At 37.1% G+C, this 144,179-nt stretch overlaps 7 protein-coding genes across 11 annotated transcripts; 5 read left to right on the forward strand and 2 right to left on the reverse strand.

The window, feature by feature from the left end:
* Window positions 1–7,332: 7,332 nt before the first annotated feature.
* On the forward strand, window positions 7,333–12,432 carry LOC149817871 (UDP-galactose transporter 1-like). The gene is made up of 5 exons (XM_089984215.1): window positions 7,333–7,755; window positions 10,763–11,012; window positions 11,108–11,315; window positions 11,801–12,032; window positions 12,133–12,432. Exons 1-5 carry the CDS (start codon window positions 7,654–7,656, stop codon window positions 12,358–12,360), a joined length of 1,020 nt encoding a protein of 339 aa, XP_089840341.1. The 5' UTR covers window positions 7,333–7,653; the 3' UTR covers window positions 12,361–12,432.
* Window positions 12,433–12,552: 120 nt separating this feature from the next.
* On the reverse strand, window positions 12,553–17,764 carry LOC149817872 (transcription factor bHLH121-like). Of its 2 annotated transcripts, none has more exons than XM_089984213.1 (5): window positions 17,524–17,764; window positions 15,168–15,295; window positions 13,727–13,854; window positions 13,122–13,646; window positions 12,553–12,872 (listed from the first exon to the last, which is right to left on the reverse strand). In XM_089984213.1, exons 1-5 carry the CDS (start codon window positions 17,631–17,633, stop codon window positions 12,717–12,719), a joined length of 1,047 nt encoding a protein of 348 aa, XP_089840339.1. In that variant the 5' UTR covers window positions 17,634–17,764; the 3' UTR covers window positions 12,553–12,716. The 2 variants fall into 2 exon arrangements, with proteins under 2 accessions (XP_089840339.1, XP_089840340.1); XM_089984214.1 differs by having other exon boundaries at window positions 15,168–15,289; window positions 17,524–17,745.
* Window positions 17,765–33,552: 15,788 nt separating this feature from the next.
* Window positions 33,553–42,710, forward strand: LOC149817873 (E3 ubiquitin ligase BIG BROTHER-related-like). Its single transcript, XM_089984216.1, has 8 exons — window positions 33,553–33,724; window positions 33,837–34,065; window positions 34,378–34,756; window positions 34,875–34,915; window positions 41,333–41,374; window positions 41,456–41,577; window positions 41,657–41,765; window positions 42,369–42,710. Exons 2-8 carry the CDS (start codon window positions 33,853–33,855, stop codon window positions 42,423–42,425), a joined length of 963 nt encoding a protein of 320 aa, XP_089840342.1. The 5' UTR covers window positions 33,553–33,724; window positions 33,837–33,852; the 3' UTR covers window positions 42,426–42,710.
* Window positions 42,711–45,116: 2,406 nt separating this feature from the next.
* On the forward strand, window positions 45,117–56,377 carry LOC149817874 (protein XAP5 CIRCADIAN TIMEKEEPER). Of its 3 annotated transcripts, none has more exons than XR_016427027.1 (12): window positions 45,117–45,306; window positions 46,501–46,566; window positions 46,673–46,737; window positions 47,096–47,208; window positions 50,909–50,987; window positions 51,121–51,197; window positions 51,286–51,347; window positions 51,443–51,574; window positions 51,668–51,721; window positions 55,393–55,496; window positions 55,568–55,633; window positions 55,708–55,781. XR_016427027.1 is itself a non-coding variant. In XM_089984217.1 (12 exons), the coding sequence occupies exons 1-12, from the start codon at window positions 45,142–45,144 to the stop codon at window positions 56,089–56,091; spliced, it is 1,005 nt and encodes a 334-aa protein (XP_089840343.1). In that variant the 5' UTR covers window positions 45,117–45,141; the 3' UTR covers window positions 56,092–56,377. The 3 variants fall into 3 exon arrangements, 2 of the variants coding, with proteins under 2 accessions (XP_089840343.1, XP_089840344.1); XM_089984217.1 differs by lacking the exon at window positions 55,393–55,496 and adding an exon at window positions 56,041–56,377 and having other exon boundaries at window positions 55,708–55,782; XM_089984218.1 differs by lacking the exons at window positions 51,668–51,721; window positions 55,393–55,496 and adding an exon at window positions 56,041–56,377 and having other exon boundaries at window positions 55,708–55,782.
* Window positions 56,378–60,263: 3,886 nt separating this feature from the next.
* Window positions 60,264–73,894, forward strand: LOC149817875 (translocon-associated protein subunit alpha-like). Its single transcript, XM_089984219.1, has 8 exons — window positions 60,264–60,440; window positions 61,183–61,344; window positions 61,436–61,486; window positions 61,623–61,711; window positions 62,221–62,298; window positions 62,433–62,636; window positions 72,230–72,301; window positions 73,431–73,894. Exons 1-8 carry the CDS (start codon window positions 60,365–60,367, stop codon window positions 73,476–73,478), a joined length of 780 nt encoding a protein of 259 aa, XP_089840345.1. The 5' UTR covers window positions 60,264–60,364; the 3' UTR covers window positions 73,479–73,894.
* A 4,018-nt stretch (window positions 73,895–77,912) lies between these two features.
* LOC149817876 (protein Dr1 homolog) lies at window positions 77,913–107,659 on the reverse strand. 2 transcript variants are annotated; one of them, XM_089984221.1, is made up of 7 exons: window positions 107,409–107,659; window positions 104,892–105,023; window positions 104,704–104,759; window positions 82,479–82,568; window positions 80,402–80,496; window positions 78,338–78,406; window positions 77,913–78,237 (listed from the first exon to the last, which is right to left on the reverse strand). In XM_089984221.1, the coding sequence occupies exons 3-7, from the start codon at window positions 104,756–104,758 to the stop codon at window positions 78,082–78,084; spliced, it is 465 nt and encodes a 154-aa protein (XP_089840347.1). In that variant the 5' UTR covers window position 104,759; window positions 104,892–105,023; window positions 107,409–107,659; the 3' UTR covers window positions 77,913–78,081. The 2 variants fall into 2 exon arrangements, with proteins under 2 accessions (XP_089840347.1, XP_089840346.1); XM_089984220.1 differs by having other exon boundaries at window positions 77,913–78,240.
* A 6,145-nt stretch (window positions 107,660–113,804) lies between these two features.
* Window positions 113,805–117,824, forward strand: LOC149817877 (small ribosomal subunit protein uS17y-like). Its single transcript, XM_089984222.1, has 6 exons — window positions 113,805–113,934; window positions 114,360–114,400; window positions 114,486–114,586; window positions 117,167–117,311; window positions 117,396–117,485; window positions 117,582–117,824. The coding sequence occupies exons 1-6, from the start codon at window positions 113,923–113,925 to the stop codon at window positions 117,670–117,672; spliced, it is 480 nt and encodes a 159-aa protein (XP_089840348.1). The 5' UTR covers window positions 113,805–113,922; the 3' UTR covers window positions 117,673–117,824.
* The last annotated feature ends 26,355 nt before the right edge of the window (window positions 117,825–144,179 follow it).

Below are 144,179 nucleotides of genomic sequence, written 5' to 3' on the forward strand. Positions count from 1 at the left end.
TGCGGGATTCTGGGTATACCTGAAAGATGATATATGTTACCGGTTTTTTGGGATTCTGGGTATACCTGAAAGGCGGTATACGTTATTGGTTTTCTAGGGTTCTCGGTATACCTAAAAGACGGTGCATGTTACCAGACCCATGTTCTATCTTGGAGAGGGTAGATGGTATAAGATATGTGGGACAATTATGTTTTTGTGAGAGCGAAGCATCTCACTCGGTCCTCAGTCCTCGGAGTTAGGGTGCTAGGACTACCAATGTGTTCTAGATGGCAGATCAAAGTCTTCTGCAGAAGTTTTTAGGGTGCATCTTATTTTTAGTTATTGCCATTGGGGAGTACTTTTCTTGGTTGCGAACCATGCCCTTTGAGTATTCATGTGGCAAGTCACATTGGGTATTAATTGTAAATGCATAACAGACCTATGTGTGATCTCAGTCCGTTACGATGTCGAATGCCTGTGCATACCCACAGGGTAATTAACAAGAGAAACATAAAGTTAGTTCACCTTTAAATATCTTTAAGTATGTACATTGCTTGGTGTTGCATTTGTTATAGTATAGTTGTGGTTCATTTATACGTTGTGTAGCAGTAATATTTTTTGTTATATACCAATCAATGAACTGTTTATATTGGGTGAATATCATTGACTTTATATGAATTTTATCATTTTATTGTCAATATTCGAATGTATTGCGCATATACTTGTACACCTTACACTAAGCCCATTCATATTGATATTATGCTTCTTACTCATACGGGGTGTAGTCTGACCTCATCTGAATTATTAGCTTTTTTATGTAGCAAATAAATATATCAGAGCAATTGCATGCGTCACTGCGGGTGGCGTCATGAGACCATATTTGTTGTCAATGTCCTGAAGAACTCTGACTATTTTGATTAATTGTATTAAGTATACATTTATATGCCGTGTAATACTTAAAGGCAATGTTTTACTTTGCCTAATGATATGGAAGTTAGTTTATCACCTATAACTCACCCAATTATTTGACTGAGGGATTAATCAAATACTTTCATTGTGGTTTATATAAAAATAATTCTAAAATTTTTGAGTTAAATATTTGTGGTGTTAAATCTCTTGCTTGAGATCTTCGATTGCAGATGAAACATTTAATTTTTTGGAACTTTTTTGATATTTTTTTAATAACAATTTGTTGACATTTTTTTGTGTGAACCTTTTAATGCTTATCTATATAAAATAAAAAATGCCCCAAGATAAGGCCTAAATGAGTAGGTTTTGCTTTGTACAATGATATGACCAACTTAGTCCTTCAAAAATATGTTGAAAACATGACTTATGAGCAAAAGGTATTGGTGAATAAGATGGATAAGTCCACATGACCGACCAAAGAACATTATGAGAAGAAAAAACAAAACAAAAGCAGTCTTCACATCTTTATGTTTGAAGAGTTTTTCCTCTAAGTGGATCATTATGATCTTAAACCATCAAATATGAGGTTGTATATGCCTCTGTATTAGGGATGGCAGTGGACTGGGGCAGAGGTGAGGGATAGGGTCTCCACCCCCACCCCATTTCAAAATCCGAACCTTTATCCCCGCCTACATCCCCGCACGAGGATGGATTTCAACCTCCACCCCCGATCCAAACAGGGGCGAGGCGAAGCCCTATTTCACCTTAGTCTATAGTCATCCCTTAAAGGATTGGGGACGGGACAAGACATGGCTAAACATGGATTGAGATGGGGACGGGGCGGGGCGAGGAAAAACTTAAGTCCATCCCTGCACGGGGATAGATTTTAACCTTTATCCCCACCTCCATCCCCATTTCATGCCCTTCATCCCGGTCCAAACGGGGCGGAGCCTCATTGTCCCCCGGTCCACTGCCATCTCTACTCCATATGATTTATTCATTGTTATTTTCATACTTCACAAAGACATTTATCCTTCTATGTCACTGCAAACTTCTTCATTTTATGTTGTCTTCTTATAAAGGACTATGCTTTCAAGTTTACTCTTTATAATAATAAAAAAAAAATCATTGCTACTGATGCTAGGAGAGATGAAGTACATGTGAATTTCTCATAAATATAACGATTTATTGGAAAGATCCTTTCAAACTACAAAACTTTTGCAGCACAAAAAGGCAATCTTTTTGAAATTTTTGATTTTTTTTGGATTTTAAGATTTTTTTTTTATTTTTTTAAGAATTTTTATTTTTTGATTTTGTTTTTTTTTAATTTTTTAGATTTTGGATTTTTTTTTTCAAATAACTATTTACAAAGGATGATCAAACAACTTATTTATATTACCAAAATATATGAGAATGATGAACACATGCAGTGGACTGAAAGAGGTTGAGGGCAAACCTGATATGTGTCGTTATTTTACCTCTTATGACTTTTTGACCTGATGCAGAGAATAAGGTGTGTTTTAGATCCAACCAAGTGATAGTCAACATGTGACTCATGGACTCAACTAAGATCAAAAGGTTGATGGACAACAATAGCATAGGTATGGCGATCTTATATTTGTTTTTAGCAAAATTTGATTTGTCCTAAAGAGTCTCATCAACAGAACTTTCTTCTTCCTCAGGAGGGTCATGGGGATTTTTAACTTTGTGAGAATTCTTTTTGACACAATCTGGATTGTTCATCTAAGCAACATCTTTTGCATCTATTGAATTGGATGAGCCAAAATCTTTTATTGCATTAGCATATTTAGGGATTTCCTTGTGAATGAGAATTTGATTCCGAATCCATGCTCATTCCGGATAAGTGATGAGGTTAATTAGGAGGAGTCCTTTCCAGGAAAAATATTATTTGCAAAGAATATTATCTAAAAATCATGCAAAAGTGGTTGGAGTTGAGACAAATGTGCCTCATTTGGTCAAACTGATTGTACGACTAAACTGATTTGTCTGTCTAGAGATGGACTATTAAACATGTTTGGCCATCATCTGGCGAGGATAAAGCAAATATTGGATTGGCTAAACGGCTGAACTAAAGTAGGCAGGTGTTAGACGACTAAACTAAGATAGTTGTCTAGGGTTGGATGACTAAACTGAGATGGCCGTCTATCGAATCCTCTGGGTTTTCTTGTGCTATCCTTTTTATGAACTCCAACTTGCAGCCTGATTCTTTCAAAGATGTTAGTATTTTGGGCATCTTCAAAAAATTGAGTATATATATATAAACAACTCATTTTGAATCAAGATATTTTCCATGCCAATATCATCAATTTTCATCACCAAGGCTGATTTCAATCTGATTTTGATACTTAAAATGCTCTGTTTATTTTTTTATCAGAAAAAAAGTCAAAGTGAGGAGTTTTTTAGCTTTCCAACAAACTAAAAATCAAGTCCAAGCAACATCAAAATCAAAAGTTATGACAAAAATGAGTTTTGGGGTGATAAAGACACATTCAATTATCGTTATCACTTTAAAATATTGTGCCATACTTTGAATTGTTGTCAATCCTTTTTTAATTATCTTGAGCAGTAATTATCTTTTGGGTTGTGACATCAACATCCCTTAACAACACATTCAATTAATCTGTTGTTAACATAATTTTTCGTCATCGTATTCTAACCATTTTTTAAAAAGCATCTCCTTCCTTATCAGCATGCTAGCCTCCCAAAATTAAACTATGATCTCCTAACTCTTAAATCCCATTTACAAAAGTAAAGCTCTACATAGGCATATCCTTAGATCTAATTTTAGCCTTTTATTTCAAACCTATCAGATAGGGACCATCCATCTATTTGGATCTTAGATATGTAAAAAACATATATGAATTCATTAGAAAAGGTATAAATATGAGGGTCACCCTCTGAAAAGATACGTAATCGCTCTCTTCTAGCACCCTTACTTTGCTAACCGACCTAACCTAGCCTATCTAGCCTAGCCAACTTTGCCTAGTTTGAGCTCACATCAAGCATAGTCTAGGACTCAAATCCCCTATCTTACACCCATTTGGAGCTGGAAACGAGCCAAAGTGTCGCTTGTGCTTTCGCGTTCGTTGAACGTAGAAAAGGCTACCTAAGCCCAATGTGAGATTTGGTTATTGTAATCTTTTATTTTATACATTAGGTTTTGACAACCATGAAGTTCATATACTTTTGTTGTTTAAGTATTTTTTTTTGAGTCTTAGTGACTCCCACCACTGAGCTCGTATTTTTTGTAGGTTTGCACTCGAGGTACATACTTTCGCAATATTGCCACCCAAAAAACAAAGATCGAAGGTCCTTGGTTTGGTTGATATTTGCTTAACGAAAGTGAAAATGTGCGAGATCTTGAAGAACAACCCTCACATTTGAAGTTCAGATTCAAGTTTTGAACGCATTTTTCTAAAAAAATGTATTTTTCGTGGAAGCCTTGTTGTTTTTATTATAGAAAATTTGGAGTGTTCCACTGAATGGCGATCACGGTGGGGCTGTTTGTTTGACTTGAAGATCCAAGTTTACGTGATTTGGCATTGCAAGGTTAGTACCTTCATTTTTTTAGATTTTTGTATTTTGGATCCACCTAGGATCTAAATCCTATTTTTATGAGTTCGATCTTCCCCCAACGCTGTCAGATTAATTGGGTTGTATCTCCCTGAACATAAGTCTCTTTCTGACGTTCTATGAATTGTTGTAAAGAAGACAATCAACTCTTCAATTCTCATGTTTAGTGCGCTTTCTGATTCTGGCTTTACAGTTTTCAAAAATGCATGCAAACATGAGAAACAACCAATTTTCTTATTGTTTCTGCATAAAGTTTACTGTTCTCATATCTATATCTCTGCAAACCAAAAAAAAAACTGCATTTTTACATCCATTGAGAAGTTGACAAATAGATATAGAACTCTCCTATTTTGAGTCAGAGCTCAAAACCCCTATAGGGTTCTCGATTTTGAGATCCAAAACTAAAATTAGAAAATCATTTTTCAAATCGTGACACCTGTTCAGTCTTCCTTTTGGGAGATATTTCTCTCCAATCGTTTATGAGATTGAGGTGATCTTTGTGGCAATTGAAAGCTAACATCCTAATGTTCTTCTATTATTTTTTCTGTTTTCTTAGATTTCTAACACAAGTAGCCGAAAAATAAAGTAGATCAGACAGAATAAGTTCAATAATGCTTGTTTATCACTTATTTTAGAAGCGTTCCTGAGTTTGTAACTCTATGCCCATTCATCGATTTCCAGCAAGTAAAGTATCTTGGATTTTTTTTATTTAGAATCTCTTCTCTATGTTGTGTTTTTCCATATTTCACTAAATTTTAGGTCAAAATCAGTAGCAAAGTTTGTTACTGGTATTTGAATTAGGCAAAATCTAGTAAAACCTTTTTCTTTGGATTGGACTTTGGTTTTGGGTCTCAGAGCCATGCACTTCCTAAACTAGCATTTGCAACATGCTTCTGAGTGTTTGTTTGCTGCATTTGTAGCCGGGTAGGCTTTTCGAACAAGGACTTATTTTGAATCCAAAATCTGATTCGTTTTTAGTGTTTATTTTCCTGTGTTAAAATATTTTCTCATCAAAACCAATCTTTGTGTTTTTTTTCTCTGTTTTTTATTGGTAGAGCCACTAGGTAGACTTAGTCTTTCCTTATTTGCTTTAGTTAAAAAAAAAAAAAAAACTTAGAAATTCTTGTTAAAAATTTGTATTTCACTTAGATTTTTTTAAGAAAATATAAACCTTCAACAAGTTAGAAAAATCACTTTGTTTGAGACACTTCCAAGGGCAAGGCTGGAGATTGCTGGTACAGTGGTGGACATAACACTTGTGTTTGTGTTTGTGGTCGTGTATAACCTCTCAAAGATTTTTGCTAGTGATTTAAAATTTTTAATGTCCGTGAGGATTCTTTCGTCATACAAAAAAGTAATTATAAAAAAATGAAAGTAAAACTTAATTATGTTACTATATTATATTATGTTATTATTGTCTTGCATTAAACCAAGTCTACTGTTCCCACATAACCCAGTTCTTGAAGAGAGTTCCTTGCCAATAAATTAAATAAAAAAAACTGATTTAGAGTCAACTTAGTAGAGTTCTCGGGATATGAGAGAAGGGGATGGTCCTACCTTTTTTTTTTATTAGGTCCTGTTAAGATCTTCTAAAAACCATACTTTAAAGTTTGCTCAATCCTAACCATGAGATGTGTTTACCATTGCTTATTTATTAAGAAAAATGTTTTTTTTCCAAATTTATTTGATGTAAAAATGTAAATATTTGATCATCAAATTTTAACATAATATCAACCATTAATTTTTTTACATCTTTAAAATATACATCTGAGCCTAAAAAATCTTAATCAAAATCATGCTTCCTATTCAGTAAACAATGATAAACAATCTAATGGTACAGATCGAGCAAAAGCCAATCTCACTTTTGGAATTAAAATTTCAGTAGTATTTACTATTTTCTAAAACATATATTTAACATTTTTGGTTTTTTAAACACATGATTTTTTTTTTCACAAACAAGCTAGTAAGACAACCCTCTACGTTTCGGACCCAAGACCACTCTGTTATGATAGTGCGAGCTAACCATCTGCCACTCGGATTAAATGACTTGACCTGCCCTTAAGGCTTTGTTTGGGAGCGGAGTTAACAACATCCTTGGAAGGATGTTGAACTCCATTAAAAATAATGAGCGGAGCATCCCAACTCCGCTGCGAACTCCTCTCCCTTCTCAACAGCACGAGGTGGGGATCTCGTAAATCCGGGTCTCCACTTCTGACGCCAGCTCCCAAATAGAGTCTAAGGGGGGCGTTTGCATGCCGCGGAAATGGAATAGGAAACCGTTTCTGTGGAAACCCACCTCCAGCGTGTAAAATGGCACATCTGTCGAGAGTTTTCTACAAAAATACAGGTTTCTGTTGTTTGTGTTGTCACTGTGGGCCTTGCAGAAAATGCACGCTCATCAATACATTTTTGCGAAAAATAACCCACTTTCACTTCAATCAATTGAAAACTGCGAAAATTCTTCATCAAGGTTTTAAAGTTGGATTAATAAACATAAACAGGAGGAGATTTAGAAAGAAAAACATGTCACAGGTGGCTGCAGATAAACGAAGGGGCTTTATCTTTCAATCTAATCAAATAATCATGATTTATCAATTTTCCAAGCAAGAAAAGCTGAGGAGAAGTCGTCACTTGTCAGGATATTCGGGCTCTGGACCAGCGTCAAAGGGACACCTCAAATTCCGACCGTATCGTGTCCTCATATATGCTTAGACCTGATAAAAAATCTGCACAATAATAACGTATCCCGTGTCTTTTAGAGTGTCCATGTGACATACCCATGAGCTTGTCTCACGGCAAGGAAGGGAGAGAGAGAGAGAGCCTATTTCTCGTCCGACTCCATGGATCTCATGTGCATTTCCGTCATTAGCGCTCGAGATCTTGCTGCGTTCTCCCCTAGGAGATGGAAGGAGAAAACTGAAAAGGAAACGATCGGACCGTTTCGCCCTATCGTTACGCCGTCTGAGCCTTGCACGCGACGCCTGCTCTACCACGCTGCCGGATCTGCAAGGCCATCTACTCGCCGCCGTCGATCTCATGTTATTGGATGGTGATCATTGCTGTTGCTTCGAATCGGATGATGGTGGGGCGGTGAAGAGGAAGGAAGTGACAAATTCCCCTCCTTCTCCCTCTCCCCACTCTTGGTAGACGAGCATTCGTTTGTGGGGAGGGATGGAAAGTGGGTATTGGGGGGTCTTCAGAACCATTCTCTCGATTTTGCAGTGGTGGGCGTTCAACGTCACCGTTATTATCATGAACAAGTGGATCTTTCAGGTACCACCCACCAAGCTCTTGCTTCTCCCCCCTCCCCCCCCTCTTTTCCGTTTTGGGTTTGGTTTTGGTTTCTTAGGTTGTTTGGTTGTTGGTTGTTGAGAATCAGTCGGGAAATGTGATGTTGGTGATTGCATGCGCACTAGATGTGTTGAGAAATGGAGGTTTGGGGTGTTGAATTTTAGAGGCGGTCATGTGGGAAGTGTGATTGTTGAAAGGTGCAGCAGTAATGAGGGGTCATTTAGAATTGTTGGTCCTTTTTTATATGAGGCAATGTATTGATTCAAGAAGGGAAAGAAAAAAAAAGATGGAAATTGATGGATTGCATTGGGATGTTGGTTCATTTATTATTCTCAGTAATCCTTTGTTTTTTTCTTTTTGTGTGTTGATTTGGTTGGATTGGATTGTTGAACCCTTTGATTTCCTGTGGTTGTCTTGTCATTATCGGATAAATACGATGTTTGGTTTCAAATCTGTTATGTATTTGCAGGTTAGAACTACTACTCTTTGGCTTAGCAGCATGGCCTTTCTAGTTACGTGCATAGGAATACAATTCCTTATGCATGTTATTAGCAACTTCTTGTTTAAAATTGCCACTTTCGATGGTTCTCATCCCTCTCCTATATATTCCCCACCGTACCACAGTTTAGCCAGATAATGGTTGATGTTACTGCATATCACTTGTTGGTAGGTTACTCTTGCTAGCAATTCGCTATTCAGAACACAAACTTTGCGTCAGGGTGAAATGTATGGCATACACAACAAGAGGCGTCACTTCTCAAATTATGAGCTTAGGGTGAAGATATCAATATCAGACGCTCAAATAGCCAGGCGTCCTATTATGATTTGGTGCATGTTTAAGCTGGTCCTGTCCATGAACAAGGGATTTGATATGGATTAAATCAGGCCCATGATCCCCACTAGTAAATTCAAGTCCAAGTATTCAGAATCTAGAAATTTCAGTTCGCATGTGTTTATGAACTTGAAGGAACGGTAGCAGTTCATGGTCATAATTTGATGTGTTCTTGGTTGCAGCCAAGAGCTAAACTTGCAATTCTTTGGGATGACAAGAGAACGAGCAGAATCTAGGGAAGGCAAGGCACTTGGTCAGTTCTACACGTGAGTTGGCCACCTAGTGCGATTTGTCTTCACTCACATCGGTCAGGACTCGGGAGAGCAATCTAGAAATAGCTTCGGTTTCACATGAGCAACATTGTGAGTGATAGGTTGTGCCAGACTCAAAGTTGAGCTAAAGAGGTTCATGCAACCGTCACAAGCCTAGGCATGCTCTGTCCACTTAAGGACCTGTTTAGTTATTCATTGTTGCATTAGTTTATCAGTTTGAGATATTGAATAGCAGGATCTTACTTTATAAATAGGGAACCTTTTCATGAACAATATTGGTTTCAGGATTAGATCGGGGCTCTTTTGTAGGAAAGTTCTTTTCTTCATAATATGTGCTTTTTGTGAGTAACTCATATATTCATCTTATTCGATTTACTGTTCTTTGAGTTATGTTGATAGAATATTTATCCAAACTTAGATTATCAAGTTTCTTCAAATAACAGACTGATATCTCAACTCTCATGATTCTTGATTCCAAACCTTTATTTATTTATTTATTTTTGTTTCTGATTTGTCATTATTTTGTTGATTTTTCCAACTTAAAGGATTGCTTTAGCAAAACTTTAAAACTCATGGCTGCACTGGTAGTTTTGTCAAATTGCAACAGTAGTGATCCACATGAGGTGATCTAGTAACAGAAAGCTCAAAGAAGTTTTAATCAGTACTCTCTGGCTGTTGCTTGAACTTCCTACGGTTTTGGTTTCAGCTGTGCAATGATAAGTTACTGTCTCTTGTCCTCAATGACATGAGACTTCTCTGAATGACTCAATAGCCTTGCATCTGCAACCCCATTCACTCAAAGCTGATTTCAGTCAAATTAAGTAGACCTCATTCTAAGCATGTTTTTTCAAGTGTTCTAGGGCATTCTCAAAGAGAAAAAAAGAAAGTGTTAATAGGCATGTGTGTGTCTCTACATAGACCAATAGATTAAACTGATTGTTGTTAGAGATCCATTAATCCTTGATGAATTGAATGTTAGATACGTTCAAACCATAAATTCTTTAACATCAAATGAACCTATATTATTGTGTGCTTCCATGTGGTGTGTTTGGAAGCAGCAAATAAAATTGTCTATACTACCCTACATATGTCATTAAAGTTAAAAAAAAATGTCTAAAGACACGAAGGAAAACGGGTTGTGTGTAAGTAGCCCTCAAGACATCTCAGGATGCTAGATCCTCCAACTGAGTACTATAAATATAGTATTCCTTTTCCTTGATCAGTTACTCAAATCCTGGGAAGTGCATTAGAATTCTTGAATTTTTCAGTCTTTAAACAATTGCGTTTTGGGGGTAGACCCCAAGAGATTTCACTGCAGAATTCATCTTTCAAATTCTAATATTTTATCTAATATGTCATGATTAAAGAATCCCCTTTTTTCTCTAGGATGTTCATTGTGCTTTTTCTTGCTTTTATATGACAAGACAGCCTCTGAATTTCAATGGGAAGATATGTCACATGGATACTCCATTTTGATCCCATGTCATGGCCTCTTATATACTGTCATTTTGAAAACTTCATAGGAATGGCCGTATCTCCATATTTGGAGCCGTATCTGTGTGACATAGATGGGGAAGTGAGCATATTGCCTAAGCTGCCTCGATGTGCTAAAAATTGTCTAATAACTGTCTAAACAAGAGTATAATATTAAAAATATTCCAACTCTATAAAGACAAGGTAGTCACGACCATCAAAGACATTTTGTTTGATTAATTTGGATATGATTTGTTGCCATTGACAACTATGTCTCGAAAAGTTGCATTTCTTGAAGCTTTAAGATTTTATACACTAGCAATGTTGGTCTAATTTATATCATTTTGTTATTACTTGGTTATACTGTTGCAATTGTATTTGCATGAGGAATTTGACATACACTGATTTGCAGAAATTGGACTTCAAATTTCCGTTATCTGTGTCATGTGTCCATTTCATATGTTCTGCTCTGGGAGCCTTCCTTGTGATTAAAGTATTTAAGCTAAAGCCACTGATTGAGGTTGATCCAGAAGATCGTTGGAGACGGATATTTCCAATGTCATTTGTTTTCTGTATAAATATTGTTTTGGGAAATGTGAGCCTTCGATATATCCCAGTTTCCTTTATGCAAACAGTCAAGTCATTCACTCCTGCCACAACAGGTTGATTCTGAACCTTTATAGTGGAATTCCCGTCTTACATTATAAACAGTGTGCACCTACTGAAATATTGCCCTGATGGAAGTATGTGAATGAAGTGTTTTTGCAGTGGCTGGTATGGGGGAAATCATTTGACTGGCGGATATGGAGTTCTTTAGTACCTATTGTAGGAGGAATTCTTCTTACGTCTTTCACAGAATTAAGCTTTAACATGTTTGGATTCTGTGCTGCATTATTTGGCTGTCTTGCTACATCAACAAAGACCATCCTTGCAGAATCCTTACTTCATGGTTACAAATTTGATAGGTAAACGTGCCTATATATCATTCTCTGTCTCTGTTGAGTATTGATCATGCAAATAACATTGGCTTGCAAAATTGTGTGTTTATGCATTGCTTCTGAAAATATTTGGTCTGGCTGGTGGGGAAACTAAGTTTCACTTTTGAACATCACACTAGCTCATCAAAGCATTGATATTTGAATTTATATTTCAGTTTATTTGTTGGGTGTCCAGACATTGTTTATGATTTAGTTAGATTTGTCAATCGTCATAAGATATTCATTGATAAATAGATGATACAAAATTCTGGACTGAGAATTGAATTACAGGAAGTGTAAAGCTTGGATCTACATTTATTTTAGTAGAAAGAATAAGAGAGAGAGAGAGAGAGAGAGAGAGAGAGAGAGAGAGAGAGAGAGAGACCTTTTTTCACTCCTTTCAGTACCTATCTTCTCAAAATAAGCAAGCCTGCAAAATGGTGCTCATTGATCTTTCCTCTTTATTTCTGCAGCATAAACACGGTATTCTACATGGCACCCTTTGCCACCATGATATTGGCAGTGCCTGCCCTTTTATTAGAAGGCCTTGGCATCCTGCACTGGCTACAAACGCATGAATCACTGGGACCATCGCTCGTGATACTGTTCAGCTCAGGCATCTTTGCTTTCTGTCTCAACTTTTCTATCTTCTTTGTAATCCATTCCACCACAGCAGTAACGTTTAATGTTGCTGGAAACCTGAAGGTGACTGTTCTCTGTCTAACCCAATAACCGACATTTTAAAGCCTTTGTTCTCACACAATAACTGATGATGGAGTTTGTTATCCTACTAATGCTGATGCAGGTGGCAGTGGCGATCTTGGTTTCATGGCTTATATTTCAGAATCCGATCTCAGCATTGAACATGATGGGCTGTGCAGTAACACTCCTCGGATGCACCTTCTACGGTTATGTGAGACATAAGTTATCTCAAGGATCAGGGCAGATATCTGGGACAACCAAAGCTGGTGATGGGGAAAAGGAAATGGAGACACTCCCACTTGTAATGTCTGACAAAATAAGCAAGCCGTAGTTGGGGACTTGTTTTCTGTGTTTAGCATTGAAAAGAGTTTTTCTATCGAAATCAATTTATCTGCTTGTCTAGAATCCTTGTCACCTTACAAAGCAATGAATATTTGTTCTAGTGAAGCCTGGAGCTTATCGAAGTACCATAAAATGAAGATAATTCTGGAAAATTGGCACAAGGATGCTGAAAACAGTGATTCATTCCAGGGGGCAACCAGCCAAAAATTCACCTGCTACATTGGAGGTGAATCTGCATTAATGAATGAAGGGAAAACATGCGGATTTGTCGCAAACTAGAATCCAGCAATTTTCTTTAGTACATTCAACAAATCCACCAGGTGGATTAACACTACATGTTATTGTTTAGTCATCGGCAACCGACCCATCTCCCACATTGTTGGAGGAACTATCTTGTGCTGAGCAGGATGACGAACACTTGCTTGAACAACTCCCTGCAACACCTACTCCTTTCCTTGGTGACAAGCATCTCTTTCCTTTCCTTCCCTCTGACGGCTTTTCCTGCAATGAAAATTTCTGCTTTATTTACATTGCACGCTTGTTAAACTCCTAAACCCCAAGAATTCTCATACAAGATGGGTTCAACATCAAGCCCAAATATGGCATAGGAGCAGGACCGGACACCCACCAACTCAGACACGTCAACCAAAGTTGAATATGTCAATGAATACCAATTCAGATCAGCAGGCCTTTAACTACCAATCTGCACTAATATGCACAGAACGAATTCATAAAATCAGCAGCACTCACCTGTTTAGAGCCAGGTTCACAACAAGAAGGCAGTGCAGATCCTGGAGTCTTAAGCTCCAGATCAGTTGCTACATCATTAGAAGCACAGCTTCTCTCGGCATTACTTCCAAGCTGACGATCAGAAGACTTGCTTCTAGATTCTTGCTTATTTGGAATGTGAGATCTATTAGTGGATTGTGGTAGTGGATGTAGACTAGAGGAATGCCGAGCTAAGGGATGATCCACATGTGAATTCACAGAAGGGGAATATGATGGGAAAACTGGGTACGGATTAGAAACAGCTCCAGGGTTCTGATTTCTGAAGAATGGAAATGGCTGAAGTGAAGGATGCAGAGGAATCGGCCCGGAAGGAACAGGAACAGGCACCGGGTATGGAAAAGGAGGACCTCCCATCACAATTGATGGGTCCATGGTGCCCCATGGATACATGACTCCGAGCCTCTGTTGGTACTGAACTTGGAGATTATCAACATCAGTTTTCAAGGCAGACTTCTCTTCTCTGAGCTCGTTCTTCTCCTGTGCCAACTGCTTGAGAACAAAGGCCAAAATCCATAGCGTCAGAGAAGTGAAAGCAAAGTAAATCATGAGAGGGTAACAGCACTAGCCTCGCGTGATTCTTCTGAAAGAGAATCATACTCTGCTTTTAATCTGTTTACTTGAGCAGTCAAGTCCTTAAGCATTTGGATGGCATCAATAAGTATGGTTGACTTGTCATTTTTGGGCCGATCAGGGTCTAACATCCAAAAGAAAAATACACCCACAGTCACTAATGTAACATTTTCAATCAATAGAAAGGAGAAAATAACAGCAAGCATAACAGAAACCAATCAACACCTGAAGGTGCACATACGAAAGCAGCAAGTATGAAGCCAGACAAGGACAGATGAACATCAAGGCTTCGGGAGTAATGAGTTAAATAATAGGAATAGCTAGATGGCAGAAAAAAAAATAAACTTTTATATCCAAAGACGTAAACAAAGTTTTTCCTCTTTTGTTCTACGTTCTTCAAATTGCAACTGTTACGTAAGGTGACCCACTCTTTTTACTTTTAGGTTTTTCAGATCTATCGCTTTCATCCATTTAATCAACCATCTCATATTTATCAGGACCTTATCTGTTAATGAAGAGTAAATAAATCACTTCACCTAAAGGAGGAGCAACTTGCTACTTGAACCAAGCAACCACTAGAAAAGAAGTTGGAACGCCAATGATCATCTGTATGTAATTTTCACAAGAAAAGAACGAGGGAGCATGCTGAAGAAATGCCACACACACACACACACACACACAGTCAACAATCTCGTGTCAAAATGGCCTAGCAAGTTCAGGGATAACTAATTTCCTAAGTGGATTGTTGAGCTGGTTGTTCCCCCACAAATGCATCCCATGCTTTTCAATAAAAAGTAGTTTTTTCTCTTATCAAAAGAAAGAAGAATGTGCAAAATGGCAATAAATAACTTAAAAAAGAAAAGTCAGAGTGCTTTGGCAGAGAATATTATTTGCAAGTAAGTTGTTTGGGGACAAAATGCTCAAAGGATTGAAACCCCCAAATCACTCAATTGGACATCTGTTGCCGCTGAAATAGAATTGATATCTTGTTCTGAGGGCCAAGAAAAATATAAGCTACAAAGATAAGAATGCAAGCGCAAACTACTAAAATGAAAAAAAGTTAAATGAACACCAGTTCCTCAAGAGTGAAAGTCATAAAAAGCAAGTTCTCTATCAAAACTGTCTACCTTCTGAAACTATTACCGAGAAAAAGCCAAAGTTAGACACTTATCTAGCAAATCGCAGGTGCCATAAAAAACTATACCACAACACTGGATGGCAGGCATCCAACTGACAACCGTATCTAAATGAAGAATAAACACCTTGGATCTTAGGCCTGCAAGGTTTCATGCGCTTGCAGCCTACTAACAACTAAAATGAAACTATTCTATATTCAAAGAAACCTTATCAAGGCAATCAATAATCAACATCAATTCATAAAATAACATGGCGATTTATTTAGCACAAACTCATTTTGGCATGTTTCGCAGCACATACCTAAAGCTTTTCCCAACTCAGCAAACTGCTCGTTGAGACGATCCCTCCTCAGTTTCTCACGATCTGCTTTTTGCACTTTTCTTTCTGCAGCCGAGTCCTTCACTTCTGTTTCCATCCTGTCACTGTACCTACAGGAGGACGCACAGTTAAAATAAACTAAAAATTCAAAAATGGTTATTAATATAAACATGTCAGGAAATGCCAAAATTTTGCAAACACCAGTAAGCAGTCCATGGAAACCCCAAGAACATACAGAACTAAAATTCATGACAAGAAGATAAAACTATAAAGGCAGACAGGAAAGAGACTCTGCAGGACAAATGAAAGCATAACGTTTGAGGTTCCTTCTATTATCTAAAAATGACCTAGACAATTATGCCATCATACACAAGAAGGTTAAAAAGTTAACTACAGGCCTTTTTGTTTCCCTTGTTTTTTCCCTGTATGTTTCGAGTCCAAAAAGAGAAACCTTTATCAAAATAGAAATCCAACAATCTAACAAGAATTGACATCCTTAACTCCTTATAAAGAAAGTCATATCAAAAGAAACAGAAGTTCATGGGTCGACAGCTGGAACATGTCTTTCGGTATCAACTACTAGTAAATATGTACTTTTTTTTACTCATGAAGTGTAATTACTGCTGCTGCAAATATTACCACCTTCTGCAACACTAAAAGTATAGATATTACAGTAATTAAATCATGAACGAAAATACCAACGGAAGTTTTGCTGTGGCACCAACAAAGAGAATAATGGAGTGGCTCGAGGTTGTATATGCTTGATTCAGAGGCATAGAACAACATTACTACAAAGGAATGATGTGATACATGTTGAAGACATTTGGAAAAAAGTAGAGACCAATAAACATCCAGAGGGAAACAGCAAGTGGAGACATCCAAGAAATACTGCTAGAAAAACAACCACTATCAAGACTCACAAATAAACAGCCAGCAAAGAAAACCTAAGAGATGCTACTATTACTGATGTTCTGTGGCTGCTACTACCAAGACTGAAGAAAACATTTTAGATATAAATCAGGATTCAGGAATGAGTACACCAATGGAAGTTTAGCAGTAGCACTAAAAAAAGAGTAAGAAACAAAGACATTTATTTCATTTATTTTGCAGATATTGTGTACTTTCACTTATCATGCCGACCATGCTATAATTATGTTCCAACTCTTTCAGAGCTGATATATTGGTTTGGGCACCTTGAGATGAACCGAATTTACTCTCTGAAAGGCTCAAATTTGATCCAATTCCATGAAAGAGCTAGGTTGGTATGGGCAGCTCAGTTTGGAACACCATTTCAGTCTCTAGCTCAAGAAACACCTTTCAATTTGGTATATAACATACTTCAATATGTACAGTTTCCACCAAAAGGGACATGAAGAAAAGACAAACATTTCATATAATACAACTTCAGCTGATTGCTTAAACTATCTTCATTAAAACTACTATCACTAGAATTTTTCTAGAGGCATAAAAAGCTAAAAGGTAAAAAATCACCGTAAGGGTGTATCTGAAGAGGCATAAGTTTATTTGGATACATGTAACAAATTAGGAAATTAAATCAAAGTAAAGAGCATAAGATCCAATTCATGCCACTTCTCTGTGTAAGGGGTTGCATCAAAAATTCCAAGCACTGCCTACAGCGCAATTATCGATTCAGATATGAACTCACTGGGGTTAATTTTCTCAACTAAAACCACATATCTTTTACAATTCTACATAATTCAGTTTCATTTCTCAAACACATGCCTATTCGATTAAAAAACAACAAAACCCATCTTAATCTCAAGTTCTACAATCACATAGCCAGTCCATCTCAACCGCGGCGCCTACATATATTCGATAATTACAGAACATTCAAACAACGTTGTGGCTGCTCACCCATGATGATTACACCACAAACATCAAATACTCGAACAACAGTATGACACGAACGAACTACCCGCTTAATCCATAGGTTGGAGCAATTCTATTGCAGCAATTTCACATGCACCATCTTGAAAAAAGATAAAGAATTGAGGAGGAAAGAGAGAAATCTAATAGCAATTTTGCGCACGGATGCCTGGAATTCACCTGAACTAAAGCTAAAACCACCCACTCCTTAAACAAGAACGATAAAGAACCCTAAATTAGCCTTAAACAGAAAAAAAACACTCACATTTCACGTAAATTCCATATTAACAACACAAATCGAGCATTCACATCATCTCGACCCAATTCCCCAAAAGAAACAACACAACACGCTCCCAATTCACATTAGAACGCCGCAAGCGTTCGATCTCAGAGAGAGAGAGAGAGAGAGAGAGAGAGAGAGAGAGAGAGAGAGAGAGAGAGAGAGACTAACGTCGCATCCGACGGGATTGATGTCGAGTGCTGCAGCTGACTCGAGGGGAAGCGAGATTGATGGAACTCCTGAATCGACGGGCACAAGCGATCAGGCTTCCACTGCTCCATCCCCCAAGAAAACCCTAATACCTAAAATCCCTAATCCCTAATTCCTGTCCGCTCGCAGAATTCAACACAAAAAGGGAAAACGGATTCCCGCGCCCCGCCCCCTCCAAAGCAATCCGTCGTCTTCCCCTGCGCTGCTGCGGAAACGGAACGGGGAGTGAGAAAATCCAACGATGTTTTCTATCGTTTCCGTCGCTTTTATCGCTCGTCGCGGGTGCTGCCCATGGTACGATGAATCACCGCTCGTCGCGGGTGCTGTCCATGGTACGATGAATCACCGCTCGTCGTCGCCGTCCATCGCATCCATCGCCGACCATTCATTGTGCATGGGACCCACTATAATGGCACAATCATCAGCGGCCCCACCGATTGCCGTTGAATCCCATAATACGCGGTCACGATTGATTTGACATATTCTGTTCTCCGGAGGACGCATTCTTTTTCTTGCTCGAGTAATGGTTGGGCTTCGGCCAACCAAATAAACAAAAAAAAAAATAATTATTAAAAAAATTAGAGAAAACATAAATAACTTGGTAATTTTGTTCCGGCCAACTCAGGTTTTCCTATATACATATTTATTTTAAAAGTATATACATGTGTAATTGGTTCCTCCACCAAGAATGAGGGTGACGGTTTTTAAAATTTAAAAATTTTATTCTTTCTTTTTCAAATCTGACCTTACTGATAGAAAAGTTAGTGAGAATAGACTTTTGAATCATCCAATTATAATATGTGAGCAGTTTTTATAAGGCTTAAAAATCATCAGGAAGTCATCACGCTTTAGCTTGTGGCAGGGGTGAGACCTATGGGATTTGAACCTAGAACGCCTGCCTAACCGCCTAAGCCCCATCCCACTACGCCAAACCCCTTTGGGGCTACTGTATGGACAGAACCAATTCCCCTATTATATATATTCCCTTTTCCTCCCCAATTCCCAATTTGGTCTTGGAGATTTATAATGTTTGCTCTCAAACCATTCGTTTATAGTGATGATATTCTTTGTTTTGCTTATCTTCAAATTCTTGTTTAATGAAATAGGATATAATCCGGGTTGTGAAGAACAAAGAATAATGGATTTTTGTTTTGTTTTTTAAATCCATTTTCTTGACTTAAAATTTGATCTAGTATATGCATTTAAAATGGACTTATGCTTTCCCCGTCCTGTCCTCGTCTTGATCCCGCCTTGCCCTGCCTTGCCCCATCTTCAATCCTTCTTTAGAGGTGGCAGTGGACCCAGGGGAAATGGGGCCCCACCCTGCCTCGCTTCGTTTGGACAGGGGATGGAGGACATGAAACTGGGATGGAGGTTAAAATCAAAACCCGTGCCAGGATGGAGACGGGGATGGAGGGCAGGATTTTGATTTGGGGCAGGGGTGGAGACCTTGTCCCCCGCCCCGCCCTGGTCCACTGCCATCCCTATTCCTTTGAAAGGAGCACTAGGAGGGAAAGTGCTTCCTCATGAGGGGAGGTGTGAACCCATTTTGACAAGAAAATTATTTTTTTTTTGCATTTATTATGTGGGGCCTATCACATGTTTCTCTCGAGATGTTATTTCAACTCTTAGGAAAAAAACTCCCTCTTACAAGAAAGGTAAGTTTCATAGGAAAGAGCATGAAACAAATGCCTCCAAAGTGTACAACTCAACCGATCACGACATAGATATTTCTTAATTGAATTACAGAGTTACATTCATGTCCCAACACCATTTGTTTTTTAGATAGGTCAAGTGAAGATCCTTGAAGTACCTCCTCAATACCAAAGAGTATACTCAACCTTGGCCTTGCAGCAAAAGATGTATCATGTGGGTTTTGAACTTGTGACGTTTGGTCAACTTGGTGATATTTACAAGTTGCCTCTGACAAATGAGCAGTTTTGTCCCAATACTATGCTTGTTCAGGTTGGTTATTTTAAACTTGTTAAACAATATTTTAAAATATTATGGCAAAAAAATGCAGCTTTTATATTATGATAATGATAAATTGGGTAGAGGCCAACTAACAGTGGCAGATCCATGATTTTGCTTAAAGAGGGGCAACAATTTTTTATAATAAAATAAAAATTAAATTATAAAAATAAAAAATTAAATAAAAAAAAATAAAACTTTAGGAGGGGTTCGAGCCCCTCCTGGATGCACCCCTGCCAACTAACATGTAAGCTTTAAAGCTTGTCTGGAAGAGAAAAATAATTAGCTAATGAAGAAATAAAGTACAAGCACAATATGGTAAAAGGATGCAATTTAGAGGTTAGAATAACAGTACATTGAATATTGGGGAATTATATATAAGCATTTTTTTTACTGAGAAAGCTGGGGTTAGGTAAACCCTTACCGGTTATAAAGTATAAAGTTTGGAAGAGAAAGAGAAGGAATGAAAAACAAACCCTGCATGTGTTATGTGACATCAATCTTTTCACTAGATTATTAGGAATGCTGCTGCTTTACACTTGATGATATTATCTAACTTATTATGCACTTGATTCCCTTGTAACAAATTTCTCACTTTTCCTTTTAATACTTTTTTCTCAAAGGTTTGTTCTGTGGGTTTGGGTGCTCACAGCACTGCTCATGTTTGTAGAAATATAATAAATTTATGTTATAAGACAGTTATAAGTATGGCAGACAGAGCAGCATGAATAGGTCTCTTGTCCTAAGGGTGGTTTCCTAGTGTAAATATAAAAGCACGTTTAGAAGATAGAAGACTCTCATAGGAAAAAAAAAGTTTTGCCTATTAGAGTTTTTTTATATGAGAAGTTAAAAAAAAAAGTTTTTTTTCTTGTTTGTGTAGCATGAGAAAAAAGAGTGGAAAATGTGAAAAATGAGAGAGAGGAGGAGGATGGTTTAGGTGATGGTGGTAGGTGGTGGTGGTGGCGACAGTGAGATGGGTGGTTGGGAGTGTAAAAATAAATTCCCTTGGTATGAAACATTCCTCCACCATCGGAGGAATGTTTCTTATTAAAAAATGTACTTTTTAGAAAAACTCTCTCGGCAAATTTCATCACTTTTTTCTACATCTTTCTAGCATTCAAACATGCAAAAAAAAAGACAGTTATAGTGGCTTGCCTCCCTTCAACTAAGGGAGCATATTATTCTTATATGCCAATTTGTAGCCAAACCTATTGTTAAATAGTGGTGGGCAAACCAAAGGGGGCTCCGCTTGTTTGGTAGGAGTTGTTAGTGCACGTCACCATGTGTTGGGTGGTTGCAAGCTGAAAACCCAATGATATTTTGTGTAACCAGTGGGGGTCTGCCCAACCCCAAATTGCCTATTAAAAAAAATAGTGGTGGGCAGGGAGATGGAGGCACCCGATTGCGATGTCACACAGACATTCATAAAAGGACATGGGACACACCATTTTTTGTGCAGATTTTTCGTAAGACCTACAAATTTTCAATAAAATTTTTGAATAAATGCACGAGGTATTTTATACAACAACAACAACAACAACAACAACAACTACGCCTTCATCCCAAAACAATTGGGGTCAGCGATATGAACCAAAAAAAGAAAATCATTCTGGGTCTTCCACATGAATCCTTCTCCTCCAACCATTTCTATCCAATGCCATGACCTCGGTGAGGTTCAAAGCATTCATATCCTTTCCTATCACCTCCATCCATGTCTTCCTAGGCCTACCCTGACCTCTTTTAACTAATATATTTTTCCATTTCTCCATCCTTCTAATTGAAGCATCATTAGGCCTTCACCGAATATGTCCAAACCACCGTAAACGATTCTCTCTCATCTTATTTTCAATGGGTGCAAAGCCTACCTTCTTACGTATCTCCTCGTTTCGAATCTTATCTTTTATTGTATTTCCACACATCCATCTCAGCATACGCATCTCAGCTACACTCATTTTTTGAATATGATGTCTCTTTGCAGCCCAACATTCTGTACCATATAGTAAAGCGGGCCTAATAGTCGTCCTATAAAACTTTCCCTTCAACCGCAATGGCATTCTACGATCGCACAACACTCCAGTTGCACTCTTCCATTTCATCCACCCAATCTATATCCTATGATTTACATCTCCATCAATTTCTCCAAACTTTTGAATGATAGATACCAAATATTTGAAACAATCATCCACCAGTATTTCTTGCTCACCAAGCTTCACTACACTCCCATCACTACTTCGTTGCTTACTAAATCGACATTTCATGTATTTTGTCTTACTCTTACTCAACTTAAAACCCGAAATATAAAATATAAACTCGAAATACAAAACAAATAAATTTCAACGAACCAATTGTACTTATGACGTACGTATCCTTGCAAATATATGCTCAATCAGTTAGGGAGCTATAACTCCCTCCCTGAGTAAAATTAAAAGAATTCAATGAGCCAACTTTCTTAGTTTCATCGATATGGAGAAAATAATGTACTAATAATTTTTCGCAAAAAATATCAATGAAACCCCGAAAATCCATGGGACCCAAAAAAAAAAATTGACGGGTCCCACAAAAATATCTCACTAAAAATATCTTATGCGCCCTACATAAATATCACATGAAATTAATTAGGTGGGCCCCACAGAGATATAGAAGTTATTTTGTTGCTTTATGCTCAAGTTTGGGTCTTGGATCAAGTAAAGGGTTTGGGTTTGATTAACACTATATGTGGATCCAAGACCCATTTGAAAAACTATAAATAGGGGTGAGCCCCCTTTAGAGAAATCATCCTCCTCTCTTTTCTCTCTCCTCTTTCTCACTCTAGTCTCTCTCTTCTCTTTTGGTTCTAGCCTAAACCTAGCCCACTTGCAGTGAGCTTGGACCTGCTTAGCCTAGGTTGAGCCCAGTTGGTCAAGACCCACTTGACCTATCAGGTTAGCTTTTCTCTCTCCTCTTTGATTTTGGTCTTAGCCTAGGTCAAACCCACCTGACCTAGACTTAGCCTAGTTAGGGTAGACTTGGACCCACTTAACCCAGTTTGGACATGACCCTTTGGTCTTGACAGCTTGATCTTCTAAACCGTTTCCTTGCCTAAACCCAATCCATCCGACTAAACCTAACCTAGTGGAGGTAGGTTCAAACCTAAGCTAGGTCTAAACCAGTTCTTGGTTTAAACTTCGTCGGACTGTCATTTCGTTGAAAGTTGTAAGAGACACTTTTAATTGTGATCGTACGAGACATAAAGGACGTGTCAGCCATGACTTATGGGTGCCTCAACCACCTCGTTGGAGCACCACCACATATCTTGGTGGGTTTGCGCACTAATTAGTGCCAAAGTTCTACCTTTCGAGATATATATGTATAAGTTTTTCGCATATTTCATATATATGTATTTGCTTATACTTTTAAGATTGTTGTCGCATTGAACGATGCCAAGACTCTTGTTTTCTATAATTTGATTATGCATTTACGATTGTCGTTGTGTTGAACTATGCCAAGGCTCCTACTTTTCGCATACTACATATATATGTATTTGCTTATAATTTTAAGATTATTGTCGTGTCGAAAGATGCCAAAGCTCCTGCTTTCTGCAATTTACTTATGCATTTAATATTCTCATTACGTTGAATGATACAAAGGCTTCTGCTTTCTGCAAATATATATGTATTTGCTTTCTGCAAATTATTTAGTTTGGTTTCTCCCATTAAACATATGTTTTCATTTATGTCGTCGCGCTATATCGCAAAGGCTCCTGCTTATATTACATGTAACTGTGTATAAATGAGCGTTCAAATGGAGATCAACTCCTATCGCCAATGTGATTTCATATGCCACACCTCGATCAAGATTCTGATTGACGAAAGAAGCTTCTATTGGAAAGGTTTCGCCCTTGCGCAAAATCGCTTTTTCGTAAAAACTTAAGTCACTTACGCATGACCTAAACTAAGGTTTAAGGTTTCAACGAACCACGATAGGTACGAAGTACGCATAACAGTGCACAACTATCTCTGAGTTAAAGCGTAACATTTTATATGTCAAAAAAAGAAAGTGCTGCTGAATTTTCTTGAAAGATGTTCATCGAGCTTAAAAGAACACATGCTTTCTCCGTCAAAGAGAAGAAGTGCTGCCAAAATTTCTGAACGAAACTCAACCAAGCTTAGAAAGAGCATAGCATGTATTCCATCATACAGAGAAGGTGCTCCAAAATTTTGACAAGTTACTTTCTACAAGTAGAAAGGGTCGTCACACTTCCTTCGTCAAGCTGAGGAAGTACTGCCGAAATGTTTGTCAAAATACTTGCCTGAACTACTTTGAATGGCACACTGATGCCTTTGTTGTCAGAACCCTGTCAGAATTACTTGTTCCACCTTCGTTTGTAAAGGCACCTTACTCGTAAGGGCCGGTGCACTAGAGTAATTATTGCGCCTTGACTAGGTCAAGTGCTCGTTGTAGCTAAATACTTCGAACAATCGAGCCAGTGAGATCGTGATACATACATGCTCATGTGAAATAATATTATACAACTAAACTCGTAAAGACCAGAGTGTCAGATTTTGTTGTCCACCCAAAATAGGTGAAGTGCTCGTGAAGGTCGTAGATGCTGAGAGCAGAGTCATGCATGGATATAAATAAAACTTAACGGTAGCCCCTTAACCACACAGTTGAACCGTGCTTCGAAATACTAAATAGGGTTGGGGTACACATTCTTTTAGTGTAGAACACTCTGGTTGCCCATGTGGCATTCAAATGTCCTATAAAGAACGATTATGCCACTGAACTCCTTCAGAACTATTGCTCAATGTGGCAATCATTACTGGTACAACTGTGAGTGACACATATTTATCATGAACCGATAGAGTTTAAGGGACCTCCTGTCACTTTGGAGGTCGGGTTATCCTTAAGATCTGAGGATTGAACCCCACTACTATAGTAAAAGATGCATCCAAAATAGCCTGATAGAGTTATCCCGGTATGAGTTCTATCGTCCTACCATGTACAGGGTCATCAGGCCTCTGAGATATCTAAAATACATAGAATAATAAACCCCAAGAATGTCGCGTTGATGCCGAAGTTTAAGCTTCTTTCGTGTAACAAGGGGTGAATGATAATATCAAAATAATGCATTAGTTCTAGGTTCAGTGATGTATGAATGTATGAATGAATGTGTGTTGTTTTGATAAGTCTTACATAACCTTGTGGAAGGTGTTGAGATCGATATGCTATTAGACCGATAGGGCAAAGACCTGTGTTGTATCCACATGACTAAGCTAAGATCGCGAAACTCTTGCTTGGATTCGTGTGATACGTTTGTTTCAAGTCTTGGAGACTTGAGCTTGATGTTCTAGACATGATCCTGAAGAGACTCACGTGATATATGCAAAGTGTTGGAGACTTGAGCGTAATGTTCTAATCCTAACTCTGAAGAGGCTTTGGGATATACGCTAAGTCGTGAAGACTTGAGCATTGTTGTTGTGAACTGTGACTCTAAGTGGTCCGTATATTTTCACGAGTTTATACTTGATTTGATTTGAATGCTTTTCTACCATACCAATGATGGTTCTGACCCCGTTTAATGAGAAATACGGGTATTGAATTTGCGATGCGATATGTGGAGCAAGGTAACATCAAATTTCAAGGTTTCTCCGGACAGTATTGCATCACTTTCTTTATAAAACCAATTTCATAGAATATTGTTTTTTCATGCAGTGATATTTATAATAAACAACTTATTTTTATAAATACACTTTGATGGTTAATGAGTGCTTGATCATATGCCTCTGATTTGCCCAGTGTTTTATGAAATTGACAATTCATTATCGTTTATTTCTGTTGATAAAAACCGTTTCTAAGTTTCGTTGCAAAAAAAAAAAAAATTATGAATTTTCTATCAAGTAATATTTTGAAAATCTGAGACATTACATTTTTATTATGATTTTGTACATAAGGCGACATGACATAGGTGTTAATTAACGTATCCTTGTGACATAACTCAATAATAGTTATAATAAAATTAACATCTTTAGAAAATTAGCATATGTATTGGCAATCATTATTCACTATTTGTGATAACCTGGGGTGGTTCGTAAAGCTGATTAATTAGCTGAATGAATCAAACAGAGAGGTTCAAGCTTTGCTGGTTCTTGTGACAAGTCGAGCAGATCGAGCTCCAGATCATGGCAAGCCTATGTTAAATGAGCTGAGCTCAGGTTGGCTCCTTAAAGAAAAAAGACATTTTTTTAACTGTAAAATAATAATTTAAACCCTAAACCTAATGAGCCAAGCTCAAGTTGGCTCATTTACAAAAATAAATATATTGTTTCAAAGGCGCAAGCAACAGAATTTGAACTTTAAACTTATTGAAAAACACTTCATCAACCATCAGAACTCGATGATATAAAATATATGTATTACTTGTTAAGAAGCCTATACCAGCTGAAGCCTTGTTGATCAGGTTTGACTAGTCAAGACCATTTTCAGGAGTTTGGAAGATCTCAGAGAACTTATATTTTTTCCCACCCCTTCAAAGGACTTACAATTCTTGTGGTTATTGAACCTCATAAAAGAGAACTTGTTCAGGCCCAAGTGGTTTGGTGCAGTGGGGTGGGGCCTTGGCAACTAGACGGGTAGTCAGGGTTCTATTCTAACATTCCCCTTGCATATTGCCGAAGCAAAGGCGATTCCCTTGGGGCAAGGGGTGCACCCCGATTTTACACCACTGAAAAATAGAGGGTGAGGACGGGGGACAAGGTCTCCACCCCTGCCCCGTCTCAAAATCCTATCCTCCATCCCCGCACGGGTTTTGATTTTAACCTTCATTCCCGTTTCATGTTCTCTATTCCCGGTCCAAATGGAGCGAGGCGGGATGGGCCCCATTTTTCCTCAATCCACTGTCATCCCTAAAGAAGGATCGGGGACGGGGGCGGGGGCGGGGGCGGGGGCGGGGGCTGGCGGTGATTGGAGATGGGGACGGGGCAGGGCGGGGAAAAGAGTAAGTCCATCCCCAGTCCTCCGGTAGCAGCGACTTATGAACGTCATCGCCAGGGTGTCGCCGAGCTGCATATAGCCGGAGAAGGCGGCAAGGGCGTGGTCGGGGCTGATGTCTGGCGCCGGGATCTGGATCGCGTGCTCGAGGGTGGCGACGGTTTCATTCATCCGGTAGCAGCGACTTATGAACGTCATCAAGTTTATGGGACATCACAAGTTCCAAACCCACAGGTGGTGTTGTGTGTACTCCCCGATGGGTAATTAGAAGGACGTCAAGGATGTTATCACTTGAAGGCCTGCCAATGTATGCTTGGTGATTTTTCTTTGTGGGGCTCGGCCTAGCCAAGAAAGAAAGAAAGAAAGAATTTTTTGTATTAATTCATTTTAAAAATCCTATATTAAGTCTTCAGTAAAATTTAATAGCGCGTTTGTGCAAGGAACATAGTGACAAACATCTTTTTTCTGCAAAATTTTGTTTTTCAAAAAAACTCGCAAGAAATTGAAAGTTTTCCATAAATCTCATTTTTTTTCGGCAAAATCTTGGCAATAAAAAATTAAGTTTTATAAGAAAATAATAATAAAATTTATTTTAAAATAAAAATACACGGTTTTTTCATGATAAGTAGTAATTTAAAATGTAAATATCACGTTTAAATCATGGTATTTATGTGTTTTCATAAATCTTGCGATATTTTGAAAATCTTGCAAGAAATTACAGTTTTAAATTTTCAGGCAATTTCTCGGGATATTTGTCACTATGGCAAGGAGTACCTAATGTAAGGTAAATTTCAAATCAAGCCTTCTTAGGGCAATTATTATCTTAACGTTGTTTCGTACCTTTTTTTTTCAAAAATCAAATTATTGTGTGAAGTACAACAGGTCGGCCATCCAGTAAGCCAAGCCAACCTAACCCACCTTGGACTGAGTTTGGGTTAGGGTTTTAAATCCAGAACCTTTAGGTAGTAGGCTGAAATGCATCGGATTTTGATAATGGTTTGAGCCCAAGTTTGTCCATGGTCTACCGGGCCAACCCAGCAGGACTTAAGCAGAATTGGCAGTGGCCTATGTGCTAGTGGTGCAAATGGATCAGTTTTGGTTAGATATGCGGTCCGGTATATACTGTTTTCAGAATTGGATCCTTTAAGTAAGAACTTAAAGTACACTCGGATTGGACTCAGTTTTTTTTAACCATATTATTTTGGATTTGATCAGTATTTTATCTCAGATCTAATTCAGATTCTGATCAAAATCTGACCCAATTGATTTTTTAGGTGTAAGTAGCATGTTTTGGATATGTTTTTGTTGGATCCAATATTACCACATATAGTCCGGATTCGGATTCAATCTTGAATAATCGGATCTTTTCCGGATTCAGACGAGTTGAACATAATGAGGATTAAAATTCAGATCAGGCATGAAAACGTTCGCAACGAAGCCATTTGAAATGCATTGGCATTTGGATACAAATGTTTGGACCACCTTGCATGACTCATTCACCCAATAAACCAAAGAATCGGGTTACAGGCTGCATTGAAACCCAGGCCCGTTAAGAACAGGGCTGAAACCCGGCCAGTTAATAAATGGGCAGGTTGTCAAAGTCCGGGTCGCTTGTAAAACCTGCAGATCCAAAGTTGCCCAACCCAACCCAACCCAAGCATGAAGGGATTACATGAAACTTATAGGTTTTGTTCAGCCTAAGCATCATGTGTTTGTCATTTTCATCATTCATAGAAGCCTGAGAACTTCTCTAGGTTTTGCTTTCCATCAAACATAACATCAAAAGTGTGATCAATTGATAGGAAAGGAATTCCATGAGTTTTTTACCTACTCTGTTTGGAAACTGGTAGCTGGATGCGAGTTAATGCATTTGGTAAAAGCTTGGTCTAACCAATGTTGTCAATATCGGTTCACTAGTTGAATCGGTTTCTTTAAAGAAAAAACTAAGAGTTGAATTGAAGAATTAACTGGGATGTGCGTTTATGCATTTGGAGAGGTGGCAGCTGCCAAATCCATTCTTTAGTGTAAATACAAAGGAGAAATAGCCTCACTTCCCATCCCAACTGCATAAACGCCAATCCCAGCTACCAGATTCCAAACGGGAACACCAAATGCATAAACGTAGGGGTGGCAAAACCTGACACGACCCGCCAACCCGCCTCTTAGGCGGGTTCGGGTTTGGAAAAAATGAACCCGTTTAATAAACGGGTCGACCCGCCTAACCCGTTTATTAAACGGGTCGGGTTCGTGTTAGGGGTATGCCAACCCGCCAACCTGACCCGTCAAACCGACCCGCCAACCTGCCTACCTGCCAACCCGATCCGTCAACCCGCCAACCCGACCCGCGAACCTGAAAACCAGTTTACCCGACCCAACCCATTTATTAAATGGGTTGGCGGGTCGTGTCGGGTTACCCGTTTATTGAACGGGTCAGGTTCGTGTTTGCCACAGCCGACCCGTTTAATAAACGGGTCGGTTCGGGTTGAGGTATGCTGACACGCCAACCCGCCAACCTGACCCGCCAACCCGATTGCCACCCCTACATAAACGCCCATCCCAAATATCAGATTCCAAACAGGCCCTAAGTGCGGATTCAAGACCAATTTTAACAACATTAGATCAAACTATCTTCAATATTCTTTTTGAGTGGCGATCTATAATTACCTTCTAGTCATATGGTAACGATGCAGGATCAAGTCCAATCACCCTGATCACCTTCCATTTGCATTGTGTAGCTGCACCTGATTATCCTTCATTTTTTTGTTGTACAGGCCATAACGACAAAAAGCTAACGGTAAAATATGACGGCCAAAAAAAACTCATGAGAATTTTTTTTTTTTAAATCTTGGCATTTTTTTTGCAAAATCTTGGCAATAAAAAACAAATAAATCTTTTTTATAAATAAATACAAATATGAATATTTAAAATTAAAACCGCATGGTTTTTTCATGATAAATAGTCTACAAAAACATAAATATTGCGTTTTAAACATGACATTTATGTTTTTGACAAAAAACTTATGAGAAATTATAAATGTCATGATTTTTATTTTGTGGGTAATTTCATGCAGTATTTTTGTGAGACTTTTATGAATCACTATGGTACAGCAGAGTGGTACTTGACAACAAATGGATGGTGATCAGGTGCTGCAGCACAGTGCATTTGTGCAATGTAATTGCACTTGATCCAACGCGATATGGTGATTGTTTTTTCTTTTCCTAGAGAAGTTTAAATTCCACAAGAAAGGATAAATGCCATGATGCTGCTCTTTTTTGTTTATGCATTTGGATTCTCAAGGAGTGTAACTATGTCCTAAAATAGTTTAGTGATTAGAAGAGTCCTGGAGTGTGTTCAAGTTTGGAAGGATAAACCACCAGATCGGTTATAATTTATATGGTAATTATTGGGGGTGGCAAAACCTGACCCGACCCACCAACCCGCCTCTTAGGCGGGTTCGGGTTGGGCTTAAACAAACCCGTTTATTAAACGGGTCGGGTTCGTGTTAGGGGTATGCCAACCCTATTGACCCGTTTAATAAACGGGTTAGGCGGGCGGGTCAACCCGACCCGCCAACTCGCTCGCCAACCCGCCAACCCGTTTACCCGACCCAACCCGTTTATAAATGGGTTGGCGGGTCGTGTAGAGTTACCCGTTTAATAAACGAGTCAGGTTCGGGTTGAGGTATGCTGACCCGCCAACCCGCCGGGTCGACCCACCAACCTGACCCGATTGCCACCCCTAGTAATGATAGGGTGCTCCGGAAGCACCTACTCCCACCTAGTAGAAGATTAAGATTTTTAAACATTATTTAGTAGAAAAAAACTTTTGGATCATATGAATATAACACATATGTATGTTTTTTAAGACCTTTAAAAATCAATGGTTCACAATGTATCAAAATTTAATTATTTAAATATCTTATTTTTATGTCAAAAAAACACGATTCCTATCGAAATAAACTATGTTGAGAAGATACAACCTACAACCATGATTTTTAAAATGTTGGAGTAGGTACTCTAATTTATAATGCGGGGTGATTAAATGTAATTGCTGAAAATGTGATCCTGTTTTCTATAAATAGATGATAAGATGGGTGGCGTTCTGTAAATTGCTCTCATAAAATTTGAAAAAGATAAGTGCCGGCCCTATTACTCACCAAACGGTTAGCCTGAGTGCCAAGTGAAAGATAATCTCCTTGTCTTTAACAACAATAGGAATTGTTTAGAGAATTTTCAAAACCATAAAATTTTGAATTACTGTGGCAATTACTGGTGCAAATGGATAGGATTGGCTCGAACCTCTTATTTGAATCTCTATGTTGTTCTCGGATTTGGATGCTAAAATATGATGCAAATTTTATATTCAGATCATATTTGGACTTACATGAATAGACCTTTTGGTCTTTAAATTTGAATTCAGATTGGTATTTTTCTGTTGGATCTGCATTTAAGTCGGGAAGATCTGGTTGTATCATTATGTGCGCCCCGCAAAGATGGTAGCATTGGGATCAGCTCCACCATCTAAGCTCGGTCGAAATCCGATGTGGGTACATTAGACCTAGGTAGAATTTGGATCCATTTTGGACTTCTGTCCGATGTTCGGATTTAGAATGGGATCCACTTTGATCCAGCTCTTATATACCCTTTTTTACCAGTAGGACACGTTTGCAGACAAGCTGAAATTAGGCAGACCCCCACCAATTATATGGGTTTTGAACCTGCAACGTCCCAACACAAGGTGACGTGCACTAGCTGCTCCTACCAGACAAGCGGAGCCCCCTTTGGTGTTTGCAACCAATGTCAATCAGAACGTGACACATATTAGAACCATTAAAAAAATATTAACAAAATATTAAAAATATATACTTTTAGTATTTTTTACATTTATTAAAAATAACCGATTAGGGGTGATGGGTACTATACTATTTGCAACACATTATGGTTATTAGATTTATTCAGCTTTTTATAATCACAATCACAATACTTCCAATCGAGGAAAACTTTTTAGCCGAGTTTTTTTTTTTTTTAAGTACACTTTTTTTTTTATAGCAAACAATCCTTCGTGGGGGAGGTGGAGGAATATTCCTTACCAAGAAAAAAAATATTTTTACACCCTCCACCACCCATCTCACCACGTCTCATCACCACCACCCACCATCTCACCATTACCACCACCACCCTCCTCCTCTTCTTTCTCTCAATTTTTTTTACATTTTCTCACTCTGTTTTTCTCATGCTAAACAAACAAGCTAAAAGTTTTTTTTTGAAAAACTTCTCATATCAAAAACTCTCATAGGCAAAACTTTATTTTCCTATGAGAGTTTTCTCTCTCTTCCAAACATGCCCTTACACTTACGTGCAACATTCAGATTTAAACTAGTGTATACTTTGATCCAGCTCATATATGCCCATTTGTACCAAAAGGACACTTTTGTAACACCCTACCATTCTTGAATTTACTCAGTTTTTCTATAATTGCAAATCACAATGACAACACTTTCTCAAGTTTTAGTGTAAGTTGTAATTGTGATTCTCACTTGAAAAACACTTTGCCTTTTGAATCCTATGAAAGTTGGAGATGTAAATAGGAGGGCTCGATTTGCGAGAAATTTCTAATCCCACTACGAGTTATTTAAGAAAACATTACTAAATCTGGGAAAATAATTAGAAATTCAAGAAATTACTGAAATTAGTGAAAAAATGCAAGAAATTAACGAAAGAAGGAAATAAATTAAATAAACTAAAAATTAACAAATCTTTGTTGTTGACGAGAAATTAACAAATCTTGAATCCAACTCTACTGTCATCTACCCATAGACCTTCCCTATATTTATAGGGAAATAATTTAATCTAAGTAAATAAAACATATTAATTTTGATAAACGTCAATTAAAAGCTTGCTAATTTTAATGAACTATTAAGTTGAAATATAAATTAAGTATTTAGATCTTATATCTATTAGAAGATGTTTAAGTAAAACAGATTCAAAATCTAAATTGGATCTGGATGAACTCTGTGGATCCAAAATTCTAGCGCTCCGCTCCAGCATCGGTTGGTCACTAGGATGTGTGATTAACAATCATAGCTTTCGATTCTCAACTGTGATTGCTCATTCAACTTGTGATAGCTTGAAAATAATACGATGATATTAACCTGGTTTTTGTAGTTTTTTTTATTTATTTTGTTCATCTTATTCGTATATTTTTTATACTTGTCTACACTTCCTTGAGATTTTCTTAGAAAACTCGATTAGGGCGTTTGAATGCACAAATAAATAGTCAACGCCTATTTATCAAGGAAAGAATCCAAGGCCCATGCCAAAAGCGAAAGAAGAAACTCCTGGGATTATTTCTTCCGCCATTCAAACACCCTGTTGGATTTTCCCTCGCTGAGAAAATCCCAATACCAAATACTTGTGACACTGATGACAACGAGAAAGCGCAACTTGGATAGTCCAATCAAGTAAAACCTAAAAGAATGAAGTCCTTCAGAATTCCCAATAATTAGAAGAGCCACGTACACGGCTTTCATATCCAGGTTGGAAATGTCCTACATGGATCACGGTGCCAGATCCAATAAGCTTTTCCTCTGACAATTTTGATGAATGATGTAAAAAAGTGGCACCATCCCATCTGGATCCAGGCACAGAACTAGATTGTCTTGCTATATTCTGTGCTCACATCAATCCAAGCCAGATGACCATAACCCGATTTAGCCAACCACACTGCACTAAACCCAGTTGGATCCAGACAAGCGAGCATCTTAATGGATCTAAAAATTACTAAAAGGAAGATGACCCGAATTGAAAAGCCCAAGTCTAGTCCACCAAAATTTGAAATCCTTAATTGCCCGTATTAAACACCAAATTATCTCTCTCATCTTACTTCTTAATCAAGAAAGAGAAACATCGTTCTCCCCTTCTTCCACAAAGCAGCGCTGCGTATACAGGTTTCCTGTTCAAAGGAACTGTAATTAAAGCTTAAATCCTGTTTCTAATCCCTCATTAGTATCGTGAATAGGAAGGCATAAAGGCCAAGGCGTTCCTTTTCTCCTCTCCTCTCTGTGTTCATTCCTCTCTCTCTCTCTCTCTCTCTGCCCTAACTTAACATCTCTGCTTCTTTCCTTCGCCCACCAACCCGTTCATTCTTGAGCGTCGATCCTGATATAGCCGCTCGCATCCGACGTCCGTTCTCATCTCCCATTCTTTTCTCTTCTTCCTACACCGTGAGTTATTTCGTTCTTTTTTCTTTTTTTCCTTCTTTCGTTGTCTTTTTCCTTTTTTTGGTGAGAAAATTTTATGATTTTCGTGGGAATTTTTTGGCGTTGGGGATTCTAGGGGGTTTTCGCGGTGGATGGAGAATTCGAAGGAGAACAATGCGGCCGGTAAGGAGAAAAGGGAAAACCCCGCTGCAGACTCGCAGAACGGCGTTGTCGACGCTGCAGATGGATCGGATTCGGCGGTGCCGGTGACGGCAGCGCCGCCGCAGCAGCCCGCCAGGAGGCCCTTCACCAGCCTCAGCCAGGTCGACTCCGACCTCGCCCTCGCTCGGACACTGCAGGAACAGGTTTCGATTGCAAGAAAAGCTGTAGTTTTTTTTTCTTGATTTCTGTTGGTTTCTTTCTGTTTTTCTGTGATTAATTGGTTCGGCTTTTTTGGACTCTTTTTTGTGAAATGCGCGAAAAGATTGAATTGTTTTGATTGCAAGAAACTCTAGTTTTCTATGTTTTTATTTTTTGGGTTTCTTCTTGTTTCTATTAATTCTTTCTGGGGGGACTTTTTTGTGAATTGTTCGAAAAGATTGAATTTTGATTCTAGGGTTTTGTTGCGATCTCTTTCGTTTTTTTCCCTTTTTTGGTATCCTGCTATGTGGTAGTAGGAACGGGCGTATATGATGTTGAGGATGGTCGGAGAGCATGGCGAATACGCGAGTTCATTGAGCGAAAGCTATGATTACGAGGATGAAGTGGATCATCTGCACGAGAATGATGATGTGGAAATCCACGAAGGAGAAGAAGAAGAAGAAGGCCGTGAGATTGTGAACGGTGAGAATGGGAGTGTTGGTGATGAAGCAGACGAAGAAGAAGACGAAGTAGAAGAAAATGATGATGGTAATGATGATCTGTTTGATGTGCACGCACACGAGGAGATTGATCCAGCTGCATTTGAAAGTGATGAGGCGTATGCAAGAGCGCTCCAAGAAGCCGAGGAGCGAGAATTGGCCGTTCAGATGATGGCTTTCGTGGGTATCAACGAGTGTGAGTGATCGCCCCCTCGGTTCGATTTTTAAAGTTTTCTGTTTCTTATGGAAATGAATATTCTTTATGTGGGTGTCAAGTAAAATATGATAAATATTTAATTTTGTTGCCTTTGCAGGGGAGTCGGATGACGGTGATGAAAATGGCAGCAATTCTCAGGTATCCTTTAGAAAGTCTTAACCTCTCATTCTTCATGTGTTTGTCTGTTTAGAGGAAAAATATGTGATTAAGAATAAAGGAATAATATTATAGTTGTGCTCTAGTCATATCCAGCTTAGTTATTTTTATTTTATAACCTTCATGTAGAATTCCATTCATTTCTTTCTGGTCTGTTCTTAGGATCTTGCATTCTGGCCTCCGTTGTCTTCTTTTTGCTTTTCTGTAACCCATTTTTTATTCAATTGTTCTGGTTGTTCATTTACAAGTAATCCCTTATGGGGTAATTTGTCTGTGGAAAGTCTAGAACTGGAATCTGATGCAAACTTCTTGCTTCAGACAATAAGCTTCTTGAGGAGTTCCTTTTTATTGTTGATTTTAGAAAAATCTTTACAACGCAGCAGATCTTTACAGTTCAGTTGGCTGTATTTTACTAGCAGCAGCTTAGAGGCTACGATGCAGATTTTGCTTGTTGATGTCACCTAATATACCAAATTTTCTATGGTTTGACTTAGTAAATATAAATGTAGAGAACCAAGTTGAAACAGTAGTTCCCAAGTTGGAGGATAGAAGATAAGAGAATGATGAGATCAACATTCTCGTGTTCTGTATCAATTGAAAATCATCCACATGAGAAGCCCCTCTAAACTGAAGGATCCTATTTCTGATTTCAGTTTGATGGGTTCAAAGGATACATTCATATAAATGTATAAACATGAATTAAGACTATACAAAGAAATGGTACAACACTTTCAATAATATCCTTATTTGTCTTATATGTTTTTACTTTCTGATAGTCCAGTTAAGAACAGCTTTGTTGTTAAAGGAGTACTCATGTTGAAACTATTACATCTATCTAGTTTGAGGGTGTGCCTTTTTTGTGCCTCTCCTTGAGTTTTGTGTATATTTTTTCTCATGAGCTGAATATTGTGTTTCTTATCAGATATGTTGTTTATCATTCTCTACGTGTTAGATGTTTGAAATTGTCCATTCACAGTGTCAATGTTTTCTGCAATTTAACTTAGTGTGGATAATTCAATAGTGAGTCCTTGGAGAACTTTGGGGTTTTGGGTCACTCATCTCATTGAGCTTGAAGCAAATTGGTTGTCCAACTTTCACCTCATGGTTACAAATTGGGAAAACACTTATTTTCTTTCATTTACATTTCTTTCCTTTTCCCTCTATGTGCCACTTTTTTGTCTTGACTTACTGTTTCTTACTAATTTCTGCCCATCAATTTCTTTGATCATTCTTCATAGATTCTGATACTCGTTATCTTCTCAGCAGTTTTAATCGTACTTCATGTTGCTTCTGTTTACCTGGACTTGTTTAAGTAGCTGGAAATTTTTGTTAAAACCTATAGCGTGTGTTTTTTATTTACTAAACACCATAATAGTTCTGTCCATGATTGATGGTTCCTTTGGGAATTACATCGAAACTAAAAGGAGATACAAAGTTCTTTATCTCTTTTATATTGGCTGGATTTCTATGATGATTTTTTATTTCTTTTTTTCTTATATTTTCTTTAAGAGAATGAAATAGAAAAATTACATGTAATCCCAGATTGAAGATTTTCTTGCATAATTGTTATCTTTTGGCAGTGTTTAGATGTATTTTTTTTGCCTATGCATTTATTTATGTTTTTTTACTTCATTTTACAAGCATCTGGGTGTTCTTTTCTTTTTTATGTTTTTGAAAGAAATGAAACAAAATACAGAGTCTTTTGTATATTTATATTTTATGTTTTTATTTTTCATGCCATGCTCCTCCCTCCTGCTCTTCTCACGTTCTTCTTTTCCCAGTGGCCATTAAACCCACTATCATTGATGATTTGACTCTCCATTAGTATCTCCTCCTCCTCCCATCTACTCCTTAAACCCAACCAGCATTACGCTGTCCGAGACCTATTTTGGTCTCTTTCTTCTCTCTTCTCCTTTTCCCACCCAGATTCAATCCCATGGCCGGCACTAGGTCAACTATGACCTGATTTGACCATCTCCTCATCCTCTCCTTTCCTTCTCCAACCCATTGCTAATTCCAAACAACATCAGGTCATCCAGGACCTAATTCAATTTCTTCTTCCTTCTCTCCCATTCCTCTGTTTTTCATAAACCTAAAAAGCCCTTTGCAGCTGTTAAATTGTACATATATAAATATATAATATACCTGTGTATATGGTATTATATATATGTACATGTACATGTATACATACATATACTTGTATATACATAATATGTTATATATATATATATTTATCATATATAAATATATATGTAATATTGGGAGAGTCAAACTGATTTGACTGCTCCCACTCTTTTATGATCTCTCTCTCTTTTCTATAACTCTCTCCTTTCCTTTTGTGTATATATAGGGGTGTTCACCCTTTGTATTTTTTATGTCTTTGGACACTCATTCCATTGAATAAAATACATTTTTTATATTGTGCCTTATTGTGTATCCCCTTTGTGGGATTTGTGAGTGTGTTCTTTTAGAACACTTTTGTGGTTCCCTTTGTGGGTTGTGTGTGTGTTTCTTAGAGAACACCTTTGTCATCTACTCAAGTTGAAGATTGGTGGACTTTGTGGTTCGTGATTAAAGCTTTCTTGAATCTTTACATCGCAGCAAAAGAGAGGGCTGGTCCCACACATTCTCCCTCTTTTTTACCCATCTGTCGTTGCTACATATCTCCTTTGTTTTTTTTCAAACTCACTCATGTTTAAAAGATATCTTAGCCAACCTATCTTCCAAACATTTTTTTATTTGTTATTTTTATTTATCAATACTGTTTATGTTTATTGTTTATAGACAGTAAACATGAATGCATCCAAACAGGGAATCTATCTGAAGTTAGCCTCCTTAACTATTCACCTTCTTACATTGGCATTGCCTACAATCCTTAAATCAACCTGTCAAAGCTTGCTACTCTGCTTCCGTGTAAGTGCGGAGCTTGTCTTATCAATTCTGCACTTTCAGCAAATTTTTACCCAGTATTACTACTATTTTCTGCATCTTGCAATATCAATCATGTCCCTAAGTTATTTCCCTTTTTTTTGGTTCATAACTCATAAGTATGTTGAAGCATCTCAAAGGCATGTCCCTAAGGGCCTCCTTAGGCTTCATGTATTAATTACCACATTGCGTGGTCTACATGGTACTGATTATGTAGCATAATATGGTCTGCATATGCTTATGTTGCCCATTCCAAGATGCACACTAGTTCCAACTTGCTCTCCTCTCTGAAAAGGGCAACTGGTGTGCTGATCTTGCTTAATCTTCGATCAAAGTGTAACAGTATTATGGAATATAAGCTATTTCAAAATCTTGCCCTTAAGGAACCCTATGATCCATTGAGTATTGAAGAAGACACACTCCCCTGCTTTCTTGCTGGTTGTTCACTCTAGTCAAAATATTGTTGTCCCTTGCATGGTTATCTAGTAAGGGTGACTTGTGAATGACACCAAGATGAAGGGATGTCATGAGTTCAATACCCACAGGTGCACATCCCTTGCTGCGAGAACAAAGGTGTACTCTTTGGTGGTCAAGGGGACCTAAGGTTTTTACAACAATGAACTCGTGAGGGAGGTGTTTTTTCCAGTTATCTCCAAAAAAAAAGTGTTCTTATTGTTGTTAATTCTGAGATCTTTCTAAGCTCTTAGCTAGGTCATCTTTATGCTTTGGAACTTGATCATGTATCTCCTTCTTGAAGCCCATCTCTTCTTGTATCTATGTAACTGCGACACGGCTAAAAGGTCTCTGTATCCGTGTCGACACGGGTGCGGGTACCAGGCGTAGTGTGGGTATGCCGCGGGTCGGGTCCCGCACTACGCCGTGGTTCGGGTCTAGCACAGAGCCGAAATCCCTGGTTTGACCCCACCCGATACATAATCCCCCCCCCCCCCCCCCCCCCCCTCTCACAAAACCCTCTACCCCTTCTCTCTCCCTCTATCTCTCGATTCCCCTCCTCTCCCTCAGTCTCGCTCTCTGGCTCTCGTCTTCCCCTTTTCTCTCCCTCTACTCTCTTCTTCCCCTTCTCTCTCACGGACCTCCCCCTTCCCACCCTCGGCAGCTGGAGAGAGGTACCTACCTCCATCTTCACCTCCTTGTTTTCCTCATTCGTACCCCCAGAGAGAGAGAGAGAGAGAGAGAGAGAGAGAGAGAGAGAGAGAGAGAGAGAGAGAGAGAGAGAGCACCCCCCCCCCCCCCTTATTCATTTTTTACTTACCTCACTCCTTTATTCAAAATGACATCTCACAACTCTCTCTCTTATTAAAATCTGTCCTTCTTTTACTAAAAACTGCATTGGACCTACATATATATTGATCTTGCATTGGATCCATATATATATATATATATATATATATATATATATATATATATATATATATATATATATATATATATATATATATATATATATATATATATATATATATATATAGCCGTGTCCCTGTATCCTCAGTTTTTGAAATTGCCGTGTTGTACCCTCTGCACCCGAACCCAGGTGACATAGCCTTGTATTTGAACATTTACACTAGAAAATTCTTTAGGAATTATGAAAATACTGAATTATTTGACCATCAGATATTATATGACTTGTTTTGTGAACCAAAGTAGGACTTTGATTGCTGTTGGTCCAATCTATGGTCACAAAGCATAAATGTCTAATACCTTGTAGCACAGTCTTCTTCCTCCCTTGGTATTCCAATCAAATGCATACTAAAATTGCCAACTTGATTACTCAAGATAATGTTATTGTAGACCTCCATGGTATTATAATCTATTTTGACATTGTTTTTAATGAGACTGCTTCACCTGTCCAAAAAGATTCTGATCGCAGATCAGCATTTTGTTTGCCTTTGTCACTGACATATTTTTTCCAATTTCAAATATCTCATCTGCTCTTTCTTTGGTCATTCAATGATAGTCACTTACGTGGCACATTTGACTCTAGTGAAACATGACTTAAGCTGCTGAGTTAATAAACCCTACCTGTTGCAATTATATATCTGATAATGCTGAAGATACGACTTTCTCAAGGGTCATAGGTGTTTGTCTTTGACAGTCCTTGCATTACCAAAAGTTTTAAAACAACTGTAGACCATTGTCAGTAGTGGTTAAGATGCTGTGTGCTTATTTCGGCTCAAGAATGAAAAGAAAAAAAAAAGATCCCTTTTGGGTGTTTAGTTGTGATTCTCTCGTGTCTCTGTTGGTGGGTTCCAACAACAGGTAAATTGGGTTTCAGCATTAGAAGTTACCAAGGTAATTGCTCTGGTCTGGCCAGTCCAGCTCACATGTAATCTCAACTCAGTATCACAAATATTGACTTGGTTCCTCAATATATGCAATAATTTTCCTTTAGTGAGAACTTTTCTTCCCCTTGTCACAATATTGACTCTGCTCCTCAGTAGCTATACTGATACACCCTCATGCTAAACCGAGTCAGTATGCCTTGGTGTGCAAATGCTGTTATTGATTAATAATATCAAAATAATACTCCTTCTCATTCCTTTGAAAAAAAGCACCTTTTCTCACTGGCCAACGAAGATGCTGGGTAAGAAGTATATGTACCAAGTGAAACTGTGTTAGTTGCATAAGAGGCATTTAACTTATTCAGTGTTCTCTTTTTCCTGTTCTTTTTTGTGGTATTTTTTGGACAATGATAATCCCACTCACGATGGTTTCAGCAGAGTCTCAGATGTTCCTACCAGTTCCCCTTGTGCTTTCTGCTCCCTGCGCATATGCCAGGCATACCTTATTTGAAATTATTTTCTTTAACAACCTTCTGTTTCAAGATCTTCTTCATTCCTCGCCACTAGGTAGCATTTAACTTATTCAGTGTTCTCTTTTTCCTGTTCTTTTTGTGGTATTTTCTGGAGAACGGCAATCCCACTCACAATGGTTGCAACAGAGGGACATACATTCCTACCAGTTTCCCTTGTACTTTCAAGGGACGGACGTTACTACCAGTTTCCCTTGTGCTTTCTGCTCCCTGTGCATATGCCAGCCATGTCTTATTTGAAGTTATTTTCTTTAACGATTTTCTGTTTCAAGATCTTCATTGCTCCTCTCCACTAGGCACTTTTGGATGCTACAGTAAGAGAATATCCACGGGTCGCTCATCTTCTGTTTCAAGATAATGCTGAGCCACCTAAAGCCATCAAGGCGAAAAGATGGACAGCCTGAACTGAATCTGGTAAAACTAAAACAAAATGCATTTAAAATAACAATCGAGGGCTGCAATAGGCCTTATTTTGTGTCCTAGAATATGTTTAAATGGTTGATAAGCTCATGTGTGATTGAGATCAAGAGAGGAGCATACTCTGCCTGACTAGGGCATTTTGGATGGTTTCCTGCCAGAGAGCTATTCCATCTTGAAATTGACATACAAAAAATTTATCGTGTGCATATTCTTTTCTGCAGGATACGTGGCAGGAGGTTGACCCAGATGAACTATCATACGAGGTATGCAAATTATTCACTCTTGTAGCTCAGAATTGATGCATTTTCATGGCATTTATGGAGATCTTATTTTATGATAAAAAGGAATTGCTTGCGCTGGGTGAAGTGGTTGGAACTGAAAGCAGAGGACTGTCTGCAGATATGATTGCTTCATTGCCTTCCTCTAATTATAAAGCAACCGACTCACAAAATGGCACCTCTGAACAGTAAGCCCTACTTGCATTCAGGGAATTTTTATAGATCAAATGATTGTTGTGATGACCGAATTTCTGTTGTGGCTAACAGATGTGTGATATGCCGTTTGGATTATGAGGAAGGCGATCAAGTCATCAGTCTTTCATGCAATCATATATACCATTCTGAGTGTATAAATAATTGGCTTCAAATAAACAAGGTATGCAGTTCAGTGATGATTATAAGACCTGTTTGCAGAGTTAGGTCTCCCTCTTGTCCCTTTTGCACTCCCATGCCTTTTTTCCCTCCTGATCTTTTTCAAATGTTTTTTTTCTTTGACGTATGCAAACACTCCCTTTGGATTTTTCTTTGGAATTTTGTTTGTTGTTTCATTTAAGTTGCATTGTAATGAACTTTATATACTGCATTAGGATGGATTCCCATGCTGTTGGGCCCAAGAGCATCTCTCATTAGGCCCTCATGGCTGTCTAGGTTGTAGAGTTTTCATGCTTGGTTTTCTGTCTTTTTGTGATGGCATCTATTGGCCAACTGTGAAGCGTTTGGCCCTTTCCCTTAAGGTGCATTTGAATTTGTGGGACTGGAATCCGAATTTCATTAAAGGCCTATTTTTTCCTTGCTATGGATAAAAGAATTTTGGTAGAATGGGATTCCAATTCCACAAATTCAAACACACCCTTAGATTGCTCTTTGCAGTGCTCAACTCCACTATTGGACTGGCTACTTTTGGGCTTATTGAAGCCTTAATTTGCCAAATTAGTTGAAATGCAGAGGCTCAAGTGTTTTGTTTGGGGCTTTTGTACAGGTCTGTCCGGTTTGCAGCACCGAGGTTTCGACTTCAACAACCCATCAGGAGCAGTGATTTAAATTCTTTCGACTTGGTATAATCCTTGGGTGGAACATGGAGCTAGCCAAAGTTTCTTTATGGCTTTGCTCTTTGAAAAAACAATTCTTTGCTTATAAATATTTGACACTGCAGTGGGGTAAATGGTTGAAATCTCCCTCTCTCTCTCTCTCTCTAGGAAGTAAATATTAGTTAATACACAACAAGGATGGGCTATGTTGTTTGTAATTTGCATTCCACACAAGAACCCAAATGACTTAATTCAAACAAATTGGTCGAACCGAGTGGTTTTGAAGATTTGAATTTGGAAAAGATGTCTGGTGTTTGATGCTACCTGCGGTTTTGGGTGAGGTTCAGGGATGGAAGGGGCTCAAAAGGGTGGCGGGGATATTTGGGAGGGAAAAATGGTCACATTATGAGAGGGAGGATGGGAGATGGGGGAGAAATACCATACTTGTTCAGAAATCCAGATGTTTGCTGGAGCTCTATCACATGATTTCCAAAATAAGGGCTTTCTATCTCATCTGATTTGTTTTCTGATGCATGTGGTGCCTTCGATCCAAAAGGCCTTTGGGGGCGTGGTTGAATGTTCAGAATCTGATGTAATTGGAATCCAATTTCATTGCAAGTATTAATCCATTTTTATCAATTTTTACATAAAAAGAGAAGTTTTTTTTATGAACTTGGATTTCAATTCCACCTGATTTGAGGCATCCAAATATGCTCTTAGGTTGTGAAATTGGATTTGAGTGGTATTAGGTTCTAATTCCTAAAAATTCTTCCATCGACAACTTGGGAAAAGGAGAAATTTGGTGGAATTGGGTTCCATTTCTATTCATTTTCACAGATCCAATGTCCAAACTCACTCTTGGGGTCCTTTAAAATTCAAGTGCATGTGGGGGCATGACAAGGGTTACTGGGGTTTGCAATATTTCCAACCGATATTTTCATGTTTGCTCCTAAGAATGTGAGAGTGGCTTTAAAGAGCTGGGTATTGGTTTATGATTTATACTGCCCATGTGTTAAAATGGGGAATTTAAGCTTAGGCAATATCACTCTGAAAACAGTAATGTTACAATTGACAAGTGGGATGAATGGGCCGATGTAGACCTAACCGACATTAAAACACGATGATTAGGGGATCAATATGGGGCTTTTCCAAAATCAGTTTGTTAAAAAGTTGGTTATTCTATGCAGTTTTGACTGCTGGTAAATGAGCCGAACTTGAACTGTTCTAGGCTGTTTGAAGGCTCTTCATCGCATATTCGGCTCTTGCATGCTGCTACACAAAGAGATAATCGAGCTCTTGCAGCCTTGAAATGGCCAAATAAAGATTCATCATGGATCTGTCAGCCTAGATCTGTTATGTTGTCTGTTTGTTCGATTTTACTGTCAAATCCATCTGTCTTTCTTTCTGTTATATTTGTTTATTACTAAGGGGTAAATTCTCATCACCCTGCCTATCAATGAATCTTGGGTAAGTTTGGTTGTGTTTTGAAAAGTGAAAATACTCTACAAAAGAAATTCACTTTCAAATTCTCGCGAGATTTCAAATCTTACAAGACCTCGCAAAAAAAGTGAATCTCACACATAAGATTCACCTTATGTTTGATTGCTTTTGGGTACTTTTAAAATGAGATTCACTTTCTAAATCTCATGTGATTTGGAATCACATAAGATGCAATCAAACAGACCCCTAATGTTCATCTTCCTCTCAAAAAAAGAAATGTTCAAGCTTGGTTTGTACTTGTGGTTAGACGAGCCAAGCTCAAACCGTCTCATTTACAATAAAAATGCATTGTTTTCGTAAGAAATTCTTTGAAAATATCAAGATAAATATCACATTAAAAATACAAATAACAATTGTAAAACAAAAAAGTGTTGAAAGTGTCTTAATGATGCATATCATAGTCTTAAAATCGGCAATACCTTGGAAACATAATTTTTTTTTTTCGGATTACGGCAGCTTTTGAAATGATAAAATTTTTATTGTGATATTTTCAAAACATTGACAATATTTGTTGCAGAAATCTACAACTAGAAAACATAACAAAATAAAACTCTCTTAGTTGCTTTTGGTAACTGTTCAAATGAGATTCACTTTCTAAATCTGGTACCCTTAATGTTAATCTTTTTTTCTCAAAAAAAAAAAGAAGAAATGTTCAATCTTGGTTTGTACTTGTGGCTAGAAGAGCCAGGCTCAAACTGTCTCAGTTACAATACAAATACATTGTTTTCTTAAGAAAATCTTTGAAAACATCACATTAAAAATACAAATAACAATTGTAAAACAAAGTGTTGAAAGTGTTAATAGTGTCTTAATGATGCAATAAGATATCATATTCTTAAAATCGGATACCTTGAAAACATCAAAACCTTTGTTTTCGGGATTACGGCTGCTTTTGAAATGATCACAAAACATTGACAATATTTGTTGCTGAAATCTACAACTAGAAAACATAACACATAAATAGAACTCTCTAAGTAGTGAAAATAAATCTGCAATAATATCAGGTGGATTTTCGATAACATTGCGATATATTAAGAAAGGCGATATTTTGAATGTCTCCTTTTATGTGTAATGTTTTTTTTTTGTGACCGAGAAATATGAATACGAGCGAACCGCCGCACTCCTATATCTAAGGGAGAGAGGCCCGTCTACCCCGCAAGAGCTGCTCGCTTCGTGAGAGAGAGAGAGAGAGAGAGAGAGAGAGAGAGAGAGAGAGAGAGAGAGATGGCGGGGATGGGCGACGGGTACGTGGGGACGGCGCAGGACGCGGTGAGGATAAGGAGGCTGGAGAAGCAGAGGGAGGCCGAGAGGCGGAAGATCCAGGAGCTCAAGAACAAATCCGCCGGCGGCCAGACCGGCCTCCTCCAGTTCGGCTCTGGAACGTCGGAGGTGAGTGCGACCGTCGCACCGTCGTCCTCTCCGCCTCTCTGTTTGTTTGGATGTGAATTGATACAATTAGAGTTTTATTTTTGTTTTTTCGAACGAAGAGTTGTTTCTGGACGTCTTGATGTAGGGAAATTTTCTTACTACTACTTATTATCTCGGGTGAATTTGTAGTAGGGATTTGATAGGGAAGTTTCGTGCTTTTGCAGCCTTTGCTCGTAATCTTGCGTGAATTAAAGGGTGTTGACAGCTTTGGTTTTCGATGGCGGAAATTTCACGTTTCTTTGTCGAGGCTGAATTTGAGCTAGAGATTTTTTAGATGGCTATTTTGCATTTGTTTTGGGGAAATTTCACCCTTTTTGCTAAACCTAGGGTTTTCAGTTTGCTTTCACTTTTGATGGAGGAAGTTTCGCCCTTTTTACCTCTTATCTTGGGTGGATTTGTGGTTTTTGGATCTGTTTTACTATCTATATGCCCTTTTTCTCTTTCCTCTATCCTCTATATGTATTTCTTAAATACGTTGGTGCACTTTTGCGTGGTTTAAACTACCTTCCACATGATGTCGTAGTTTTTTTTTACTCATTCCCATTTTAAAGCATACTTTAGAACGAAAAACTTGGGCCTTTCGTCAAGAAAAAGCTGGAGCGTTTTTGTGAAACAAATTGCAGTCCGTCGAATTGGAAATTCATGATCTGCATATCTTGGTTTGGGCGGTTAACTAGGTTGGATATGAAGCCTTGCTTATGATCTCTATTTGGTTAACCTTGCTTTAGCGCGTCATTATTCCTCGCATCTTTAAATACCTTGGTTATGATCTCTATTGGGTTTAGTGTTGCTTTAAAGGCTTTCCTGAGATTATATTGAAGTTTGTAAACCACGAGACAGCCACTAGAGGCATAACGTGTGTGCATTTTTATGGTTTCCAAACTCTGAACAGGGGTTCACATTTAGTAATGGAAAAATCGAAAATTCAACCAAACAACGAGTTTAGTTACCGGGACAGATATAACCCTTGCTTCACCAGTTTGATAGTACCCAAGATAACTGCCAAAGCTTCATCTTCTTCCCATCAGCCTACCAGTAATTCTTGCATTCGTTCTCTTGTTGCTTGCAGATTTTGTAGTATAGACATTTAGAACGGGCGGTTAGCCATGCTGTTATGTTAACGTGACTGAAATACATATTCTTTGTGATTTCCAGATACTCGAGACTGCTTTCAAAAAGGAAACTGTTGGTCTTGTTACAAGGGAGCAGTATGTTGAGAAGGTAGTTTGAAAATATTTGCCAGAATATATTATTGTTTAATATTGAAGCCTTGCCTTAAATTACTGCACTTTGATGTGTTGTTGATGGTTATGTTCATTTTTTCCAGAGGGTTAACATTCAAAACAAAATTGAGGAAGAAGAGAAGGAAAAACTTCAGAAGCTGCAACAAGAGTAAGAACAACCTTATTTCAATATGCTTGTATGTGCCTCAATAGTCAAAGACACTAGGCAACACCTAGGTATTGGCCTCTGCAGGCATGGATATGAATATAATCATTTAAAAAATAAATAAATATAAATGTGATAAATCTGAAATGTTTTATAAAAAAGTTACTGAGCTAGGGTTATGCTTTGTAACAATTATATGAAAAAATAGACTTTTAATTGCACTTCATGTAAGTGCTACTAGGTCTTGCCTGTGTCACTCAGGAACAATTTTGGTTACTAAGTTTCACTATTAGAATTGCAAATATGTTGAAACCTTTTCTTTGAGGGTTTTAACTCTTTGCATGTTCATGAAAATTTCAAGGGAAGAGGAGCTTCAAATGCAAAAGAGGAAAAAAAGGAGGGTAAGGGGAAACTCACGCCTCTCATTTGCTGATGAAATTGACAATGGAAGTGAAGAAGAGGATGAAGAAGCTCGTAAGTTTCCTCTTGTTTTAAACTTAAAATGATACTTGATTACTTACACCTAATTAATATTTACATGGCCATGCAAGAATCATGATGTGCTCAACATGCTTGGAAATTATGGACCTTTGGCTAGTGGATTGTGAGAAAAGCCATTTTGCTAATGCATAAAGAAATATTGTGAAAAACTGATGAATTTAATCCTTGTCTGGTTAGGGCGTTTCCAGCTGAGCCGACTCTTGCAACTTTATCTTACTTATTTTGACATATGACTATATGCATCAAGTATGCCTGTGTTTTGATTTTAAATTTGTGCAATTTATGTTGTAAATACTTCAGGTCAATGCTGTTAAAAGTGTGCACTTCAAGGCTTGACACATATGCATTAAAGTGAAGCACTTGCTTTAGGCCTTAATGCATTAGCTGGAGGCATAAGGGGCTTTGAGACATGCACCGCAGACCAAGGCGCATGCATCACCTTGAGGCTCTGCATATGAGGCCCACACCTCAGAATTCAACGATTGCCATGCAATTGTGACAAGTTATAAATGAGTATTACCAACAAGGTGGAGATTCATAGAGGATCCTCTTTTTCATGGATTTTCGGAGTCTTAGATAAGCACCTCAGGGAGTTGGTTTTGCAACCAAGGCAATGAGGCAGGTATACCAGCAATTGTGACCGAGGATAATTCTCGTTTCATTAGAGATATCTCCCATAGCCTCTTTATAGTGAAAGGTTGTTTTTCCCCTCATGAATATGAGCCTTCCTCGCCTGATGTCAGTGGTTTGTTGCTTATCAAAGGTGGTCAGAAACTAGTTTTCCAACAAGTATCCTTTCGTTGGCAGGTGCATCGTGACAACCCCACACATGCCTCTGGTAATCTTAGATGTCATCTTCTGGAAGCTCAGGGGCATTTGATATGCCAGCGCTCATAGATTTGCATCGTAGCTTCCACTTACTCGGACAACTTATGACATCCTCAAAGAAATTAGCATTTATTGGAACATAATTCTTCCTCAAACAAAGTCACTATACTTATGTCCTCTTTAATACTTTCCTATTAGATACAACTTTGTAGCGTTTTAATACGCTTGCCTATGTTAGATTTGAGATCATACACATAACCAATGCATCAATAGACTTTAGGTGGAGCTAGAACTTGGATAGGAGGCTTACCTTTAAGAACTTTAGATGACATCCGCTTAATTACATAGGCGGTAATAAGCTTGATGTCAGACAAAAAGCTTTTGTACTATGTAATCGGGACACGACACTTAGGGTGCTGTGTCAACACGGGTAGTGGTACCTGGACATGGCATTTGACGTTCACCTATATTTTGTTATATTATATTATATTATATATTTTCAATATATAATATATATTTTAGATATATAATATATATTTTTAGTATATAATTCCAAAAAATGTGTGTCCCCGAACCCACATTTTTTGGAATTGCCATGTCGGACCCTCTGTACCCGCACCCGTACCCGTTCCCAGGTGACATAGCTTTTGTAGCTATATTCAAAGAAGAATGCAAGCTGCTTCCAGTAGATGATATGTTTTCCCTTTGCAACTTCATTTTTTTGGAGGCGTTGGAACTTGAAGAGTTGAAGTTTGTTGCTTATCCATGGACTTGAAAAACAAGTCCAAAATAAGGCAGATATGAATTTTTGTGATTTTGGCTACCAAAATAAACTTAAAAGAAGAATTAAACTAGGAGGTCTAGGGGACGTTTGATTTGCCCCACCATAAATGATTCCAAATCACGAGATTCGGAATCACAAGGGGCCCCTTGTGATTCTTTTTCTCATGCAAATGAGAAAATGACTGTCATCTGCCATTGCAAATGAGAGTCACACTCCATTCTCTCACGTTTGTTGTAGCGTGAGGAAATGGAGTTCATGAGAATCATTCTCTCATTTGGATGAGTGAGTGATTCTTACGGGATTTAAAGAAATGTGCCCTTAGTCTTCCAACACAAGAAAAATAACCTGAACCTGACTGTGATCAAAAGTTGTGAGCAAAACAAGTTAAGCTGTCCTAATGACAGTCCATGAAGGCTAACAACTCAGGTTGTCATTAGTGTTTTTTTTATGTTAGTGTTTTATTAAATTGTTGTTAGTGACTTACAACAACTTAGGTTATTGCTAAGAAGAGCTTGCCTACTACGAAATTTGCAAGCGTGGGGTCAAATGAGATAGCTGGGTAGTTAGGTCGCGATATCACAATCAAGGGATTCTGGATTCAGATCCCACGGGGTTATCCCCCAACTTGCTTATCAACCAAAAAAAGAGAACATTACGTCATTACCACAACCAATCTTCTAAAGACATAACCCTTGTAATCCAAGTGCTTTCTTAAGCTTAATTCTACCTAAAAGATTCAAGACTACATCAAATCTGAAATGAAATGGGGATCTTCGAAACACGTGCTTTGATTAACAAGAGCAAGTGTCAAGAATGACACTAAAGCATAACCCTTAAAAAGGGTATAACTGGAAACAAAATAAAAATAAAAATGTATTCTTTATTGATATGAAAAACCAATTGCTTAAGAAGCATTGGGGTAAAATACAAGAGGGGCTGCACCCCTTTATATACACAGCTGAAAGAGGACTCAATAGAGCTGTTGGGCACAGTCCAACAGCTCTATTTAGAGCTGTTGGAATGTGTCAGTCCAACAGCTCTATTAAGAGCTGTTGGACTGTGTCAGTCCAACAGCTCTATTGCTAGTCAAGTCTGGACAGGACTTGACTAGCAACAGTCATTCTAGTTCAAACTGAACTAGATGACATAAAGACAAAAAAATAAAAATAAAGGAAAAAAAATACAGAAAAGAAAGAAATTAAAAATGTATTTATATATATATAATAATATAATATTATTATATATACATATATGTACAGTTTTACATTTTAACAAAATCTACTAATGAATGTGGATTATCTAAAATTCTGACCAATTAGGAGCCACATCCTGCATGGCATCTGCATCTGCATCTAGATCCCTAAATCCAAAGATCCACTTAGAAACTCCATAAATAAAGAAAAACCTCTCTGATATCAGTCATCTAGAATGTTTGCAAGCGCCCTGAATTCTTGAGAGTTGAGCGCGGATTATAGAGCATCCAACCAAAAACTATCTCCAACTCATCATAACTTAGTATACGACTGTAGGCTTGACCCTATGCTCTGAACCATTTGGAGTTACCACCCTCTCAAGACTCTGTGGAATGATTAGCACACTTGTTGTCACCCTAAAAGGGCTGCTCATGGCCATCATGACACTCCATGTGCAGGGAACAGCTGAAGATCTTTGCACACAAGGAAAAACTATGTTAGGAATAGGAGTATCATTGACGAAGATGCATGGCAAGTTGAAAACATCCGTCCATTACCATATATACTTTCCTCTTCATCCAATAACAAGCTAGTCATATGGAAGGCTGATATGATTTCGGAATCAAGCTAGTTAAAGTTTCAAGCAAGTTCCCATGAATAATAACATTGACCGTAACTACAAGTTCTCCAACTCAACATTACTCTCGCTCTCTCTCTCTCTGGTGTCATGAAATGTATGTGTTCACATAGCATACCTAGTCATTTTTAAAGCGAAAGTTGTGACCTTTTCCAGTCAAATTATTGATATTAATAACCTGACATGATTATTTGTTCCCTTGACTGCTTATATTATTATTTTATAGTGCAGAAGATAAAGAATATAAAAGACTTGGTCATGGAAAACTTGGCAAAGATCCTACAGTGGAGACAAGTTTCTTGCCTGACAGGTATTGGCGTTGATTTTTTGTTCTGTTCTTTTTGTATAAGATAAGGAAAGAGGGGAAGTTTCTTTCCTTTTTCAATTTTCCCTCTTTTGGGAATTAATTTATGAGCTTAGGGGCGCTGAGGATAATACTTCAGTGAGAGGGAAGCTGAGGAACAAGCTGAGCGTGAACGGCTGCGGAAGCAATGGCTTCGTGAGCAGGAACAGATCCGAAGTAATTCTTCATTCTAAATTGTTGTTTTGATTTCTAAAGCAAATTGATGTTAGTGCTTGTTCTTATTTATGTCCTGGTGGATTTTTAGATGAATCACTTGAAATCACTTACAGCTATTGGGATGGAGCTGGTCATAGGAGAGTGATACAGGCTAGTTGGAACCCCTTATTCCTTAGAGTTCTAGAAATGTATTATTCAAAATATGGCTAGATTTTTGTGGCATTCTAAATATTTTGATCTTCCAGATTCGGAAAGGTGACACCATTGGAGAATTTCTCCGGGCTGTTCAGCAGCAACTTGCACCTGAATTCAGGGAGATTAGGACATCGTCTGTTGAGAATCTTCTTTATGTAAAAGAGGATCTAATTATCCCTCATGTGAGTCCCCATAACCTCATATGGAGTTATATGAATTGAGATTTGGTCAAGGTATTTACATGTTTTTTTCTGTTGTGAATTCTGGAAGCTCAGCAACACAGTTTTTATGAGCTAATCATCAACAAAGCAAGAGGCAAGAGTGGACCGGTAATATCTCACCTTTTTCTGGGATACCGTAAAAAAATCCAGGAATATCTATAACCAGATTATAATGACGTTATACCAAATTTAGTATAAATGATACCCTTACAGTCCATTACGTGATTGAAAGTGTTCTTTTTACCCTTGGATAGTTTGAAACTTTTACGTGTGTTCTCATACTTGATTATTTCCTTATCTGCTTCTGTTCTTACTGTTTGTTGCCGTTGCAAATCATATTTTTTATTTACAATTTTGTCTTATGTGTTTTGCTGATTTTACATTCTATCATGATCTCATTTTTCAGTTATCCACTAAGATATTGAAATGTGGGTACTGGGTACCGTAGGTGTAGCTAGTTAGGGCAAGAAAAGTTTCAAAAGTTTGGAACAATCTTCAGCAGTGAGATACTGATACATGGGTATCAGGAAACAGAAATGAGTTTTGCATGGTATGGTCATGTTGCTGAATAACTCCAGTGGCTGAGAAGCCTGTAGGAAAAAAAATTTGATCACTCTGCCATAATGCGTAAATGGTTTGGATGAGCAACACCATATTCCTCTAGTTCTAACTCTGCTGAAAAAAATGAGCTGTGAATAGATCATGGAATTATGATTTAGAAGTTTCAACAATAAAAGTCATCTGTTTGTAACTTCAGATCGTGAAAAATTGTCTGTAAAAGAAGAACAGTAGATTGTGCAACTGCAAGCCATGGTTGATAGCAAGGTTTTACATCACTTTGCTGACTGGAAGAGGGCAAAGATGATGTCACTAGCGAAATGTTAAGGTTACTTGTTTTGAGAAGTCTGCTCGACTGACTAGAGGTAGCATGTGAGAAGGTTATAGATGAGGGAAAATGCAACATGAAACATGGTTAGTTAAAGATGACTCATTTACAAACATAAATAGGATTAGTCATGGTAACCGTGTTGGCTGTCCACTTATTCAGAAAGGAACAACTACTAGATTAGATTCCTTGTTCGACTTATTCCTGCATATGTTGAAAGTACTTGAAAGAGCCATGCTACTGAATAGTTAGCTGGAGGATGTAAATAATTCAAGGTAGGAGTACATTTATCTGGTTGATGATTCGGAAGTTGAGCAGACAAAATCGATCCAAGTCTCTCTCTCTCTCTGGAGAACCTGGACTATTGGATTTCTAGTTGCAACAACTTGGTAGGGCTAACCGAAGCCCATCTAATGTTCAATCTCTTACAAAAGGAGAGTGAACTTTCCCTACGTTTTTTTTTCCGAACTACTGACTCCTACCTACTTGCACAGGCAGCTCTACTGCATGTTTTGTCATAGGTGTTGTGAAAAGTTTAACAATTGAAAGAAAAATAATACTGTTCACATTGATGTTGAAGGGAATTTTATTCCATTGAGAAAATAAAACGATCCACAATGAGAATGTTATGGAGACTGAGCTAACTTTAATGAGGTATACTGTCAAGGTGGATGAGTGGTTTAAGTGGTAATGAAGGGAATGTAAAAGGATACAGGGAAGAGGGGCCTCATATGCCTGTCGTAAACAAAGGGAGAAGTGGGTGGGGTGATGGTCTCTCCTGCACGTCCTTGACCTAATCACTGTTGAGAAGTCCATGGACCTAAAACATTAGATCAAAAGTATGAAATTGACTGCAAAAATTGATTTTTGAGTATCTTATAATCCAATGGATATAAAAATCAGTGAAGGGATCCAATGGACATAAGCATTGAGTGAATAAGCACCAAGTGGAAGGAACTCACCGCAAGAAATATTGTCTGGCATGTGTTGATCAGTTATGCGCTCCCTTGGTACAATCTTCCTGCTTCTGATATTCAGAGTTTTACAGTAAATGTTGTTTATGTTTGAAAATCCCATGTTTTATTACTGGAATGACCCATAGGGGGTTACTATAGTTACAAATATTACTATTATTGTCGTGATTGTTGTCATTATTGTTATTTCTATTATTCACGTTATTGTTATTATTTTATTTTTGTTATTATCATGATTATGAATCATTGAGGCCCAGTGTTGTTAGAATGCAAAGTTAGACAAGTTTGTGGTACTGAATAGATTGTTCTATTTGTTGGAGACCTGCATTAGTTCACATGCTTGTACTGCAAGCAGGTTCATTTTGAACTTTCTATGCATAATCTGCTATTATTATGGAAGAATGAACTTTGGTTCTGTAAACATATATTCAACAATGAATATGACATATATATCAGTAATAATAATCCTAGGTTGAAATCAATGCAATGGGGTCAAGTAATGATTTTTGTCACATCATTAGGCATATCAGGTTAATTCATTTTGGTAATGATGCTAGGATCTTGGGAATGGGTTACCTATCTTACAGCTAACCCTATTTGATATGTACATGCCTAGACTTAGAAGGGCAGGCCTGTTAGGTCTTAGCTGGGCTGTCTGAGATTAGTCATGCAGTACTTGTTTATCACCACTTTGCTAAACATTAGACCTGTGAGCTGAATCATAGGGTCGGGTGGGATGCATGGAGGTTATTGTTGGATTTTTCTTTTTTGAGAAGAATTATCATTTCATTGGTTATTGAAGTGTTGCGGTTTGCAGAAATTAGTGGCAAAAGAATTGGCACGGGTCTTCAGCAATGGTGGCTGACTGTGATGAGTAACCTTGCAAGGAAAGGTCATGGAAGATTTCTAGGCAAAAGCACATTCTGTTATGGACCCGTTGACTGCTAAACAAGTCGTTTGTCATGTCCACCTACGTTTGTAATTAAAGGATCAAACACGCATACAAGTCTTGGTACTATTAGTTGGTTCTCAGTTGAAGGCCTGAAAGATTTACCTATCTAAAGTTCTGGAGAGCGGGCTTGATTGTTCCATCATCACATTATAAACTGCTCGCGCCTGCATACACACAAAATCTTGGTACCACTTGTCTGTTATTTGTTCAAAGATCTGAAGGGTTTTCCTGTCTGAAGTTCTGAGGGTGCTTGATCACATGATCATAAGTTCATTAATTACAAGTTGTCTGATCAAGCCTTTGAAATTCAAGCTATATATAATGCTAAAATGACAACTAGGATGTTTCGTTAGGGCTTCTTAGCGTCTGTAGAGACAAGTTTCCTATCATAGTATATGCTAATGTTTAGTAGTCAGGTAAAAGTCCATGGCAGAAGTATCAAGGCTGAACTGCATGCAGATGCAAAAGAAATAGTGTGCTTACCTAGAATCCAAGTTCCTTGTGGATCTTTCTCATTGAAGGATGAATATAGGAGGGGGAGAGGTTGGGAGCGCAGTGTGAGAGTGCCTTGGTTTAGAAAGAAGGGGTTGGTACATAGGTTAACTTAAAGCTCTACTTGTTAAGGCTATGCCTTCTTAAATGGAGTTGGATATCTCTACCCTGAGACTTGGATGTTCTCTAAATCTGGCGAGACTAGAGAGCCTCGTTATGCTCTGAGAGAGAGAGAGGTCCCCCAGAAATGGTTGCTGTAAAGGTTGTTAGATATGTCATTAGGTTTGAGAATGAGAAGTTGCTGTAAAGGTTGTTAGATATGTCATTAGGTTTGAGAATGAGAAGTAAGAACATGAAGGGGAGTGGATCAATTGACCTTGGAGGATTTTAAACTTTTAATATCATTTCAAAAAAATTGCCTTTGATAAACTTTGTTCCTCTTGTGCCTCAAACTCATGACTTCACACTTCCGCAGATGGAGCTGGTGCTCATGCAATGCATATCATGTTGAGAATTTATCTGCTGCTTCTGAATGATTTGCTTGTTCAATATCATGATGCCTCTCTCTCTCTCTCACGCGTGAGTGCATGCTCATTCTACTACATAATGATCTTCTACTATATATTGTTAATCCCTGCTTTCTTCTACAGCTTTTCCACTTTGATGTTCATGAAGATGTTAGAACAACCGCTGATGCTACCATAGAGAAGGATGAGGTTTGTTCTCTATCCTACAATTGCTGCACTTCCTCTTTGTGCTCTCAGATTCTCATTTTAAGTGCTTTCAACAGTCTCATGCAGGGAAAGTGGTGGAGAGGCACTGGTATGAGAAGAACAAGCATATTTTTCCTGCTTCAAGATGGGAGGTATATCCACAATTGCGTAATTTGCTTTTTCATTGAATTTAGAATGCAAGAGGGAGCATAAGATATGCATAATTGTGAGACTTTCAGGAAAAAGAAGGCCAAAAGAAACAAACAAAAAAAATCATGAAAAAACTAGTTTACAAATTTGATGAACTTGCATATTTTAACAAAATTTTTGTGTGTCTATGGGAGCTGGTGAGAATAGTTTGTCATGGTTCTGATATTCTATAATTGTCTACACTATTTCTATGGTTGCAGATATATGATGCAACGAAGAAATGGGAACGTTATACCATCCACGGGGATTGACAGTGGTGTTTACCTCCATAGTTTCTGTTTTAGCTTGCATGATGAGAATCTTCGCTGTAGCTTGCGTGATCTCCTCTTTGTACTTTAGACTACCTAAACGGAACTAGTAACTATTAACAATGTGTCGTTTACATTTCTTCTTTTAAATTAGTCGGACTTAGATTTTGGGTGAAATCTTTGGTACCATCGAGGGTAGTCCGTAGTTGCAGCTATTATTTAGACAATCAAGACCCTGTAGATGTGCTTGACTTTATATTTGTTAGAAAGAAACATGTTATATGTCTAATTGTTTTGATGTGATTTTTTTTTTGGTTGAAAATTTGCTGTGCATTTTAAGCCATTCTTTTCTATATAGTCCCTTGAAAACTTGGCCGCTCATCAAAACCTCTTGGTTCTAAATGCATGCTTTTCTCTGAAGGGGCGTTCGTTTCTCCCCCATCCAAGGGAAGCCACTTTCCCTTAAAAAGGATGCCCAGGTGGTTTCTTCGGGTTATAAATTTAAAAAAATGGCATTATTCCTATGCGGATGACACCTTATTCCTTCTTCTTGATCGTGGTGATTCTATTATGATCGTGGGGAATCACGTGGGATTTTGAATTTTCATCCAGCCTCATCATCAGTAAGGTTAAGACTCTGGTGATCCCGTTTCATTTGTCCTCTCATAGGGTCCAGGAAATTCAAAAATTGATTGGGTGGTTTCTTGCTCAACTCCCTACCAAGGTTTTAAAACCCGTGACTCGGAACTCGACTCGTTCTTTATTGACTCGTGACTCGGCGGGTCAAAACGGTGACTCGGACCGGGTTTTGTTAACTTTTGATTTTAAAAGAAAAATAATATATAAATTGTCAGTTCATGGGAAAGATGTATTATTCAGTGCAAGAGTGATTCATCACGCCAACACCTTCATAGCCCTTGGGAACTACATGATCCCAATGGCACTGGTATCCTGTGGGATTATGGATTGCTGTCACTTGGATCATGCAATATACATAGAATGGCAGGTCGAGTTAAGAGATTCATTATTTTGGACAAACAAAGAACACATAATGGATTTGGACAGATTTTCTGCACCATGCATCACCTTGAAAGAATTCAAACAGCTATTAGCATAAGATTAGAGGTTAGGAAAAGTGAAATTGCTGCAGGCCTTAGATTCATGATGCCCAGCTCTTAAATAAAAAAGATTCCAATTAGACAAAGGGCAGAAATAGAGACAGATGATGTTGGTAAAATGGCCCAGAAGCTGCACCAAATGCTACAGATTGGGGAAAAGTATCACTGTATAAGATAAACTATCATTTACAAGAACATAAAGTGAAAAACTAGAAGTTGCCTTGGACCTCTAGTGGTCTACGAAAGGGTGGTGATGGGGCAATGTTAGTTATAGAGGCAGAGTTTTTATGAAGTTGTATCATGTATGTAAAGTAATATGTGATATTCAGATAAGGAATCCTTAGGTCCTAACTCTCCAATCTCCATGTGTCTTGAAAGAAATCCTTGCTTTTAGATGCATAGAATTCTTTGTTAATTGGGTTTATAGACTAGAATGCTTTGTTGTTTGATTTATATACTATAACAATTATTTGTTCAAAAAGATCTTTCCTGACAGTCCATGGGAAAGACGTATTATTCAGTACAAAAGTGAATATGTGTGTTTGAAATACCCAAAAAATCAAATTTCAAACATCCTAGAACTCGCCCGAGTCAAGCCGAGTCAGCAGCCGAGTTTTCGCAGCCCGAGTTAAGCTTCCCGGGTTGACTCGCTGGAGGGCAGAGCCGAGCCGAGTCAGCCGAGTCACCGAGTTGACTCGGCGAGTTTTAAAACACTGCTCCCTACGACTTACCTTGGAATTCCGTTACTCAAAGGCTACTTGCATAAATCATTATGTGAGCCCCTCATTGTAAAATTCAGATCAAAATTAGAGGCATGGAAAGGTAAACTCATATCCATGGTTGGTCGTGTCACATTTATTAGATATGTTTTAGCCTCTTTCTTCTTGATTGGATGCAAGCGTTTTGTATTCTGGTTTTTGTTATAAAGCAAATGAAATCTATTATGAGGGAGTTCCCCTGGTTTGATTCAGATTAAAAGAGGAATTGCCGTTTGTTAGATTGGCAACAAGTATGAAAACTTGCAAAGGCATTAAAGGAAGGAGGTTTGATGATTAAAACACTAGATGAGGTCAGTAAAGCATGCATGAATGGTGGTAACTAAACCTAAGAACCCTTGGTAACAACTAAATATTTGAGAAAGGAATCTCTATAGTGCCCTAAACAGGGCCTTCCTGTATTGTATGCGTGGCAAGGTGGGAGAGCAGGTGTTACTGAGTTAGCAGAAGTCAAGTGGGTGAATTCATCCAGTGTCAAGTTCGTGACTTTATTCTTAGAGTCGCATACTATATACCCTCTACTTTTGCCTAGCAGTATTGGAACCCACTAAGCTACTATGGTTTCATTCAAGGGTAGGGGTGTCAACGGGTTGGGTTTGGTTTGGACCCGAGTATAATCAGGTCCACTAGGAAAAACCATACCCGGATCTGATAAGAACTACATGAACCAGACCGGACCATACCCGCTAAAACCATATTTTTTTATCATTTTTACATTGAAATTTTGTGGGTCTTAATTAGAACTCGGGTCGGGTATAAAATTTCACAAACTATACCCAGGTCCATGTATTAATTGGATCTTTGGGTCTGAACCCGGGTCTTAATCGTGTCTTATTATTTATCACCATACCCGGACCCTATAGGGGTTGGTTCGGGTAAAACCGACACGTTGACACTACTATTCAAGGGGTTTCTCCTTCAACAAGCATGGGAAATGGTTTCCTGAAGTTGGGTACTGTCATTGAATGTTCAGTATGATATGGTGTGAAAGTTTCTTTCCTAGGGCAGCTCTAACCCTCAGTTTTGTGATTCGAAGGAAAATCCTCACTCCAGATGAGCTTAAGCATCTTGGAATTTCTATGCCGAATAGATGTGTTTTTTTGTATGAATTGGAGTCAGTGGATCACATCTTACTTCAATGTATTTGGGTAAACCTATTTGTGCCCACATGGTAGCGCTCTTTGGGAGAAAATGGAAACCTAATGTTCGAATTGAAGATGCTCTATTGTCGTGGTACTGAATTAAATTTTGGTTCAAGGAGGAGATTGTTTTTTTTAAGGCAAGCTGGGGTTAGGCAGACCCCCACCAGTTATTATTCAACTTACCACTGGGTTTTGAACCTGCAACGTCCCACCACAAGGAGCCTTTCCAAGATTATTGACAGAAACATGTTTTTTCACCATAAATATCACGTTTAAATCATGGTATTTATGTTTTTTCATAAATCTTGCAAGATTATAAAAAATCTTGCAAGAAATTACAGTTTTAAACTTTCAGGCAATTTCTCGTGAGATTTTCATAAATCTCGCGATATTTGTCACTATGCTTACAAGTAGGGCTGGGCAGCTCCAGTGACGTGGCTTGAATGGGTTGGACATGAGCTTAACTTTTGTAAGAAGGCTCGACCTGAATCGGCTTAAACCTGATCCCACAAAATCTTTGGGCTGGTCCGGTCAGCCCGAATAGGTTGGCCTGTAGGTTATAGACACACATAACGGATTCATCTTGGAACTCATTTATTCTTTTGCATTTTTTAAATCTTCGTTAAAATAAACTTATACATTTACGAAAACAATGAAAAATGATGTGAATGCAAACTGCCTTGCAACCTGGCCTGATCTTGTCCGAATTAAGGGTGGTCCGTAGGTTTTGTATTAGACCGAACCAGGCTCAGTGGGTCAGGCTTGACCAAGCTCAGACCGTTCAACAGTCTGGTCAAGCCCGTTCAGTGACCGGGTCAGGCCGGCCCTGCCCGCCCATTGTCCAATCCATCTCTACCAACAAAGAGGAAGAGGATTTCTTAGAAAACGTGATCGTTGATCTAAAGCCCTCCTTATCTAGAAAACCTGGATAAGCTGGGAAATCGGATCGCTTACCGGTTACCACCAACACAAAAGCCCTCCTTATCTAGAAAACCGGGATAAGCTGGGAAAATGAAATGTGATGCTTCAAAAAATCAAAATATTCTCAGTTTCTAATCGAAGGTCTCTATCGTCTTTACGGCCACTCCAAACCCTCCAAACTCAAGTCAAAATTTTCCCCTAAATTAAAAAACAAAAAAAAATTGTGTACTTGAATGCGTGCGTGCTCTCCCACGCTCGTTGCGGTGCTTTAGGTGAAAGGGTGAGGGGTTTGGACAGTGCGGCGAGCGTCCCGAATCCGATGGCCTCCGATCGTCGTCGTCTCTGGGGTTTCCTCATCGTGGTCTTCCTCCTCTCTTCCGCTCTCCTTCTTCAAGGTAATTGTCCACCTCTGCGATCGATCGCTCTCTCTCCCTCCATCGAGAAATTCTCCCTTTTTTCCTGGATTTTTGCTTGTTTCTTTCTTCCTTTGTGATTGCTCGTGGTTCGGATCGTGTTGTGTCGATCTTGAAAATCACTGACGGAGGGGAAACTTTCGTGAGAAAAGCTCGTTTTGGAACGGAGATGGCTGCTATTTTTCGCTCTATTTGATCGAATTGTGATCTTTCCCATCCGGAAGACCGCGATTCATTTGGATTTGATTGTTGTTATGGAGCTTAGTGCTCGCTTTCGCTATAAAATCTAAGGAAATAGCGGAGAGAAACCCTAAGGTTTTGGGTTCTGCTGTATATGGATCGAGATTCGATATCTTTCCGTAGGAAACGCGTATTTTTAGGTTTGATCTGCGATTGTGGCAGTAGTTTTTTGTTACGGTGGAGATGCTTCTGGAAAATCTTGGTTTGGGTGTCAAGTAGTAGATCCGAGAGATTATCCACAAATGATAGTTTTCTCTCTGCATTTGTTAGTTTTTGTTACTGAAATTTCTCTTGTAAGTGTGATGATGTTCTCGTTGTTCCATTCGTCTTCGTGTGCATCTTGATGACGTGGTTTGTAAAGCGTTTCTGTCGTATGTTCTGGTTGGATCTTTTATATGAAAGAGTTGTCTTTTTGAACTTCATCTATGGAGGACTGCTTATAATTCAGACAAGTTGTGGGGTTTACAAGTGCTCTTTTTCTTAGTTGCGAGGTGTCAAGAAGATACTGAAACGGACGGGAACGAAGTTGTGGAGGGAGGTGATCTTGGGATTGTTGGTGATGATATCCAGGACTTTTCTGAAGCTGTTTATGGTTCTGCTCCTGGAGTGGATACCATGTGCCTCTTCCCAAAGAATCCTGGGCGACGTGAGTCCTTTATTTTGGTCTTTGGATTGTTGTTTTAAAAATTTTAAAGCCGAATTTCTCTAGATTTCTAACATGATAATGCAAAATGCAGTTGTTCAAGCAGGGGAAGAGACTGAACTACTGGTTGGCTTGAATAATGGGGGTAATTGTGTTTATCATTCTTCATCCCCACTTCTCCTCCATTTTTTTTTGTTGGTTATCATTCGTCTTTTATTTTTGTTTTTCTGTCGTTTCTCTCTTTTCTGATCAAACTGGCCGTTCTATTGCAAAAATTACAGGTGAGGCACCTTTGAAGGTTCACGCAATAAGGGCTAGCCTTCATCTGCCCTTTGATCATAGACTATTTGTGCAAAACCTAACACTTCAGGTAAAAGTCAACATGGTAGAGATTTGTAAAATATTTTGGTAAAATACCTTGGATATATCATTCTGTGAAAAATATTTTATAATATTGTTGGATTTTTCGCATATTGAGTGTTTATGGCTGGCTATCCATTCACAGATGTGCATGTGCTAATGCTGCACACACATGCTGGTCATCATGGTCAAATGACCAAGGCAATGTGATTGGCTGGAGTGGAAACATTTGCCGTCCACTTATGCATTAGCCTCTTTTTCATAAACTTCTTGGGACAAATTCTTTGATATTGGCATGGTTATTTATGTAGTTTTCATCTTTTTGGTTAATTGGGTCCGCAGTGCTTTCAAAATGACTGAGAATCATTTTAGTGAGTTTAGCAGTATTATGCTGTACTTCTGAATCAAGGGAATGCATATCAATATTCCATCATGTGCTTGTTCCCAATTTATTCCACTTTGTTTTCGTTTTCTGTTTCATAGAATTCTCTATATATCTATGTTTTCCTATCATTTCAGGAATTTTTCAATGCAACAGTTCCACTGTCTGCTCAGGCTACATTTCCGTACATATTTGATGTACACAAATACTTACAGGTATTATAGTTGCAGAAGAGTTTTTTTTAATAAATTTTTTAAGCCATATAACAAAAAAAAGAAAAAAGCTTTTTCTGCCACTGACCAGTTCTAGTTGTGCATGGTGCTGAACCTGCCATCTTTTTGTCTTGCAGCCTGGAGCATTTGATCTTGTGGGCACTATTATGTATGAGGTAGATGAACAGCAATACAACAGTGTATTCTACAATGGTACCATTGAAGTTCTTGAGGCTGGTGGTTTTCTTAGTATTGAGTCTGTTTTCCTTGTTACACTTGGAATTGCCCTCACTGGACTATTGGGGCTGTGGATGTATGGACAAATACAGAATTTGTCCAAGGTAATAAATGCATAATGTGCTTCCATGTTTACCCCTTGTATGCCCCCTTTCGTTTGCACATACTGATTAGATAATGCATAGGAGCTGTTCTACTTTGCCTGACAGATCTGCTATTTCATGTGGTGGTCTTTGTATGATATTTTCATTTTTTTGTTTTTTGGCTTTGATACATGCCTGCAGTAGTAGCATATGTTGTACATAAGAAAAAATGGCATGCAGTTATTGATATTTCCTCATATGGTTTTACTCGACGTAGTTTCAGAGGAAGCACAGAGAACAAGGGGATACATGAGCAGTTGTATTACTGCACCTTCCCTTCTAAACGGCTATAGCACATGAATGATTAGCAACATTAGCAGAGAGATAACCCTGTGTATTGGATGGATCTGTTGGAACGATTGCAACTCTTTCAAGGAGTCAACAGGTTCAATTCCTACAAAGTCATTATGTTATACAATGTTCCGGGTGCTTCCCCATGGTTTTCTATCTTAGTCAAGTTTAATAAATTATAAACCCTGAACCTATGAATAGGAGATGGTATGCATCATCATTAAAATGCCCTTTAATGGGGTGGCCTCCCAAACATCTGTGTTCAAGGCTCAAGCATCATAGTAAATACACATCGCAGTTGGCATGCTATATTCCCATGGCATGTAGCTACCCTATTGCACTCATAACTGGGTTGGGAAATCCCAAACAAGCAGAAGTGCAAACTCTTGCATGATTTGAAATCTACTCAAATCTAATGATTGCAGCTGAGACAGAAAACCCTATGGAAGTAGGTCTGTAGGAGCACAGTTGGCTGTTCATGCAATATCAACCCCGACTACTATAAAATATTTAAGTGACAATCGTGCTGCTGCTGCTAGTGAGATTGTGGTGTCCTTCTATGGATGGCACAGGCAACGGGCTGCATAGCAGTGACTACCGAGTTTAAACTAGTTTTGACTAAGAAAGGTTTCAAAGCCTTAAAAGACTAATAGTGATGGATGTAAGAGACCATTTCTTTGCTAACTTGGCTGGTCAAATAGCCGTGCAAGCTAACAATTCCCTCATTCCTTGCTAGAAATCTAAGCAGGTTGAAATTCATATTGACTTATATGTATACTAGTCAGACCTATTAAGATGTAGCCTTTCTAGATTTTCACTCTGAGTTGGGTTGGATATCCTCAATCACAATCAAGTCCAAAGGATATAGCCCTTTATCAAATCTAGCCTTTACATGTAAATGGATCAAATTTGACTAACCAATATGACTTCATATTGAAGAGTCACATTGTTTACGACAATATTGCCTTTATCTGGATATGGAATATATCCAATATCCATTTGTTTCATGGTCATCCGTTTGCAATTCTATAATTTTTTCATATATTTGCTCTATATCTGGTATACCATATTCATCTGTATTTTGGTTTGATGATCATATAAGTTTTAATTGCTTAGAGATGAGTGTTCTCTATATCTTTGTATTACTTGGAATATCCAGTTGGCTTGTGGTAACTGCTGTTTGGCTGGCTTAGTGGGTTATGAATTTTCTCTTGCCTCTGTAATTGGTCAGTAATTCAAGGATGGGAGTACTCTCTCATATGAACAGGTCCAATAGTGCCTGGTTATGTTATCAGTCAGTTTAAACGGTATTTTCTCATTATCTTGTGAAAGAACACAACTAGTTCATGTGGGGCCAAAATTTGTCTTAGCTTCAGTGGTTTCCTTGAGCTTAAAATCTGTAGGCCAAGATGATATTGGACAAGCTTTGCCAGTGGCCCAGTGGAATGGCCCATGATCATCAATCTTTTTAGGATTGAGATGGAGGTTAAACTTTTTGAGAGCACACCTCATTGCTGGAATCAACCACTTGCACCTAGAGCATGTTCTATGTTCATATTGGCTTTTCTTTTTAAAGGATATTTAGTACTCATTGGGTGGTCTTTGTTGCTTCTCCTGTTTTCTAATGTTTTGTCTGGCTGCGAGGCTTTGTGCAACAGCTTGGTTGGTGATGGCATATTACCTGATGCCTGAATATTCTTAATTAGTTGGTAGGAACACGACATTCCCTGCCAAATTTTGATGTATGCTTGTATGAATGAGTTTTCTATGACCTTGTTGCCCATTTCCCATACTGCTGCTTCTTTAATTCATTGGTTGATCTCTGTCGTGGAAATTAGGGACACATTTGAATGCCATTCTGGCTGCCCCGTTTTTTCAACTACCATTGTGGTTGCTGTTGATGTGTATTGGGACCATTTCATTTGGCCTATGTCACACGGACTCTTCTAACAGGGCACCGCACCCATGTCGCACCCGCACCTAGGCGGGTGCAACACTTGGACACAGCTTCCTTTATGTTAGGTGAAGTCAACCACATTGAGGTCCATTTCTATCCAAAAGTAGATTCAATTAACCCTAATCAAGTCCATTTTTATCTATATTATATATAAATACATAAATGCACACAAATACACATAGTATTAACTTAAAACTGTTAATATATATATATATATATATATATATATATATATATATCCTTCCCGCACCCCCGCACCCCAAAGTGCCGCACCGCCGCATCCGCACCTGTACCCGCACCTATGTGACATAGCATTTGGCATATCAGCTTCAGTCTCACTGAAGCTGTTGTGTCTTGGCTTGAATGGACCTCTATCATGATGAGTATGATTTTAGTAAAGGTAGATTTAGAAAAGACTTGCCATTTCACGTTTCTTCTCTTCGTTCCTTAAAACATCAATTTGGAACCATTCTTGCTTTTAACACCTAAGTTCCTGTTTGCATAGCGCAGAAATCCAGGGGTTTCCTCGAAAACACACGATATTCCATGCGTTTCTGTAAGGCCCATGATGGATATGCAAACGGGGGAACCTCCTTCTGCGTGGAGGGAGGCCCCCTCTTTCTGCAGCAACACTTCCCGTGGGGGGGGGGCTCAATTTCTGCAGAAGAGAGCTCCACAGCAACGCTTCCAGTGGAGCTCTCTTGCGTGACACAAACCTGCCTTAATAGTTAATAGTTGACGCCAACTCTCTCTCTCCATTCTAATGTGCATAAATGACTACTATTCATTTGTATCCCACAATGCTTGTCATCCTTCAAAATCCTACTAAATTTGGTACCTCAAACTTTAGTTGATAAACCCATGTACCTTTTTGTTAGAAGTAATTGCCCATTTCTTCACATTATTAAAATGTTGCTGTACACAATCTGATTATGACTGCTTCCTGATTGTTAAGTGACAAATGTAGGCCATGGATAGAAAACTTCTGTATTTGTTGCATCTCCCTGAGAAACTCTAAAAGTAAAAGCCACTGGTCTGTTTTATATTGTTTGGTATATAAGTCTATATATCTACTTGTTCCATTTATTTATAAACTCTTTGATTGAACTTGTTTATATTGTATCTTGTTTGCACAATGCTACATATAATCATGGTTTTCCGAAAGGTTTCTAGGAGAGTTGGGTAATATGTATTAAAGGTTAGCAACTTTGAATTCAACAATGTTTGAGAAGTATCAGCCTTGGTTAGATGATGGTATGTTCTCTATTGAGGCAGCAGCAACAAATAATACAAACAATGACAGAATAGAGGGTGCACATGTGGGATCGGAACAGCAAAATGTTGAGGGACAGCAAGTTGATCATTCGGATGGTACAAAAGGAAGATTCAAAGGAATTACATACAGTCGCAGGATTCGAAATGTTGAATCTGAAAATGCATTTGAGAGCAGCCCAAAACATGAAAATGTTGAATCTGAAAATGATCACACTGAACAAGAACAAATAATCAGAAGATCTGGAAGAGTGCGACATCCTATTGATAGATGGGTAAGTTATGAAAATTTCAGCTTGAATCACCAAATCTTTTTAGTTGCATTTCAACATGAAAAACCTCGATCATACAATCAGGCCTTAAAATTCAACAAATGGATTTAGGCTATGAATGAAGAAATACAAGCTTTATATGAATGTAGAACATGAAATGTTGCCTGTAGGAAAGAATGTAGTTGGATCAAAATGGGTCTTTAAAATAAAATCTAAACTAGAAAACAACATATAGAGGGGAAGAAGAGAAGGGCTGCAACAAACAATTCTTCACACCCTCATTAGGGTCGTGGGTTCCTTTTAAATTAATAAGTATTTTACATGACATAAATATCCCTGATTAATATACAAGAAACAATGCAAATAAAAAGGGTAATATGGTCAGGCTGAAAACAATACAAGTATACAACTTAATACATGAAAAGACGTCATATGCTGCTGACGTTAAACATATTTGGATATGGATCCAAATCTGGATCTAGACCCAATAGATCATGTTTCAATGCCCTCTCTAAAGTTGTGCATGGTAAGAACCATAAACAACTTGCTCTTCAAGTACCAATACCTTTCCTTAATCCTTTTGTAAGCAAATCTGCAACTTGATCTTGAGTCCCAACAAATTGAGAAGAAATCTCCCCACTTTCAATTTTGCTTCTAATAAAGTGTTGATCTATTTCTATATGCTTCGTTCTACCATTCTGAATATGATTGAGTTTGATTATCACAAAACAAGATAGAACTTGACAGCTTGATATAAATTAGATAATAGATATATAATCCAAATGATTTTAGATGATGCTACCACCATTGACCTGTATTCAGCTTCAATATTTGACGGAGCCACTGCCTTTTTTTTTAATGCTCCATGAAATCAGGTTCTTCCCAATAAAAACACAATACCCAGAGACAGACCTTTCATTCGGATCTCCTACCCAATCTGCATCTGAAAAAACCATAACTGTTAAAATACCTTTATAACTATCATTTTCTCAATAACAAAGTAGATCACCAAGAGTGCCTTTCGAATATCTGAGGATCTTTTTGACAGCCTAAACATGATTTACACGGGAGCAATGCATAAACTGAGAAACTTGATTGATTGCATAAACAAGTATCAGGACGAGTAAAAGTGAGTTATGGGAGTATACCCACAATACTCCTATACCTTGTAGGATCATAAAAAATATCCCCTTTATCACGTCAAAGTTTTTGCTGCACGACACTCAAAGTAAATATCGGTTTGCAATCTTTCATTCCAGCCCGGTTGCGTAAATTAATGGTATACTTATGTTGTGTCAATACTAATGAGTCTTTTCTTCGATCAACTTCAATGCCCCAAAAACATTTGAGATCTTCCAAGTCTTTCATTTTGAATCTACTATTTAGCACACTCTTGACAACATCAATATGTTTGAAAATTTTTGCTACTATGATATCATCAACATAAATGAATAATAATGTAATCCATTTATCACCTTTGTAGATGAACAAAGAATGATCCAAATGAGATATGCAAAAACCATGCTGCTGAATTTCAATAGAAAAACTCTAAAACCATGATTGGGAAGCCTACTTTAGCCCATATATAGCTTTGTTCAATCTACACACATAACTTGCTGGATCTTTCTCATTACACCCTTATGGTTGCTCCATATACACCTCCTCCTTGAGGTTTCTGTGCAAAAACACATTTTTAACATCCAGTTGACTGAAATGTCAACCATGATCCACTGCTAGAGAAAGAACTACTCAATAGTTCTATCTTCACTACTGGATTGAACGTCTCTTCATAGTCCAGCCATGCTCCTGAGTAAAACCCTTTGCACCAGCCTTGTTTGGTTTATATTTTATTTTAAAGACCCATTTCAATCCAACTACATTATTTCCTGCAGGCCTTTTTATAACATTCCATGTTTTACATTCATAGCCTCATTCTATTTGTTGGATTTTGAGTCCTGATTGTATAATCGGGGTTCTTCATGTTGAGATACAAAAACTAAAAAGATTTGGTGATCTATGCCGAAATTTTCATAACTTACCCATCTATCAATAGGATGCTGCACTCTTCTAGATATTCTGATTATCTATTCTTGTTTAGTGTGATCATTTTCAAATTCAACATTTTCTTATTCTGGGCTGCTTTCGGATGCATTTTCTGATTGAACATTTTGAATTCTGTGGCTGTATGTAATTCCTTTGAATCTTCCTTTTGTGCCATCCGAATGATCAACTTGCTGTTTCCCAACATTTTGATGGTCCGATGTCACATGTATACCCTTTATTCTGTCATTGTTTATATCATTTGCTGCTGCCTCAATAGAGAACATACCATCATCTAACCAAGGCTGATATAGCTGTTTTGATTGCAATTAAACACTTTGTACATTGTTGCCTTTTGAAACAAAATCAGATTCATCAAAAACAACATTTTTGGAAATACAAATACATTTATTTTCAACATCATAACATCTATACCCCTTATAGTCATCTGCATATCCAACAAATTTGCAAACATGGGATCTTTTGTCAAACTTGTTTCGTAGAGATGCATCAATGTGCGGCCGTATGCATTTAGATAATTATAATAAAGGTGCTGGCCAAACAATTCATAAGGTGACAATTTATATTACAACAATTTTCATCATGGCTAGTGCATTTTCAACAATGTGCCTGTGTTTCCTCTCAGCAAGGCCATTTTGCTGAGGTGTTCGGAGACAAGATACCCTTCTATTAACTTCATTCTCCTTAAGATATTGAATAAAGCCATTTGAAAAGTACTCACCCCCACTATCACACTGAAAATTAAAATATGTAAAGAAAATTGATTTCGAACCATAGCATGAAAGTTCTTAAAAATTGTAAAAACGTCATGCTTATGTTTCATTAAGAATATCCATGTATATCGAGAATAACTATCAATGAAAGTAACATAATATAAACTCCCGGAATAAGAAACAGTTGGGGCCGGTCCCCATACATCAGAATATATGATCTCAAACAATTTAAAAGCTCTTTCATTATTTGAAATAAAAGAAAGTACGCAACTCTTAAACATTTGACAACTAGGATAAATTTTATTTAACTTATGATTAAAACTAGACGCTGAAATCAAATTACTAGAAACAAGCCTCTCAATAAAGGCCTTATTACAATGGGCTAAACGACTATGCCAGACATTTGACTTATTGGACTCTAACTCATTGACAAAACGTGACTTTTCAGCATCTTGGATTGAAACACAAACCAACAAATTCTCCTTGAAGAGATACATATTCTCCTGTCTTTCTTCTTCAGCGAACGTCCTCTTCGTGTGAAGATCCTTCACATAAACAAGAGTAAAAATGACACAAGAATTGGTATCATCAATAAGTTTAGAAACTGAAACAAGATTTTTTTTTATATTTGGAACAAGGAAAACATTTGATAGACAAAGATTTGAATTGGACATGGGAATGAAAGCATTTCCAGTGTGTGATGGGGTGACGAGTGTCAAGACAAGTTTTTATGTTTACCTTTATTCCCAATAATATGATTTGCTACCCCCGAATCAACATACCAAACTTCTTGATTATTTTGCTTTAGATTCAACCCTGCTAAGGCAGCCAATAGAAGCTATCTGTCCTGATCCTCCAGTGTTATTTGGTGCACTTTATTCTGTGAACTCTGCTGTCCAACATACCTGGGATCATCCTTATAACAACAGTTTGCTTTAACATATTCAGGTTTCTTGCAAATATAGCATGTGGGTATTCTCTTGTCCTGATAAGAAATAGGAGGTGTATTAGGAAGCGGGAACAACCCAAGTCCTCCTTTATTACCTCCTCGCCCTCTGCCTTGTCCTCTTATGCCTCCTCTTCCTCTCCCAAACTGTGTACTTGGAATAAGTACATTATGACTGTTTGTTGCCCTTGTAGGATTCTCAACAGATCCTCCTCCTAAATTCATCTCAAATTGTAGCAACTTAGGACGTAAAGCTTCAAAAGTGGGCAGCTCAGCAAAACAAGACAAGGTAGTATAAAACCGTTGTATTCCGGCCCTAATCCATTAAGGACCCGTTGTACCTTATCTTTGTCTGAAATTATGCTACCAATCACAGCAAGTTGATGTGTGTTCTTCAACTTTAGTTCTGGCCTTAGAAACCTGTGAAAACGTTTGCACAAGTTGGGTCCACAACTCCATAGTTGTGACTATCATCCGGAATGCTTACTAAAACCTTCTGTTTTCATCCTTTTCTTTCTTTAATACGAATTCCGGTGTGATCTGAATTGATCCATCTAAATGACCAGAAAGGTCTTGACTTCGAATAAAAGAATATATCTATTTCTCCAAAAAAATTTGAGGTATTTAATTTTTCGAAAACTAACTAGTTGAAGCTTGCTTAAAGAACCAAAGAGGAAGAAGACGAATCTATAGCAGGTAAAGGGAGGATGAAAAAGGATCAGAAAAGGAATGCTGCAATCACATAATTTGTCTGCATTTTTTTTCAGATCAGGGACAACTCACGAAAATAGCAAATGGATGCAGCAATAAGACAAGAATCATTAATAATCATAAATAAATGATTATTTAAAGGTATGTGATTTTAAGAAATTAATTATCACAATAAATATTGGGTTGTTTCAAAATATATCAGATCCAATACAGATCTTATTAGAAAATCTATCAGATAGAATCAGATTTGAAGGGAACAATCAGGAAAAAAAAACAAATATTCCGAATAAGATAAAGAAACCAAATATTCCGAATAAGGAAAAGAAAGAAAACCCAAAATTCGATCTAGGGTTTTTTATTGAAAAGGTCACAGATTTTTCCGATCAGTTTCGGACAAAACAATTAATCAGCAAACAAGATGAAAATAAGAAAAAAAAACTTTGATCGATATATTCGATCTATTTGTTTTTCTTATTTTCGAAAAGAATGTTGAGGGAGAATAGGAGCGACAAGAATGTGAGGGAAGGAGAAAGAAGAAGAAAGAAAAGGAGGGAAAAATAATAGAAGGAAACAAAGATGGGTGGAAGCCAATACTTAACTCACCTGGATGGAGTAGAAACCCTGCTTTGATATCATATAAGATCTGCACTCACCAGAAAACAGCATATAGAGAAGAAGAGAGGAAGAAGAGAAGGGCTGCAAGAAACAATTCTCCACACCCTCATTAGGGTTGTGGGTTCCTTTTAAATCAATAAGTATTTTACATGACAGAAATGCCCCTGATTAGTATACAAGAAACAATACGAATAAGAAGGGTAAAATAGTTAGGCTGAACACAATACAACTCAATACATGAAAAGACGTCATATGCTGCTGACGTTAAACAGATTTGGATCCAGATCCAAATCTGGATCCAGACCCAATAGATCACGTCTCAATAGTAACTTCAGAAGGGCCAGCTTTTATCATCCATTACTACCACTACTTATATATGTGTATGCGCAAGATTCAAACCAACGTGGCACCATATTAGAAAATTGTCTGATTATGTTGTGATGATTAAGATTCTTATGTCCTGAGGCTTGGGACCTTATCCTTTTAAGTATGTACAGTGTAAACAGAGGGTTACATTTATCTCTTCTTTGATGAAAATTGAATGTTATACAAATATCAAATATGAAGTTAAGTTTTTTATATGCTGTCTTGATCGTTGCACGAATTTACTTAGGTACGCTGACTTCTGTTTCGCATTTTACCCAAGCATATGCATGTTTGGGAAGTCTTCTGTTTTTCGCTCAATGATGCTTATGCTTTTTTGCTTGTCAATATAGAAAACCAAGAGGGTAACAAAGGTGGAGGTAGGAACTGGCACTACAGATGGTTCAATCGATGAATGGTTGAAGGTACTCTCTCTCTCTCTCTCTCTCTCGTGAATGCATGCATAGACACAATTGGTTATTATGTTCTTAAATAGATTAATACTTTATCATCTATATGCATTAATTCCAAAAGTTTGTAGCCTATGTGAATCAACTAGAATGATTTGTCTACCATCTTAGTTGGCTAACATTGCGGTGACCTTTTTTAATTGAATATCATTTAGCGAATCTGTGCAAGTCTGTTAAGGTTATAAGAACCATGCTTATCCTTATGCAAGTGCAAATTTTCTCTATTTAACCTATCTGTATCAAATGCAACTATGCTATTGATTAAGACGCCTAGCAGTTTTTCTTCTTATGGATGAAATGTATTTTCTTCGAGTTGAACACCGTGAAAGGTAATGTATTATGGTCCTGATACAAGTGACTCATGTTCGTGATTTAGTTGACCATCAAATCTATGCAATGTGTTGGTCTTAATGAAAGCATCAAACAAGTTGGCCAGTTGTTGATATGATAAGCCACCAGCAGTAAATAAAGATATGTTTTTGAGAGAAATCATGATGTTTCTAATAGAAGATATTGACTTGGGTGCCATTGTCCCCTCCTTACTCCAGTTTTGCAGTATGCTGATTTTAAAGTGAGCATTGATTATGTGATAAGTCACCAGCATTAAAGAGAGAGAATGATGTTTGTAGTAGTTTAAGGCCTTCACCTGGCTCCCATACAAGCTATTGTCACTTTTCTTATTGTCTCAAAGGTTTGCACATGTAAACCCTACTGAAAATAACCACTTTTATTGTCTCGATGCAAAATATCCACCTTCCTGCATGGCAATTTGCACTTTAAACCGATGGTATTCCAGGTTAAAAGTTGCATGTTTCTTTCATCATAGACATTTTATTTCTCACAAGTTCGAAACTCACGGGTGGGGTCCCTTGCTGCAAGGTCAAAGCTGGGTGTTACTCCCCGGTGGGTAGGGGCGACCTCAAGGGTTTTACCAACCGGAGGCCTGCCAATGTGCGGTCGGTGATGGGAGGTTCCCTTGGATTATCCAAAAAGAAAGTCGCCTTTTATTTCTTGGAAACATTGCCACCTGTCTGCACAAAATCTTTTGTGGCATTAAAAGTTACCTCTTTTCTTTGTTTCTCAGGGAACCTCCTTTGATCAGTCTCTGTCCAAGTCTAAGAAAAAGAAGTAAGGTTATTGGATCATGGATGTGCAGGCCTCTAGTGTATCATGGTTGGATAGTTTCATTAACAGAAGGTATGAAAGCTGGCTATATATATTTCATGAGAGGCCTGTGCTTTTTTGTAGCTCTGCTTGCCGTTGGTGATGCTGAGTTGACTTGTACTGTTGATAGACTCATATGAGGCCTCTTTTGGAGTAGGTTACTTCAGGATATCTGATTGAAGACAATTTTGGTTAAAAGTTTTTTTAGATAGATTTTGCTTTTCATTGTCAGGGGAAAGTTAGAGCAATCATTCTTTTAGCTTATCAAAATCCTCTACTTAGTATTTCTCCTTGAGATTAACACAATCTTGTTCAGGTATCCAAAATATGCCTTTTGATTTGAGTTCACTTGAGGAAATTAATGCAGAACAGTTTTTCCCTTTCGACTTGCTGCTTGGTTTTCATGTTTTATCTTTTGTGGAAAAAGTTCTAGATATTTTGTTTTGTTGAATCCTGCTCCTTGAAAGATAAATGCCCAAAATAATTTTTTGTGTTCATCTTATATCGTCTATTAGTACTGGATAGTTTTCTGCAATATCAGTGCCTGCGATTTTGTCATTTGGGAGGGTCATGGGATTTGGGCTTAAATACCCTTTGTGAGTTGGTCGAACTCGTTTTCATCCTTCACTTTGATCCATGTGGTTTGGATGTTGCAAAAGGAAGTTTTTTTGACTGAGGTCAAACTTCATATCAATAATGATTTTCTTTTAATTTTGTGTGACTGAAAACAAAGTGGAATTGATAAAATTTTCCTTTTCCTGTAAGGGCCTGTTTGGATCCGTGGAATTGTAGGGAATTTAATTTCAAGAATTAAATTATTGGAAACAAATTCCCAGGATTCCAATTACAATTTTTGAATTGCTATGTTGATTTGGAATTGGAATTTAATTCTTTTGTTTGTGTTTACTTATGGGAAGCTGAATTTAATTCCGGTTGCAGCTTTGTAATGAAAGTTTGGAACCTCATTCCAACACAATTGCAACCTGTTGTCTGCGCTAAAGTCTCTCTCTCTCTCTCTCTCTCTCTCGCGCGCGCGCGCGTTACATGATCTGTGGTACTTCTCTCAGTAAGATTCCCAACCTGTTTTGAAGAAAGGGTAACTGTAAGTAATTGCTGAAGAAGCATAATTACTTGCGTAGAAGATATAAGATGGCGTACATCAGCCATCATATGCCAAAATCAAAATTCAACCAAACCTAGAAAGAATATGAAAATTAGGCTACTGTATAAATTGTTCCATAGTGAGATATGGAGTACCTTCATTTATGCATTCGTTGTTTTAGAAAAAAAAATCATTTATGAATTCAGCTTCTTCAGGTCACAACACTAAATTTTCAATAAACTATTGAACAAAGTGATTAATCAGATACACCAAAAATTAGTCGTTTGAAAATTGCAGGGTAGTCTCTCTCTATATTGCCATCTCATTTTGGAAGGCATTCATTGCCTCACAGCTTGATCAAGGAGTGGCTTGAGAGACCACCGAGGTGGTATCCCATGTGGTAAGCGGGGTCATGTGCCAAGCTGAACGCCCAGGTTCAAATCCCTCTGCTACATGAGGCTTAAGAGTAATCTGGTGGGGTCTGCCTAACCCCAGCTTGCCTTTCAAAAAAAGGAAGGAGCAGCTTGAGAGACATCAAAATGAGTTCTGTCTTGTGCCGAGGCTCCTGGTTCACATAACCACTCAACAAGTAATTCACAGAGAACTTCTGATTGCCAGATGAAATCAGGGAATGCACCAGATATGAGGATCTACCGACATTTTCAAAGGCAGCATCCTGCCCAATAAAAAAAAGAAAGACAAAAGAAATGATGTAGTTCAGACTTCAGTGTTAAACATATCAAGAGAACAGGGACCTTTGTCATCTGCTAACAGAAATGAGCACAAACTTTGCCATGCTGTTGAATCAGTATATATACACACATAAATTGTTAAAACAAGTTGTGTTTTCCCAATCCTCACTGACCAATAGCAAACGATGGATCAATGGACAAGGTAGAGGGAGAGAAGAGGAACATTGGAGAAACAAGTGGGGAGAGAGGGGTTTACCTCTGGCCATCACTATTCTTCTCAGTTGTGTTTCTTTGTCCATAGGAAGAGATAAGAGAGGGGAGGCAAAGTGGGGGGCACGAGAGGTCGGTTTCTTTGTTTTTCCAAGAAAAAGACTGCAATTCTCAAGAATTGTATTCCCTAATTTAACAGAAGAATCACATTCCCAAGAATTTAAGGGAAAATGATCCCTATTCCACTTACACAAAGTGAAACCAAATAAGAGAAAGTAAGGGGGGCACGAGAGGTGGGTTTCTTTGTTTTTCCAATAAAAAGAATGCAATTCTCAAGAGTTGCATTCCCTAATTTAACAGAAGAATCACATTCCCATGAATTTGAGGGAAAAGGATTCCTATTCCTTCAACACAAAGTGAAACCAAACACGGGAAAGTGGAATCAGATTCCAATTCCCCTCAATTCCATGAATCCAAACACACTAAGGAAACTTTCCCATTTAGTTCTCACGATGGCTCTGCCTTCCTGGTTAGGGACTTTAGGGTGATCGTTGGTTACTTGACATGGGATGAATGCAGTCTGGAACCCATGGGAGGCATACCTTGCTGCAAGGTCAAAACTGGGAGTATTTCTCCAGTGGGTAGAAGGGACCTTAAGGCCTTTATCAAGCAAAAGTAGTTGGTGATGAGGTTTTTTTTCCCTTGGCATACCCTGAAAATCTCTCTCTCTTAAGAGGTACTACCAATTTGCCATCCCAACAAGGTTAGGGATCAGATGAGGATTTAGTGACCTGGGGGTTTCATGTCAACTATATTATTCGCCAGTTATATCGGGCTCATTTTGTTGTCATGGAAAGCAGAATACCACGGTTCGTCGCTGCATGCTTCCTGGCTCATCAATGAAAATGGAGAAATGAATCTAAACAAAAGCACCACATAAGGCAAGGTAGTCGTGGGGCCCCACCCAGGGTTTACCTCTATCATAAAAAAAGAAAAGAAAAAGAATCTGAACAAAAGCAGAACCATTGGTCTGCTTGCCATAACGGTGTGCATTCTCTTGTTCAGTATTTTTTATTTCTTGCCACTGAGCGTAGCCATTTGATTTCACCCTTCCCTCAGCCATATAATACCGATGAGACTGTGACATCACTGGCAACAGGCAGTGCAGCCGCTGGCTGCTGACAAGAGAAAAAAAGGTAGCCATTTCCCTAATACTGCTGACAAGGCATCGACTTCTCTGGTAGACAAAAGCAGGATCATATATAGCTATTCCGTTGACAGCCATGATTCTTTATTTATTTATCAGGATGCATAATAACTGGGGCAAAGTGACATCTGCTTCTGTTTTAGTTTTACTGGATGGGCTAAATCTCTTATATAGATTTTTCTCGTCTTTTTGCAAGGCCCATAGCAAGCTCTATGTCACTATCTTTCTCACTTGCGTAGCATTTTAGCTTAAATCATCCATACTGTTCATAATCTGTTTTTTTCCTATCACATCAGTCTGCCAAAACCCTGAAGTTGTACTCTTTAGGATTAGGCTATGTTTGGAAGCCAAACTTAGCCTCTTTTGGGAGCCTTCGATGGGAGGTGCAAGTTTGCAGCTCCCAGGCCACATTTCAACACTACATTCTGGCAAAACCTTATTTTGGAAACACACGGAAAGGGTGTTTCCATGTCATTGCAAGGCTCCCAAACAGAGCCTTGATGTCTTCGACACCATGAAATTTTTACACTCATTTCTTGTTTTCCTTTTTGAACTTGTGCAGCTCCAAGTGAACTCCATCCCCGTGTTCTTCTTACAGTAACTTGACAAGCTCTTAAAGAATGCAAGTTTATGACAATGAGGCTGTAAGAGCCTGAGAGAAGAAGCACAGGGAAATTGATGCTAATCTCGTCATAAAGTATGAGCTGCATCATTTAGTTGAAAAAGAGGTTCAAAGTTTCAAGGCCTTCTTAATGGGAACCCTGACAATGTGTTGGCTATCACATCTACGTGTCTAACATGTTGGCTATCTACTCTCCAAACATGGCTATCTCAATCCAAATCAGTGCTGCATCATTTAGTTGAAAAAGAGGTTCAAGGCCTTCTTAATGGGAACCCTGACAATGTGTTGGCTATCTACTCTCCAAACAACATGTTGGCTATCTCAATCCAAATCGGTGGAGCTTTCGGTTTGCACGCAAGCATAATTATATACATGTAGTTTATCGACGACATTGTAAACACAAATTCCTGTCCCTTTTACTTTGGTGGAGATGTAAAAATCAAGTCGCATTTGGAAAAAGAGCAATGATAAAATTTTGTTGCTTATTTGTTGTATACTATGTAATTCAATTATGCATGCAAGAAGCTCACGCTTCATTACCTAGAGCCTTTTTTTCACAACAATGACCATAGTAGTAACAGGAAGAATAAATAAGCAACACGCAAGACATAAACATGAGATTCATTTTGCCTTTACACATGAGAATGCCATTACATACAAATTATGCTGCTGATTAACAAACAGCAGTGCAGCTCCAAGTAAATAGTACCAAAACATTTTATGAAGTGAAGCAGAAAATCAGTTATCCTGATTTGCATCAGACTCGGACTGCTTGGGAATGTTTGTTCCATTCATCCTAGCGCGAGCCTCGGCAAACATCCTCTGCTGCTCTGCCAGGGCTTCCTCCTCGGTCATCTCAGCTCCGATGGTCCATTTTCCAGCTCTAGGGGAATCCTGCTGAGTTGGAATATCAGAAATGGATGACAAGTCAGTCTATAAGAACTGACCAGAGCAAAAGAGAATAGCACATAAAGTGACTGCAAAAAATATGCACCAGTGTCTCAAGCTTGTGATGTTCGTATGCAGCATAAACCTCTTCAATATAATCCCCAAAGCCGAGGACCTGGCGTAGTTTTTAATCAAGCCAGACTGTTAGGACACACGTTAAATATTGACATAAGGAATACAATGCTATACCGTGTACATCATGGCAGTTTATTTCTATAATTTCTAATGGTCAAGCTGTGTACATTCATGAATACTTGAAGAAAGATGGTTAGCCCTTGAAATCATCCCTATCCTTCCTGATAAAGGTTTCATTAGTAACAATCAGATTCAGCCACTTGGAATATTAGAGGACATGACATCAGCAGTACTAAAATAATTTTAAAAAAATCATGGAACTTCAAGTAATAAATGCCTACAACACTCATAGAATCCAAGGATTTTTTACATAAGCAGCATTAAGATATGGATGCAAGGAACTAACAATTTTCCAATACAAAATTGACAAATTTCCCATATTTCAATGTTGCAAGAGAGCACGAAATAAGGTTTCGTAATTGGGTAAAGTTCACTAAGCTTTCATTTTAATATGTACATGACATAACACAATAGTCGTGCTCTATTTAAACTGAGTTTTTCTAAAGTTCATTTCCCATTTTATGAGAAGCATAGCCCAAGAACCTAAAAGATTATGAATTTTAAACATGGAAATTGCACTTCTGCTAACAAACAATATAATTCCCAAAATAATAAGTTGCAGAAAGAAACCTTAATTGCCCTAAGTTAATTATGCACACTATACATATTCATATGTTCATTGAACAGATCTTTTTTTTTTTGGATAAAAGTGGCTGGGGGATTGAGGCACCCTCATTAATTAAGAACTATTTGCTACTTACAAGTAACTATGAGCCCTGACCCCTAAAGATGTTTATATTAGTTCTCATCTATGTATACAACACAAATATAATAGATCACAACAGATATAACAGTCAGAAAAATATTAAAACAAAAAACACCTTTCTAGATAGTATGAGTTTTACAGTAACGTTGCATTAGTAGACGAAGGATTTAGTTCTTAGGTGCAATATCATATGGTGACAATTTTGACTCTTTTTTACTTCTAAATGATTTTCCTAATTCAATCTTTAAAATGGTTTCATCAAATTACTGCTTCCTACTTCTTGCTTCAACTGGACTAAAAAACTTTGATTGTAACTTCAATTCCTCATCCTCTCAATTTTGCTTCTTCCCTCATAACCTTCAGTCAAGCTTCATCTTCTCGTGCTGCCACTTGTTTATTAATATTAAGAGATGCCCCAGGCTTCTCCGAGTTTGCCTGAACATCCACTTTTAGCAGCAGTTTTTTCTCCCTTGTGTTTCCTTCACATTGCAGGGAACACATACTGGAAACAGCAAAAAATATACAGAGGTGCCCAAAATGACAAATGACCCAACACTAGAGCCTACTTTCAAGGAAATACCTGCAATTTCTGCTTCAACCATTTGAAGTCAGAAGATTGTCTGAAGGATCATGTTCTTATCAAAGGGCACCAAATCCACCAGTCTCCAGCACATTGAGCATTAAGTCAAGAACTATGACCTAGAATTCTGAGAACACATGAACCCTTTTTAATTCAAGTGTACATGACTAAGCGAACCGGGTTCACCGGGACTTCCCAATCCATGGCATGATGGCAGTCAACCAATGAATTCAGTGACCAAGTCTCCAGCATCAATGATGCTAGAACCAAACAGTGCATCCATACTGAAGAAAGTATAGGCCTACAACCTATTCTTTTGGTATCCTAATCATCCTCTATAAACAAGAATAAAAAACAGCACAGTGTCTGGCATCAGCAATGACAAAAACAAATAAATCATACAAATTCTCACCAGAACAGGAATTTTTAGGTAATGGTCCATGAATAGAACAGAGAGAGAGAGAGAGATCCATTATAACTCCCATTTCCATTACCAACATGTACAGTTTTTAAAGGATCATAAAACAAAAATCAGATTTATATGTATCACACATGTATCCTGGTAGCATAACCTTGAGATATTTAAGAAATTTGAACAAAGAAATGCAATAGAATTTGTCTGGACAGACCTCTAATGCTTTAAGAACATGTTCAGGTGCAATTGTTCTTCTTTCCTCTTTACTACATACTTCATTGGACTCGGAAGAAATGAGGTTGATAAATTCTGCAAAATAAGAGAAAATCTCTTAGCCCTTCAGTAGTAACTAGTTCAGAAACTGACCACAGACATAATCTATCTAATAATTCCTAGCAAGCATAAAAACATTCTATGACCTAAATAAAAAAGTACTGTATCTGTACCATTTCAACTCAATATCAACTACCAAACAACAAAAAGCCAACTGAGATTTAATCATTTAACTAGAGCAACAAGTTGCACAAATGTACAAATCTTCGAACCATGGTTACCAACTCAAGAAATTTTCAGCTAATTATCCAGAATTACCTTTTCTCTGTCCAGATTTGAGTAAAATGGGTAAGCTTGAAAGTACAAATACAGAAAAAAGAAAAAGAGGAAAGTCATTGATGACTTGGGAAAATGATGCAGTGAAGGAACCCGCCACTGCATCAGAAAAGAAATGCTTGGTGAGAACAAAGAGGCTTCTAACAAAAATATCAGGCAGATATCAAACAGGCCAACTCTTCTCAAAGTTCATAACAGGGTTACGGCCACCGGAAATGCTAATATGACCTTCCCCGAAACACGTTTCTGAAGTGCGAAATATGATGATTCTGAAACACACGGGGAAGCAACCAATTTACATAGAAGCTCGCTTCCCAATATCGGGAAGTGAGTTTCCTTTTCTTTGGGGCTTGGACAGTTTTAGCCTTCGATAATTTTTTTTACTGAAAAAATTAAAAGGGTAAAGTAGTAATTTTTGGTTCTTGTGAAATGTTAAAAACAAAAACCGAGTAGGGTTTGGGGTTTCCGATTCTCAAACCCTACTCGCTCTCTCGCTTGCTCCCTCCTCTCCGATGACCTCCATGGGTGTCTTCAGGTACTCTCTCTCTCTCTCTCTCTCTAACTGTCTCTCTCTATTTGTCTATCACTCACTCTCTGTCAGCATTGTTCTGTTTTTCTGTTGTTTTTTTTGCTAAAATGGTTGGTCTAGTTTGTGCTAGGTACTGATGCGCTTTTTCTTGCTTAGTTCTGCTTGTGCTCTGATTAGGTCGTCATATTAGATCGTAAAAAATACTTAGTTGTATGGATCATTTTCTTTTCCTTGTGTTGTTTTTCTGCATTTTGAGATAAAAGCCAGCAAATTTGACAGTGTGTACTGTGCGTATACTGTATAATAATTATTATCTAAGCTGATTTAATGTTATATTACTTGAGAATTTGGATGCTGATAGCAATTATCATCTTTTTAATCTTGAATTATGAATCTTTTTTGATGTATTATTTATTAAATGCTAGCAATAGGATGCATTTGTTAAATGGTTGCAACAGAAATATGAATTAAATGCTTGCAACAAGATACATTTGTTAAATGGTTGCACTTGCATATATGATTCAGTTTTAAGATTAATATATTAGCTTTAATGTTATCTACTCATGTTTATATTTTGGTAAATTAGAAAAAAAATATAATTACATTTTTGCTTCCCTCTAGTCACAAGGATATGACCCGACATGCCTAGTATTATATGGACTGGTGAGGGTCTACCTAATATACCTATGCACTGCAATTTAAACCATTATATATTAACCCCCAAGTGGATTCTAGAATATACTCATATAAACAAATCAAGATTGTAAATATGTCATCAACAGCCTTGTATCAGCTTCTAGCTTTTTGGAAAGAACCAAAACAAGCAGCAGAATTCTCTGTTCACATTTAAACTAATATGACTGCAAAACAAAATATCCTTTACCATGACATGGTTCATGGCAGGTTCAGCAACTAATACTTTATAGGAGCAATACTTTTCACATAATATAAGATATGCAGCAGCATCAAGGTCCTTACTTGAGGTTGACAAAAACAGAATGAGAAGACAAACAAAATGAACAAACATTTAGAGTTATAACCACAGAAAACAAGGAATTTCTTTCACCAAACAGACATTGTTTTAAGAAATGTTATAAGAACAATATTCAAGTTGAAAAACAGCACATTGTTTTCTAATCATCGCTAATCTTACCTACACAACACTCAACAAGAAGATCCTGTGCATCTCTAGCAACACGAACATCTGGTGGCAACATCTCTTTTATGATCTTAAACATGGTTGCTGAAAATAAGACAAATCCCAACATCAATGTTAACAGCTAGATTAGAAGAAAGAGAAAAACCTTGCAAACAGGAACTATGAATTACAAAACAAAAGTCTTTAAAATCAATCTAACAATGAATACTCAAAGAAAATTAAAAGCGTCACTTGGTGGTTATAGCAAGGGCCATTAACTTGGCTGCACCTGAGGTGCAAAATAGTAAAGCACAGGCAAAATTGACAAATAATATTGACATGTTGAGAATGAGGTGCACTATAGTAAATCACAGGTAAAATTGACCAATAATATTTGCCATTCTGACAGTAAAGAAAGGCTTCTAGGACAAATGACCATAATTGAGCAACCGCTTAAACGAAACAAATGGAGCATCATAATTTGGAACCATCTTAGCATAAAATACTCACAGTGACATGATCACCATTGTTCTGAGAAACATATGGCCATTTTAAGTAGAAAGAGGAAGCAGAAATTTGTTTGCAATGTTTTTGAGGGGTATAAGCAAAGGAATTCCAGGATGTTATTTATAGGCTTTTACTATGAATGTTACTAGTGGTGTACAGAATTATTTTAACTCTAGGTTTTTTCTCTTTTGTTAATATACCTATTATCATTACTAGCCAAAACTGCCCCTCCCTCCTAAAAGAGGGCCCAAATTAGAGAATGAAAGTGGTCAGCTTTTACAAATTCTAAAATAAATTTTATTAACTTAGCTTGTGATGTATTTACAAAGTCAATCTTTTTTATTTTCTTTTAAAAGTTCTAAATTACAGCATAAAAAGGATCAAATTCTATTTTTCCTAAAAGTAGGATAAAAGTAAATGGATGATATCTGCTTGCATCATACATTTAAAAAAAAATCTTAGAAAGCAAATCTAATTTACACCAGCCAACCCTTACATCAAGATTAATAAGTGTTACATGATGATGATGATAATTACTACTAGTATTGTTTTGATAGCCAAACATGTGGGACTCAAAAATAAGATCGTCAGTTAACTCTCTTGGTCTGTAGCATGACTTTCTAAGAAAACAAAAAGCAATACCAGAGTCTCCCAATAATTGTGAGGAACCCATGAAGTACTTTGGTCCTATAGACAATCAATTCTTGTATTTAAGTCAATTCCATCATTTTTATTCATGCAGCGTAGTTGACACCCCCAACTAGATAGGAGTGGGATCCCATGAGCTGTCCACTTTCAACCAACAACACGTTGCCTGAAATCTGTCTTGTATATAGATTAATGATCTCAACAAATTCAACACATTAGCGTCCTTTTTTTCCCTAAAAGCAACTACTGTATGTCTAGACTTATATAATCATGTATTTACATATATGTGCACATCCAACAAAAGCAAGTGGATTTTGAATAACCATTAGAAAAAGTACACCTAGATACAATAAGCTAATAGATAATTTCCTACTTGTCACAAGCATAGACATCAATGTGGAATATAACATGAACATGCTGTAATAAAATATGCATAAATACAAAACAAGAGCCTCTAAGGGCTTACAAGATTACAAACACAAAGTGCACATGCACAAGTCTACTATGGGACAATATAAGAGCCAACAATGGCTATAACAAAATGTAAAAAAAATAGATTTATTAAACAAAATGCTTAAGCCAAAGCATTAAAGAATAGGACAAGAGGTCCCCTTTAAATAGGTTACAAGAGAGAGAAAGGAGCTCCCAATAGAGCTGTTAGGAGCTCCCAACGGTCATAAAGGACTTCCAACAGCTCTATGGTACAAATGACCAAAGAGCCGCTTTACAATATGAAAAACATAGAAAAAAGAAGAGGAAAAAGTACAAATCTGTCCCTAGTGGACAACTATTACAATAAATGAAAAGACAAAAATGCTCCTATAGGGCATTAGATATTACAAAATTGTTTAGCTCAGTAATATATATATATATATATATATATATATATATATATATATATATATTAACACCCCCCTCAAATTTAAAGTGAAATTACCGAAAGTTTGTTAAGGAGAAAAATAAACCGAGGTGTATAAAAAGCTTTAGTGAAGAAATATGCAAGTTGGTACTTCGACGTAACACAGGGCAACTCAATAGTTTCTCTAAGATATTCATCACGTACATAATGACAATCCATCTCAATGTATAGAAGGTGTGGTTGCTCACGATGTAGATTGCATTCTTATTATCACAACACTATTCAAAGGTTTTGAGATGATTACTCCCATATATCTGAGAAGACTTCTTAGTCATACAAACTTCATTTTTGTCATAGTGATTGCACAATATTCAACTTCAGTTGAGGACAAGGATACTTTTTGCTGCTTCTTGCATCTCCATGAAATTAAAAAACCTCTTAGAAAAACACAAAAACCCGTAGTTAAGATTCTATCATAAGGATTTCCCCTCAATCAGCATTAGTATAAGCCAGTGTTGTGAAAAGCGTTGAGGCGTAGTGAGGTGCTCCACCAAAAACCGAGGCGAGGCATAAAGCGTAAGCCTCAAAAAAAAATTTTGAAAACTTTTAAAAAAATATCTAAAAATACAAATAAATAAAGAAATGCTTTATTGATGAAATAACAACCAATAAGAAATAGAAAATCTCAAATAAGTACTAAAAAATATGATATTAACATATAAAAGTAACTAAAAACTGATTATATAAATGAAAAATATATGAGATTAACCAAAAAAAGTTAAAATATACTAAGAAACTTATTACATAACTGAAATAACTAGAAAATATATGAGATTAACTTACAAAAGTTAAAATATATGAGATTATTCTAAAAAATATGAGATTAACATATAAAAGTAACTAAAAAATTATTACATAACTGGAAAATATATGAGATTAACCAATAAAAGAAAAAATATACTCAGAAATAGTTTACATAACTGGAAAATATATGAGATTAACCTGCAAAAGTTAAAATATATGAGATTATTCTAAAAAATATGAGATTAACATATAAAAGTAACTAAAAAACTGATTACATAACTGGAAAATATATGAGATTAACCAACAAAAGTTAAAATATACTAAGAAACTGATTACATAACTGAAATAACTGGAAAATATATGAGATTAACCTGCAAAAGTTAAAATATATGAGATTATTCTAAAAAATATGAGATTAACATATAAAAGTAACTAAAAACTGATTACATAACTGAAAAATATATGATATTAACCAACAAAAGTTAAAATATACTAAGAAACTGATTACATAACTGAAATAATTGAAAAATATATGAGATTAACCTACAAAAGTTAAAATATATGAGATTATTCTAAAAAATATGAGATTAACATATAAAAGTAACTAAAAAACTAATTACATAACCGAGAAATATATGAAATTAACCAACAAAAGTTAAAATATATTAAGAAACTAACTACATGACTGAAATAACTGAAAAATATACGGGATTAACCAACAGAAGTTAAAATATAGTAATATACTAAGAAACTTATTACATAACTGAAATAATTGAAAAATATATGAGATTAACCTACAAAAATCTTTTTTATTATGTCTCAGAAGTCTTGATGTAAGAAAAAAAAAATTGCGCCTCAGGCTTGCGCCTTGAGGCACAGAGGGACGCGCCTCAAGGCACGTTTTTGATAACACCGGTATAAGCAAACAAATCTAAGGAGAACGATGAATATAAGAAAAGCCATTTACTTATAGAGTTCTTAATGTATCTAATCATTTTTAACATTGCACTCATGTGCACAGTCGTGAGAGCATGCTAGAATTGGTTGACTGCATAAACAACATGGGTTATGTCAGGTCTGGTAATGGACATGTATGTGAGAGATCCAATCAATTTTGTATATGGTATGAAATATTTTAGCAACGTCTCATTTTCAAGCCTTAACTTTGCACGTTGACAACTTCAAAAGTCTCCACCTTCTTATCATGTGAAATCCTTGACTTAGCACAAATGTCAATTGTTTGTTTCATTTGTGACAGAATATAGCCTCTGGGATAACAGGTGACCTCAATACCTAGAAAATATCTCATAAAACCCAAATCAGACATCAATTTTTTTAAAACATTTTTTATTTGATTAACTCTATTTTTATTACTTCCTGGAATTATCATATCGTCTACATATAGTAACAATATCACAATATTTGTACATGTATTCTTAACAAAGAGAACAATATAAGTAATAACAAGACCGAAAATCCAAACTTACCATAACATTACTAAATCTATCATACCAAGCCTTAGGAGCTTGTTTAAGACCATATAACACCTTTCTTAGTTTTAAAAGTTTTCTCTTTTTAATATTAAATCTCGACAGAGGATTCAAGAATACTTATTCACTAAGATCATCATTTAGAAAAACAACTTTTATATCTAATTGGTAAATAGGTCATTTTTTAATGGATGCAACAACTATAAGAGTTTTAACACTAGTTATCCTAACTACAAGTGCAAAGGTTTCTTTGTAATCAATTTTATATTCTTATGAGTAACCTTTGACAACTAATCTAGTCTTGTATCTTTTCAAAGTTCTATCACTTTTAGTCTTAACCTTAAACACCCACTTGTAATCTACGGGTTTCTTTCCTAAAGGTAAAAATACTATTTCCTAAGTATGGGTCATTCAATGAACTTTTAATTCTACATTCATAGCTTCAACCCAATGAGGATTATCTTTGGCTTCATTATAATGAGAGGGTTCGTAATGTTAAAGAAGTCATGATATGGTTCTGGACCTACGTTTGCTCCAGATCCATATATCATATTTTGTATTTCTAATTTGCACATGTGCACATATTTGTATTTTATATTTATCTTCAGGGACATTATTGTCCATAGTATGTTGTTGTTAAAATATATGTAATTCATATATATGTATATGTTTATATACATATATATATGTATTATCTAAAATACCCGATAGGGGTACTTGTTTCTTTTCTTTATTTTTTGTAAATTTTTTTTTCTTTTTTTACTTTTTATTTTTTATATTTTTGCCCACCTAAAAGGGGCCCCACCATGGAGTCGATGGGGCCCCCAACAGTCACATTTGTGACCGTTGGGGGATCCCAACGACTCCATGGGAGCCCCTAGGTGGCTCTTCTTTTAAGGCCATAAGGTCACTCCTCTCCTTTTTGTGTATAAATAGGGGTGAACCCCTCTTGTATTTTTCACTCTTGAGAGTTCTCTCTCTTTTCAATAAGAGACATTTATATTTTTATGTTGTGTTGTCTCTTGTGGGTTTGGGTGTTAGCCCTTTTGTTTGTTCATTAGTGGATGTTGTAAGTGCTTAATGCACTCTTTGCTTTTCCGCATATTTCATTACATGGTATCAGAGCCTTGTGTATGCTCTTTTTCTTAATATAGCTAGTTGTGTAGCTATATTTTTTTTCTTGTTGTATCTCTCTTCATTTATTCTCTTGTGAGTGATTAAAATGGAAGGAGAACAAAAGATTGATCTCTCCTTCAAGCTCAATGGCTCCAACTACATGATGTGGGCCGTCGCCATGGAGAACAACCTCAAAGGTAAAAAACTTTGGGGATACGTTATGAGCACCATTCCGGAACCACAACTCCAACTAACTAAGATGGATGGTGATCAAGAAAAAGCTCTTGAAGGAAATGCCCGCACGAAGGCCATTGAAGATCACCAATCTAAAGTGGAAGATTGGGAAAGTAAGCATGTCAAGATTCTTGCTTGGTTCATGAACAATGTGGAGCTCAAGATTTGCGCCAACATTGCCAAGTTTCGGATGGCTAATGAAACATGGTTCTTTATGATAGGTATCTTTACTCAAAAAGACCTTGCTCGTCAATTCTTTCTTCAAGAAAAAATCCGGACTATCAAGCAAGGAGAAATGAGTGTAAGGGATTACTTTAGCACTCTTGGTCCCCTATGGGATGAACTATCTTTACTAGAACCAAAATGGGGTTTTATTGTGGATGTGGAATTAAGGTGAGAACAAATGAAAAAAAAAGCACTTTTTCCAATTTTTACATGGGCTTAGGCCCGAATATGAACAAGTTAGATCTTCCCTCTTACATAGATCTAAGTCTCTTCCCTTGGAAGATGCCATAACCAAAATATGCCAAGAAGAAACTCGTCTTGGCATGATTAAAGGAGGAGATGATGTCTTGGCCGTATCAAAACTCGGCAATCATATGAAAGCTTACAAACCTCCACATTTTGGAAGGCAAAATAATTATAATGGCAACTATAGAAAAGCCATTTACCATCATTGTCAAGAGTCGAGTCATATAAGACCTAATTGCCCTAAGTTGAATGAAGCACCTAAAAATAAGGTTGCTTCCATTGAAGAAGCTACTCAAAAGAAAGAGGAAACCATCAAAGGGAAGGAATCTTTTTCTCTTGCTCAACTATCGGAAGCACTACAAACTCTACTCAAGATACCATCAACCTCGGGTGCCACCATAGCTTATTCCTTTCCTCCAGGTATGTCTTCTTGGATCCTTGACTCTGGAGCTTCCTTTCATATGACCCCACTTGAAAATGAGCTTTCTGATTTGTGTAATAATTATAAAAACTCCTGTGTTTCAACTGCCGATGGTACATCTTTACAAGTAAAAAGTTTTGGAACTTTAAACTTTTCAAAAGATTTCTTTGTGCCAAACGTGAGAGTTGTACCTCAACTTAATTTAAATCTCCTCTCTGTTGCTCAAATATGTGATCATGGATGTGAAATCTCTTTCTCAACTAAGGATTGCTCTATACAGGATCTCCGGTCCGGGAAGCAGATTGGGCAAGGCTATAGGAGGGAAGATCTCTATTACATGAGTAACTTGAAACTCCCCACTAACTCTTTTTGTAACCATGTCCAAGATAAAAATATTGAAATTTGGCATCAAAGACTTGGACATCCAAGTTTCTCAAAAATGTACTCCTTTCCATTTGGAAAGAAATTTTGTAATGAAAAACATTTTGTTTGCAAGAATTGTATTTTTGGCAAAATGAAATCTACTTCTTTTCCAAACCGATCTTTTGTGTCCAAAAGACCTTTTGAGTTAGTCCATTCGGATGTTTGGGGTCCTTCCCCGATCATATCTAAAAGAGGGTACTCCTATTACGTTACTTTCATTGATGACTACACTAGGTATGTATGGATCTACTTTCTCAAATTAAAATCCGAAGTCTTTGACTTCTTCAAAAAATTTCATATGATAGTTAAAAATCAATTTTCAAGTAATATCTCTACTCTCAGATCCGATTCAGGTGGAGAATATTTATCAAATGAATTTCAAAATTATTTAGAAGTAAATGGAATTTGTCATCAAAGATCGTGTCCTAGGACTCCCCAACAAAACGGCTTGGCCGAAAGAAAGCATAGACACATCATGGAAACCACTAGGACACTCCTTATTTCCAAAGAAATTCCAAAGAGTTTTTGGGCCGAAGCGACCTTAACCTCAACTTACTTAATAAATAGAATGATATCTCCATCCTTACAAAATACATCTCCATATGAAAAACTATTTGAAAAAACACCCGATTTCAATAGATTAAGAATTTTTGGATGTAAATGTTTTGTCCTTACACATAAACGGGACAAATTATCTCCTAAAGCTATTGAATGTGTTTTCTTGGGATATGGAGAAAATCAAAAGGGTTTTAGATGTTTTGACTTGAAAAATAACAAACTCTATGTATCCAAAGATGTAACCTTTTTGGAAAATGAAAATGGTTTTGTGAAAACTAAAGATATTGACGAAAGTGAATATGCTTTTTTATTTGATCTTCTATCTCAAGAATATGAGACTCCTCAAGAAGAGGAAATCTCTAATGAGTCTTTGAATGACCTAGAGGATATTCTTCTTGACAATGTTATAGATGAAAGTGATAGACCAATCCAAACCTATGTTAGGCGTGGTCAACAAACTCAAATGAGCACCTTAGAAAAATACTCTCAAGGATCCAACATAGAAGAAACCTCTTTAAGGAGATCCAGTCGGATCTCCAATCCTCCTAATAGGTTTGTTTCCTATGAGTCCCTAACTCCAAGATATAGAGCATGTCTAATTGCGTTGCACTCATTTCATGAACCTTCACACTATAATGAGGCCAAAAACATTCCCCAATGGGTTGAAGCCATGAACTTAGAGCTTAGTGCCCTTGAAAAAGCAAAAACTTGGGAAATAACTTTGTTACCCACTGGAAAGAAATCAATTGGATGTAGATGGGTCTTCAAAATTAAAACTAAGAGTGATGGTTCATTAGAACGTTATAAAACACGATTAGTAGCTAAAGGATATGCTCAAGAATATGGTATAGATTATGAAGAAACCTTCGCACCTGTTGCTAAAATAACTAGTGTTAGGACTCTTATTGTCATTGCGTCAGTGAAAAAATGGCCTATCTATCAACTAGATGTTAAGAATGCATTTCTAAATGGCGAATTAAATGAAGAAGTTTACATGGATCCCCCACCAAGAGTATGTATTGGTAAAAATAAAATTCTCAAACTTAAAAAGGCATTATATGGTTTAAAACAAGCCCTAAAGGCTTGGCATGATAGATTTAGTAATGTAATGACAAGTTTGAATTTTCGTTTATGTTATACTGACACTGCTTTATTTGTGAAAAGTGCAGGGTCTTCAGTAGTTATTTTACTACTTTATGTTGATGATATGATCATCACTGAAAGTGATGAGCAAGAAATTTATGATATTAAGAAAGTTTTAAAAGAACATTTTGACATGTTTGATCTTGGTTTCTTAAGATACTTTTTAGGGATTGAAGTGGCGTACTCTCCTCGAGGGTACATTATCTCTCAGATGAAACTGACTGCTGACATTTATTCTAAATCTGGTATCTCCGATGATAAGAAGACAGAAACCCCTGAAGTCATCAATAAGTTAAGGTTGGAAGATGGAACACCTCTCGAGGATCCTACTCCCTACCGGCAACTTGTTGGGTCTCTAACCTACTTATCCATTACACGGCCAGACATAGCTCATGTTGTCCACTCTGTCAGTCAGTTTCAACATGCACCTACAACCGTGCACATGAGTGCAGTCTTAAAGATCGTTAGATATATCAAAAACACCATAACTAAGACAGTTTTTCTTTCCTCCTCCTCATCACTTGATTTAATTGCTTATACCGATGCTGATTGGGGAGGAAATCCCAATGACCGAGTCTCAACTACGGGATTTTGTGTTTTCGTAGGTGACTATGATTTCTTGGAGATGCAAGAAGCAACACAAAGTATCCTTGTCCTCAACGGAAGCGGAATATCGTGTTATGGCCACTACAACCATGGAACTTGTAAGGCTAAGAAGTCTCCTCAGTGATATAGGCATTGTCATCTCTACTCCTTCGAAGATGTGTTGTGACAACAAAAGTGCAATTTATATTGCAAGCAATCACACCTTCCATGAGCGTACTAAGCATATTGAGATGGACTGTCATTACGTACGTGATGAATATCTGAGAGGAACCATAGCACTACCTTACGTCACATCTGAGTACCAGTTCGCGGACTTCTTCACTAAGGCCCTTGCTGCTCCTCGTTTCTAGTTTCTCCTTAACAAGCTTTCGGTTATATCCCCATAAAGCTTGAGGGAGGGTGTTAAAATATATGTAATTCATATATATGTATATGTTTATATACATATATATATGTATTATCTAAAATACCTGATAGGGGTACTTGTTTCTTTTCTTTATTTTTTGTAAATTCGTTTTTCTTTTTTTACTTTTTATTTTTTATATTTTTGCCCACCTAAAAGGGGCCCCACCATGGAGTCGATGGGGCCCCCAACGGTCACATTTGTGACCGTTGGGGACTCCAACGACTCCATGGGAGCCCCTAGGTGGCTCTTCTTTTAAGGCCATAAGGCCACTCCTCCTCTCCTTCTTTTTGTGTATAAATAGGGGTGAACCCCTCTTGTATTTTTCACTCTTGAGAGTTCTCTCTCTTTTCAATAAGAGACATTTATATTTTTATGTTGTGTTGTCTCTTGTGGGTTTGGGTGTTAGCCCTTTTGTTTGTTCATTAGTGGATGTTATATGTGCTTAATGCACTCTTTGCTTTTCCGCATATTTCATTACAGTTGTAAACACTCTATATAAACAGAGCCTTTCTAGGTCATGATAAAGACTTTTTTTTGTACAGCAACAACCCTTTTGTCTTCTTCTATCTCCTTTTTTGTTGAGAGTGGATTGACGTGGTTGGACAGTCAAGTTCTGACATGGTATCAAAGCAGGTTGAATCGATCTAAGCTCACTAAAGGTTGGTTTCGTATTTCTTCCCTCTTTTCTTCTTCCCATCTCTGACTTCTATTCTCTTCTTCTCGTTTTCATGTCAGATCTGATTTTCAGATCTGGGTTTATTCTATCTCTCTATTCTATCGGTTTCTCCATTTAGTCTAAGACAGATCTGATTGTATCAGATCTGGTATTGCTTCTTCAGAACTATAATTAAAGATCTGTGTAATTTCTCTTTTTGAAAACCAGATCACGTTAAAATCTGGTATTGTTTTTTTTCCAGATATGTGTAATTTCTGTGATTTTTTTTTCTTCTAAAATCCTTTCCATTCTTTTCACCTAAAACCAGAAGTTCTGCTTTCACGCATCACATTGTTGTTGTGCAAACAGAACTTCTCTTCTTCGTTATATTTTATATTCTTCTCTATTCGATGTCATTTGTTTTTTTGAATCATGCAATCCATTGTTCTGAAATTCTGGGCTTCATAAGGACTTGTGATGCAGTTCTGGTACATAACCAAAACTAATAAATAAATAAAAAATGCAGCACGAGATCCATAATATGGATTCGTCCTCTACTCATTCTGGTCTTTCCTCCCGCTTTCCGAGTCAACTTGTATCTGAAAAACTAAATCATTCAAATTTTTTGACTTGGAAAATATAAATAATTCCTTTCATACGAAGCCAAGACATTTCTGGGCATCTAAATGGATCAACTCCAGCCCCGCTTCAATTCATCACGCAGGAAATACAGGATGATAAAGGGGTTGTCTCATCTAGCATTATTCAAAATCCTGATTTCACGGCCTGGATGAAAAGAGACCAAGCACTAGTTGCGTACATCACTTCTACTTTATCACAGGAAATACTAATTGCAATTCCAGATGATTGTTCAGTCGCTGAACTATGGAATATGTTGGCCCAAACCTATTCTCAAATGTCAGAAGCAAAAGTTTTGTATCTCAAGCAAGAACTTCAGTCATTAAGGGAACCATGTCTCTTATGGAATATCTGAACAAAGTAAAAAGCATCACAGATCAGTTGGCTCTTGTTGGATGTGCAATCTCAGAGAGAAATAAGGTCCAACAAGTCTTAAGCGGGTTGGGAGCATACTATCATGTTCTTGTTACATCCCTCATATGCTTGCCTGTTTTACCCAGTTTTAAAGATTTACGGGCTAAACTTTTACATTATGAGATCAGTTTGAAGAGTCTTTCCGATGATGATGGTGGACGACTTGACTCACAGAATGTTTTAGCTACTGGGCTAACTTATAGATAGGGTCGTGGTGGAAGAAAAAATCATCATGGAGGTAGAGCTCGCGGACCATATGGTGGACAAGGGGGGTGTGGGCTACTTCCTACCCCAAACATACCTCCTAATTCTCATGCAAGAAATATTCTCACATGCTTTCTCTGTAATAAAAGGGGGCATATTAAAGTTGATTGTTGGTTCAATGCTCAGAATAAAGGCAAGAATCCTATTATTCAGCCAAAAATGCAAAATGATAGGAGTAAATCCAGTGAAGATGTGCAACAACTTTTATTGGCATCTCTTTCAAAGATGTCAATAGCATAAAATGACCAGGGAGTATGGTATATAGATTCTAGGGCAGCCACTCATGTCACAGGAGATGCAGGTAAACTCTTAAACTTATCTCCTTATTTCGATAAAGGTCGTATTGTCACTGGAGATGGAACTCATCATTCCATTTCTCACACTGGGAATGCCATAATACCCTTCTTAAATTCATTCATAAAATTGTCTAATGTTCTACTTGCTCCTAATATAAAAAAAAACATTATTTATGTCTCCAACTTGTTGATGATACACATTCTTCTGTCGAATTTACTCCTTCTTTTGTGTATGTCAAGGACCTTCAAACGAAGAAGACGTTCGTTAAATGGGAGCGATGAGGAAATATGTATATCTTCAAGGAAGATCTTTTTGTTCATGTTGTCTTGAAGCCTTCGTTGAAGTCCGATGAATTTTCTTCTAATAAGTGTCTTCTTAGTTTGTCTAAGTGTAATAAGTCAAACATTTGGCATAGTCGACTTGGTCACTGTGGTTCCTCCTTCATTGAAAAGCTTGTAAGAGATAATCTTATCTCCTTATCTAGTCTGAGTCCTACTTTTGATAATGAGAAATGTACAAGTTGTCAATTATGCAAGAGTCATGTTCTTCCCTTCAATTCAATTAATAAAAGAGTTTCAAGACCTTTTAAGATTATCTACTCTGATGTATGAGCCCCTGCACCTACTTGTTCTCTTTCGGGGAGTCGATGCTATGTTATTTTCATTGATAGTTATTCCCGTTATACCTAGATAAACTTTATGAAACATAAATCTGAAGTTCTTCAATTATTCAAAAATTTTCATGCATTTGTCAAAACTCAATTTTCGTTAAATATTATGAATTTTCAGTGTGATGGGGGGAGGTGAATACACTTCAAATGACTTTATTGCCTTTCTTAGAAACAATGGTATAAGTCACAGAGTTTCTTGTTCGCATACACCACAACAGAATGGTTTGGCTGAACAAAACCATCGCCATATTGTTAAGAGTGTGATGAGCATGTTGCATGATAATCACCTATTGAGTTATGGACAGAAGCTTTCCACTCTGCGATTTATATTATAAATCGTTTGTCGATGGTTATTTTAGCAAATAAACCACCTTATTATACTCTTTTTGGGCAGCACCCAGAGTATGATAGTTTGCGAGTTTTTGGTTGTGTTTGTTATGTGCATATTGACAAATTATTAAGAAATAACTTTCAGGATAAAGCCTCTAAGTGCAGATTTATGGGATATGCGGATGATCATAAGGAATATCGTTGCTACGAGCCTCTGTCCAAGCGTGTTAAGATCTTCAAAAATGTGATTTTTGATGAGCAAAACCTTGGAGATGGGCATTGTTTACAAAATACACCATAATGTTGAAGTTTATTCTCCATGGTTGAATGTCGAGTTGTTTCCTAACATTAACGAAGAGTGTTCATTAGATTGTAGTGTTGCTCCCATGCCTACTCCAGTACTAGATGAAACTTCTTGCACAACTCAAATCGAGATTGACAATTTGCCGAACAAAGAGATTGAGAAGTTTTCAGGACGGTCTAAGCAGGTTTATAAGATCAAGTATAAACCTGATGGGAGTATTGAACGACACAAAGCAAGACTTGTTGCACGTGGTTTTACTCAAGAATATGGCCAAGATTAAGATGAGACTTTTAGCCCTGTGGTCAAGATGGGGACAATTCGTATCATATTATCTCTAGCTGTCCATCACAAATGGACATTGAGCCAGATGGATGTGAAAAATGCTTTCCTTCATGGGGATCTTAAAAAAGAAGTTTATATGGAACAACCACCTAGATATGCGGAAGGAGATCCTAAGGCGTACGTCTGCAAATTGAAGAGAGCTCTTTATAGCTTAAAACAAGAATCACAGTCGTGGTTTGATAGTTTCTCTCTCAAAGTTCAAAACCTTGGTTTTCACTGGTGCACTCTTGATCATTCGCAATTTATCTTCAGGGACGAGCATGCAACCACCTTCTTGTTGATTTATGTAGATGACATAATTATCAGAGGCAACTCTTGCAGTCATATCCAAGAAGTCAAGGAATTCTTAAGTTAGAATTTTAAAATGAAGGATCTTGGAAAACTGAGGTACTTCCTTGGAATAGTTGACAGAAAAGACAATATGTTGACTCTAACACAACATAAATACACCCTTGACTTGTTAAGTGGAGCATGAATGAAAGATTGCAAGCATTTAGCTACACTGAGTGTTTTACAGCAGAAACTAAGTTCCCAAGATCGAGACCTATATGATGATCCCAGCTGATATAGAAGTATAGTCGGCATACTCCAGTACCTTACCTTCACTAGACCTGACATTGTCTATTTTGTCAACCAAGTGTCTCAATTTATGCATGAACCTCGAATTGGGCACATGGATGCAGTTAAACGGATATTGAGATACTTAAAGGGCACAATAGTAGATGAACTTGTTCACAAGAGCAATCCTATGGATAATGGACTTCATAAAATCTTTATCTATACATATGCATACTAGGCAGGAGATCCAACTAAAAGAAGGTCAGTTTCAAGCTATTGTATATTTCATGGCAGCAACATTGTGTCTTGGAGTAGTAGAAAACAGAAGGTTGTTGTCAGATCTAGTATTAAGGCTGAATATCGTTCCATGGCAACGGCCACAGCAGAAGCTACGCAGGTTAGACACTTACTAACAGAATTGAGAGAATCTATCTCAAGATCATTATTACTGTGTGACAATCAAAGTGCGATAAATATTTCTTTTAATCTCGTACATCATAGTCGCACTAAACATATCGAGATAGATCAACATTTTGTCAGGCAAAAAGTTGAAGAGAAAGAAATTGAGCCATACTATGTTCGCACAGAAGATCAAGTGGCAGATATGTTTACAAAGGGGCTAACCAAATATAATTTTTGGTTCTTAAAAGGCAAGTTGTCCATGATTCAAGATCATGCACAACTTGAGGGAGGCTGTTAAAGAAGTCGTGATATGGTTATGGACCTACGTTTGCTCCAGATCCATATACCATATTTTGTATTTCTAATTTGCACATGTGCACATATTTGTATTTTATATTTATCTTCAGGGGCATTATCGTCCATAGTATGTTGTAAACACTCTATATAAACAGATCCTTTCTAGGTCACGATGAAGACCATTTTCTGTGCAGCAGCAACAACCCTTTTGTCTTCTTCTATCTCCTTTTCTGCTAAGAGTGGATTGACGTGGCTGGGCAATCAAGTTCTGACATGTAATAGGAATGAATAGTTAGTAGGCATGTTTTATAATTTGGTGAGAAAGTTTCATAGGACACAAATCGATTTGGTAGATGGGAAGTTCTATGAGATTTCCTAAGTGTGTTCTCTAGAGACACATCTTTGCTAGGTATTTCATTTATTGAAAGATCTTGAAAATGTTTTTCAAAAACACATGTTTGGTTTCCATGTATCCGTCGGGCATAAACTTGAATATTTTAAGAAGAATTTTCTGCTAAGTGGTATTAATAGAAGACAATTTTAAAGAACCACTATTGTGATTCTCAATAAGATCATTATTATTTAAAGCATCATCACAATTTACATCAGAATTATTTGATTTACAAGAATCGATTTCTTGCCTTGTCAAGAAATCAAACAAGAATGCATAGTCTACTTCTTTATTATTATCTTTATTGAATCCATTTCATTTTCCAAGAAGGTTACATATTTGGATACATAAAGTTTGTCATTTTTAGAGTCAAAACATTGATATCTTTTTTATTATTACCATATCCCATGAATACACATTTAATGGCCTTTGGTGATAACTTATCCCTTTTGTGGGAAAGCACAAAGCACTTGCAGCAAAAAATACGTAGTCTTCTAAAATCGAGTAACATTTTAAACAATTTTTAAAATAGAGAAACATTTTGCAAGGAAGAAGACATTCTATTTATCAAGTAGGTTGATGTTAAAACAGCTTCGGCCCAAAATTTCTTAGGAACATTTTTAGAAACAAGTAGATTTCTAATAGTTTTCATGTATCCGTCGGGCATAAACTTGAATATTTTAAGAAAAATTTTCTGCTAAGTGGTTATTAATAGAAGACAATTTTAAAGAACCACTATTGTGATTCTCAATAAGATCATTATTATTTAAAGCATCATCACAATTTACATCAGAATTATTTGATTTACAAGAATCGACTTCTTGCCTTGTCAAGAAATCAAACAAGAATGCATAGTCTACTTCTTTATTATTATCTTTATTGAATCCATTTCATTTTCCAAGAAGGTTACATATTTGGATACATAAAGTTTGTCATTTTTAGAGTCAAAACATTGATATCTTTTTTATTGTTACCATATCCCATGAATACACATTTAATGGCCTTTGGTGATAACTTATCCCTTTTTGTGGGAAAGCACAAAGCACTTGCAGCAAAAAATACGTAGTCTTCTAAAATCGAGTAACATTTTAAACAATTTTTAAAATAGAGAAACATTTTGCAAGGAAGAAGACATTCTATTTATCAAGTAGGTTGATGTTAAAACAGCTTCGGCCCAAAATTTCTTAGAAACATTTTTAGAAACAAGTAGATTTCTAATAGTTTTCATTATATGTTTATGTTTTCTTCTGCTAACCCATTTTGTTGAAGAGTTATAAGACAAGATTTTTTATGACAAATCTCATTTTTCCTCAAATAATCTTGAAAATCATTTGACATATATTCAGCTCTCAAGTCTGATCTTAGTAATGAAATCTCACTTTAAAATTGATTTTAAATCATCATATGAAATTCTTTATAGAGAGAATACATCTTATTTTAAATTAAGTAGACCCATGCATATCTTGTAAAGTCATTAATAAAAACAACATAATACGAGTAACCACCCTTTGATATGACCGGAGAGGGTCCCCATACATCTGAATGCACCAACTCAAAAGGTATCTTTGAAACAAAGGTTCTATGAGAAAATGATATAGATTTTATTTTCTAAAAAATACAATATTTACAAGTAAATTCTTTTTCATTCCAACAATTCTCAAAAAAAAGAAAAAAGACACATCTTTGAAATGCGAGGATGTCCAAGTCTGTTATGCCAAATTTCAATATTTTTTCTTGGACATGATTACAAAATGACTTGGAAGAAGGAATACATAAAAAAAAAAATTCATGTAGTAAAGATCTCCTCTCATATGGCCTTGCCTAATCCGCTTCCCGGACCGAAAATCCTGCACGGTGCAACCTTTTGGTGAGCAAGAGATCTCACACCCATGATCAACTACTTGAGAAACCGAAAAAAATAAAATTAAGTTTGGGAGCTATTCTAACTTTTGGAACAAAGAAATTTTGAGGAGTTTTTTAATCTAAAGTTCTAATACTTTTAATTTTTAAACAAGTTTCATCGACGGTTGAAACATAGGATAATTTTGAGTTGGTGCATATATTGGAAAGAGAGTTCTCATGAGGGGTCATGTAAAAAGAGGCTTCTGAGTCAATGATCCAAGAACACATACCTAGAGGAGAAGAAAAAGCAATGGTAGCACCTGATGTAAATGGTGATTTGAGAATTTGTTGAAGTGCCTTCGTTAGTTGAGAGAGAGAGAGAGAAAAAAATTAAGGTCTCTTTTTTAGATCGTGTCCTCCATCTTGTGTATGAATTCCCCAATAGAAGCCACTTTGTTCTTGAAAGAACCATTGAATTTTGGACAAACTGAATGTTTCCCGATTCATTGCAAAAGTGACAACAAATTTTCTATAACTATAGCTATTTTGACTCCCATAATGTGGAAGTTTGTAGGTCTTCACATTTTGTCATACCAAGACAAGTCTCCTCTTGACAAACTTCGGCAATGGCATCCTTAAGAGGTAAAGGTGAGGATCTATGAAGAAGTGATGATCTTGTTCAAATTCAGGGTTAAGCTCATATAAAAATTGACAAAAGTGTTCTTTTTTCATTTGTTCTCTTCTTAGCTCTACATCTTCACTAGCAACTCACTTAGGTTCAAGAAGTGTCAACTCAAAACATAGAGGGGATGGTGCACTTAAATAATCACGGACATTCATGTTCCCTTGTTTGATGGTTATTATTTTCTCTTGCAAATTCAGGGTTAAGCCCATATAAAAATTGACAAAAGTGTTCTTTTTTCATTTGTTCTCTTCTTAGCTCTACATCTTCACTAGCAACTCACTTAGGTTCAAGAAGTGCCAACTCAAACCATAGAGGGGATGGTGCACTTAAATAATCACGGACATTCATGTTCCCTTGTTTGATGGTTATTATTTTCTCTTGCAAAAAAAGTTGTCTTGCAAGATACTTTTGAGTGAACATTCCTTTCATAAAAAACCAAGCTTCATTTACCTTTCTAAACTTTGTAATATTGACACAATATTTTAATGTCAACATTGTTCATAAACCATGCAAGGATCTTGGCATGGTTATTATTTCATTCTTCTATTTTGGATTGACAATCACGAATGGCTTTGGCACGATCATCTCCTTCAAGAGCCTTTTCTTCATCTCCTTCTACTTTTGTGAGCACAAGTTGATGTTCAAGAATAGTGTTCATAACGTATCTCCAAATCTTTTTTCCGTTAAGGTTGTTCTCCATGACAGAGACCCACATCATGTAGTTTGATCCATTTAATCTAAAAGATAGATCAATCTTGGAATCATGCTCCATAAGAAAGTTTAGAAGAGAGAGAGAGAGAAAGATATAGAAAAAACATGTCATCTTGGGCACCACAATCACCATGAGCACACGAGCACTTTTCCACGAACACGATCATGTGATGGTCACACTTCAAAGGTTCAAGAGCACTATGGCTCTAAAAACATGTAATGAAATATGCGAAAATACAAAACAAAAGCCTCTTGCGCTTACAAGATCACAAACACAAAGTGCACATGCACAAGTCTAATATGGGATAATACAAGAGCCAACAATGGCTATAACAAAATATAAAAAAATATATCTTTATTGAACAAAATGCTTAAGCAAAAGCATTAAAAAATAGGGATAAGAGGTCCCCCTTTAAATAGACTACAAGAGAGAGAAGGGACAACAACTATTACAATAAACGAAAAAGATGAAAATGCCCTTGTAGGGTATTACCTATTACAAAAATGTTTAAAACATATATATATATATATACAAGAATGTATATGCATTTATATATATTTTAACGCATCTGGTATGACATGTGAATTTCATAAAACTAGGAGATGTGTACACAGATACACATGTATGCACATGTGTTTGTGTTCTCCCAAGCAAATTCTTTTTTGTGTGTGTGCATATGTGCATATCCAAGCTGAAAATTGAATGTGTGCAATTAATGACAAAAATAGAAAAACATGTTACTACCAAATAAAGGATCAAGATCTTTAAAAGGAAAAGATGAAGCTAGGGGCCATGATGTTGACTGTGTCCAATATTCAAATCCTAACCATGTGCATTAAGGTTTCACAAAGAAAGGCACAAAGGAAGAGAAATGAACAAGAAAAGAAAGAAGAATATAGCTTATAGGGTCGACCTCCTTTCCAGCACTACAGCACAAAAACAGTTGACTCTAACTACTTGCTAAAATACAAGAATACCCCTCATTAAATAATATATATGCAAAAGAAAAGGGGGCAGCACAAAAGTAACATTCCATATCAGCATATTACACTTCTAATACTCCCCCTCAAACTTGAGATAATGCCAAGGGAATCATCCCAAGTTTGGAAAGAAAGGGCTGAAAGTACGAAGAAGCCAAACTCTATGTAGCCAAAAGATCTAGGCTATGTCACACGGACTCTTCTAACAGGGCACCACACCCGCACCCAGGCAGGTGCGACACTTGGATTGGACACAACTTCCTTTGTGTTAGGTGAAGTCAACCACACTGAGGTCCATTTCTATCCAAAAGTAGATTCAGTTAACCCTAATCAAGTCTATTTTATCTATATTATATATATAAATACATAAATACACACAAATACACATAGTGTTAACTTAAAACTGTTAAAAATTATATATATATATATATATACACTCCCCGCACCCCCGCACTCAAGTTTTTTAAAGTGCCACATCGCAGCAACCGCACCTACACCTATGTGACATAGGCTCTAGGTGATGCCTAGTCGGTAAACCCCTAAAAAGACTAGCCTAGGACTAGCCGGACCAATATCCCAATTAAAATATAAAAAAAGTGTAAAAAAATAGATAAAAATATGTTTAATTCTTTTAGTAATAAGATGTTTTCATCACACAAGTATAAAATTACACATGGTTTCACAAAATATATTAATATACACAACCAGAATACACACACACACACACATATATATATAGATAGATAGATAGATATAGATATATATGTGTGTGTATTCAGTTATTCACAACATATTCAGTGTAATCAACAAAATATGTTTTCAACCTTTCACTGAAGCACAATAACAAATACATATATAAATAACATATTACATAATCCATCCGTCAAGTTTTTTCGATGAAAAAAACATATTTTTATGAGCCGGGAAAACTGATACCTTCATATACAGGTCAGATTTCGGTGATCCAAAAGCCGGTTCCCACTAAACAAAACCTATAGATCACATCTATGGTGTTAGATGTGAGAAAAAACAGCAAAAACTATGATTTTAGAAGGGGCCTAATGGGGCAGAACAAAAAAGTAGGGCAGAACCAGTGCATTACTCATATATATATATATATATATATATGTGTGTGTGTGTGTGTGTGTGTGTGTGTGTGTGTGTGTGTGATACGGTGCTCCTGGAGCACCTACTCCCTTTTATTAGTTGTTGAATCTTTTGAGATCCAATGGTTGTGATGCACTTTAAATATGGTTGTGTAGCACTTTAAATATGCATGTAGTTTCCTTAAATTGTAGTTGCATGCTTTCCAATTTCTCATTAAAAGGGAAATTAATCTAAGATAGGGTTTACTTTCTTAAATGGCTCTCTCTCTCTCACACACATGCATACATGGGGTTTACTTTCTTAAATAGCTCTCTCTCTCTCTCACACACACACACACATGCATATGTGGATCGCGCTTTCTCTATCCTTACACACACATGACATGGATGATGGAATGTGAAGACATGCATCCATGTCCAACGACCTTTGGTCTTCCAAAAAAAACTCTTTTGTAAAGACTCCCTCTTTTGTTAACGCTTATGTGCACCCTACACCAGTTTACAAAGGTTCATTAAAAAATATCAAACTTTTGTTGCACAACAAATTTGAAAAAATAAAAATAGCTTCACATATCATACTAAAAAGAAACTCAAAAGATTTAAGCCTTGTTTGACTAGGTAATTCTTGTAATCCCTGATAGCTTCCATGATATAAGAACTTTTGTTGCACAAACAAACTAAGAGCTGTCTTGCATGGAGATAGATGCATGCGCTCACATGCAATCATCCATGTGACCATGTTGTGTGTGTGTGTGTGAGAGAGAGAGAGAGAGACACGTATGCATGTGTGCGTGAGAGATAAAGAGCCATTTAAGGAAGTAAACCCTATTTTAAATGTTCAGTTTCCCTTTTAATGGGAATTTGGAAAAAATGCAGCTACCATTTAAGTAAGTTGCATGCATATTTAACGTGCAACACAACCATATTTAAAATGCACCCAAATTGTGTTTTTAGTAAATAAGCAATGATAAACACATCTACAGGTTTGGATTACACAAAAAACTTGCACAAATGTGTTTTTAAAGAGGCCTCGGACCTCTAGGAGATACACATTACTCGATAGATAGATAAACTACTCCCCCAGACTTTAGCAGTACAGACATTGGATCAGAGGCTACATGGAAATGTTCCAGTTTCTTAAGGGTGGAAATACATTATGAATTAGACCGTCTAGGTAGCTTGCAAGCATAACATGAACAATTTTGAAATGAAGACAGGTACAGTAAAATGAATTTTTTTACTTTACTGACTCATCTCTCTTTTTTCTACTGTCTAAATTAGTGGATTTGTCTCTAAGGCCTATTTGTGCATGAATTTGTTAAGGTGTGTGCATCACTACCATGTCATTTAGTAGGACTAGCAACATTACATCACCTCCATGATAAATTCCGGAACAAAATCATGAAATTCCAAATCATATGTTAAAACTTGGATCATATAATTTAAGTTAAACCTGTAGACGGCAATAAACATCAAAAAGAAAGCTAACACATTTCTTTTATGCCAATTACTTGTTGAAAGCCCATGTGCACAAACTATGATAAGAATACAAAGGATAATGAACACAGAATAAGATAAAGAATCAAGAAGTCGAAGTCGGATGATTCAAGCTGGAACACATACAAACACTACCATTGCATATGGTAGTTAGTATTGTAATACTGACCTTTTGGAAGTGAAACGTCCTCCTTGGTCTTCCCCACAATATCCATGGGTTCCATGCTTCACAAGGTTTAACAAACGGCTCAATAAGCAAATCTCCAAGTATTTAAAAAAAATTGCTTCAAACCACAAGAATTGAGTAAAGGAAAAAAAACATTGAAAAGAATTGAGAGAAGAAGAAAAGAAACATACTTTGAGAAGTGCAGCTCTATGACACAAAGCAAGCAGATGACAAGCTACTACAGACCCGTTCGAAGGGAAACTTCAGTGTGGGGTTCAACACCAATAGGATTTAAGATTTGCCCTATCGAACAGCCAAAAATCCTGTAAAATGAGAAGTTGATACAAACTCAAGTCAAACGATATAGCAAACCCAACCCTGCGAGATTTCTCATTTTTGTTGCTAAAATCACAACAATCGCAAAGTGCTTAGGCGAAATTCAATATAAATTGAACCCAGGAATCCAGCATCCCACAATGGGTCCACCCCAATCAGAACGGAACAATAACAACCAAAGTTGAGCATGCTATTGCAATGTGTAAGAAGGATTTTGAAATGTTACAAAAATCAAGGGCATAATATGCACCAAAATTATATAACTTAAATAATTTTTTACATAAAAAAAATACAATTTAACGTGTGACTCTTGTCAAGCAATCCATGATGAACACATTTATAATGTTAGACAGGGTCCAGAAGGTTGGCAACTTGAGTGCACAATCCACATCTTAATTGGTACACAACTATACCACACACACACACACACACACGTATAGATATATAAATATAAAAACATATAAATATAAATAGAAGTACATATATATAAGAAAGTATTGGTGCCCTAGTGAGTAAGGAACTCCCTAGTTGGAACTCATAGTGGGAGGATGTTGACCAAACTTATCACATGGATGTGTATAGCATGGTCAAAATAGTAGGAATCAACTCATTTTTTCAACAAAAAATGATTTTATGAAAGTTGAGAATTTAGTGCATTGTAGGCCGTTGATTTTTCAACACCTACAAAATCTTACATACATGTTGGAATAACATGATCCAAGCACCAATTTTTTCTAATCCAAACCTATAGATCACATCTGGAGGGTTAGATATGCAAAAAGAAGGTATTGCACTTTTTTGCTAGGAGTTTTACCCATGAGGGTACCAAACATTAACCCTATATATATATATATATATATATATATATATATATATATATATATATATATATATATATATATATATATATATACACGCGCGATATTTGGATGCTACTTGGGCGGGTTTGGTTGTTTTGATTAAATTTGACACCATAGACGGATTCAGCATGATCAGTTTTATTGATATGATGTTCATAGTCTCTAGCCTTTCGCACATATGGGTCAATATCCTAACGGTGCCATGCAATGCTAGTCATCTTGGCATACTATTATTGATGGATATCTTACACCTTTGTCATTCCATAGTCAACCCTCATGTGTATGGTCTAATTACCTCACAGAACTAAGTGCATGCGCCATATAACTAACCATGTCTATATATGTGAACCTCATATAGGGATTGTTCCTAAACATCATGATAAACCAGGCCAAATTATCATGTAAAACCATGACCAGAACTACGACATCCAAGTCCTTGAATAAAAGTTTTGTATCCTTCAGTGCATTGTCCACAGGTGCTTTTAATCTAAGAGTGCACCCTGTTTACTCAGGAATGAAACAAAGATTGAACAAACCAATTATTAATATTTTCCTCTCATTCCAACCCATGACAGAGTGAATTGAAATATATAGAAAGGTGAAAATGATTACTACTTCAAGCAAGCACCATCGAGAAAAAAGAAAATACTTAAGACATTCTCTCCTACACAAACTCCCAATATCCAAACACTAAAAAGAGAAAGAAGAAGAAAATAGGGTCAATTACTATCACTTGATGTACCAGGTGTTTGTTTGCGTTCCAATGGATGATTCAAATGGAATGGCAGATTTGGTCCAATGGATGATTCAAATGGAATGGCAGATTTGGAACCCTCCTAAATCTTCAAGACGGAGCTAATAACTGTATTGTGAGTACAGTCTGAAGATTCCAGAATCCATTTAGCAAAGGAAAGCACTCTTCATGACAACAGAACAGTCTTGGCCACTACAATGAGTGGCTTGGCTGCACCCAAGCTTCTTTTTTCACTTTTCGGGATAAACAGATACTGTCCAATGCAACAACAATTGATTGGATTTAGTGAGTTCAACCCACATGGGGATGTATTTCATTAGTTCTTTGAAAAACAAGTATATAACCAAACACTTTTCACAATATACACTAACAGCCCAAAGCAATCAATTAAGAAAACCTATCCCTAAGTTTTTTGTGAAACAAAAATTCCTTTGGTGATCGCATTCGTTTCATGGGTGATCGAGTTAACTGTTCGACACAAGGCTCTTCTCTGTATGAAGCTACATCTGAAAATGGGTAGCCATTCAAAAGCAAATCCCACTTATACACTTTGGAAGATAATGATGGTAGCAGAAGAAGAATTTAAAAAAAATGAGACAACTAAAAGATGAAGAGTATGTGAGAGACCGAATGGCTAGACTTGAAAGGAATTGGAATCCCTACAAATCTGTAGGCTCAAAACAATAAAACCTCTAAAAATCTACAGAAAACGTAACCATCAAATAAGAAAAAAGAAAAAATAAATTGAAGGAAGGTACCCTCTACTAAAAATCGGAAACAGGGATAGAATCAGGCGTCCTTAGCAGAGAAGGAGGAGCAGGCACTTGATGGCCCTCGCCGCTCGCTGTGAGGACGGGGAGAACGAGAGGGCTTCTGGCGTCCACAAAACACGGGGAGAGCGAGAGGGTTTCCGGCGTCGATCGGATCCACAGCTGCGAAGAGAGAGAGAGAGAGAGAGAGAGAGAGACGGTAGCTCGCCGGTGGCCGTGGGGACGGGGAGTTTTGAGGGCTTTCAGGGGCGGAACCAGAAAACCTATATAGGGTAGGGCTGATAAACGAGCCGAACGAACCGAAAAAGATCTGTTTGGGCTCCGCTCGTTTACAGCAAGCCACTGCTCAGCTCGGCTCGTCTGACTCGTGCCAGCAAAGCCGAGCTTGAGCACGTACGAGCTGGAGCCGAGTCACGAGCTGGCAAGTTAAATAAAAAGACAATTTTTTTTATAAGGCTCATAGTGAAAATGGAAACCCAGACCTCTTGGTTGCCTGCATACTCAAGCATAGTGATACAAGTTAAAAACGGCAAAATATCGGCAGTCAAAAACTTGAGTGATTTTGAAAATTTTCATAAATCTCGTATTTTTTTGACAAAATCTTGGCAATAAAAAATAAATAAAAAAGTATAAGAAAATATAAATAAAATACATTTAAAAATAAAAATCTTAGGGGTTTTCACTATAAATATCTGTTAAAAATGTAAATCTCGCTATATTTGTCATGGTTTAAAAATCTTGAGAGAAATTGTCGTTATAAACTTTCAAGCAATTTCTCGCGATATTATAGTGAGATTTTTTTATAAATCTAGCTATATTTGTCATAGATTACTCAAGTAAATCCATTGAGCTTCTGTTAGGGGTTTGGTTCGGACTCAGGTAGAACTTTACCAGGTCTCAATTTTTCGGTATGGTATCAGATCCAGACCCGGGCCTAATCAAACCACCATAAGAGAAACCATATTGAGAACCGATAAGAACTACATGAACGAGACCCAGGCCATACTCGATAAAATAATAGTATTTATCATTTTTACATTGAAAATTTGTGGATCTTAATTGGAACTCAGGTTGGGCTTGGGTATTGCATAAAAATTCACAAACTATAACAGGCTCCATGTACTAATCGGACCTTCGGGTCTGACCCTGGGTCTTAATCGAGTCTTTTTATTTATTATCATACTCGGGCCCTATAAGGTTTGGTATGGGTCGGATCTTGGAAAACCTGACTCATTGACTATGTTCATTTACGAGTCCTTTAAAGGGCACGATGTATACATGATATTGGACCCACCAGTGAGAAGTTCTTTCCTATTTTATTAACGCATATCACTCTTCATATACTTTACATGCTTTTTTTTAACAGGAAAGCTGGTGTTAGACAGACCCCTACTACTACTAGTTATACAATCATACCATTGGGATTAGAACCTGCAACCTCGCAACACAAGGTGACTTGCACTCACTGCTCCTACATGTTTGAGCCCCTGTTGGTTATGCTCTACATGTTTGGTTTAGTAGAAACCTGCACTTTAATCATTATGTAAATAAAAAGAAAAAAAGAAAAACCCAAAGTCATTACCTACTATTTGAAAACATCCATGGGTTAGATTTGGTCAACATGACATATTTCTATCAATTTTAGTTTGGAGTTTTGAACCGTACATATATAGTTGCCTATTTCAAACCTTGCATATAGTTAGCTTATTGGGGTTTTAAAGAGGTTTTTCATATTTTTTTTGAATCTGGTCATGTCTTCTACATGCTTGATTTAAAAAAATAAAACTAGTACAAGTGAGTAGCTTTTATAAGGTTTGTAAATTAACAATATGCAAAATTTTCTAAGAAAAACAAGATGCATGTGTAGTTTTCTAATAAATCAATCATGCTAAACACATTTTGAAAATGAGCCTTGGCCGGCCCCGATGCCCCAGCCCTAGTTAGGGGTGACTGTCAGCTTCACCTAACATGAGACCTACAATCATGGAACCCATGAGAGGCGGCATCATCCCTCGCTGCAAGGTCAAAACTGGGTTTATTTCTCCAGGGTGCGGCAGTGGCAGAGCCAGGGGTGGGCGGTCGCTCACCCCAGAATTAGAAACCGAGTCGAAATATGATACGACTTGGGTCTTCTTCTTCATTCCACACGATTTGGTGGTTGCATTCTTTCCTTGCGAATGCGTGTCGAAGAAGATCAGAACAGGGTGGTGCAGGAGTGGAGATCAAGCCTCCCTGCGATACAGAGTACCCTATGGCACCCAGACGCAGGAGACGGTGGACATGGGATGGAGCCAGCCGAGGGAGTTGCTCCAACTTATGCTGTGGTGAGGACCGTCCCCTCCGAGAGGGAGCTGAGGAGGCACCTCAGTTGGAAGACCTTTGGCTTGTTGTTGGATCACCACCGAGAAGGAGGTGGCTCAACTACCGAAACACGCTTTCGATCTCGATCTATGATCTTCACCACCACGAAGGCTTCGAGCCATTGTGCCACCGATAGAGGTCGATCATCACCACCCGAAGTTTGCCCACCCAACGAAAAACTTATGGCTCCGCCACTGGGGTGCGGGGTGGCAGGCGGCCTTTTAACTACCTTAAGCCTGCCAATGTGTAGCCGGTGATGACTGCTTGATGGTGCTATGAGCAAATCATACTTTTTTTTTATTAGGCAAGCTCGGGTTAAGCCGACCCCGCCGGTACCCCACCAGTTACACAACATATCATTGGGTTTTGAACTTGGAAAGTCACAAAGAAGCGGAACCCGTTGGTGGGCAAATCATACTCTTATCCAAGGAGTCCAGAGGATGAAAGACAACCCACTGGCTTACAGATACATTTGGAGTCTCATACTCTCATAGGACCTTTCTTGGTTAGTAAGTCATCAGATTCATGCAAATGATAGACTCAAACCAACCTGACCCAAAATGATTCATCGCATGCCACCCTTTTACATTATAAGTACAAAAATTGAACCATACCAGAAACTCTAGCACGTCATTACAGAGGACAATCACATTTTTGAATTCATCCACGAGACAAAAAGGACATTCAAAACATTTTTTTTAGCAAACATTGAACGCGGTCACCGCATTCAATATAGAGTGTAATTGGATCCACCTCCCCCATATTACGAAATGAATAAGAACTGAGGGGGATGAAAAAAAATTTGTGCATAGAACAGGAACACTAGTCAAGAACCAAATTGGTCTTTAACCAAATAGAAATTGCCCACAAGGGTTCCATCTGGGTTGGCCTAATGTTTTCAAGTTGAAAGAAGTGGAAGAGTTTGATACCTATGTGCATCTTTTGCAGCAAGTTCTTTGCCAAATGAAAAAATATCCCCAGTGTGTAGGGGGAAATACTAGGAGAGTTTTACACTTACACTGCGGACACTAACTCAGGTACATGGTTAATGAGACACCAACTTCATGTATGCGGTTTGTGGTGGTGGAGGCTGATTGTGATGGTCTGATTGGCTGTTATCTGTGTATGTGGGCACGTGCAAGGGCATGCGCAACTGTCATTTTTATTTACATGGAGACAGTGACACATTTTTTGCCTTTGATGACTGAAATTTGAGCAATTCACAATCTAGATTACATTGTCCAACTGAGACTCCAAAAACTGATGTGGTTAGGGTATATTTGATCGCTTGTCTACGGTTGGACAAAATGAACAAAAAGAACGGTTATGTTTGTTCTGTTTTTTTGTTCCAAGTCCAACAAATGGGAAAAGAATGGAGAAGAAGAAACCCTAATCCATGGAAAAAAAACTTAATCAAGAAGAAACCGAAATCAATAAGAAAATGGTGTGTGTCTGCAAGTGTGCCTGAGCGTGGCGTGCAAACATATGTGAAAAAAACATCCTTAGCTTTTATGATCAAATCTCAAAACTCCGAGTTCCACACACGCATTAACAAACCACCTTCTTTAATATCCCAGAGCTTCACAGTTCCATCTCTACCTTGGCTGCATGCACAATGAATAATAGAGAATCCATAAGATAAAAAAAAACTCACTCATATGAAGGAAAAAAAACACCAAATTACTAAACCACCTTAAGATTTTGTTCCCAAGAGATGCACTCATAGCAAGACAAATGACCCCTGCAGTACCACCATGAACCCTGCAATGCCACAGTACAGACAGGGTCGAAAACTAACACATGAATTCAAAGAACCGATTCAAATATTGAATAAATTACAACTTGACAGAACCACACCGAGAGTACAACAACATTCGGTGCACCCATCAATCGATAAGCATCGATTCCGGCCAATCCTCTAAAAAGAAAACGTATGTAACAGAGGCACTGTGTGTTTGGATCATTTTTCAGACCACGCAGTTTCACAATCAACATCATGATACAAAACATGATATAAATCAAGATATACGTGTATGTTGTACTTTGGGGAAAAGGTACTTTGGTCTTGATTGAATATGCCCCTAAAGGGTCAATCACCTGAACCCGACACAACATGGTTAACGAGCGCGCACGCATGTGTGTGGTAGTCATCCTATCCTCTTGTTCTTAAGATCAAGGGTTACAATTTACATGTAGGTTATAAAGCTCACAACAAACTCAAGCCTCTTCGATATGAGACTATTCCACATCATCAAGCCCAAACCTTTTTCCAAAAGGAAAACAGCCCACGTTTTCACATTTGAATTCTCTCACCTCCTCATCTTACACCCAACACTGTGGCCTGTCAGGATGGTGACGGGTCCGAAGGAGGACATCTCACGCTCATCCTAGATACGAGATCGGCACCAAGAAAATCAAATGGGTCGCTCTCTCTCAATGAGCAGGACTGACGGAACAGAACATTGCAGAACGATTTTTCTTTTTTTTCCTGCTCGGCCATGTTATTTTTGTAACAGGAGTACGTGGAACAAAAAAAAACACTAAATAATAGACGCATCCAACGTTTGTTGAGAAACATTTATATGCTTTTTGTCCCGCACAATGCGCCGATCTTGCCATCAAACATACCCATAGGTTCAACTTATACAATGCTACTTTGTTGGTTTTGGTACAAATCTTGTTCTTGCAAGAAAATATTGACAAAAAAATGAGGTGGTAAATGGGGTCTGTGCCAAGCTAAAGGCCCAGGTTCGAATCCCTTTGTCACATCCCCTTAAGAGATGTCTAGTAAGGGTCTGCCTAATCCCGGCTTGCCTTTAAAAAAAAGAAAAGAAAACATTGACAAAATTTGGAATAATCATGAAATTTAAAGTTTTTTTTTTTAACTTTGAAAATTATTGGTATATATATGCATGTGAACTAAAAAAACATAAATAATATGAAAATACCCAAAAACTATTTTTGTTGTGCTAGTATACGATGAAAATGTGATATTTTGAAAACATCATGTTTTTTGGGATATTATATCAGCCCTTGAAAATATTGTGATAAATTACAATATTTTATGTATTGGTATTAGCCAATAAGCATTGTTAAAATCTGAAACAATTCATTTTGCTTTCTTATGCCCACAACGCGGGTATTCATGATCACCACTTATGCTAGTAGAGCGAAAAGTGAGAAAAGTCTTGCGATATTTTCAAATTTTAGTTATATGAAGAACATTTTGAGAGGATATCTGTATATATAAAATAGTAAAAAATATATAAACTTATGAATAACATTAACAATATTAAAAAAGTTAAAAATGTGTTTTTAATGTGTTAGTATCACGCTGAGAGAGAGAGAGAGTCTTGTACAAATTAATGTCCATATTCAGATCACCACAATTTGATATCCATATTCGGGGCAAAATTCAATTAGAGATTCATATTCGGAGCAAAAATCTATATTCGGGACAAATATCCAGTTTGAGATCCATATTTAAGGAAAAAATCTATATTTAGGGCAAAAATCCAATTCGAGATTCATATTCGGGAAAAAATTCATATTAAAGCTAAAATCCAATTCGAGATCCATATTCGGAATGAAAGACTATATTCGAAGCAAAAATCCAATTCAAGATCCATATACAGAACAAAAATCCATATTTGAGGCAAAAATCTAATTCTAAATCTATATTCAAGACAAAAATTCATGATTTTGGATCTAATTTTGTAATTAGATCCATATCCCAACAAAAAATCATAATAAACTTCTTAAAACATGTAAAATGGTGAACAGACAATACAATCCAAAATGAAGTAATTCTACCCATTATACATGACTTTCCAAAGTATTAGCACGTAGTCGTCAAACAACGGACATTTGGAACATAGTACCGTCAAACAGTTGTTACGGAACGAGTCTTTTTAGTTCATTTCGTCTAACCATCAAACATACCTTAAATTATCGAGCACAATCATGTCATTCCCTAAAAAGTTATTACACATTTTGGAATTGAACACACTATAAAAGAACCATCTAGGGTTAGTTTTACGGTTAGTGTTTTAGCTTTGCTGTCTTCTTCTCTCCGCCCCCCGCCCCTCCTAGCGGCACCGTCCTTCTGGTTGCTGCCGGAGATTCCTCCTTTGTATTCGCCATGGCTGAGCAGGTGAGAGATCCGTATTCTCCTTCTCGTTGTTCGCTTCCGATTTCTAGGGTTTTCTCGGTTCATGGTTGCCCATGACTGTGGTTTTTTTCTTTGGTTATGCCGTTTTATTTTGTTATGTGGCGTGTTATTTAGTTTGTGCAGGTCTTATTGATTCGATTTGGTAGGGCAAACAATATTGCTTCTGTGGCTATGCGTCATTTTACTTTGCTTTTGATATTGATTGAAAATTTTATTTTCTTCTCGAGGGAAGGGGTTTGATCCATACATGTATGATGTTTGTGCATGAAACTTTGTGACTGGTATTCCATTAAGTTGTGTGTGCTTTTGGATGCTCGTTTTCAAATATGTCTTGATAGAGATAGTTTATGGATTTATTATTTTCCAAGAAAGTCGAAATATTGATTGTTGATGTCTGATGCCTGCAGACCGAGAAGGCTTTTCTGAAGCAGCCCAAAGTCTTTCTGAGGTAAGATTTTACAACTGGATTTCAAAATTATATTATCTAAAAGTGTAGATGCTTTCTGGTCATGACTGAGCATAAATTGTTGCAGCTCAAAAAAATCTGGTAAGGGAAAGGGCCCAGGAAAAGGTGGTAACCGGTTCTGGAAGAACATTGGTCTGAAAATAAAGACCCCGAGGGAGGCCATTGAAGGTTTTGACCCTCTTACATTTCTACATGTCCTTGATCATACTTTGCTTGTATTGACATGTCTGTAAGATGATCAATCATGTATGCACTTATGTATTTTGCTTCATGCGTTTACTCTTTTTGGTAGTCGTGCTTTTTGTTAGTATTCAGTGTCTAGATGATAAATCTGTCTTCTCTACAATGTTCTTTTCTCTTCTAGACGTGATCATTAGTTAAAACCTGACTATAAAGTTATACTCTGAAACTGAATTTTATCTTTAATCTTATAGGATACAAATTGATGCCTTGTTATCTAATCAATATATTAGGTGAACAATAATGGATTTTATGCGAATTGCGTTTATTCCATTCACGGCTCCTACTCGAGTCAACAGCAGGTGCTCTGTCCTAGCATCCTGTCTGCCGCATGGAGCCAACAGAAAACTTGCCAGATTGAAGATGGCCTGAACCTTTCTGGTGGTTCATACCACAAATTATGGCAAAATGCTAGACATTTCTAAGCTAGTTGTTGAAGTACAGGTGTAGACGAAAGGAATATTACTGGGAAAACCACACATTGCAACTCCTTGTGACTTGGTCGGGTTAGTAGGTGCTTTCTACCTTCATATGAGATGTTGTAAAAGAGGACTTATACCACAGGACTCATAAAATCATATAGGACAGTGAAACCGCACATTGCAACTCCTCGTGACTTGGTCGTGTTAGTAGGTGCTTTCTACCTTCATATGAGATGTTGTAAAAGAGGACTTATACCACAGGACTCATAAAATCATATAGGACAGTGGAAAAAACAAGGCATCCCTTGGGTGATCTAGTTAACATAGCTGCATAGTCTGCAATCTTTGGTTTTCCTTTGGTTTAGGTGTCATGCTTAGGAGGCTGGCATGCAGCCTCTTGATATATCTTTTTGTTGGACCAATGCGTCTTCTTCATTCTTTTGAATCATAATTGCAATTATTTAATTCATGGCCCCTACTCCGAGTCAACATCAGGTACTCTGTTCTAGCATCCTGTCTGCCGCATGGAGCCAACAAAGAACTTGTCAGATTGAAGATGGCCTGAATCCTTTTAGTGCTTCATACCACAAATTCTGGCAAAATATCTATAACCAATTTAATTCTGTGGTAATGTTGGTTGAGAAAAGAAACTATTTTGTAATTCTTTGGGAACTTGCATTTGTGCCTTAATCCTTTTGAATCATAATTGCATTTACTTAATTCATGGCCCCTACTCTGAGTCAACAGCAGGTACTCTGTCCTAGCATCCTGTCTGCCGCATGGAGCCAACAAAAAACTTGCCAGATTGAAGATGGCTTGAATCCTTTTAGTGCTTCATGCCACAAATTCTGGCAAAATGTCTATAACCAATTTAATTCCATGGTAATGTTGGTTGAGAAAAGAAACTATTTTGTAATTCTTTGGGAGCTTGCATTTGTGCCTTAATCCTCTTGAATCATAATTGCATTTACTTAATTCATGGCTCCTACTCTGAGTCAACAGCAGGTACTCTGTCCTAGCATCCTGTCTGCCGCATGGAGCCAACAAAAAACTTGCCAGATTGAAGATGGCTTGAATCCTTTTAGTGCTTCATGCCACAAATTCTGGCAAAATGTCTATAACCAATTTAATTCCATGGTAATGTTGGTTGAGAAAAGAAACTATTATGTAATTCTTTGGGAACTTGCATTTGTGCCTGAATCCTTTTGAATCATAATTGCATTTATTTAATTCATGGCTCCTACTCTGAGTCAACAGCAGGTACTCTGTCCTAGCATTCTGTCTGCCGCATGGAGCCAACAAAAAACTTGCCAGATTGAAGATGGCCTGAATCCTTTTAGTGCTTCATAACACAAATTCTGGCAAAATGTCTATGACTCTATAACCAATTTAATTCCATGGTAATGATGGTTGAGAAAAGAAACTAATTTGTAATTCTTTGGGAACCTGCATTTGTGCTAGGTATCTTCTAGGAACCTGTATACTTGGTTGTGACTTCTGTCATGGAGGGTCAGCAATATAATAAATGTGATTCTTGCTTCCATTGAACCTGAATTGGATTGGTTTGAGTGATACTGATATATAAACAATCAGTGTTTGTTCTAACCTGTTCAATTACCTTCAACACTGTCAATGTATGCCAATTCCTTTATAGGTATGTTTGATGCTAGGCTACTACCATATTATTTTAACCCCATTAATTTTCTAACGTTTCATTGCCTATTTGCCTGTTTTGCAGTTCAAAGGCCCTACCTATGTGATTTTCTTTTGACCCCATTAATTTTCTTTTTCTTTTTGTAAAGTTTGGTTCTATATGGAAGAACGACCTGTGTGTTTGAAATGGGTCAGCTGTTTCCCTGTCGTTCAAGATAGTGTACAGATAGTGTACCAAGTTGCATGTAAGGGACCGATGCCTTCTGGCATTGCGATTGACTAGTGCTACTAAGAACTCCTGCCTTGACTTTTTGGCATTCTTTTTTATGATGTTTCAAATTGCTAATTTCCATCTGCCGCTTCTAATGTCCCCACAACTTGGAGTTTCATCTTGTTGCTTGTGTTCTGAACTGTTGGACTATTTATTTTGCAGGAACATATATTGATAAGAAATGCCCCTTCACTGGTAGCATTTCCATCAGGGGTAGAATATTGCAGGGAACTGTCTACAAAGCCAAGATGATTAGAACCATCATTGTTCGCAGAGATTCTCTTCATTATGTTAAGAAATATCAAAGGTGCGAAGAAAATTAGTAATGGTCAATCATAACTTGTTTCATATGAATTTGATGCAAACCATTTACTTTGGTTTTACATCGCAGGTTTGAGAAACGACACTCAAACACTCCTGCTCACGTGTCACCATGTTTCCGTGTGAGGGAGGGAGATCATGTCACCATCGGTCAGTGCAGGTGAGTTTTGATCAAATAGATCACCTTACTATTAGTTAAATCTAACCGTGGATTTCCCTTTGTTAAATAAGCAGTTGTTTTACTTTCTGCAAATAGGCCCTTGTCTAAGACCGTCAGATTCAATGTGCTGAAAGTCACTCCGGCTGGTTCAACTGGTGGAGGCAAGAAAGCATTCACAGGGATGTGAAGTTTTAAGATCAGTTTTGGTTGCTAGGCCAATAGAGTTCCTGTAGTGCGTTGGAAGCTTGAGAAAGTTCACATTTCTTGGTTTTTGTTTTATCTGTTATGGTGTCTTGTTAGTTGAACAAGGAAATATTGATTTTGAGGTTCTATTGAATAGTTGCCTCTGTTTCGGTTCTTCATCAACTCTCTCCCTTTCGGTTTTTTGTTTAAACAGGTGTAGCCATTGTGATCAAATGCCACGTTTCCTTGTGAGTGAACTGTGGTGCATCACTTCTTTGATGATGCTAGAGTCTCTGGTATGCCACGGTTGGTGGTGGGTAAAAATAGGTAGGTAAAAAATCTATACGAAACATTAAAAAGGCAACCTTCCCGTGCTATTCCAAAGGCGTTAAAACTGTACAAAGCTTCTTCTCAAGAGAAGAAACTGGTATGGTTCAATTTTTATACTTGTAATATAAAACGTATCATGCCTATGATGAATCATTTTGGGTCAGGCTGGTTTGAGTCTATCATTTGCAATTGCATGAATCTGATGATTTACTGACCAAGAAAAGGTCTGGATGAGAGTATGGTACTCCAAATGTATCTGTATTGAAATGGTCCTGATGTTGTGCTTCCAGTGAGTTGTCTTTCGTTCTCTTGACGCCTTGGACAAGAGTAAGATTTGCCCGACGCACCTTCAAGCAGCTTGTCATGAGGGTTGCGTTCCAGCGACATGTGTGGGAAACCACCCCCATTATCGACTAACAGCAGGCTTATGGTAGGTTTAGGTAAAGGCCTTAAAACTGGAAAAAATAGATAAACTTTTGACCTTGTAGCAAGGAGGGATGCTGCCTCTCATGGGTTGCGGACTGTAGTCGTCCCATGTGAGGTGACAAACGGACGGTCACGAGCCATCGTGGGGCACTAAAATGATGGGAAAGTTCCCTTTACATTAAAAGGAGAAATTTCTCAATTCCGTCTTTCAAACAAACCTCACAGAAATAAAGGAAAATCATTATTTAAAAACAAAAAAATCATTATTGATATGAAGTTTGAACTTTGGCCTCAGTAAAAAAATGTTTACTTTTGCAAAATCCAAAGCAATCGCATGGATCAAAGTGATGGATGAAAAGCGAGTTCCACAAACTCACAAAGGGCGTTTAAGCCCAAATTCCATGTAACGAAATCACAGGCACTGGTATTGTAGAAAACTGTTAAGACTAACAGACTATATGCCATGAACACGACCTAACCAAAACAATCTCCCCCCTTTTTTTTTTTAAAGGGAAAGAAAAATTGTGTTTTTTCTTTTATTTACACGGAGAAATAGCTCCCATGATCATAGACCTATCGGCACGCTTGTCCTGCAGCTTAAAACTCCGTGGGCATACCCTTTAACCCTAGGGAGTCACACGCTTCGGCTTGTGCAAGGGGGCAACGCCCACCAGATTTGAACCTAGACCGCCTGCCTAGCGGCCTAAGCCCCATCCCACTAACCCAACCCTCTTTAGGGCAAATAAAATTTGTGTTAGATAAGAAATTCAGACTGCACTATTAGGTTGAGGGCTCAACCAGCAAAGATTCAAAAGTTGATAATTCAAGCCGATACAATGGACGCAACCAACTTAAGCCTCACTTCACCATCTGTTTTTGCCAAAAGCATCTAGTCAAGCCAATGCTATCGGTATCTGTTTGGGGTTTCCTCGGTGATGGAAAATCTCGTGATAAATTAATAAGATTATTGTCTTTCGATAAACCATAAGAAATATTATAAATGTTAATGCCTAGCACGTAAGATGGAAATGCATAAATGCATAAAGAAATATTATCAATGTTGATTTTTGGACTGCAACTACTCGTACAAAATAGTTAATATTATTTTGTGCTAATGAATGTATGAAACTATTGAGTAGAAATAACATTATGTTCATATTTTGTACATTTTTTTTGCAGATCCAACCCTTTAGATGTGATATATAGGGTTTATTTAGTATCATGTTATTGTGACATTTAAGAGCATTTATCGAGGGCTTAAAAAATCAACTCAAAATAAAAAAATTCCAGGACTAAAAAACTATATTTCCACACCAATTTCTCGGTTCGCAGTTTTCCTGGATCTGTGGGGTCTTCAATTTCCTTTGCCAGGTTCTACATTTTCTAGGGTTTTTCTTTTGAGTCGGGTTAGGGTCTTCTTAAGCTAGCTGTTTGTGGTGTTGTAATTTTGCTTTTTTTCTTTTCTTTTTCTTTTTGTTCTCGTGTGGATGTATATCTCGCTTAAGCGGCTGATGGCAGATTGAATGATATGATGTGTTTCTTTGTGTATCCCATTTTTTGTGGATAAGCAGATGTGTCCGATCACCTCTCATCATGTTGGAATCTATGATGTTATGAAAGGTTTTATCTAAATCTAGAGATTTGCAGTTCCAGTTTTTTCAAGATTTGATGGATTAGATGATATTCAATTTATCATTATCTTATCTTGATTAGTAACCATATGAGTTCATATTGTAGATCTTATTTTGGATCTTGAACCTATATAAATATGACTTGAGAGATTGACTAAATGAAAAATAAATAAGGTGTGAGAGTTTAACCGAACAATGTATATGAGTGTTATTTGTCCATTTCTCCTCCTTAATCTCCTATTTAATTTTTATTCAATCAGTTTTTTATTTTTTAACAGACAAAAATACGGTTTTCTTTTCTGCTTGTAAAGAATGTAATGTTATATGGTACTTTGGATAATTGTAGTCTTTTCCCCCCTTATGATCTCTAACTGGATTAAGGAGGGGGCTTTTTTATTGAATTTTTGCTAAGTTATAGGCAATTTGAGTTAGGTTGCTGTTATGTATTCGTTTGATTGTGGGAACGTGACATGATCCAAGGTTTTATTCTTAGTAATTGAATCATTCTGAATACAACTATGTGGTAAGATTGAGTACATAAAGATTGAACTTATGATTTTCAACTCAATAGTTTCCGAATTCATTAGTAACAAAGATAAACCTCATACCTAAAAAACCAAAAGAAGACCATCCCTAAGGGTGCGTCTGATAGCATGAGAAACATCTCATGCAGAGAAGCTTCTCTTGCTTTTGAGGCGGAGCCCAAGCTCTAATCAAACATGAGAGAAATACTTCTTAATTTTTTTAAAGCTCAAAATTGGACTATTCAAAAGCTTCTACAAGAAAAGAAACTCATAATTAAGTTGTAGGTGATTATATAAAATAAAAACCAAGAGCGATGAAACTTTTCAGAGATATAAAGCTAGACTAGTTGTTAAAAGACACTCGCAAGAGTATGGCAGATGTGAAGAAACCACATTGTTGCCCGTATGACCACTATTAGAACCCTCATTGTTGCTTCACTTAAGAACTGATTTATATATCAAATGAACGTTAATAATGCATTTTCAATGAAAATCTTATGAAAGAAGTACACATGTAAGCACCTCAAAGTATGGGCATCCCTCAAGGAAAGACTTTGTTTATAAAATGCTTTGTATGGTTTGAGGAGCTTAGTAGGATAGATTTAGCAGAGTTTGGTTTTAGATCTCACAAAGCCATCACTAGAAAAAACGGTTTGAGTCGGGTCACCATTATGTATTCGTTTAATTGTGGAAACCGAGCATGTGACATGATCCAAGGTTTTATTCTTAGCAATTGAATCATTCTGAATACATCTGCATGATAAGATTTAGTCAAATACAATTTGAACTTATGATTTGGAACTCAATAGTTTCCTACTTCATTAAGAACAAAGATATACCCCATACCTAAAAAACCTAAAGAAGAGCATCCTTAAGGGCGTGTCTGATATCAGGAGAAACATCTCATGCAGAGAAGCTTCCCCCGCTTTTGAGGTGGGGCCCAATCTCTAATAGTACTTTCTAAATTTTTAAACCCCAAACTTGGACTATTCATGGAGAAAAACCGAATGCTCACCAAAAAAACTTCCAAAACTAATTTCATGGGCTTAATCTTGATATCCTAAAGCAAGAACTATTATAATGGCCAGCGTGAAAAATTGAATTTGTCGCCAAAAAACCCGGTGTCAAAATAGAATCTTAGGAGCAATCTTAGATTATCACCATCCATAAACTTGACAATCCTAGTTTTATTTGTCGCCCATAATAAATAAGAGAATTTTCTTATGAATAAGTAGGTGAAAATTATTTTATAAATAAGATGGGAAAATAAGTTATAAAAAAAAGTGAGGGAAAATTTTATTTCGACGTAGAAGTAGAGGAATAATTTTTTTATAAATAAGCAAGAGAAAATCTTTTTTGATAAATAGGCAAGGGAAGTCTTTTGTGAGTGAGTTGTAGCTGAAAAATAAATGATGAATAAAGAGTGGAAAAAATTTGTTTTTACCATTTTTGACGCATAAGCAGTGCAAAATATGTTTTTCGGTGAAAAAGCAGTAAAGAAAAATTGTTTTGGATGAATAATTAGTAAAAAAAATCAATAAGCATGGGAATAAAATTTTTCCCAATAATAAGGGGAAAAACTTTTTTGTTGAATAATCAATTGAAAAAAAAATCGAAAAATAAGGAGGGTTGAAAACTTTTCCAATGAATAAGCAAAAAAAAAAAAAAAAATCAAAGTATAAGCTTTAAAAAAAATCAACATATAAACAAAGAAAAAAATCTTTTTGATTAATAAACAGTGGAAAAACTTTGTCTTGAGGATAAGGAGAATTTTTTTTACGAAAAGCAGTGGATTTTTTTATGTATAAGCAGAGGAACAATTTCTAATAAATAAGCAGGCAAAAATATTTTTTGATAAAGAAATAATTATAAATCTTTTTCAATGAATAAACAAGGTTAAAAAAACTAATGAATAAGCAGGTGAAAAATATATAATGAAGAGAGGTGATTTTTTTTCAATAAATAAGCAGGAGAAAACATTTTTAATGAATAAACAAAAAAAATTTGTTTTGATGAACATGCAGGGAAAACATTTTCAGATAAATGAGAAAGGGATTTGTTTTGTAAAAGCAAACCTTTTTTCATGAATAAGCAAGGAAAAAATTTATGATTAAGTTGTGGAAATGTTTTTCAAGAATAACAATTTTTTTCAATGAATAGGCGTGGTAAAAATATATTTCAAAGAAAAAGCAAGGGAAAAAAACATTTTGATGAATAACCAAGAAAATTCTTTTCGATATGACTAAGCAGATTTTTTTATAAATATGTAGTGGGAAAAAACGTGTTTAATCAATAAGTGGGCAAAAAAATATACCATGAATAAGCCATGAAAAAAATCAATGAATAAGCAAGAGAACACTTTTGTTTAGATGAATAACTAGAGAAATTTTTTCCTTGGAAAAAAAAACAGTAAAAAAAAAACTTTTTCATGAATAAGCAAAGGATCTTTTTATGAAAAAAATCTTGATTCAATGAATAAACGAAACAAACTTTTTATAAAGAAAAATTGAAAAATATGTTATTAGGTCTATTGCAAAGCATTCATTCAATGATTGAAAGAAACATTTATACACCCAGCTTGGGTCCAAAATTGCCTCATCCATCTAAATAAGACAAACTCTAAAGCAAGGACTTGTGTCAAAAACAGAATGTTGGGAATTCTAGTGATGGAATATAACAGGTTTGCCTTGATCATTTTTGTCCGTGATGGGATCTAATCAGGCAATCAGTGATAAGATTGAGATTATAAAAAGGTTACTTCAAATATTATAATGTTAGGTTGCGGCAATAACAAACATAAGATGACATATGATGCATGGAGAAAAGCTGAATGCTTACAAAAAAAAAAACTTGAAAACTGATTTCACAGGCTTCATCTTGATATCCTAAAGCAGGAACCACTATAATGGCTGGGGTGAAAAATTGAACTTGTCGCTCAAAACCCAAGTGATAAAATAGAATCTTAGAAACTTGTCAATCTTAGTTTTATTTGTCACCTACAATAAATAAGAATTTTTTCTTATGAATAAGTAGGAAAAATTGTAATATAAATAAGCCGAGAAAAGAAGTTATCAAAAAGTGAGAAATTTTTTTATTTCGATGCAGAAGTAGAGGAACAACTTTTTTTATAAATAAGCAAGAGAAAATCTTTTCTAATGAATAAGCAAGTGAATGAGTATGTAGCTGAAAAAAATTGATAAATAAATAGTGAGAAGGAAAAAAATTGTTTTGATGAATAATTAGTACAACTTTTTTGATGAATAAGCAATTGAAAAAAAATGATGAAAAATGAGGGATAAAAACTTTTTGTATTAACAAGCAGAAGAAAAAAAATTAACGTATAAGCAAAGGAAAAAATATGTTTAATAAATAAGCAGTGGAAAAACTTTTTGTCCCAGATTAGGAGGAGATTTTTTTAATGAAAAGCAATTTTTTTTTTATGAATGCAAGAGAACAATTACTTTATTGAATTAACAACAACAACAACAACAACAACTACGCCTTCATCCCAAAACAATTGGGGTCGGCGATATGAACCAAAAAACAAAATCATTCTGGGTCTTCCACATGAATCCTTCTCCTCCAATCATTTCTATCCAATGCCATGTTCTCGGTGAGGTTCAAAGCATTCATATCCTTTATTGAATTAAGTAGTAGAAAAAATCAATGAGAAAGTAAAAGATTTTTCAATAAAGTAGGGGAATAAATTTTTGATAAATAAGCAAGGGAAAATTTTTTTTGACAAAGAAGCAATTACAAATCTTTTTCAATGAATAAACAAGGTTAAAAAAAGTGATGAATAATCAAGTAAAAAATATATATAATGATGAGAGAGGTGAATTTTTTTAATAAATAAGCAGGAGAAAATTTTGTCAATGAATAAGCAAAAGAAAATTCTTTTGATGAATAAGTAGGGGATTTGTTTTGTAAGGGAAAAACTTTTTCGTGAATAAGGGAAAAAATTAAGAATAAGATGTGGAAATGTTTTTCAAGAATAAGGAAATTTCTTTTCAATGAATAGATGTGGTTAACATATTGCTCAATGAAAAAGCAATAGAAAAACAATTTTATTGAATAAGTGAGAAAAATCTTTTCGATGAATAAGGAGATATATTTTTTTAAATATGTAGTGGAAAAAATATATTTAATCAATAAGTAGGCAAAAAATTGTACCATGAATAAGCCATGAAAAAATCAATGAATAAGAAAGAGAACACTTTTGTTTAAACAAATAAGTAGGGGAAAATTTTCCATTGGGGAACAAGTAGTTGAAAAAAAAAATTTTCATGAATAAGCAAAGGGATTTTTTATGAATAAACAGGAAAAAAATCTTGCATCAATGAATAACAAAACAATTTTTTTATAAAGAGATAATGAAAAAGATATTATCAAATCTCTTGCAAAGCATTGATTCAACAATTGAAAGAAAGATATATACACCCCAACTTCGGTCCAGAATTGCCTCATCTGTCTAAACAAACTTGAAAAGTAAGGATATGTGCCAAAACCAGAATGTTGGGAATTATAGAGATAAAATATAATAGGTCGGGCTTGATAATTTTTTCCTATGATTGGATCCAATCAAGTAATCAGTGATAAGATTGGGATTTGATATCCTAAAAGATAATTTTAGATCCTACAAGGTTAGGTTAGGTTGCGGCAATAGCAAACATAATATGACATATGATGCATAGAGAAAAGTCGAATGCTTACCAAAAAAATCTTGAAAATTGATTCCATGTGCTTAATCTTGATATCCTAAGGCAAAAACCACTATAACGGCTTTGACGGAAAATTGACTTTGTGGCCCAAAACCTCAGTGACAAAATAGAATCTTAAAGATAATCTTAGATTATCACCAACCATAAACTTGGCAATCTTAGTTTTATTTGTCGCCCATAATAAATAAAAGATTTTTCTTATGAATAAGTAGAGAAAATTGTTTGATAAATAAGCAGAGAAAAGAAGTTATCAATAAGAGTTTTTTTTTAATTTTGATGCAGAAGTAGAGGAATAACTTTTTTGATGAATAAGCAAGAGAAAAACTTTTCTGATGAATAAGCAAGGGAAGTCTTTCGTGAATGAGTATGTAGCTCAAAAAAATAATGAATAAAGAGTGTAAAAGAAATATTTTCATCAATTTTTTAACGCATAACAGTGCAAAATATGTTTTTTGATGAATAAGCAGGGAAGAAAAACATTTTTTGATGAATAATTAGTGAAAAAAATCAATAAGCTAGGAATAAATTTTTTCCCAATAAGCGAGGGTAAAACTTTTCCAATGAATAAGAAAAAAAAAACGAAGAATAAGTACATAAAACTTTTGTTTGGACGAATAACTAGGGAATTTTTTTTCTTTGGGGAACAAGCAGTGAAAAAAAACTTTTTTATGAATAAGCAGGAAAAAAATTGCTTTAATGAATAAGGAAACAAATTGTTGATGAAGAGACAATGAAACAACAGATATTCTTTGATATCTTGCAAAGCATTGATTCGAAGCTTGAAAGAAACATATATACCCTCATCACCTTAGGTCTAGAATTGCCTTATCTATGTAAATAGGACAAACTTTGAAGCAAGGACTTGTGTCAAAACCAAAATGTTGAGAATTCCTGTCATGGAATATAACTGGTCGAGGTTGATAATTTTTGCCTATGATGGGATCCAATAAGTCAATTGGTGATAAGATTGGGATCATAAAAAGGTAATTTTTAATCCTACAAGGTTAGGTTGCGGCAATAGCAAACATAAGATGGCATATGATGCATGGAGAAAAGTTGAATGTTTACCAAAAAAATCTCAAAAATTGATTCCATGGGCTTCATCTTGATATTCTAAAGCAAGAACCACTATAATAGCCCGATTGAAAATTTGAATTTGTCGCCCAAAACCCCGATGAAAAAATATAATCTTAGTGACAATTTTAGATTATTACCAGTCATAAAATTGACAATCTTAGATTTATTTATCGTACATAATAAATAAGGGAATTTTTTTATGAATAAGTAGGAGAAAATTTTCTTATCCAAAAAGAATAGTCCACATGGTCTTTGAGTATGTTTGTGTGCATGCACCCAAGCTCAAATTGCAGTGCACCCCAGAGGTCATCCTAGGCTATACCCTATTCAAGTAAAATAAATTATGTTATGCCTCCACCTTTCCTGCAACTGCCTAACAAGATTCCATAATGATTTAGTACTTTCATCAAAATTTTGTTTTCTCATGTTGTTCTTCTATCCACCACAATCAAGTTTCTTAAATCATCACTTTGTTTGATCTAATGCATCCTTTGGTCAGAACTATGAAACAAATGCCTACATTAATATAGCACTTGTAGAAATAGCCAGAAAACCTACCAGCACATGCAAAATCCAGCAACCTAAAATGTACACTTGAATACATTCAAAATTCATATCTATGCAAGTAACCACAATTAGATTTTGATGTCATTTTTTTAAAGTAATATATTTTAGTCAAAACAACCGAATGATGAACTCTCCAGGATTGCACAATTATGACAAGATGCATCTTACATCACTAAGAAAAAAAATTTTAATAGGCTACTAGTGCATTCTATCTAGCTCAAAGAAGCAACATAAAGACATAAGAAGCTCGTAAACAAGTCAGTTACCTGAAAAGCAAACAATTTGTCATTTTTGCAATGCTTAATACTCTTACTTACAAGAGCAAATTAAAATGAAAAAAAAAACATTTAACTATTTATTATCAATCAAATACAACAAATATCAGTTGGTTTACTAAAATAGGCTCGAGCTTAGCTCATTGAATTTGTTATCCTGACCTTAAACATGTGTTTTATGAAAGAAGGCTGAACAACTCAAGCCTATAACCGTTAGGGATCTATGGCTTGAGAAATCCTTGATTCCATTCATTGTCAATCATCTCAACTTATGGATCAATTCTACCCTTATTGATGAAAGATCCAGACGCTCAACTATAAGAGTTTCTTGATGACTGTCTGAATCTTTTCCACAACTATCTTTGTCATTGGGGATTAAGTCAGATGCCAGCATGATCATTCACAAATTGAATCTTAATCAGGGGTTTAAATCTCCTTAAAATTTCATGTATAAGAGGTTTATTTTAGAAGTATTTGACCAAAGGGAACATCCCAAATTCTGCCAACAAAATCCTTCTTAACTTATTTTTTCTAAAAATACAAATCAGTGAAACATGTTTTCAAAGAACACTTGATCAAAGCAAGACCTGATCACATGCTAAAACACTAGAAAAAACCTATAAACGCAGAGGCCAATAGTGATTTGTTTTTTTTTAAATTGCTTTATTTCTTGATATTACTCTCCCCTCATTCATTATCTCAACAAGGGTCTAAGTCCAACCCTGCTTAACATTATCAAGAAATTATCTTGATCACTCACACAACTTAGGCTTAAAGTTTCTTATTGATTAGAGGTATATCCAAAAAAGAGAAAAAGCATCCAGGAAAATCACTTATTCAAACAATCTTCCTACTATCGATACCCAAACATAGATAATCTGAATATTAAGTTTTAAACCATTTATTTACAAAGCGTCCAATTCACCAAATATTGAAGAAATTTTTTCTATCCAAGCAAACAATTTGTCTGAGTGTCTTTTTGAGCAAAGAAAGTCTACACAATAATCCTGAAATGCAGTCTACAAACAAATAAATCATTGGCTAGACAAAACAAAAGGAAAAGAAAAATTTCCTCCTACATTGTCAAAGTTTTTTCTATTTTAAATATGATATTCTCTAACTAATATCCAAAGAATTCAGTTTCTATGAAACCACTATCGTAACGACATGTGAAACAAACTAAATCAAACAGAGAAAACAAAACTAAAACTTCCAAGATAACTATCTCAAATCAAAAGCCTGTTCCTTCAGCAAAAGACCTCTCTAAAAAAACTCTCAGAACACACCCTTCCTGTGTTCTAAGTGAGACCGTGAAGCAACGTTCTCCCTAAACATCATCGTAAACAATTCCAATATTCAAATCCCGTTAACTAACCTTTCCTTTGTCGTATCTCATTGATAGCAAAAGGCACAAAATAAAAATGCTAGACATAAGGTATCAGTGTTACCTTCTCACCGATCGTCATTACTATGCTTGAAACTCACAGTCTCTAATATGTTGGCCCAAGATTATTTTTCCAGATGGGGGCTAACCTTGAGCATCATAACCCACTGCAATAGGATATAGAACATGCACACCCATGTTGCAACACTCTCCCTAAACTGCAGAGTAAACAATTCCATCGATCAAATCCCATAAAATTAACATACAATAATCCTCCATTCGTCCATCTCATCTCATTGACATCAAAAGAAATAGACAACAAAAAAATTATAGGAAACACAAAAATCAAAACCTAAAAAAGGAATTTGTGTTACCTTCTCATTGATCAAGACAATCGACATTGACTAGCTCCAAACATGTAGCATATGGGCCAATTTTTAACCAAAGATTAGTTCTCACTTCTCAAGATACCAGAAGGATCACAACACTCTGGAAACATAATGGACTTCTCCCTCCGTAATAAATGAAGTCGATGCAATAGATTCCCTTGACAAGAACCAGCCAGAAGAGCGGGAGCGACCAGAGCCCAGGTCACGGGCAACATAGCAGACGAAGGCCGTAATCTTAGCCAAACGCATCCCTTCGGAAGTCAAAAAGCATGACAGAGCTGCTGCCGATCGCCCTCTGGCGTTGTCTCCGGCGTAACCGGCTGTGAAGGGTGCTCCGCCACCGCTCGTGCTGTATGCATCTGTCATTTTCAGAAAACCCTTGTTTTATAGGGTTTTCTTGCTTTCCCACCATCTCTAATTCTCTGCCTAATTTTAACGGATGGGAGAACCGTTGGGTCAGTGGAGAGCATGAAGGGAACGCAGAGACCGAGTTCTTCTGCCCGTTGGGTCATTTTGATCTTTCCTTCTCGCCTCCCGCTTTCCTTTTCTATACGTGGTAGTCGGTGCAGGTGTCAACGGGTCAGTTCTGATTCGGACCCTAGTGGGACCGAACCCGAGTCTAACTTGAGGTGCTAGTACTAAGTCTCGACCCGGGTCTGATTTGTTCCATCATAAGAAAAATAATACTTATAATTACATGAACCAGACCTTTCCATACCCGATAAAATAATATTTTTGATCCTTTTTACATTGCAAAATCATGGATCTTAATTGGAACTTGGGTCTGGTATGAAATTTCACAAACCATACTCGGGTTCATATACTAATTGGATCCATGAGTCGGTTTTAAGCTAGACTGATCCATACCAAACCACTCTGATGGAGACTTGGTTCAATATGCGTTAAATAGTTTAACTTCGTAATATGAGAGCTATATTACAACGATTACTACATCCACTTTCAACAAGCTCAACAACTCAATGGAATTTTTATCTTCTGCTAAATCAAGAGAAGTAACTCCAAATGTTGAACCAAAAACCTCCACATCAAGTTGTGTCTTCCACGATAACCTTCTTCTCTTATAGAGGACGTGGAGGCTGTGATGTTCTTGGAAGAGAGGGTGAACGATATAACCCTTTTTTCAAAATTATCAAAACAATGATACTCGAGAAAATCAAGGGCAACAAAAAATGCCCCAACGTGAAGGTGGCCAGAGAGACGACCAGGTAGTGTGTTAGTTCTGTGAGCACAAAAATCACACGGCCATAACCTGCTACAATATCTCGAAGGCCTTTACAACTATGACTTTGAACAACATGTATGACAATACATGGTACCTGAACATAGGTGCCACACATCACATGGACACAAATGATCAGAGTATGGTAAACAAGTCTGAGTATCATGGTAGGTAACAATGCAAATCTTCTAATTACAAGTATATATAATCTATTTCTACCTTTGTTTAAAAAATAATTTATTATCTTAGATGCTCTACATGTGCCTTTCATAAAGAAAAACCTTACATTAGTTGTTAAATTTACTCTAGACAATACTTGTGTCTTTGAATTCGATGTTGACAATTTCTATGTTAAGGATCAAAAGAACAAGACTATTCTCCTAAGAGGTCCGAGTAGAGGAGGACTGTACCCCTGGTCTAGCCATGCACATGGAGAGAAAGAAAATCATACATAGGTGATTGGTGAAGTTAATTTTGATAGTATTTTTCATAAGTATTTTTTAGGATGTTTGACATTGTCGTTTGAAACATGTTAATTTTAGAACATTAAAATTGCTTGGTAAACACAATTTAATAGCATTTGAAAATCTTAAATCTTGTGATGATCATCTATGTTTTAGTTGCATTATGAACAAAATTTATAAACTCGCTTTTGAAAGGGCTAATTTTTGTGCTACCTCACCATTAGAAGTCGTGCATGCCGACGTATGGGGGTTCACACCCTCTCCTTCATGAGAAGGATACTCCTACTATTTTTTTGGTTGACAATTATTCTCGATTTTCATGGACTTTCTTTCTATTTAGAAAATCCTACACTTTGTCTTGTTTTGAGATTTTCAAAACTATAGTTGATAACCAACTCGAAAAGAAAATTAAGATTTTTCACAGTGTTAGAGGTGGAGAATTTGTTAATGGTGCTTTTTTTTATTTCTTGAATAAATATGGGATAAAGAGACTACTTTCTTATCTATGCACACATCAACAAAATAGTATTTTTGAGCGAAAACATAGATATGTCTGCGAGACACGAATGAGCCTCTTGACACATGCTTGTCTGAATGAGAAATTTGTATTGTTGTATATCTTATTAATAGTCTACTGAGTTCAAACTTAGGTGATAAGTCTCTGTATGAGCTTTTGTTGTAACGTGTACCAGGTTACAAACAACTAAAAAATTTTAGGTGTATATGTTACTTGTATTTAGGATCATATGTTAATTCAAAATAGGTACCCAGATCTAGAGCATGTGTGTTTATTGGTTATTGTACAAATTATAAAGGTTACGTTTTTTATTATCCTACTACTTGAAAAACTTTTATTTTTAGGCATGTTAAATTTGATGAATATAAGTTCATGAACAACAGGAAAAATAATACTACACCTATGACAGATTTCTGACCAAACCCAAGTCTCTTAGACCATTCATAGAAGTGAAACTCTAGAAGAATCCCCATATGTCAACTTAGATCGTTCATAGAAGTGAAACTCTAAAAGAATCTCCATATGTCGACCTACCTGATCTAAACCAAACTACTGCTCAAGAACTTGAAAACTAAAACCAAGAGAGTCCAAATATTGTCATTAGCCTATCTTTACCTCCTACTGAGTCTCTCATTGTGCATCCAAATTTGTCTAGCCCTGTACCTAGCCATGAACCAATGAAACTAACCCTTGTGAGTTAAGGTACAATTAGAACTCATTCTATGATAACCGGATTCCAAGATTAGATACTAAAGCCAAAACTGTTCTCTGCCACAAAGTATCCCACACATGTTGGTCTCTTAACTGAAGTCCTGTAGAAAGAAAAAGAACCACTCAATTTTATCCAAGTTGCCTAGGAACCTAAATAGAAAAATGTCATGAAAGAAAAGATAAATGCCTTACATAGAGACAAAACTTGGACCCTGGTTCATCCTACAATAATCCACAACCTAGTAGGTTGTAAGTGGATATATAAGATAAGATGACATGAAGATAGGTCCATTGCCCGGTATAAGGTATGACTAGTTGCCAAGAGGTACAATAAACAAGGAGTAGATTATTTTGAAACTTGTAGCCTAGTTGTCAAATTCACATATGTCAAAATGGTTCTATTTATTGTTATCTTTGGTGGTAGACAGATTCATCAACTAAATGTTAATAATGCCTTCCTGCATGGGTTTCTAAAAGAAGTTTATATGGCACAACCTCCAAGATTTGTAGATAAGAGTCATCCAAATTATGTATGCAAGCTTGATCAAGCTCTATATGACTTAAAGCAAGCTCCTCATGCATGGTTCAAGAGGTGGAAGGTGCACTTAAAAAAAGTAAACTTTGTAGAGTCTAAAACAGTCTCCTCTCTGTTCATTTGGATTGAAAAAATAATAAAGCTATATATTTTGATATATGTAGATGACATAATTATGACAGTAAACTTTCATCAAAAATATAGAAATATCATTAAAGCTCTTGGTAAGAAAATATTGATAAAAGACTTGGGGTTCCTTCACTATTTCTTGAGCATTAAAGTTCTCCAAGGCATGTCAGGTGTTATATTAACCCAGAGGAAATGCATCACATATCTTCAACTCAGGTCAGTCATGGTAGATTGTAAAAGTATGGTCACTCCTGTAACTCCTAATGTTTTTTCTTTCAAGATATTTAGAGAAGCTATTGAAAAACCCTACTTAGTATATAAGCATTGTTAGTGCTAAAAAATACACTACTTTCACATGCCCAAATATTGCCTTTGTGATAAATAAGGCATGTTATGCATAAACCCATGCAGGAATATTGAACTCATGTAAAACATATTCTAAGATACCTGAAAAGAACTGTTAATTATGACTTACACTTTAAAATGTCTATAAATCTCATGTTGGTCGCATTTTTAGATGGAGATTGGGCAGGTTGCTCTGATGACAAGAAATCCATCAGTAGCTATGTCACTTTCTTGGGGCCCAACTTGTTGTCATGGTGTTCTTCTAAACAACATACATTTGCCAGATCGAGTACAGAAACACAATATAAATCTATTGTTGAAGCAGTTTTGAATTAATGTAGCTTAAGCAACTTTTGAAGGATTTGGGTGTCACATCTACTAATATTTTAGTTTTGTGGTGTGATAACATATGCACTACGTATCTCACATCCGATCTAATATTTCATGGATGAACAAAACATATCAAAATTGACTATCATTTTGTCAGAGAAAAACTGCATTGGTGATATTGAAGTGCATTTTGTTTTATCTAAAGAACATGCTTATGGACGTCCTCACTAAAGCCTTACTACGACCAAAAAATTCATTATTTTAGAGATAATCTCAATATCTAAGAGATTAGCTTAAGAGGGCATCTAAATACAGATATGGATTGGGGTCCAAACTTAATGAGACTCCTTATATTTGAAAATTTTTCTATAAATCATGTGCTCTTGTGCGTGGTCCTTGAATTGCGTAAGCACTCATGCCAATAAAAAAGGTGGTAAGTTCTTCTTTCCAGTTTTCTAGGGTTTAAGGGAGGGGGGGCTCACCCCGTGACCCTTCCCCAACCACATGCAAAAAAACCCCCCAAAAATCGACTCCCCGCTCTTGACTTAGATTCTTGACTCCATCACCAACAAGTGGCTTGCCGATGGATAAGGAAGAGGTGGATGAAAAACAAGATGACAATACTGAGGAAGAGGATTTCGATAGAGAATACAACCACCATGATCATTATGTGGAGGATGAGGGAGAGTTGTAGATTCGTTTTCACCATTGCAGGGTGTTGATCTTGGCTCTGCAAATGCAGGAGAGAATGGTTAACAAAAGAAGAAGAATAATAGTGAGGGAGAGACATTCTCTGAATCTTATTCTATGAGGTTTTCTTAGAGAGAGAGAGAGAGAGAGAGAGAGAGAGAGAGAGAGAGAGAGAGAGATTCAATCCCTCTTAAGTTGTTTCAAAAACCCCTTATCGAGTTGGTGGGTTTGGGGAAACAACTCATAGAATGGTAGAAGAGGTGTAACCCCCGCCGATGTTTCCGTCAGAAAGGATGAGTCTATTAAAAAAAACACAAGGGGCGGAAAGTCAGTTCCCCTAAAATTGGGGAACCACTTTCCCAGATCTGTGAAAGGGGTGGGGAATGAGGATAAACCTCACCCCCCACGATCGACGGGGGGGGGGGGAGGGTTATCCTCACCCCACCGTGATGGCTATAAATAGCCCTCACAGTGCGCCTCTCCCCCTCAATCGATCAAGAGGGAGAGAAGAGCGACAAAGAGTGAGGTTGAGAGAAATTAGAAGAAAAAAAAACTTACCAAATTTTGGCACCGGTGACTCAGGTAATAGGCCCCTCCTCCTTCTTCTTCTTCATTTCCCCCTTTCTTTTCCTGGTGAGATAAGAGTCGAAATCCATGGTTGCTGGCAAGTTGCAGAAAAAAAAAGAAAAAAAAAGAAATAGAGATTACGAGAGAGAGAGAGAGAGAGAGAGAGAGAGAGAGAGAGACCGGCCGACGCCGGTGGTCGACCCTTCTGCCACATGGAGGAAGGAGGGAGAGGGCCGACTCTCTGCATATGTAAAAATAGAAAAGGCTCTGCTCCTTTCGCTTTTAGGTTTTTTAACAGAGGATTGGGCCGGTCCAGGCATGACCCAGACCGAACTTGTTGGTCTGGGTCATGCCCAGACTGAGCCAACTTTTTTTTAAAAAAAAAAGGCCAGTTCGGCCTGGGTGTGACCCAGACTGAACCTGGTCAGTCCGGGTCACACCTAAACTGAACCACATGGTTCTTAAAAAAAAAAAATGATCAAACCAGTTTAGACCAAACCGGTTCTGGTCGAAACAATTTAGGTTGAGTCGGTTCAGATCGAACTACTCTAAACCGAACTGGTTTGGATCAAACTGGGTCAGACCGAAGATCTGACAAGGTCTCACATCCATTTTGATTTGATCTGGACCAGACCAAATCTGGATCCAGTCAATCTGGATAGATCTAAAGAGAACTGGATCCAAAGAGATATGGGTCTGAATCCGGACTGACGGTTCTAGATCCAGAACAGAACTGGATCTGATTCGTATGAGGTCTGCATCTGAATCATAACTACATCTGATTGGATCAGTTCTGGATCCAGATCAGAAAGGAGACTGGATCTAGTTAGACAATTTTGGATCCAGATTAAAAATGAATCGGGATCGAGTTGATAGTTATTTTCAAATTATAGAAATAATTTTAAAATAACCAAAATGCCCTTATGAGTATCCAAAATCCAGTTTGGTAAATTGGACATAACTTTACACTATGAACTCAGAATCGAGTGAGGTTTGTGCATTGAACTCGTATCACAGAGGGGAATATGCCTATCCACTAGTTTTATTCAAATCAGGAACAAAAAAATTGAGGTCTTACGAGTCAATTCAAGAGGAATATTTTAGTAATTTTGTTAGAATATAAGAAGTTGTGTGCATTAATACGAATATAATTGTGTAATGATCAGATCCTATTATTAGAGAATATTGAGACTCGATTGCAACTAGAGCATGGTATTCGCACTCGAGCTAAGAGATATTATAAGTAATTTTAGATATGAATAAACATTTGTACTTTGCATGATGTTATGAATTAATATGATTATCATGATAGCTTTTAAGTGTGAAAATGATATGCATAAATTGACCATGCATAATATTATGAGATGATTGCATACACATGTTAATTATGGAATACATGTTAGTTGTTGTATATCATGCATGTTAGAAAAATTATTTCATGATAGCATATCTATGTGATAAACTGCTAATGACATGTATTGTGATGAAATTGTGTTTAGACTTGAGTCTCATTTTTATTTTATTCATATTGTATGAATGAATATATTGAGATTAACATGCATAACACCTTAAATCCTGGAAGTGGCGACCTGTGGTAAGGGCTACCTGATTCACGACTAGAGTGCCGCTAGCATGGAGAGTGGGCCACTGGTGATTTAACGATTTGGAGACCCTACATCGTTGTGTACTTATTATGAGATAAGTGTGAGTCCTAATATCTTTCTGAGATAAAAGAATGAGATCTTTCATGATCATTTTACGATGTCACTCGTGAGAGAATGAGTGAAATATAAGTTTGAGAATGTGATCTATGTGTTGAACTTAACCTATGACTTAGAGTTACACTCACACAATGTTTGGAGACTCTAGATGACCATAGATGGTTGAAAACCATCATGGTTAGGATGTAGCATGAACCATACCGAGATTAAGATTGAGCCTGACCTCTGGGCTAGCTATTGATGGGGTCCCATTTTTTGTTTCACTGTAGTGCTTGGTGGTCCATGGACCACTAAGAGTGTATAGTTTATTGTCGGGCCATCATGTGGAATTTGGGTGTTCTACGTGGGTTGGTACACCCATAGACGGCTATGACCGGTGTAGCCAACCTACAAGTAATGTGGTTTGATAGAGTGTTTAAGAGTTTATTGGAGGTAATTAAAATATATAAACTTGTATAGTATGTTGAAAACTAAACTCAGACTAGGGGCTTAGAACCCACTGCAGTTGTAAGTTTAAGTGTCATTTGCTTATAATTATTTCTTACTGGGTTGTAAACTCACCCTCCCTTTTTAATTAGAACTGTAGGTTCCTGGCACACTCGCATAAACAGAACTTTATCGACTACTTCTTTGACAGAGCACTTGGTAGTTTTTACTTTCTTGTCATTGAACATTTATGTAATTGTCATCTTTTTTTGTTATGAATGATGAATAATGTAAAGAAAGTGAGTTATTGGAAGATAATGAAAAAAAAATTAACTATATTTTCTCTGTGTGAACTCTGTACACTTTTCCTCTAGGAAGTAATACCAACCAAACTCAAAATCTTGAGGTTTCAGATCGTGGTGTTACAAAATTGTATCAAAGACAGGTTCACACAAAGAAGTTCATCATTCATAAGAAGTTCAATGACATAGAATATGCTAAAAGTCTCTTCTCGATAAAAATACGTTAGTAACTAGGTTGTTTTGTAATTAAGAAATGACTAGCGAGTTCAACAATCATGAAGACCATATAGTACAGGACCTTCGAAGTCGCCTATTGTAGGAAGAGAGGAGTTTATCGTTGCAATGGCGATGACGACTAGAGTAATGACAAGTATGACTCAAATAGTTATAGATCTGACACCATGACCCTCACTGATTTATATCATAGCCGAAGAGAGAGACACTTATCGACAAGACTACCCCAACACTGCTCCGGGGTGACAGACACAGTTTTACGGGTGATGGACTCACCTGTCCCACTGTCAGAGTGCTCGATCAGTACGTGGCCAGATGATAAGAGATTGGATTGCGGCTCGAGAAGGAGTTGTAAGGAGAGCATCCTCTATCACAAAGTTTGCGTCTCGGGGCAGGTCTTGTATGGTCAGTGTACAAAGATGACATATGTCTTGAGCCAGTTATGCAACTGTCATGAGTGCAGCCAATCGAGGAGCTTCACATCTAGTTGGGAAGTTTCTTTCTGAAGAAACTAGGATGGCAACAATTTAGGCTGCTGAAGTAGCATGGCAAGCTGCTGAAGCAAATAGGAGTGGCCCAGGATTAGGGCAGGGATAGACAACATCAGGGGGTTCGTGGGAAGGAGGCGAGGATGAAGATCCCATTGATGATCCCGCCTCACCTACCTATACACCTGCCTCACCTACTTATACTCCTGCTTCACTGACCTACACTTCTGCTTTGCCCAATATGACTTAGATGCTCCCCCTATGACTCACCTTCAGCAGATGTGAAGGAGTTAAGGGAGAGAACAAAGCTTCAGATGGATTAAAGAATGATATAGCAAAACATTTAGGAATACATAGCTCATTTAGTCTGATTTGATTATCTTTTGTCTTGCATTATTTTCTTTTTTCTTGCTAGTGATATTTTCTTTACATGTATTAGACCGATTAATGAAATGAAATAATTATTTTTCCTATATGAGTGTCATAATTGTTTGCCTGTGATGAAATCTCATGTAAGTATAAATGATACAAATGAGGATAAGTTATTTATATGATAATTTCAATGCAGCATACTTGTCCACTCATAGGGGAACACCCTATCCATCTAAGGACACTATAGCCGCCAGGCAAGAGATGGAGCAACTTGACGCAACAGTTGGGATGGGGGGCACCTTGTCAGACCATCCCGAAGGGAGTCTTTATCATCCTCTACCTCAAAAGGTGTGCAAGTTCACAGAGCATGTTCGTCTTTTCGTACTTTTGAGAGGCATGCTCCACATGAGGGTGAAGAAGAGAGTATAGAGATCCCTTAAGGATCGCCAATGGAAAGCGCTGCAGGAGAAAGCGCAAGGATACCGCCGAAGTATACCATAAACCACATTCTATATGAGCTTTTGCAAATGACCCGAGCTCAGCAAAATCAACCACAATTGATTGTTTCTGGCATCACTTCGTTGGCGAAAAGATTCAAGAATATGCAACTTCTACTTTTCGACGACACTTCTGATGGTGTTGTAGCAGAGAATTGATTCATGCAAGTGGAAAAGGCCTTGGATGCCATTCAGTGTCCAGAGGACCAGAGGGTATGGATACCTGTATCGAATTTAACCAGCGATGCAGAGCACTAATGGAGGTCAATTAGGGATATCTTGGAGTAAAACACATATTTGCCTTGGTCTACCTTTGTGAGGAGATTCTACAGACAATTCTTTCTAAAGTGCCAGAGGGTGGAAAAGGATGAAGAATTCAGGAAGCTGAAGCAGGATGATATGACTGTAGCCCAGTATACAACTCGTTTTAACTCTATTTTTTGTTTTGCCAAGTCCTTAGCGGTAAATAAAAAAGAAAAGTGCAAGCGATTTGAGAGGGACTTGAGACTCAAAATTTTGAGGTTGGTAGAGCTACAACAGATAAAGAAGTATAGTCGGCTCGTGGACTATGCCTCAAGGTACAAATTTTGAGAATTGAGGATGAAAGAGAAGCCTAAGAATGAAGATAAGGCCAGGCATAATGGTAGCGATATGACAGAGTTCTCTCAAAGAAAATTTTAGTATAAGAGGAGATTTCAGCGAGAACACAAGAGGTAGTAAGGAGGTCAAATCTCGGGTCAGATCCAAGGTAAGCAAGTCAAGAATGTGGGAGGCCAACAAGCTAAAAGGCAAAAGATTTAAAAGTCGTCCCAGTCGGATAACGCATGCAGGACTTGTGGTCTCTAGAGGCACGAGGGCAAATGTGACCTAAGGAATGTCAGGTGCTTCAACTGCCAACAGATGAGTCACTATGCCAATGACCGCAATCTGACCGAAGAAGCAGTGCACCCCCGAAGCAGAAACCTTGTCGAATCTGGGCTGCAGCCTTGCTTAGAAGGAAAGCATTTGATATCAATGCCTGCAACCATTTTCTATCATTCCTTGACAAGTCCAGAGATGAACACTTGTATGGAAGATGATAATGAACTGTGTTTTACTCCCTTGCATATAATTAATAAAGCTGCCATTGCTGCTCAGGCAAGGAAAAGGAGGTTAGAGATTAACAGAATGAAGGCCAACCAATGTTTTAAAATAACTAGATGACATGGTCGCTTGTCTTTTCCAATGAGAGAGAGAGAGAGAGAGAGAGAGAGAGAGAGAGAGAGAGAGATTGTATGGTTATTATTTTTTTGGTTATGTAATTGAGCTATAGAGTAATTGTTTCTTACTAATGTATCTAAGGATAGAATGTTCTGAAGGAAAAGGCTGTTGGAGAGTAATATCTCCAAATACTTCACGCATTTCTTTTTTCTTTTTTGATAAGTGAGCTGAACTTGTGGCTGTTTTTTAGATAATTCAAGGGAAAAATTTTTCCATCACCTACCCCACATTGGCTGGCCTCTGGCCTCTGGTTGGTAAAACCCTGTGCACGTGGGATTACACCCAGCTTGATCTTGTGGCTAGAGATGCCACCGGGGGGTTTTGAACTTGTGACGTCCCGTCAACTTGGTGACATTCGCAAGTTGCCCCTACCAGATGACTTTATGGCTTTTTCTGCAGGAGATATTCAAATAATTTCCTCGACATGGAATATATCGTAGGAAAATAAACAAACGTCAAACACGCGAATTGGTAATATGGAACCAGGATTCTGCGGACAATATTTATTACCTCAACCTTATTGCTCTTGCTAATTAACTCGTTTGGTATGTCATGCTTTGTATGCTTGATAACTATTTTTCCCTCTTTTCAACTGCGTCTGATACCCATTTGATCCATAGGATCAGGGCTTGCATCAAGATTCTTGTTTTTCCTATTTTGCAATCTAATGTAGGAAAAAATATCCACGCCAACTTTTCTTTTTGGCAATCAAACAAGGGACTTTTGTCTTTTTGGCGTCAAACACCCCCCTAAGGGTGAATTTACTGCGGGGCCCACCTGTTGAGGAGCGGGAGGTCGTCCTCAAATTCAACAGGACCCCTCTTTTTTTGCTAACCTGCACCATGTTTTGGAGGGACTGCACCACTTAAGGAAAGAAATGTACCCTTGGAAAAGTTTTTCCTATGAGTTGAAAATCATAGGACAGGAAGAATTTCTTTCTGAAGGTTATGCTGGGAACAAGAAAAGGTGTTCTATTTCTTATACATTTTCCCTGCAGCCACCAAGGGAAAAACTAATCTAAGAATCATTGGAGAGCAGATCGGGTTAGAGGCACCCTGAGTTGGGCACACTTGGATGGCTATATATATACAGGGCAAATATTGGCTACTAATGAAGGTACAACACTAATGAGCAAGAAATCACAGGTGCAAGTTATATCGACTCAATCTAACCACATAAATGTGTTCAACATGGTTTGTTTACTAAGGATTAAGCCTTGGATCGTGCTTTTCTGATGTAAAAATGTGATCTTTTAAGTTATGAATTTTTGGTACATTGTGGGCCATTGATTTTTTGACCCCTTTAAAAACCTAAGCACTTGTCATAATCACATGATTCAAAACAAGTTTTCTACTAAACAAACCATGTAGATCACATCCGTAACATTTGATCTACAGAAAGTCAGAAAATTTTGAAGAAAAAAGGGATTTCTACTTATTAGTTCTGTACCTTTATTAGTAGCCAACACACACACACACACACACACACACACACACACACACACACACACACATATATATAAAACCTGGAGAAACTGCACCCGAGCATGGATAGATAGTGGTGAGCCCAACTAGGTAGGTCCAAATCACAATCTGAAAATTCAGTTGTCCTTAGACAACTTGTATGTAGCTTCAAGACCCAAGCATCTCACCTGGTTCTTTCAACAAATATTTTGCTCCTTATTGCTCTTAAGCACTCAATAGGATGATTCACCACAACTACAGACCCTTTGAGAAAATTATGATAGGGTTAAAACAGACGTACCGGGTCCCCCCCCCCCCTAGTGTGAATCGATGGAAACAATAAAGCAATGACAGTGGAAGAAATAAAACCAAACCAACAGCGTAAACAAAACAACACAAAACAATTTACGTGGTTACTTCAAGATGAGGTACGTGTCTACGGCGACCGATAGGCTAAAAGGCATAAGCCTTACAAACACACTAAGGTGTAACAAAATGAACAAAAGATGACATACAAAGAACAAAGAACAAAGAACAAAGAACAAAGAACAAAGAACAAATTTGAAGAACCAGCTCCACGAAGTTATCCTGAAAGAAGTGCAGCAACACTTCTTGCTTTGTTCTCTCAACACCCTTTCGGTGCCCTAAAAGTGTTTTTCTCTCTCTTCTACTTTTTGCTCTACTGCGCTACACACACACTGATTTCTCTCTCATCCATCCCTTATATAGATGATGAGACCCATATTAAATGCGGAAGACTAAACATCTTACATAACTTACGATGTGCCTTAAGCACCTTATCACAAATCACTATCCAGCGATAACCACACATCGCTATCTAGCGATACCACAAATCGCTATGCAGCTGAAGCCACTCACCACAAATCGTCATCGATAAATCGCTGATCCTCAAACTCTGAACAACTGAATCATCATTTAGCTAAGAGAACTTCTACAAATCGCTATCCAGCGAATACAAAAAATGTCATCAAGAAGATCAAGCATCGTGCTTGGTATTCTGCAGCGATACTGAATGTGCATCGAACCAATGGATCCCACAAAAGCGGGAAACCCAACAATTCTCCCCCTTCCCGACTTATGTGGAAGCTTCTTTCATTCCTGCTAGGAATCAACACTTCTCATGCTTGTCCTTGGGCAATGACTTGGTCAACATATCTGATGTATTGTCACCAGTATGCACTTTCTCCAGTTGCAGTAATTTTTCATTCAAGACATCTCAAATCCAGTGGTATCAAACATCGATATATTTTGATCTTGAATGAAGCGAGGAATTCTTACTCAAGTGAATCACACTCTGGCTATCACAGTGAAGAACATACTCTAACTGCTTCAAGCCCAACTCTTGCAAGATTTTCTTCATCCACAACAATTCCTTACTGACTTCTGTAATGGTGATGAACTCAACTTCTGTAGTGGAGAGAACTACATATTTCTGTAATTTTAACTGCCATGCAACTGCTCTCCCTGCAAAAGTAATCAAATACCCAGAAGTAGACTTTCTACTGTCTACATCACCAACCATATCAGAATCTGTGAACCCATCAAGAATATGTTCACCTTTTCCAAAACACAGGCTTAACTTCGAAGTTCCCTGAAGATACCTCAGAATCTATTTCACTGCTGCCCAGTGTTCCTTTCCTGGATTTGACCGAAATCAACTAACAACTTCAACATCATGAGCTAGGTCTGGTCGAATACAGACCATAGCATACATCAACGGACTTACTGTCGAAGCATACACAATTTTTTGCATCTCGATTTTTTCTTCATCATTTGCAGGACATTGACTTGAGCTAAGTTTGAAATGACCTGCAAGTGGACAATTAACATGCTTTGCTTTATCCATGTTGAACCTCTCAAGAACCTTTCTGATATACTTCTCTTGAGATAACCAAATCAACCCATGTGAACTGTCATGAATGATTCTCATCCCAAGAATCTGCTTTGCTGGACCTAAATCCTTCATGGCAAAGGTCTCACCCAGCTCCAACTTTAGCTTGATTATCCTGCTGATGTCTTGGCCCACAATCAGCATATCATCCACATAAAGCAAGAGAATAGTGAAATTACCTTCTGAATTTTTTTTCACAAACACACAATGGTCTGTGGAGGTTCTTGAATATCCATGCTCAGTCATGAAAGAATCAGATTTCTTGTACCACTGCCTTGGTGCATGTTTCAATCCATACAAGCTCTTTTTCAGCTTGCAAACTAGGTGTTATTTGCTCTTGTCAATGAAGCCCTCAGGTTGCTCCATATAAATTTCTTCTTTCAAGTCAAGATGCAGAAATACAGTCTTCATATCAAGCTACTCAACTTCTAAGTTCATGCGTGCAGCTATACCGAGCACAGCTTGAATAGAGGATATCTTCACAACTGGTGAGAATATCTCATCAAAGTCAACTCCCTTTTTCTGAGCAAAACCCTTCATGATAAGTCGTGCCTTGAATCTGGGTTGAGTCGTTCCCATCAGTCTTTTGCCTAAAGACCCACTTGTTCTTCAACACCTTCTTTTCTTTAGATGTCTTTACCAGATCAAAGGTGCGATTCTCATACAATGAATTCATTTCATCTTTTATTGCCTTAAGCCACTCAGTTTGGTTTTCGTCCTCCAAAACTTCTTCAAAAGTTTTCGGCTCACCTTGATCTGTAATCATCAACTCATTTGATGAGTATTTCCTAGATGACTGTTTCTCTGTGGTAGACCTCCTTATCGGAGTCTGAAGAAATGTCTCTTGGGGTGTTGGCTCTCCCTTGTTCGGATAGGGAAAACAGTTCTCGCCAGAAGAAGAAAGAGGGAGATCTACGATAAACGCAACGACAATGGATTGCCCGAGATCAGCAGGGTCGTTTGATCGTTCAGTGCTTGCAATGC

This window comes from Nuphar pumila, chromosome 13, assembly GCF_984573655.1.
Source record: "Nuphar pumila chromosome 13, dmNupPumi1.hap1.1, whole genome shotgun sequence".
Classification (NCBI taxonomy): Eukaryota; Viridiplantae; Streptophyta; class Magnoliopsida; order Nymphaeales; family Nymphaeaceae; genus Nuphar; species Nuphar pumila.

Bases quoted from the DNA above. Each gene is read 5' to 3' on its own strand.
- LOC149817871 (XM_089984215.1), top strand. From the start codon at position 7,654: ATGGAAAGTGGGTATTGGGGGGTCTTCAGAACCATTCTCTCGATTTTG. The intron at 7,756-10,762 runs GTACCACCCACC...ACTGATTTGCAG, and splicing joins TGAACAAGTGGATCTTTCAG to AAATTGGACTTCAAATTTCC. The intron at 11,013-11,107 runs GTTGATTCTGAA...ATGTGAATGAAG, and splicing joins ATTCACTCCTGCCACAACAG to TGTTTTTGCAGTGGCTGGTA.
- LOC149817872 (XM_089984213.1), bottom strand. From the start codon at position 17,633: ATGGAGCAGTGGAAGCCTGATCGCTTGTGCCCGTCGATTCAGGAGTTC. The intron at 13,855-15,167 runs GTATGTGCTGCG...TTTGGATGTTAG, and splicing joins TGAGTTGGGAAAAGCTTTAG to ACCCTGATCGGCCCAAAAAT. The intron at 12,873-13,121 runs GTGAGTGCTGCT...TTTTCATTGCAG, and splicing joins GTGAACCTGGCTCTAAACAG to GAAAAGCCGTCAGAGGGAAG.
- LOC149817873 (XM_089984216.1), top strand. From the start codon at position 33,853: ATGGAGAATTCGAAGGAGAACAATGCGGCCGGTAAGGAGAAAAGGGAA. The intron at 34,066-34,377 runs GTTTCGATTGCA...ATGTGGTAGTAG, and splicing joins CTCGGACACTGCAGGAACAG to GAACGGGCGTATATGATGTT. The intron at 34,916-41,332 runs GTATCCTTTAGA...TCTTTTCTGCAG, and splicing joins AAAATGGCAGCAATTCTCAG to GATACGTGGCAGGAGGTTGA.
- LOC149817874 (XM_089984217.1), top strand. From the start codon at position 45,142: ATGGCGGGGATGGGCGACGGGTACGTGGGGACGGCGCAGGACGCGGTG. The intron at 46,567-46,672 runs GTAGTTTGAAAA...CATTTTTTCCAG, and splicing joins GGGAGCAGTATGTTGAGAAG to AGGGTTAACATTCAAAACAA. The intron at 55,634-55,707 runs GTTTGTTCTCTA...TGCTTTCAACAG, and splicing joins CTACCATAGAGAAGGATGAG to TCTCATGCAGGGAAAGTGGT.
- LOC149817875 (XM_089984219.1), top strand. From the start codon at position 60,365: ATGGCCTCCGATCGTCGTCGTCTCTGGGGTTTCCTCATCGTGGTCTTC. The intron at 61,487-61,622 runs GTAATTGTGTTT...CAAAAATTACAG, and splicing joins GGTTGGCTTGAATAATGGGG to GTGAGGCACCTTTGAAGGTT. The intron at 72,302-73,430 runs GTACTCTCTCTC...TTTGTTTCTCAG, and splicing joins CAATCGATGAATGGTTGAAG to GGAACCTCCTTTGATCAGTC.
- LOC149817876 (XM_089984220.1), bottom strand. From the start codon at position 104,758: ATGGAACCCATGGATATTGTGGGGAAGACCAAGGAGGACGTTTCACTT. The intron at 82,569-104,703 runs GTCAGTATTACA...TCTTATTTTCAG, and splicing joins GGACGTTTCACTTCCAAAAG to CAACCATGTTTAAGATCATA. The intron at 78,407-80,401 runs GTCTGTCCAGAC...AAACTACGCCAG, and splicing joins ATGTTCTTAAAGCATTAGAG to GTCCTCGGCTTTGGGGATTA.
- LOC149817877 (XM_089984222.1), top strand. The intron at 114,401-114,485 runs GTAAGATTTTAC...AAATTGTTGCAG, and splicing joins CAGCCCAAAGTCTTTCTGAG to CTCAAAAAAATCTGGTAAGG. The intron at 117,486-117,581 runs GTGAGTTTTGAT...TTCTGCAAATAG, and splicing joins GTCACCATCGGTCAGTGCAG to GCCCTTGTCTAAGACCGTCA.